Source organism: Zootoca vivipara, chromosome 6 (assembly GCF_963506605.1).
Source record: "Zootoca vivipara chromosome 6, rZooViv1.1, whole genome shotgun sequence".
Classification (NCBI taxonomy): Eukaryota; Metazoa; Chordata; class Lepidosauria; order Squamata; family Lacertidae; genus Zootoca; species Zootoca vivipara.
Window position 1 is genome coordinate 28,510,818 of NC_083281.1, and position 139,040 is coordinate 28,649,857.

At 47.0% G+C, this 139,040-nt stretch overlaps 5 protein-coding genes across 12 annotated transcripts; 2 read left to right on the forward strand and 3 right to left on the reverse strand.

Annotated features, from left to right (window-relative positions):
* The first annotated feature begins 9,727 nt into the window (after positions 1-9,727).
* On the forward strand, positions 9,728-21,999 carry UPK1A (uroplakin 1A). 2 transcript variants are annotated; one of them, XM_035117988.2, is made up of 8 exons: positions 9,728-9,934; positions 15,570-15,671; positions 16,305-16,505; positions 16,963-17,037; positions 18,544-18,651; positions 20,307-20,486; positions 20,680-20,763; positions 21,639-21,999. In XM_035117988.2, exons 2-8 carry the CDS (start codon positions 15,609-15,611, stop codon positions 21,681-21,683), a joined length of 756 nt encoding a protein of 251 aa, XP_034973879.1. In that variant the 5' UTR covers positions 9,728-9,934; positions 15,570-15,608; the 3' UTR covers positions 21,684-21,999. The 2 variants fall into 2 exon arrangements, with proteins under 2 accessions (XP_034973879.1, XP_034973877.1); XM_035117986.2 differs by lacking the exon at positions 9,728-9,934 and adding an exon at positions 13,069-13,090.
* Positions 22,000-27,759: 5,760 nt separating this feature from the next.
* ARHGAP33 (Rho GTPase activating protein 33) lies at positions 27,760-73,592 on the reverse strand. 2 transcript variants are annotated; one of them, XM_035117984.2, is made up of 22 exons: positions 73,392-73,592; positions 59,749-59,837; positions 58,245-58,329; positions 57,994-58,077; positions 54,652-54,789; positions 53,257-53,349; positions 52,189-52,311; positions 50,739-50,816; positions 49,218-49,284; positions 46,943-47,002; positions 45,261-45,410; positions 44,285-44,387; positions 42,913-43,057; positions 40,150-40,232; positions 39,856-39,963; positions 37,876-38,021; positions 35,828-36,017; positions 35,321-35,466; positions 34,657-34,731; positions 32,674-33,234; positions 30,917-31,281; positions 27,760-30,750 (listed from the first exon to the last, which is right to left on the reverse strand). In XM_035117984.2, the coding sequence occupies exons 1-22, from the start codon at positions 73,395-73,397 to the stop codon at positions 29,608-29,610; spliced, it is 4,038 nt and encodes a 1,345-aa protein (XP_034973875.2). In that variant the 5' UTR covers positions 73,398-73,592; the 3' UTR covers positions 27,760-29,607. The 2 variants fall into 2 exon arrangements, with proteins under 2 accessions (XP_034973875.2, XP_060131690.1); XM_060275707.1 differs by lacking the exon at positions 39,856-39,963.
* A 7,127-nt stretch (positions 73,593-80,719) lies between these two features.
* Positions 80,720-91,241, reverse strand: PROSER3 (proline and serine rich 3). Of its 2 annotated transcripts, XM_060275709.1 has the most exons (12): positions 91,105-91,241; positions 90,882-90,990; positions 89,943-90,241; positions 88,914-89,059; positions 87,991-88,052; positions 86,965-87,044; positions 86,701-86,819; positions 85,525-85,715; positions 84,536-85,063; positions 83,360-83,531; positions 82,489-82,570; positions 80,720-81,343 (listed from the first exon to the last, which is right to left on the reverse strand). In XM_060275709.1, exons 1-12 carry the CDS (start codon positions 91,113-91,115, stop codon positions 81,277-81,279), a joined length of 1,866 nt encoding a protein of 621 aa, XP_060131692.1. In that variant the 5' UTR covers positions 91,116-91,241; the 3' UTR covers positions 80,720-81,276. The 2 variants fall into 2 exon arrangements, with proteins under 2 accessions (XP_060131692.1, XP_060131691.1); XM_060275708.1 differs by lacking the exon at positions 80,720-81,343 and having other exon boundaries at positions 81,972-82,570.
* A 13,770-nt stretch (positions 91,242-105,011) lies between these two features.
* LIN37 (lin-37 DREAM MuvB core complex component) lies at positions 105,012-115,032 on the forward strand. Of its 5 annotated transcripts, none has more exons than XM_035117990.2 (10): positions 105,012-105,041; positions 105,801-105,855; positions 106,066-106,141; positions 106,368-106,418; positions 107,806-107,835; positions 108,859-108,944; positions 109,273-109,439; positions 110,663-110,812; positions 112,672-112,745; positions 113,830-115,031. In XM_035117990.2, the coding sequence occupies exons 2-10, from the start codon at positions 105,822-105,824 to the stop codon at positions 113,909-113,911; spliced, it is 750 nt and encodes a 249-aa protein (XP_034973881.1). In that variant the 5' UTR covers positions 105,012-105,041; positions 105,801-105,821; the 3' UTR covers positions 113,912-115,031. The 5 variants fall into 5 exon arrangements, with proteins under 5 accessions (XP_034973881.1, XP_060131695.1, XP_034973880.1 ...); XM_060275712.1 differs by lacking the exon at positions 105,012-105,041 and adding an exon at positions 105,151-105,564; XM_035117989.2 differs by lacking the exon at positions 105,012-105,041 and adding an exon at positions 105,151-105,556 and having other exon boundaries at positions 113,830-115,030.
* A 5,050-nt stretch (positions 115,033-120,082) lies between these two features.
* HSPB6 (heat shock protein family B (small) member 6) lies at positions 120,083-125,355 on the reverse strand. Its single transcript, XM_035117078.2, has 3 exons — positions 125,034-125,355; positions 121,810-121,932; positions 120,083-120,699 (listed from the first exon to the last, which is right to left on the reverse strand). Exons 1-3 carry the CDS (start codon positions 125,265-125,267, stop codon positions 120,502-120,504), a joined length of 555 nt encoding a protein of 184 aa, XP_034972969.2. The 5' UTR covers positions 125,268-125,355; the 3' UTR covers positions 120,083-120,501.
* Positions 125,356-139,040: the final 13,685 nt, after the last annotated feature.

Consider the following 139,040-nt stretch of genomic DNA (forward strand, 5'->3'; position numbering starts at 1 on the left):
CGCCCGTAGTTTACATGCAAGACAAAGAGTGCCCCGCACACTCTAATTGCCCCGTTGCTAACCTAGTCTGCCTCCAGCATAGGAAACGAGTCCACCTACACTTGCTTGCCTTTTCTGTCTCCACTTGTATTATGCTTCCTTTTGAACTCCTCACTAGTTGCACTTAATTTATTGGAAAGCCAGCTAAAGAGGGGTAGACCTGAGTAGGTGAACCCTCTGCTTCCCTTGGCCCAGTTAACTTCCATCAGCACCTTACTGACTAGTTTTGGAGAGGGAAGGGGGAAGTGAGGATTAAAGGTCTCCTCCCCGCCTCCTAGTCCTCCCTCTCTTTCTCCTCTCCCCGCCCCCGCCCCAATCAAAAGATGTACGGGATAGGAGGGGCAAAGTTGCTGAAACAGATAAGAGGGCTGGTCTTTGTCCATCCTAAAGTTCAGCAATTGTTTGGGTTTTTTTTCTTCCAATGGGGGTGGTCCATTATAGGGCTAGGCTGTCATAAACATATGCCTATTTTTGTCATTTGCAGCAAGATATTTTTCCTTACAGTAGGACCTTGCCAATCACGCAATAGGGTGCTGCCATCTTGACTTGATCACCTTCCAAAGCAATGCATATTTTGGGATGAGCCATCTCAGCATCTGAAAATGAAGGGAATTGGGGACTGTACGGGCTCCATTCTCTTGCCATCTCTGATGGTGTACACCAATTGCACTGTAGTGTTTCCCCACCCCCACCCCCACTACTGGATAGGCCTTGTCCTGCCTTTTGGACTGTACCATTTTACTAGCTCTTCTGGGCGGTTGCAGTTGGGTGACAAGCCAAGGGAATAGACCATAAAGTTGGCATATGTCAAATTGGGACTCTTGAGCTGGATTAGAAGAAACGATGCTTTGCCCTGGTTTTGATTTTGTTTTTGGTCCCCCCCCCCACCAGTGATTTAATGCCTTTGAGGCATTGGGCTTCCTAACTGTGAAGGGTTAAGTAATTCGTAAGAAAAAGACCTGATGGATCAGGTCAGTGACCCATCTAGTCCAGCATCCTGTTCTCACGCTGGCTAACCTGATGCCTCTGGAAAACCTGTAGGTAAGGCCTGAGCATGGCAGTAACTTCTCCTCCTGCAGTTTCCGGTTTTCGGAAGCATTCGTGTCTTTGACAGAGGAGGCAGAGTATAGGCATCACGGACAGTATCCAATGATCCTATTGTTGCCAGATCCTATTTCACGCTGGGCTCTTGGCCTTTAAAGATCTTCCTAGGAGATAAAAGATTAGTGTGCTATCCACTCGGTCAAGGGAGCCAGCGTGCCCAGAGAACCGCCTCCTCCAATAGGTTCCTGCAGTCCCAGAGGTGGGCCAGCCCCCTGCAACCTCTGTACTCAAGTTTTGAGAATGAAGAATGTAAGGCTTTGCGCCCCCAACTTCCTCTGTTAATTCCCTCGTCGTTTATTCACTCTGTGTGCCCTTCCTTGTCCTGTTTTGGGTTTAGTTCTTGTTCCTTTTTTTTTTAAATGCTGACACTCTTGAAATCAAGATGCAAATGTCAAAACAGACAAACCAGGAGATGGATTTCAATTGCCAGCCCTCCCACCAAACTAATAAAATGTTGTCACTTCTCTAACCCCAGCGCCAGACCCAGACTCTTCTGTGAATGGGGCCATGGTGGGGAAGGATGGAAATGGGGCAGTGGGCTCTGTGTGTGCACACACTTTCCACTCTTTGCTGGAAACGCGAGGTTTCAAGGAGGAGGTTGGGGGAAGGGGATATAAGAAGACCGTCTTAGTTCATAAACATCCTCTCCCAATTCTCTATGATGGCCAACCAACACGTTGCCATCGAGGATAATCTTTGGACTCTTACCCTCTCCTCCTCACTTCCTGCATAGGCCCAAATCAGAAAAACTATGGTTTGTGCCAGAGATAGGGCACCTGGTTCCCTTCAGAGGTTGCTGGACCACACCTCCCATAAGCCCTGCTAGCTGGGGTTGATGAGAATTGGAGTCCAACAACATCTGGAGAACCATAGCTTGCTTCAGCTGTGAAGGGAGGATATCCAAGCAAGTGTGGGGAGGACCGAAACTTGTTCACATCAGCCAAACTGTGATTTGGGTTTTCTGCTCAACCAGGCCTAACCCTCCCAGAGCTCTTCGTGCTTCAAGTGATGCAATATCGGTGATCCACCACCATAGACAAAGCCTTCACGGTCACCTTACTAATTCAGGCCAATGGAGATCAGGCACACATTCAACTTTACATCCTGGCCCTTTGTGAATCAGTCCATCCATATGTTTGCAAGGGGGGATGAGTGCAGTAATGGGGAACCTGTGGGGCCCCACAGATGTTGTTGGACTCCAGCTCCCATCATCCCCAGCTGGCACGGTTTCAATATCATTAGGGCCAAAATTGAATGGTGAGGATTGCTTTCTCCCTCACCTGATCCAACAGGGGGAAGTGGTGATGGATGAAGCAGGGGTATGGCATGTATGGCCCACCAACTGTTTAAGACAGGCATCCCCAAACTGCGGCCAGATGTTTTGGCCTACAACTCCCATGATCCCTAGCTAAGAGGACCAGTGGTCAGGGATGATGGGAATTGTAGTCCAAAACATCTGGAGGGCCGAAGTTTGGGGGTGTCTGGTTTAAGACAATGCCTTTTAGAGGCTTCCCGGTTAAAATGGGAATAAAGACAATGATAACAGTCAACTTTGTAAAAGTGATTGCTTTTTTGGTGCTGTTATAAAGGTCTCTTTGTTCTCCCAAGTTAGCATGTCATCAGGTGTGCTAGCTTCAGGGGGTGGAGGTGTTGTCATCCCCCTCAATATTCCATAGCAGGTGGCTCAGCACACCAAATATTGAGAGGGTGGAGGAGGCCAAACCGCCAAGCCGAGTGTAACGCAGTATCAAAAGCAGGCTCCTCCTGAATGAAAGAGAGGAGGAGCTGTGGCCATTGAAGCTGAACAGCACTGGGCAAGGCTGCCCCCCCCCCCGAGGACGTGCCTCCTCCCAATGTCGTGTGCTAAACCACTTGGCTCCCCAAAATTTGGGCCAAGGTGGCACCTCCGCACATCACTAGAACTTATTAGGCTGGTACAAACTAGATCACCGAATCTGTGTGTGTGTGTGTGTACTGTGTTTTCATGTTTCACTTTATGTACCACTTAATATGTATTATTCACCACGAGGGAGAGCTGAATCTCTCTTGGTTCCTCTCCATTTCTCATTTTCCCAAGCTTGAATTCAGTTCTTCACATTTCTGGAGCAATTCAGTATTATTACTCTTTTTAAACCATCATGAAAATTCATTAGTTTGCAGTTCAGACTAACAAAGTTGCTTTTGCTAGCAATTTCCCCAAGTTACATTTTTGTATGTTATTTCCAATGATTTATTCATTTTTATGCACGTTATCCCCTAATACAGGCACCCCCAAACTTTGGCCCTCCAGATGTTTTGAACTACAATTCCCATCTTCCCTGACCATTGGTCCTGCTAGCTAGGGATCATGGGAGTTGTAGGCCAAAACATCTGGAGGGCCGCAGTTTGGGGATGCCTGTCCTAATATATGCATTTTTGTGCACACAGCATTGAGAGAGAGAGACCTGCATCGCAAAGTGTGAATTCTGGAGGATGATTGTGTGCCACTTCACGTATGGGTCCAAAAATGTGAATTAGCTGGCTTCCCATTCAAATGCAAAAAAACTCCAAAATTCTCGCCCACCTCCCTCTCATGGTGCCACCTAACAAAGCGCCCCCATTTTGCGTGAGCCATAGAGCCACTTGGGTCACAGTTACTCCGCTGAATGTTGTTGATGGAGCCAACTCAAGGTTTGAGGGACCTCTGGGCAAAATGCTCCTCGGGGGCCTTTCAAAACTATTCAGGGAGGGGGGGCTTTGCAAGTGGTGGCCAGTAGCACTCTAAGCCCTGGCACATGGCTGAGTCTATCCATAATTTCCCACAATGCTGTCTTGCATAACATCACTCCAGGGCAGAGCATTAAAGAGGTGGCTGGACCCAACACCAGGCCTCAGGGAGAGGAAATTCACTGGGTCCCCGGAAGCTGCCAGTAACACCACAAGTGGGCGATGATCAAGGACAGCCTGTACTTCAGAAACTGCCTGCATCACAAAGAAAGAAGAACAGCCAGTTAATCCTACTTATCTTTACCACAAAGTGTTAACACGTAAAGCAGGGGTCCCCAAACTAAGGCCCGGGGGCCAGATGCGGCCCAATCGCCTTCTAAATCCGGCCTGCGGACAGTCCGGGAATCAGCATGTTTTTACATGAGTAGAATGTGTCCTTTTATTTAAAATGCACCTCTGGGTTATTTTGTGGGGCCTGCCTGGTCTTTTTACATGAGTAGAATGTGTCCTTTTATTTAAAATGCATCTCTGGGTTATTTGTGGGGCATAGGAATTCGTTCATATTTTTTTCCAAAATATAGTCCGGCCCCCCACAAGGTCTGAGGGACAGTGGACCGGCCCCCTGCTGAAAAAGTTTGCTGACCCCTGACGTAAAGAAAGGGTATCTCCCTGGTCAAAGCCCAGGAGCCACTTCTAAGAGATGTCTGCATAGCATGAGCACTTAGCGCCCTAAACAGTTTTGGAAGTGTTGTGTCAGGTTTGTGCTCATTCTAGTTTTGAGATAAGGCAACCTGGGGACTAAAGGTAAATGCTGTGAGAGTACAACTGCTGGCAGCCAACATGGTGTCCTGCAAATATTTTGGGAGACCGCAACTCCCATCAACCCTGGCCATTGCCTATGCTTGCTGGGGCTGATGGGAGTTGTAGTTCAGCAACACCTAAGGAGCATAGCTGTCAAGTTTTCCCTTTTCTCGCGAGGAAGCCTGTTCAGCATAAGGGAAAGGGGACCCCTGACCATTAGGTCCAGTCGTGACCGACTCTGGGGTTGCGCGCTCATCTCGCATTATTGGCCGAGGGAGCCGGCGTATAGCTTCCAGGTCATGTGGCCAGCATGACAAAGCCGCTTCTGGCAAACCAGAGCAGCACATGGAAACGCCGTTTACCTTCCCGCTGTAGCGGTTCCTATTTATCTACTTGCATTTTTGACGTGCTTTTGAACTGCTAGGTTGGCAGGAGCTGGGACCAAGCAACGGGAGCTCACCCCGTCACAGGGATTCGAACCGCCGACCTTCTGATCAGCAAGCCCTAGGCTCAGTGGTTTAACCACAGCGCCAGCATAAGGGAAGTTCCCTTTAAAAAAGGGAGAACTTGACAGCTATGCTAGCGAGCCACAGGCTCCCCACTCCTGTATGAGCCAATGCCAAACGAAAATGGGAAAGGGATCAATGTACTGTGGCCAGGTGAAGCTCTCAAGCCTGACCTTTCTCCATGGCTAGCTAAAATAATGTCATCGCTCAGGCCACTGGCCAGGATAACATAAAACAATGCAGAAATATTTCCAGAAATAGAAAAAAAAATGCTCAGGTGCCGCCTGTAAAAAACAAAATCTAGTCTGGGCTTTCTGGGTCAAGATTCCAGCACAAACTGTAAATAGATTTTCATAGCTGGTAGGGGATTACACGATCTCTTGCATCATTTGCTTGAATGAGTCATCCACAAGCAAGATAAACCGGTTTACGAAGAATGGACTCGTGAATAATCCTATCAATCAAGCGCTCCAACCTTTTAAACTGCATATTGAGGGCTGAACAGACCAGAGGACCCAGCAGGTTGGAACTGAACGGAGGCAGATCTGCCTTGTAATGGCAGTAAGGGGAGGATCCTTCTTATGATGCTGATGCAGTCCCTTCGGGGGGTCATTTGTCTGGGAGGGCCTTCATGCAGAGGAGGCAGAACCCAAAGTGGGCAGGTTCAGTAGGAATGGACAAACCTGCCAGATTTAGTCCTTTTAGTTTCTCGTCATTCCAATCTTAAATTCGGTTCTTCTAATTTCCCCAGCAGTTTGAACGTCTGTCAGCTTTTTAGTGCACGGAAACGCCGTTTACCTTCCCGCCGGAGTGGTACCTATTTATCTACTTGCACTTTGACGTGCTTTTGAACTGCTGGGTGGGCAGGAACAATGGGAGCTCACCCCGTCGCAGGGATTCGAACCGCCGACCTTCTGATCGGCAAGCCCTAGGCTCAGTGGTTTAGACCACAGCTCCACCCGTGTCCCAGCTTAGTACATTTAGTAATGTCCTAATAAAGACATAATTGCATGTGGCTTTGACGAATACACACCCTTTGCAAGTAACTTTCTCCAATTTGATACATTTCTGTATGCTATTTTCATTAGTAGTGTGCGCACTTCCTCCAATTTGATACATTTCTGTATGCTATTTTCATTCACAACATAGTGTGTGCATGCTCAGAGGATGACCTCCAAACCATCCTAAATATCTTTGCAGAAGCTTACAAAAAGCTTCACTCAACATCTAAAAAACCAAAGTGCTGCACCAACAAGTACAAAATAACCCCCATGCAGCGTCACAAATCCAACTCAGTGGTGTAACATTGGAAAATGTTGATCACTTCTCCTACCTAAGGCAGTTACCTTTCCACAAGGGCCAACATTGATGCCAAAATCCAGCATCACCTGAGCTCTGCGAGTGTGGCCTTCTCCCGATTCAAGTGCAGAGTGAGGACCGGGACATTCACAGGGAAACCAAAGTGCTTGTTTACAAAGCTATTGTACTACCAACCTTACTATATGCTTGTGAAACATGGACCACATATAAACGCCATCTCCAACTCCTCGAAAGATTCCATCAACGGTATCTCTGAAAATTTTTACACATCACTTGGGAAGACAGACGAACTAATATCAGTGTACTGGAAGAAGCAAAGATCACCAGTGTGCTTCAACATCAACTTCGTTGGACTGGTCATGTTGTGCGGATGCCTGATGATCGTCTTCCAAAGCAACTACTCTATTCCTAACTTAAAAATGGAAAGTGTAATGCTGGTGGTCAACAAAAGAGGTTTAAAGACTGTCTCAAGGCAAATCTTTAAAAATGTAGTATAAACACTGACAACTAGGAAACACTGGCCTGCGAGCGCTCCAGGTGGAGAACAGCCTTTACCAAAGGTGTCATGGACTTTGAAGACACTTGATCTCAGGACGCAAGGGAGAAACGTGCTAAGAGGAAGGCATGCTTGGCAAAACCACACCGTGATCAACTCCCGCCTGGAAACCAATGTCCCTACTGTGGAAGGACGTGTGGATCCAGAATTGGCCTCCACAGTCACTTACGGACCCATTGTTAAAATCGTGTTTATGGAAGACAATCTTACTTGGCTACGATGATCGCCAAAGAAGAAGAAGACGTGCATTGTTGCACACATACCGTGGGTTGCAAATTTCAGGGAAGCGACGGTTTTGAAGAACAACTGTGGTTCGGTTCTCGTCTTAATTCAGAAAGTGTGGATTTGATGGGTTAGTCTTTAAATGTGAACTGGATCTATTTTTTACCCCACCCCTAAAGGTCAGAACCAAAGTAGACTCTCTACCACCGCCTTCCCTCTCTGCCGCCACTCTCTCCCCTCCTTTCCCCCCTCCTCCTCAATACTGTCATGAAATTAGACCGAGGTCCATTTGTGTCTCCAGTGCAGCTGGTTGCCCACCCCTGATTTCCACCCCTGACTGGGAGGGAAATGTTTTGCATACCTTAAGCCAGTGTATACCTTAGGCCAAAGGAGGAGATGGTGAGTAATAGGACCAGGGAAAGAGTTGAGCAAGAGCAACCACAGTGGCCACCCCTTTTTTTTAGTAGTGGGGATGTTAGAGACAAAGAGGTTTGCCAGGACCTTCCCTACTAATCCTGGAGCAACAGGGTTTATCTTACTGGTTAAGGGTCCCGTTCTGGGGGCTAGCCAGGTTACAGCAAATGTCTCCCCCAAAAGAAAAAATATATAAATAATGTGGCACCTAAAATACTAACATAAACTTAGGACTCAGCTATACAGCTGCAAATAAAATGGTCGGGGGTCCCTTTACCTTTTACCTAAGTGTGTTTTAAGTGCAATATACAATGTGACACTAGCTGGCGATGGTGAGCCTTATGGAAAATTCATTGTACGGTATTTTTAAAAACGCTTTTTAAAAAAGCATTTTCAGAATGGTTTTTTTATGTGTGTAGATTCCACCTTACTCTCCTAGGATGGGTCACTTGAAAATTGCTGGGTGTTTTGGCAGATCACAGGGCTGACCCTATCAGGCAAAGTGAGGGGACTGCCTCAGGAGGCAGATTTGGGGGGCCCTAGACCAAGCTGCTAAGAAGGGCATTTTAAAATATAAATTTTAATGGGAAATTAGTGTACTGTACTAATAGCCATGTTATGACAGTCATAGGCCCCAGCCCATGGCTTTATTAAGATGCTTGATAATCTGATCTGGTCAAAATGGCCTCTGTTTCTTTTGTCAAGGTGAGGGGATAATAAAACCCAGGGCCAAGTACTTTTATCCATTCTGCTTCCATGCAACAAGGACCACTGTGTGAGAACCTCTGGGTTAGTCTATTTATTGCAGTATAAACTCATACCCTTCAGCATTTCTCCGATGAAAACAAGGACTTCCTATTCCTTAATCGTGATAATAATAATTTTAATATTTATACCTCACCCATCTGACTGGGTTGCCCCAGCCACTCTGGGCGGCTTCCAACATATATAAAAACACAATAAAACATTAAACAATAAAAAAACCTCCCTATACAGGACTGTCTTCAGGTATCTTCTAAAGCTTACTTATCTCCTTGGCTCAGGGGTAACATAACTCCATACCCCCCAACATTTCTCTGATGAAAATAGAGGCGTCCTAAGGGAAAGTGGGACATTCCGGGATCAAATCAGCAACTGGGGTGGCTTCTGTATATCCGAGACTGTCCCAGGAAAATAGGGACACTTGGAGGGTCTGTAAACTTTACTATGGACATGAGCAGACGTCATCAAGTATTCGCATCACGTTCCTCAAATATAATCCTCTGTTTGGCAGGGTATAGAGTGGGATGGTTTTGCTTCAAATTTGACCAGACTCACTTACGTCTGCTGGAAAAAAAAATGAGGTGGTTTTAGCATCACCCCAAGAGAACTGGGACAACGTCCCATCCTACTCAAAGCTCTTCAAATGTGTACAGAGTGCAGAGGTGGTGAGCAGCAGGGGCAAACAGTTGTAAAGGACAAGAGGTACCGTCAACAATCAATCTCTCTTCCCGGGGAACTCTGGGAATTATAGCTCTGTGAGGTGGGGGGGGATAGGGGTCTTCTAACAAGTATTTTTTGGATTAGACCCATAATCTGCTGTTTCAAATCAATGCTCAGATTCAGCTGACGGCCATTAAAAATAAATGCGGTTTTCAAAACTGCTGATTGAGTTGCACTTATCCCTAAATTGGATTGTGGCTGCAAATAGGTATGTACATTTATTGATTGATTGATTGAATTGCCTGCCCCGTTTTCCTATTAAAAAGGTAAAATGCTCCAGGCAGATTGCAACGAACACACACACAAAAAACACATCTTCCCTGCTTAAAAACTCAAGAGAAAAAATAAATAAAAGCCAGGGCTTTTATCCAAATAATAAAACAACGTTATTACTAAAAGCGATCAACCTCAACCCCTTTAAAAAAATGAACCTCACAACTTCATTTCCACTCTGCTTGTCTGCCAGGGTGCCTTGCAAGCTTTCGAAGGCTCCTTGCAAGGGAAATTCCCGTCCCCAGCTAACCACCTGGAGGACCCAACTATGCAATAGCTCTGGTCAGTCAGCCTTTTCCTGGGTGGGGCATCAACCAACCGAGTGGCAGAAAACAGGTGGTAAAATCTTCCCTCCTGGTCTTTCCTGCCTCCAATCCAGAAAATCCAGTCCAGTTTTCTGACCCCCCCCCTCACTCCCTACCCACTTTGCCTGGGCAAATATATAAAGGGCAGCTTTAAGATTGTTGCACCTTGCAGAACAGGATACAGGTGGCTTGTCTGCAGCTAACAGGTGAGTGGAGGCTGTAAGCTGGGAGGTTTTGAGGATGGAAAGGGGCCCATTGCTGCCTTTCAAAACTGCAGTCCCAAGCTGAAGAGCTGTGATTGTTTCCATGTATGTACCCTCCAACATTTCTATGGTGAAAATGGGGACATCCCAACATTTCTCCAATGTAAATAGGGATGTCCTAAGGAGAAGTGGGACATTCCGGGATCAAATCAGAAACCGGGACGGCTTCTGTAAATCGGGGGCTGTCCCTGGAAAATAGGGACACTTAGAGGGTATGTGTGTAGAGTTCTTATCAGTGGTGACTGCCTTCTGATAGCAGTGGCCTTCCAGAGCGGTAGCCATTGCAGGTGAAACCGTGGAGTCTTGTGGCACCTCAAGACTAAGCTTTTGTGGGGAAGATGCAGCTGATCTCTTTAGCTGAGTTGCCTCCACTTCATTTGTGCGATGAAATGGTTCCTTCCAGAAATGGTCAACAAGGCTTTATTGCAATCCAGCTAACCTTCTCAGTCTCACACAAAGGAGGTGTGCGCCTATATTTGCAAAATCTCTCCCTAGTCGTGCTTTTGTGCCTCAGATTTGCCATCAGTTTCCATCCAGGTGGCTGAGAGGAGTGTGGTTCTATACACGCCATACATTTAAAGTATGTTGCTTTCCCCAAAGAATCCTGGGAACAGTAGGCTGCCCCTCAAAGAACTACAATTCTCAACACCCTTAACAAACTACCGTTCCCAGGATTCTTTGGGGGAAGCAATGTGCTTTAAATGTATAGTTCATACGCAGCAAAAGTGTGAGGCTTGTGGCAAAGTGCTAGGTCTGTGGTACGGAGGGTTGAAGAAAAACAACAGAGGCTATACCTCAGGATGGGGGTGGAGAATATTCAATTCTCATTCAATAAATTTATATACCAAGCTAAAATGTGCACGAAAATTGCATCTGTTAGTGAAAATAACATTTAGAAATGCATTATATTTGGGGAGATTGTTTTGCAAAACTGCATGCAAAAATTGGTATATTAGGGGGGAAATTGCCAGTGAATTTTCATGAAGACTTTAAAAAATCAAATCGCAAACTGACACGGAGAAGTGAACTTAAGTTTGAAAAAAATGAGAAGTGTGAATTTTGAAGGATGCCTGCAGTTCACTTCACATATTGGTTTGAAGAAGCATAAATTCACCTTTAAATGTTCTACGTCTGGTTCAGTGCTTATTATGTTGATAAAATATATCCCAAACAATTTCCATTGAAATGATGGTATATGGTGATGTAGCGTATTTTTGAGAAGCTGTCTGGAACATGAAACCAGTCAAGAGAACCTAGGAGGCAATTACTGCCTGAGAGTAGACACCATATAGCACAATTTGTTTTACTTCAGAGTAAACACACAGGAAAGGCGTTTGTTTTTAAGATAAAAAAATGGCCTACAAAACCACCTTTCTCTCCAGCTAAAATTCACACACTGACTACACTGCACAATGCACAAAAAGCCTCTGAAATGAAAATAGCCAATATTTACCAATTTCCAGGTGCTGAACATTAAAATGCCAATAAAATGTGTCAATTGGTTCCTGTTTAGGTGATATAAAGATGGTCATGCCTTGAGTACATAATTTCATTTGGCATCTCTGTATTCTTCGAAGAGAAACAGTATCTTTAGGTGCCAGGCAAAAACATTTCTCTTCAACTAGGCATTCGGCTGATTAACATTCTATGGCTCTTGAAACATGTTTGTGGGAAAGAGTTATTTATTTGTTTTTGTTTTATTATGTATTTTGTATTCTCATTTTGTGTTTTTCTGTTGTGAACCACCCTGGGATCTTCGGATGAAGGGTAGAACACAAATTTAATAAATAACAAGAAGAACAATAAAGGCGAACAGCCTCAAACTCTCTCTCAGTAAAGAGGGCAGTCTGGGTTTCAAATAATAGATTCAAGCTAATTAGGCAACTCTTTGACTAAATGCTTCTAGCCAGAACGCAAGTACCTCCAGAATTCTTAAATCCATTTGCAACCCAGTACTGATTTGGGGCTATTAGTTCTTGGCAAGATGAACTGACTGCCGCAAAGGTTTCAGCATGCTCCTTGGAGGATGGACCTGCCGCCTCCTTGGCAGCCCCCACCCATGCCACATCGACAGTGGCCTCTTAGCGACTAGGGGGCACTGCTGAGCTCCTCCCAACTCTAGGGAGAAGGTGGTGGGGACTGCCCTCTGGGGTCTCCTGGGGTCTGCACCTATCTGCACAATTCAAAGTGTTGGTGCTGACCTTTAAAGCCCTAAATGGCCTCGGCCCAGTATACCTGAAGAAGGTCCAGCTTCAAGAGCTTTCTGGAGGTTCCCTGACTGCAAGAACTAGGTTTACAGGGAATCAAGCAGAGGGCCTTCTTGGTAGTGGCGCCCGCCCTGTGGAACGCCCTCCCATCAGATGTCAAGGAAATAAACAACTGACTTTTAGAAGACATTTGAAGGCAGCCCTGTTTAGGGAAGTTTTAATGTTTGATGTTTTATCATGTTTTTAATATTCTGTTGGGAACTGCCCAGAGTGGCTGGGGAATAAATAACAACAACAACAACAACAACAACAACAACAACAACAACAACAACATCTGGGATGTCTCTGAGCAGGCCTTGTCCCCTCCCTGCAATGACCTTTGATTCCCACTTCAACCATTGGGTCAGGTTGATTTGATTCCACCCCCACCACCCCTTGTTCTCAGCATAGATCTTCCCTCCCCCGCTTGTTCACAGGTTGGGGAGGCATTTTGCAGTTCACCTCAGGTGCCAAAATGTCTTGGGTCCTTGGTAATGCTTGGAAGTTGTTTGGCTTGGATCCAGGGTGGAGAACCTAACTGGCTCTCCTTCACACCTTGAGTGCTTTGGCTTGACTGGAAGGTGCCCTTCAACTCTGATCCTGCTCATCTGAATGGAGGACAGAGTGCTGAAGGTTGCCTGTTGTACAAAAGTAAAAATTTGCATTGGTCGCTCCACCCACGCCTCTCTGGCCCCGCCCACTGCTGGCATATGACCCTTGGAAGGTTGCGCAGAAGGGCACTTGGAATAAAGAAGTTTCTCCACTCCTGGATTAGATGGTATTTGGCCTCTGATCTTCATCCCCTCCCATTAAACAGAAGGATGTAGGAAGAATCCTGCAAAATTGCACCCAGGTAAGGTGTCCTTGTGTCCTACTGTGGCAGAGGACAGCCTTCCAACTGAAGAGCTGACAAATATCTGTCCAAGGATAGCTCTCCAGGCCAAGTCCACGGGAAGGGAGATCAAGAGGGGTCTTGTAGTGGCTCATCAACAGTTAGCAACATATGGCCATCTCCCTGGTGCCATACAATACCAAAACTGGTGTTTCCCTCTTGGAGAGGGAAGGTGTGGCAATGTGTACTCTGCATAACAGGTTTGAGTCGCTTGTTCACTTTCCTCTCCCTGCAAAACAACTCTGGAGGATGCAATGTGGATCGCCAGGAATCCCTGCAATGCTGTCCTGAGGGTATAGCTAACTCCACCAGTTAGACCTGCCCTTTGTGGAGCCAGCTAGGCAAGAACTGAGGGACAGGCGCTCCCAGACCAAAAAGAAAAAATCCACACACACACCAGACCTAGCCAGGAACTTCCTTTTTCCCTCAAATCTCTTAAGGACTTGGGTTGTTTGGCTCCATATATACCCTGCCTTTATCCATAAATTTGGGGCAGTTTTTTCCTTTTTCTAAAAAAGACTGTCCCATCATACAAATCCCTGGTCTGTTAGGTCTTAAGATACACAAGTTTGCAATGAAGATACATTTTAAATTAATCTGAATTTCTGTTTGGCCACCAAAATTATTCTGGTTCCATCACCTGGCATCCTTGCATACCCACCTCAGCTTCAGCACCCTTGCTGCATGGGATGCCTGCATGGGTTCCCCTTTTTAAAAAGTTTCAGTATTATAAGCAGTTCCAGGCAACTGAATTCAAATTTGTCCTAACTTTTCACAATTTGTCATTCTTGAGCATTGCACACAGGCCTCCGGTACCGTTTTAGAAACCTCATTTTCCCACATTCTAGAAAAAGCAGGGTTAAATGGTTCTGAAATGTCTTGGGAGACTCCATGAGTCCGGGAGGCAGCACAGGACTGTTTGCAAAAGGTCTTTCAAACAGCCTGATATTGTTCTTTGAAGCTCTGATTTTCAGGGGTTTGAGGATCAATGCTGGGAGGGAGAAATAATTTTCAACTACTGCTTAAAAAATTCCCCACCACCACCACCTCCATTTTAACAGTTGTTTCAATGGAAGCTGCTTCCTCCTCCTGGAACAATGTGCATTCCTCCACCACCAACTAATGGCCAACCGAGTGTGCTTTGCTCCAGTAAAGGAACCATCAGGAACTCCCTTTAAGCTCCTGATCGGTCCTTCAAAGCTTGCCCAAAATGGAAGCCTGAGCTGGAGGTTCCCAACCCCTGCTGAAGAGAACTGTGATTTGCTCCCTATCATGAAGCACTTTTCCTGTGCAAGATGGGTCAGGGGTGGTAAGTTCACTCCTGAGCACCAAATCTGATCCTCCAGACCAAGGTTTCCCAAACTCCAGCTGGACTACAACTCCCACCATCCCTATCTAGCAGGACCAGTGGTCAGAGATGATGGGAATTGTAGTCCCCAAACAGTGGGAGACCCAAGTTTGGGAAACCCTGCTCTAGACCTTTCTATTTGACCCTTGGGGCACCTCCCACTGGCCTTGCTCCAACTTCTCCTCAACTGTTTTTGCTGGTTAGGATGAATTCTTGAATGCTTCTTTCTTGCCTGGGTGGAAGATAAAGAGTGTGAGTGTGTGTAGAAACTGGCCTACTGTAGAAAGGTAAAGTTTACATTTATTGGTCTGCTTACTTTTGCCTCTGGCTCCACCCACCACTAGCATGTATGTGGCCCTTGGAAGATTTCCAGAAGGGATTGTGGCCCTCAAGCTGTCAAAGGTACCGTCCCCTCCCTCCCACCTGAGACGGGTAGCAACTGTTCTAGTTTAGGTCAACTGAGTCTTGAGTTCCTTGATAAAAGGCCACTGAGTTGTTTCGTTGGGGTAAAAACATAGTGGTGTGCCTTCATTGCAAAGGAAGTTTAGCATCCTGCCCTGAGCTCTTCCAGTTCCCAGGAATATTGTGGAGTACCCTAAAGCCTACATATTTGAGTCGATACCTATTGGCTCAGTTACCTGCCTCCAGACGCACTTAAAATAGAAAACAGTTACTTCTCTTCTTTTTGTATACAAACTGTTAAACCAGTGAAACATTAAAATTGATTCCTAGGAATGGAGTACAAAATAAAACATGTAGTAAAACTCAACATTTCAGCCCAAAAGCTCATGTCAACCCAAGAAGTCGGAAATGCCATAATCATGGCCAACGTTGAAAAGACTCTTATCCCAAATGCTGTGTGATCGAACTCAGTAAAGATGGTCCTTAGATCAATCTTGCCATTTGATCTTCTCCATCTCTGCACGCTGTTGGGTACAGATGTTTCGGAAAGAGCACTGACCAAGCTGGCTTAAGCATTTCTCCTCTATGCAAACTGAGACAGGAGTGGTGGAAGCGAACCATAATCCCAAGTCTTTTCCACTGGCTTTTTGGAATCACCTTATTCCTTTTGTGCTTTTCCGCCTTCTGCAGAACCCAAGCAGCTGTTGCAAGGAACCTTTGCTGGGAAACATGGAGGAGAAGGGCTCATCTTTTGTCGTGGGGCTGTTGGTGATGGGCAATGTGATCATCATGGTGAGAGTGCTGAAGCTACCATGTTTGTAGGTTTGTAGGGAACCCCTGGCTTTTTTTTTTTGCTTAGAATCTGGTGTCTTAACCTGGGGCACCACAGCCCTGCTAGCAGAACTTGTGTCAAAGGAGAGCTGGCATAGCTCAGTGGTGGAGCACCTCCTTTGCTGATTAAAGGCCCCCAGTTCAATCGTCTACATCTCCATTTAAAAGGTTGAAGGAACAGATAATGGGGCAAGACGCCTGCTGGAGAGCTACTGCCAATCAAAGTGGAGAGCATTTGGGCTGTGGGCCATTCCCTCTGCAGGTCCCCAGATGTTGCAACATCTGGGCACCCACAAAAGCCCATAGCCCAAATGCTCTCTACTTTGGCCCTAAGCCTTGACCTTTGACCATGATGGCTGGGGGGGATCGGAGCTGGACACATCCAAGGATTCAAGGTTGGGGAAGACTGGGCTCAATGGACAAATAGGGTTGTATCCAATGCCAGTCCTGCTCAGGGGAGACCCATTGAATTTAATGAGGCAGGCCCCTTATTTCATTGGGTCTACTCTGAGCCATACCTTGCTGGCTACAGCTCCTATTTTGAACCTCCCACAAGGCAGCTTGCTATATCAGAGCTTTCTCATATTTACACAGCTTGCAGGACTGGCGCTTTACGCGGAGTCTGTATGGGTAACAGCTGATCCCTACAAGGTTTACCCCATCATGGGAGTTACAGGCAAAGACGATGTCTACGCAGGTGCCTGGATCTCCATCTTCACCGGCTTTTGCTTCTTCTGCGTGTGCGTCTTTGGCATTATCAGCCTTGTGAATGGCAACCGCCTGATGGTGTTGCTGGTGAGTAAAGCAGGGAGCAGGAAGGGACTTTACCAAATGCTCATCTTCCCCACCCCACCCACCCACCCAAGCTGGAATCTCCTGCCATTCCTTAGCAGTGCTTGTGGGACAAGGGATGGAATCAGCTTTGGCACGCTTCTCCTTCTGGTGGGAAGAGCGCAAGATTCCTATGGGTGGCAATATGGAAAACTGAAAGCATCTTGAAAGAAGAGAGCTGTGGTTCGTGATGTGTGTTCCACCTTCCCCTATGTAAAACTCGGAGAGTTGTGGGGCTGGCACCAGTGGCTTCAAGCAGGGCTTTCGAATCAAACCTTCAAAGCTTCTGTTTGGACCCCGCAGAAGCCTCTTTGTCTCCAGCCTTCACGTTCTGCCTTGGGAAAGGAAGGTAGGCTTGCTCAGGCCCTAGCGGTCGGCAGTCTCCCTACCTGCTTACCTGGTTCTTTCTCCTTGTCTTCAGTATCTGGTGCTGATCCTGGTTGTCTACTTATTTGAGTGTGCTTCTTGCATCACGTCCTACACACACCGTGACTATGTAAGTACAAGCAGACCAGGGAGAGTCGCCCAACTGTGCCTGCCGCTGGCGGGAACTTGGCTCTGTCCAGTTTGAGAGAAAGGGTGGGCCTGTGTCATATTTTAGCCCAGGGTGGGAAATCTCCAGCCCACTAACCCCCAACATAATTTTCAGGTAGCGGCTGCATCACCACAGGAAGGTGACTGGGCTGAACACCAGCAAAGGCAGAACAATTTTAATTCTTTTCGCAACACTGGGCTAAGCGGAGAAATGATAGTCTCTCTGCTCTGTCCAGCACTATGATCAGGAGGAAAAATCACCCAGTCCCTGCTCATCAGATGATCAATCTAATGATTGGGGAGGGGGAAATAACCTTCCCTTAGCTAATCTACAGTGTGTCTTCTGTGTGTGTGTTTGTAGCGAGCACCCAAGACACAACCACATGTGACCTTTGAGATTTCATTGGCGGACTTTTCCTTTGTTTTTGCTTTGTTTTCCTCCCTTCAAGCTCCAAGACTCTGTTTGTCCTCCTGGCCTTGTTCTCCTCCTTGGAAAAGCCCAGACGAGCCACAGATACTGTCAGTATTGATGGTTTCATTCTGCAAACTGAATTGCACTTGTCACCATTTTAATCTGAGAAACAGCCACCCAGTTTTTGGCTTATGCCCTTTGTGCATAAGTGCAAAGTGCCCATTTGGATGGACCATTGCCACATGGATGGCGCAGATGAGACTAATGCACTGGATTGGTCCTCTTGAAGCATCCTCTGAACCAGCCCACTGTCTCTTATGAGTCTAGGCTTTGCCAAGAGGGGGCAGCTGCCCCCTAAATAAATAGAAATACTTAACTAACAGATCAGTTCTGCCCCCTCCCTTCAACGTAAATCCTGGCTACGCCCATGGTCCAGATAGTTAGCATTGCAAGCGCTGAAGCCTTTCCAAAGTGGTTTTTACAAGTAAAGCTAAATTAGTTGGAGTTACTTTTTATGTGTCCCAGTTAGGCTGCAACCATGGGAGCCAGGGGTGTATATTCTTGAAGAATATCAGAAGTAAGAGGGCTGTTACATTTTTTAAAAAGTCTATTTGGCCTAATAAACTAAACACCTTAAGTGATCCCGTTTCTCTCACTGTAGAGAACCAACAAAACCTAGGGTCACATCCATACCACCCATTGAAGTACATTTATAGCACTTTAACAGTTATGGCTTCCTCAAAAGAATCCTAGGAAAATTGAGTTTACCCCGCACAGATTCCTGGCATCCTGAACAAACTACAGTTCCCAGGATTCTTTGGTGGAAGCCCTATGATTTGTTTTTGCCTTCTATCCTTTTTTTTCCTAACCCCATGATCATTTTATGGAACGAAGGCCTGTCATTTTTCTTCTCTGCCAGAAACCATGGTGCCATGCATTTACACAATCCACATTCTTTACAAGCAGAATGTTCAGAACATATGGGTCTTGTAAAGAAAGGACGTGGGTGCTGGGGAATGTGGCTGACCAGCATTCTCTCTCCTTTCCCCACCCAAGGTGGTTTCGAATTCCAAGCTAGTAACAAGACAGATGTTGGCCTTCTACTCATCGGACACTGACCAAGGCCGGGAACTCACCCGCATGTGGGATCGTTTCATGATGGAGGTAACATGTCCCTTCCCAACCTATCACCTCTGGGCGGAGGCTGAGCAGAACTGCCGAGAGCTGGCCATCTTGCAACTGAGAACGTAAGAGGGAACCTGCAGGATCAGGCCAATGGCCGATCTAGTCCAACAGCCTGTTCTCACAGCAGCCAACCAGGTGGAAACTCACAAACAGTACCTGGGCACAAACTGCCATTCCAGCAACTGGTATTCAGAAGCGTTACTGCCTCTGGCCGTGGGTTTTCTTGCCGAGTGGGGAAATCTCTGCTTTCCAGACAGCGGCTGGCCGAAGGGCAAAGTAGAAATTTGCATTGCTCTTCCTGCAGAAGAACCTACTCTTGTGCCATTCCTGGAGGCTAATAGATTATTATTAATAATATTAATAATGACAATAATTTGCTATGTTGCCTTGGCATGCTGAGGCTGGGGAATCACAAACTTGTAGCGTTGGAAGGGACCATGAAGGTCACTGAATCCAAACCCCTGCAATGCAGAAATATTTCACCAAATTTGGGGCTAGAACCCATGACCGAAGAGTCTCATGCTATCCCTCAAGGAGCCTGTCGCCCTCCTAGGCCACCACTTCCCTCATACTGGTTGAGGCTGATGTGAGTTGGACATCAACATCTGGAGAGCTGGAGGTTGCCCACCCCTGGTGTAGGTCCACATCATCTTCTTCCTGCCTACCTCCTAATACAGGAACCTACCATAAGCGATGGAAGCATCGGGACATAGCACATCCATGTTTCTGAAGGCAGTGATTCTCTATGTACATGCAAAATCTAGATCTGCTAGGAAACTGATTTCATGTTTGCACAAGGCCCTCTTGAATAGGAACTTAAGAAGCTACTTTATGCCTTTGGGTCAGACCCTTGGCTCTCCTAGGCCTTGGACAGAAGTATTTCCCTTCCCATCCCCTGATCATTTCCACTGAAAACTTCTGTGATTGCATCTGGACCATCTGCATACACAATGTGTGTCAGCTCTTCTGCAATCGACTGCCCTCCATACATTTTGGACTACAACTCACATCATCCTTGACCATTGGGACAAGGGGCTGATGGGAGTTGTAGTCCAACAACCTGGAGGACACCAGATTGGAGAAGACTGACATTTGCTCTTCTTCTGAGCTGCAGCCCTCCTCAGATATTTCTAAGAAGCCTGAACAGAATAGCCTCTCCCCATATGAACCGACCCAGACCCTGCAATCATCACGTGAGCCCCTTCTCCGTGTGCCCCTTCCCAGAGAAGTCCAGAGGGTTGCAACATGAGAATGAGTAGTGGCTCCCCATTTGTGGAATGCTCTCTCCAGGGAGGCTCACCTGACACCATCATTATATATCTTTAGGCACCAGGCGAAAACTTTCCTCTATAACTAGGCCTTTGGCCTTTAACTCTCTGTGGCCCTTTAGAAGTGGAAGGGATATTTTTAATGTATTTTGTTAAAACCAAGAAGAAATGTATCTATGTGGAGTTTTTTTTGTCTGTTTGGTTGGAAGTCGCTTTGAGTTGCCCTGGGCAAGATAAAGCGACTAACAGATTCAATAAATAATAACAGCCAGGGAAGGCATAGCAAACAAGCAAGGGGTCCTCTGCCAAAATAGCTACTGCAGTACGAGGTGTTAACACTAACTGGGATGCTTTTTCCACCTCCAGCAAAAGTGCTGTGGCGCCAATAATCCCATGGATTGGGTGAACTACACCTCGGTCTTCAGGAGCAGGTACCCTGAGGTGGTGGCCCCTTGGCCTTTCTACTGCTGCAAGCGTGATCGCAACTTTGTCATCATCAACGAAGAGGGCTGCAGACTGGGTCACATCGACTACATCAACACTCAGGTACTGTGGTCCTCAACATCCTTCCTGAAGTTGCCTCCCATTCCTGGGCATCTTCATGAGAAGTACAGAACTGTCTGCACGAGCGAAGTCTCCCTCTCAAGGTCAAGACAGCCCTCCTTTTTAGCCCCCGGGGGACTCTCAGCATCTCCTCGTCAGGGAAGATCTCACTGGCTCTCCTTCCTTCCTTCCTCAGGGCTGCTTTGAGCACATCAAGCATGCAGTACAGAGCTACGCCTGGGGAGTCTCTTGGTTCGGCTTTGCTATCCTCATGCTCACGGTGAGTCCTAACTTGAAGGGCTTGTTTGGGGAGGAGGTGAAAGGAATTTGCTGCCACCAGATGTGGTGGTGGCCACCAGCTTGGGTGGTTTCAAAAAGACGACTAGACCATGGAGGATGGGGCTGCCAATGTTCACAACTAGTCATCATATGCCTCTGATTGCCAGTTCTTGGGGGTTGCAATCAGGGAGAGTCCTGATGTACTCATGCCTGGCTTGCAATCTTCGCAGTGGCATTTTGATTGACCACTGTGAGAACACAGTGCTAGACTAAGAAGGGCCTTTGGCCTGATCCATCAAAGCTCTTATGTTCATTGTCAGTGGGCTTCTCTACACAACCTACTTACTCACCACTCAACCTGATTTGCTTGCACAAAGATTTCCTTCACATTGTACTGTAATGTGGAATGCTTAATAACTCCTAAACTCAAATTGCATTTGTTTTCATTGTGTTTCAATTCCTGCTATTTCTCCTGTTATTTGAAAAAGAGACGCCCGTCCTGGTCATCTCTGGTTCACCATCAGGATTAAAATGATATTGCATGCATGTTTGACAGTTTATGTGTAAAAGAAATGATGTGATAGGTTACAGGATCCTATATTTAAATATGTTGTGCAAGCCACCTTGAACTCCTTAGAAGACGACTTAAAACATGGGTGGCCAAACTTTGGCCCTCCAGATGTTGCTGAACTACAACCCAGCCATCCGCAGTCAGCATGGCCAATTGCCAGGGAAGAGAGTTGTAGTTGTAGTTCTGCAACTTCTGGAGGGCCAAAGGTGTGCCAGGTAAGCATGGTGCAAAAGAAATTGTAATGACATGGTTAAGGGAGGGTGAGTTGCAGTCAATTTTGTCATATGTTGTCCTCTCTTCCACAGTGCCCTGTTGTACTCCTGGCTATATACCACTACACTACAATGTGAGGGAACCCAGCTGCTCAAGCTGAATTTGCCCTATGATGGAGCCCTCTTCCTACACCTCCAGGCAGGGCACGGCATCCTGATCCATCTTTGTGAGGAACCTCCATGGTTTCCTTCCATAGTCACACTGCACCATAGCATGTTCTGTAAGGCTGACTTGCTCCCCACAAACTTGACTGTGGCTGGCTGATGTCCCTGCTGGACACCTTTAACTCTGCCATCCTGTCACTCATGTCCTTTGGAGGAATCTTCCAAACCTTCTTTTGTGAAACTTTTTTTATTAAAAAAAATGTATAATAAATATTTGAAATCCAGAAAAGGTACTCTCTCTGTCTCTGTCTGTCTGTCTGTCTGTCTGTCTGTCTCTCTCTGTCTGTCTCTCTCTGTATGTGTGTGTGTTTTCTCTTTTGAGAACTATGGCATTTAATCTGGCTTGCTCACTTACTGGAAGGTGATTGAGGAAATGGACAGCAAAAGGTAGGTGGGGATCCACTAACAGATCTCACTGTGATCTGCAGTAGATCAGCAAGGGCTTTCCATTTCCAGTTGCTCTAACAATAGCGGCAGCAATAGATCTCCCACCACCACCACCTAATTGTATAGCCAGATCACCCCTAGGGATGTCGGAGAATTCCAGTGGAAATGGTAGCAAAAATTGCCAAGGTTTGCTTATTTGTGGCATGTCCAGAATGGAAAGCAAACCAAGGAATAGGTTTGGTACTCACCATTGTTGTTTTCAATCTGCAAATCAGACTTAATTGTTTGTGTGTGCGTGCGCACAGATCTGCATTGTGTTTCACTTGTACTGAACGGTAAAATCCCACCACAGTAGACAGCAAGATGAGTAGCAATAGCTTTTGTCAGCAGAACTGCAGCAGAATAAAAGCACAGGTGCATGTGACAAACATAGGAGAGCACAGAAAACGATGCCTTTTTCACATCCCTAGTCATCACAGCACACAGATTTAACAGCCTTATTTATCCACCTTCAGCTAAACCATAACCTGGCACTCAATTAAAAAAATATTTTTTTAAAAAAGAGTAAACCTAAGTGGGTGGGGATAATGTACCAAACTGGAGCCAGCCAGGTCCCACCTACTCCCAGTTTGAAATTGAAGTTAGCAAAATGAATGTCCAACTTTACTGTACGACTGGTCTTATGGTCATATTATTTCTTCCCTTCTCTTTTGCTTCTCCCTTCCCTGCCCCGAGCAGAAAACTACATCCCTCTGAGGGAAGAGGCATGACTCACTCGATTACCTCTTTCCAAATTCCTTTTCCTCTCTTACTTTCCCAGGATAGATGCTGTGACATGTCTTTGCCAAGGAACTGTGCTGGCTGGGGGCCCACTTTCATCCCAAGCACCACCAAACCTGCATACACCACAGGCTCAGCCCCTCTCAGCCAGCTACAAAGTTCACAGGGTGACCCTGGGCAAACACCATATTTTATCCTAAACCACAATGTGGCTGATAAATGTGGTAAAATGGAGGGAGGGCAATCAGAGAATGCCACCCTGGGCTTCTTTAAACTGGGTTTCACCTCATGTATTCTGCATTTGGTGACTGCGGCAGCTACCGTTAATGGGCATGTGTGAACCTGCTATCACAGGTTGCAAAGACCGGTGCTAGAACTTCCAGGTCACTTCCTGGAAGGGCTGTCTAGATCAGTGTTTCCCAACCTTGTGCCTCCAGCTGTTTTCGGACTACAATTCCCATCATTCCTGACCACTGGTCTTGCTAGCTAGGGATGATGGGAGTTGTAGTCCCAAAACATCTGGAGGCACAAGGTTGGGAAACACTGGTCTAGATCATGTGTGAATCAGTCCTCCAGTTGTAGAATTTGTTTTTCTAATGTCACTCTTTGGTAGCCACTTCACAGCTTGCAGCAAGGCTGGATGGGTAAGTAAAGACGTACAGCACTGTATCATCAGAGCTCATTTTGTGCCAAATAGATGGTTAAAGTAGGGAAGGGCATTAAGGCATTTAAAGCCCATGACTTCCCCAAAGAATCATGGGAAGTGTGGTTTATCCCTCGAGAAGCTACAATTCCCAGCACCATTAACAATCTACAGTTCGCTGGGTTCTTTGGGGCAAATCACGCACTTTAGATGTGTTGCATTCTTGCGTCTATGTTCTAAACACACATTCTTCATTAAAATAATAATAAAAATAATAAATGACTGCGATGGGTGAAAAGGCTAAAAGATACTATAAAAAGCTCTCTCTGGATATGAAACTAGCCAGCAGACTTTACAAAACTTTAAACAGCATGAAAATTCATCCCCGTTGACCTGGGAAACTGCCCAGAGAGGAAACATCTGGGCGCGCTCTAAAAATAACAGGTGTTCATAAGACATGAAGGAGCATGTGTTGAACATTACAAAACAAAAACCACCAACTACCAAGGGCACATAGACGGCAAATCCTGGAAGTCATCCACAAGAAAGAAGAGGAATGGAGATGGCATGGCTTCCTTCTTCTTCCCCTTGGAAATGGCCTTGACTTTTGGTCATCATTGGGCCTACTCCTCTCACCATATATAGTGAAATAGATGTTGAGCTGAGGAACCCACCACTTAGACTCACTGTTTGGTGGTGTGTAAGAAACAACTATGACCAACCTCCTATTTCACCCTCAACATCCAGAATTAAGGGATGAAACTGACAGCAAAATTTAGCTGTGGCCAAGTACCACTGACATCCCTAGACTATTGGTGCAAATGTGTGGGTGGTGTCATATGGTTTAGTCACCAGATCATATTGGACCTGGTTGCATTTGGGTGGAGACAGGAGTTTCTTGTGTCTGCTAGGTTATTTCTAAAGAGAAAGGGATGTTTGTGTCTAGCTTCTGGATTGGTATGTCATCTGAGCAGATGGCTGGTGGTGACCCATGACAGGGCCTTTTTGGTGGTGGTTCCGTGTTTGTGGAATAGCCTCACTAGAGAGGTTCATCTGTCTCCCACATTCCTAACTTTTAGGAAGAATCTAAAAACATTCCTGTTTACCCATGCATTTGGTGGCTGAAAGATCTGGCAACCCTGAAATTATAAGCTGCGAGAATACGTGATTGTTTTTGGAGGCTTTCAACTGGTTTTTAGAAGGTTGTTTTTAGAAGTTTTAATTGTATTGTACTGTTGGTGTGTTTTTCCACCCTGGGCTCCTTCAAGAGAAGCGTGGGATATAAATTTCAGTAATAAGATTATGATGATGAACACGACTCCAAGCGACACAAGCCCTGTTTCGTCCCATCCGTCTCCTTGCAAGCAGAGAGACCACATGCCCAAGCTGCCAGTTTGCCTTTATTTGTTAATTGGTTTTGTTTTAAGCCATTTAGTACAAGAGTCCAGGAAGAAAGGGAGGTCGATTCATATCCGAAAAGAAGGATGCAGCACATCAGGGTAGTGAGTAAATGCTGGCCTTTAGAAACACAGGCACAGACACACGTGGCAGTGACAGCTTCACAGCATCAGAGAATGTGGGACTGCCCCTTCCCCTCCCCAGAACCCTTTGATGTCAGACCCTGGGAGACATCGCACAGAGGAAACAATAGGAAGCAATCTCTTGGTGTTTGTTTGCATGCATGCATGCAGCAAAACGAGGTGGTAGAATGCCAAGGGGAGTGAGATAACTGCACCACTTCAAGCCATGAGTGGGGAAATACCGTTGTTAAATGCTTACCCATGAAATGCAGGAAGAAAACCGGCGCATCAGGGAGGCAATTTCTTGCACAGCCTGTTTTCGATTGTGCTACTTTCTACTTACAATTTTTCCATTAGAGTGCCCAGATGCAATGCAAGAGAGTTGTGCGTGGCAAGCGACACATGCTGAAATTGGCTACACGACTCTTAAAGGCGCAGGAGCCCTCTTCCTCTTTAGCATTTGGCCACCCTGATTTTTCACATAGGAGACTATTACAAAAATGGGACACCCCAGACACATCCCACCTGCTTTCTGTGGTGGTACAGTCCGCTTTGCCGTCTCAGAAATAGGTTGCAAACCATCTGGATAGCCTATTTGATAAATAAATACCACTTCGCTCTGCTGCAGGTCGGGCCCAGGCGAAAGCAGGCCTCACCCATTTGCCTGCCAAATGTACAAGTGAATATGTCAGTCTCCCAGGTCAGGAATCATCTTAAAGGGTTGCACAGAACATTATATTTGAAAGGCACAGTGGTCGCCCAGAAACTGCACCTACATCTACAATCCAATTGCCCAGAAAGTCGGAACAGCAATATGCACCTTGATCTCCCATGGAAGGTATATATTTCTATGATGATCCTGCTGTGAACGCCCAAAATTTTGTCACATTTACATAGGCACATTGGCAGGCCCAGGGAAAAGTTGTGCATGGCTAGAACACATCTAAATAGAGCTATCAGCAGTTGTCTGTGTCTGAAATGTGTATTCGGGCACTCTCAGAAGTCATCTTGGGTTATTAGCATTTTCTTGTGAATATGAGCATCCCCCAAATTTTGGACATTCGAGCTGCAATCCTAAGGCTCTGTGTTGTGGGGGACAGGACTAAAGGCAGGGTTTTTTTTTTTTGCTTGATCCAACATCCTGCTGGGTTGTGACACAGAGGACAGAAATGAGATTGGAGAGGTCCTGCTGTGCACCTTCGCCCTTTTCTGCTTTTTGGTTTGTTTGTTTTTAACCATTTCCTTCCCATTACTCCGGGGAGGTGAAATAAAAAGCAGTAAAATACATCAGCTCCTGAACTGGCAAGAGATTGAAAGATCTGTCCATTTTGGTTCTCTCCATTTCTCGTTTTCTCCAGTCTTCAATTCGGTTCTCCACATTTGTTCAGCAATTTTCAAGTTGAAAATAATCCATGTGTGAAAATTCACCAGCATGTTAGTGCTGATTTCTTCCAAGAATAATCATTGTATGCGGTTTCCACTTGTCCCGCCACTTTCCTCCAGGAAAACCCACTCTTTAGGGTCGAATCAGAGCAAACATCAATTGGGTTTTCCGTGGATTGATGTTTGCTCAGATCAACGCTTGAAGAGCAGGTTTTCCCCAGGAGAAATGGCAAGGCAAGTGGAAAATGTGCTTTCTAGGCACGGGAAAACTGCATGTGTGGACAAGCCCTATTACACACAATTCTGCAAACAATTTATCCTAATTCAATGCATTTTTGTATGTCTCTTTCACAAATGTATTCATTTTTATGTTTCGGTTTTCCTACTGTTTTGGAAAGAGCATATCTGATAGATTTGGCTCTAAACACAAAGTGAATCAAATTTCTCCCCCATCCCTACGGAGCTGGTGTAATTTATTCTCTTCTTTGTGGGGTATTGGGGTGGACTTCCTTTGGTTCACACCCTCCCCAGTTCAGAACTCTCTCTCAATCTCTCCATCCTTGGAGATGGAAAACAGATGACTCCCATGACCTCTGGGGTGCCCTTCCCAAGGGGCCACAGGACTGCTGTGCCCACGTAGCAAATAAATATACAGCAAAAACTCCCAAAGACTTTCCACCCCAACACAGACCAGGGCCACTGGTTTCAGTTCCAGTACCATGCTTTACGTGGGTTTTTAGACACTAGGTTTTTCGGAATGTACTCACACGTTTGCAATGCAACACAAGAAACAGCCTGCAACGAACTGTTCCTATGTAAACCTAGGATATATAAGAGGGTAAAGGACCTGGGGCAGTCTGAAAGTCATTGCCACAGCAGTAGTACAGAAAGAAAGAAAGAAAGAAAGAAAGAAAGAAAGAAAGAAAGAAAGAAAGAAAGAAAGAAAGAAAGAAAGAAAGAAAGGGCAAGATTAGTGCAGTTTCTGCAGTTAAAACAAAAGGTTCAACTGTCAATCAGTCCTGGATCCGAAATGCTTAAGTCAGGGCACATGTTTCACGCTGAAAACCATATTGGAGGTGGAGAATTATTTCCAAGTCATTTGCATATCATTTTATGCATATACGAGTATCATCTGCTTTAAGATGGCCGGTGCCTGGTAATGTAGAGGGAGGATCTGGATCTCACCACAAGAGAATGCAAGCCAGCTGGGGTGGCCAAGATCCAGATATGGCTGATCCCAAACCTCGCGAGGGAACCCAGACCCTTCGAAAAGGCTGCAATCCTATGTGCACATACTCTGGTGTCAGTCCCATCGAGCCAAGTACAACTTGACTTCCAAGTAAACATGCAGTAGGATCAGGCAGTTAAAAGCGGGGCATGACCTTGAGGTCGCACGGAGTTCAGTGGGGGAGAGTTAACCACATGCTCAGCTTCACTCTGATTGAAATCAATGGGACCCAAATGCATGTGCAATTTGTCTGCATCGCGCTCAGGCAGTATTCCCGTCCCCCCCAGTGATGTGGGGGAAGGAATTGCCATCAGCAATTGTTTTTCTTTCTTGAAATTAAAAAAGGAATCATGAGGATTCCAAAGAAGCCCACAGGCCGTATAAAAGTGCTTTTGTGGAGTGGGAACCGCATTGGGCTTATCACCTGTGCCCTTTGCGTCAAGGTGTGATTGGTCAAAAGGGGAATAAGGCATAGATTCCCCTCCCTCCTTCCTCCCACCCCACATACCTAAAATACTGTCCCGTGAAATATATACAAACATCACAGACGCATACACACACACACACGCCCACCAATTCCAGACAACACAACACACATACCATATAGACATGGATACCCAACTCTATGTCCTCCCAGGCACACACAAACCCAAACACACACACACACACACACACACACACACACACACACACACACAAATTTACATAAGCACCCCATGCCAAGCACACATGCATCTTACCTTCCACTAAAAGAAACAAACCCACACACGCGAACCGATATACAAAGACCCTCCAATCCTAAGTAAACTCACAAATGCGTGGCCAACCTTCCCCTTGCCCGCCTGCCATCCCTGAAGTTTCTGGAGACGCCACAGTCTGCCTGGCTTGAAAGCCACAAGCACATGGTCTGGGAACAGGAAGCAGGAGGTTGCAGGAGTGCCTGGTCACATTGCTCTAACGAAACCATCCCTTGTACCCCCTGGCACATATGTAAGAAGCCAAGAGTCTTGTGCCTTACTGTCTTGCCAGGAACTGGCTTCATCTCTGGGAAAGCAGGAGAAAGGGGAGTGGGTGGGTGCTGTTAATGTTTTAATGGGGTTAAAACAACGGTTAAAAAGTTAGAACTCATCCTGGATCGAAATACCCGACGATTCTTTTTTTTAGGGGAGTGATCGGTGCGGCATCCGCCCCCAGCTTTCAAAGAGCCTGCGATATCACCCAGCGATGTCACGCAATAGCATAGCTGAGTGAACAGCGCCCCACTGTGTCAGCTAAGGGCATTGCACCTCCAGGAGCACAGACAGCCTCATTATTCGGCTCCCCTAGACATCACCTGCCGGCGATGTCTTAGGGGCAGCGTTACCAAAGCAAACCAGGTGACGTCATCCAGGGGTGAGGTTCAGCCACATCACTGTGCCCATCGCACTGGGGATGAAGGACCTCCTCTGGAGAGGCTAGGAATCCACTGCTGGCAGTGGGGATGGGGGGGGGCAGGGACACGAGAGATGTAGCATGGAGCGTAACATAAAACAGCCATTACAGCGAAAAAGAGGCTTGAAACGATACGATCAAAGGCTCTGCCATGATGTCATGCCGGTCAAAGTGTGGGGGACATCATGCAGGAGCCAAAGCTGCCTTTGGAGATTTCTGTGCTCTCAAAACAAAAACCACAGGCCAGTCCTCGAAACAGGCAGGCGCAGCAGCCAGCGAGGGGCCTGGGCACAACGTTCCTGGGACCTATAGCAACACATCCTTCCTTTCAACACCCACATCCCCTCCCCCCGCGCCCTCCCCACAGCAAACAGTACCACAATATAATTCCATAAACACCGGTGGGGAAAAGGAGGGGGCAAGGACCCGGAGCCCAGCCCCGAGGATCCAAGGCTCGCGGCCTCCTCAGCAGTAGCTGTGCGTCTGGCCCTCTGTGTACACGGTCCAGCTGGGCCCCAGGTAGCACCCAGATGGAGAGCCCTCCCTCCTCTCCACGTTGCCGTACTGCGGTGGAGACTCATCCAGCTTCCGTAGAGACGAGGCGGGTGCTGAGGCCTGGCTCCCTGGGTGAGCAGGGGGTCCGTCGTAGGTGATGATGGGCTCCGGGCCGTAGGGGGAGCGGCCCCAGCAGGCCGGAGGCGGGCGGTAGAGCTGCAACAACGTACGGCTGCACGGCAAAGCATCCATGAGGTGGCGGTACTGCCCCGTGGTGGGATACCCCCAGCCGAGCCTCTGCTTCTGAGGCAACGGAGGTCTGCTGTGGTGTAAGAGAGACTGGGGGGCTCCGGGGTCGGAATGGCTCCGGGGGTGTGCTGCTTCAGGTGGTGGGGAGGGCGGAGGGGTGGTGGAGGGGGGCTCAGGGAAGGGTATGTTGACGTAGATGGGCTCTTGGCGGGCCGTCACGGGAGGCATGGGCTGGGCGTGCGCCCGGGGGTTCTTTAAGATGGGCTGGAGGGAGGAGGGTGCTGGAGGGAGGAGGGGCTGGCGCCACGGCCGCTCAAAAACCCCGTAAGAAGCGTTGAAGGTGGCCAAGTACTCCGGGGGAGGGCAGGAAGGCCAGGGCCGTGCCAGGCCCGGGTATGCAGGCGGCTCCCCCACAATCTCATAGTAGAGATTCTCGTGCTCCAGCTGGGGAGGAGGGGGGGTCCCGTTGACCCCCACCTGGGAGGAGGCCGGGAAACGGCCGTGGTGCCGGAGCTGGTGGTCCGGGAGGTAGGCCTGGAAAGCAGGCAGCCTGCTCTTGAGGGGCAAGTGGCCTGCGGCTAAGGGGAAGTGCGGAGGAGGCGGGGGCTTTGGTGGGGCAAGAGGCTGGCTGGGCAAGGGGTAGGTGTCTAGGGGCTGGCGGGGGGCAGGGCAGGGCACAGACAGGGGAGGTGGTTGGTGGCGGAAGCTGTAGGCACCTGGTGAGGCAGGAGACGGGGAGGACAGGTGGTAGGGATCCGAGAAGGAATGCGACGGGTGGTCTCTCTGGGCGAGGTCAGCAAGGACCCTCCGGTAGGGGGAAAAGGAATCCGAGCTGCTTGGGGGCGACGCCTGGTTGAGAGGCACCTGGAGAGAGATTAAAAGCAAGGGAGGTGGGGCCACGATTAAGGACTGGGGTGGAAATATCAAGTCTATCAAAAAATACGCTATGTCCGAGAAGTGTTCCACCTTTCAGGAGCCCTCGTAAGTTCTCATCCCAGCCCAGCGCTTCCAGAACCCACAAGGCCCTCACCTGGTTTCCCCCCTGGCGGCTGCGGCACTGGCTGCCGATGCTCCTGCCCCTGGCCTGGCCTTGCAGGGCTGGGGGACCAGGGGCCTTGGGACTGGGGCGCACCATGGAGTAGAGCGCCCGCGCTCCACTCGTCACCTCTCCCGCCTTGCACTCCAGCGACAGGGAGCGTCGGAAATGTGTCCGGGGTTCTCGCTGCCCACGACTAGCCTGCTTCTGGCGCTTCTGCTGCAGCGCCGCCTGGTGGGCGCTCTCGGCTAGCGCCAGCGCCATCAGCCGAGCTGGGTTCTTGGGGGGAGGCGGAGGCGGGATGTGCCGCAGCACGGACAGCACGCCGGGGGAGTTGGGAGCTGCCTCGGCCTTCGGACCTGAATAGGAAAAAAGGGAAAGGGAGAGAGATTAGAGCCGGCCCTCCCATTGGGGTGGTGAAGGAGCTTTCTAGGAGTACAACAGAAAGACTTATAACTGGTGGTTGCTCCTCTTCCAGGACGGAGCACATGGAGGTTCCTGATGAATGAAGGATGTGGTACCTGTGGCTCTCCAGATGTTGCTGGATCACAACTCCCATCATTCCTATCCGTCAGCTGTGCTGCCTGGACCAGTGGGAGTTGTAGTCCTAAAAAGTCTGGAGGGCACCAGGTGGGCAAAGGCTGCCCCGCTACTACTTCAAATTAATAACAGCAGTAAGCAAACGGTCCTTACTGTTGGCATAATTTGAACAATGGGTTAAATTACACAGTGCTTGGGCTCATGTCTTGGGAAGCACATCCCCCATACCTGGAGGTTCTGAGATAAGGGTGCCAGGTGCACTGGGTTACCATAGCAACACCAGTGATGCCGGGTGTATGATTTGCTGAGTCATTCACCCTCCCATTGGTTCAGGAAATATGCCTATGTGTAGAGATTTGTATAGTAGTCTCTAGGGCAGGTATCCCCGAACTGCAGCCCTCCAGATGTTTTGGCCTACAACTCCCATGATCCCTAGCTAACAGGACCAGTGGTCAGGGAAGATGGGAATTGTAGTCCAAAACATCTGGAGGGCCGAAGTTTGGGGACGCCTGCTCTAGGGCATTGCTTTCTTTATGTCCTCTGTGTGTGTGTGTCTTGTCTTGATGATGTACTGTTTGCATGTCAGGGTCTGACTCTGAATCTGTGGAAAGTCAGGGGAAAAGGCTGTGGGTTTCATGCAGTAGTGTTGGATAATAATAATAATAATTGTACTGGGTTGCCCCAGCCACTCTTCCAACAAAAACAAAAGCATTATAAAACATCAAACATCAAACACTTCCTCATACAGGGTGGGAGATACGGATGCCTTCGGATGTCTTCTAAAAATTGTATAGTTATTTATCTCCTTGACATCTGATGGGAGGGCGTTTCACAGGGCAGGCGCCACTACTGAGAAGGCTTTCTGCCTAGTTCCCTGTAACTTCACTTCCTGCAGTGAGGGAACCACCAGGAGGCCCTCAGAGCTAAAGCTCAGTGTCCAGACTGAAGGATGTAGGTGGAGACGCTCCTTCAGGTATGTAGCATAAGACCAGAATAACTGTACATAGCAGTTTATCTATAGTTTAGCTTCCTCTCGTGTCTGGAGACAATACACACTTTGTTACTTTGAACGGTGTGGGACTCTGGAAGAAGATGTTCTGCTGGGAGCAGGAAATCTCTGAAGGCTCTCCAGGGGTTCCATGTACTCTGTTGATACATCACCCTGGCTGAGGAGAATTACCAACTGACTCCCACAAGGCACCAACACTTACTGAGTGGCGACGTGCGGCCTTTGGCTTGCGTGATCTTGCAGCGGACTTCACGCTCGCAGCTGTCGCTCAGCTGCCCGCCAGCAGCACACAGCAGCATTGAGATCATGTGTGGTGGAGAGGCATGCCCGCCGGGGCCCCTGGCCTCGCCCCCGGTGAACATCTCCAGCATCTCTTCGGGGAGGGAGACAGGCAGCGGCTCCAACGTATCCTTGCCGATCGTGGGGGGCGAGCAGGGAGAGAGCACCCGCCCGGGGCTCGGAGGCCCGGAGTCGTCCGAGAGCGAGGGCTGCTGAGCCGGGGGGCTGCACTGGAAGGTCAGCGGGTCGAAGTCCAGGCCACGGAGGCCGGGGGGGCTGAGCTCCAGCTCCGAGTCCAGCTCCGAGTCGCCTTCCAGCCAGGAGGAGCGGCGCCGGGCGGCCACATCTGCCGCCCCAGCCGCCAGATCCTCGCCTCGGCCGGACACGGAAGAGCCCAGAGAAGAGCATGAGCGGCACGGCTTGAGGGTGGGGAAGGCATCGCTGCTGGAGTGTGGACGTCGCAGGCAGGGCAGCTTGGGGAGGCCTAGGACACAGAGCGAGAAAGGAGAAAACCCACACAGGTAAAGGACATGCAACTCCCTGGCCCACTGTCACCCACCGGATGCACACCCGAGGGGAAAGGGGCAAGCCTCAGCACCACACAGGGCTATACTTCTGCCTCTAGGGGACTGGCTGCTTGCATACCTGGTGCACAGTTAGAGATCCCCCTGAAAGGCAATGGGTTCAAGCCTGACACTCTACAGCAGGGTGGGAGATACGGTATATCGTCCCAAACTGAAGTCAATACTGTGTTATCGGATTCATAATTTCTGACCTGGCAATATATTGTGAATCACGATATGTGTGTGTATGTGTGCTATGCAAAAATCACAATGTGGGGGAAATTGTGGAGCTAGCCAATGTTTCCTGCAGCCCCTGTTAACTCTGCCAGCTCAGCTCTTGCAGGGGGGCAGTGAATCACAACAGCAGGCACCAGCAAAAATCAGAATGCGCAGAAAACCTTGAAGCCAGCCAATGCCTCTACATAGCTCCATCCTTATTTCAGACCTTGTGATATATTGGTATATCGCAACGTTGAGCTGGTGAAAACCAGGTATCTCCCAGCCCTACTTTCCACATCCTGCAGAAGCTTCAGCATACAAGGCTGCCCCTTTACAAGGGCCACAGCTCAATGGCAGAGCATACACTTTGCATTCAGAAAGTCCCAGTTTAAATACCTGACATGGCTAGGTAGCAGGTGCCACCTGAGTAGGCCAGGGGTGGGGAACCTGTTCTCTTCCAGGTGTGGCTGGACTACATAACCCCTGACTATTGGCTATGCTAGCTGGGGCTGATGGGATTTGGGGTCCAACAACAGGTCCTCCAGCCCTGGAATAGACAATATTGGACTTGATGGCCAAGCAGTCTGGCAAATGGCTGGCACAATGTTATGTTGCTACAATCTTTTTAGCCAGTGATTGTGGTGGCAGGACCCTCACAGGCAAAGCGCCGCCAGGTGCTGGCTCCCTACCCATCAGGTTTAAAGCCATGAATGAAAACCACAGAAACCTACCATGTAGACCTGTGCTCAGATACCATGTAGACCTGTGCTCAGCAGAGGGAATGGATGCATCTACCAGCAGCAAGTCTAAAGGTAGGTTTCTGCAACCTATTTTTGTAGCAGGGATGGGGAACTCTAGATGATAACAAACTACAACTCCCATCATCTTTGACCAGTAAGATCTGGGGCTGCTGGGAGCTGGGTTCCAACAACATCTGGAGGGCCACAGTTTCCCCACACCTGTTTCAAAGGCAAAATTCACATGGAAGGTTGGCAGTCTATGCAGCTATTATTCTGCCTTATTTACTGAATTTATATCCTGCGCTCCCTCCCTAAGGAGCCCTGGTAGCAGCCCTTGGTGCCCTCACCTCTCCATATGTCCCAGCCTATGAGGTTTCCTCTTACCTGCAATACTGGCCTGCGATGTCAGGGACTCCTCGCTCTTGGCTGATCGCAAGGTGACAGTCTCAGGCTGGCCCCCTGAAGCAAAACAGGACAAGGAAGTAAGTTATTAACTGAAAAGGGCCTTATCTCAAGGTCTCAATCTTTCTTCCAATCCTCACCCATGAAACAAACTTTATTCACTCTGGGATAAATATAAAGCCATAGAGGAATGCTAGTTGGGAGGACTTCCTTTCAGGTTCCCAAGCAATATATGTTGTGCACCTGGCAAGCACACCACACCTGTGGAATTTATTATCTGGTGCAGAACTGAGCATCTGTGTATCTCAGCTTCTTTTTAAAAAGAAAGCAAGTTTCTAGCCCTTAAGTGTGCTGACTGGGGGCTTATCCATACTTCCCTGTTGTTGTGTAATATGTTTTCGCCACTTGGTGGTGCAACAGCCTCCCAGCAGTGGAACCACTGCAACTTACCAGGAAGAGTGAAGCAGTGGCAAGGTCTGGGCTGTGTGAACACGCTAGTGGAGCAAACCCAGTGCTGCTACAACTCTGGCCTCACCACCACCTTGCCCCTCCCAGATTGGAGAAGCCGCTCCTGATTTGCACACTGTCCCGAAAATCCATGGATGAAGAAAGCAACCCACGATCAGGTGTTGACCAGGTCTCTCACCTGGCAGAGACTCTCCAAGCCCAAAAAGGTCTCCAAGGCGGTGCGATTTCTTGCGAAACGTGACCGGCGTTTTGCCAATGGCGAAGAAGGCCTTCCAGCTAGGACCTGACGTCTTCCGCAGCCTCCCATTACTTTCTGCCTTTTGCCTGCAGGTGGGAGAGACAGGTCAGCCCGAGGCCACCAGCTCCGGCAGCTAAGCAGTCTGAGCCTGTGCCAGATTGCAGAGAACCGTCCCAGTTGCCTGCTGTCACTGCAGTTAAAAATAAAAAAAACAACCTACAACCCACTTGCATCTGAAACATCAGCTCTCGAAGGGTCATTGCATGCATCAATCTGACAATGGTCTTCACAGTAGTGTAAGAACTGCTTCCCCAGATCAGAGTGAGGCTATTTACTCCACCATCAACTGGAAAGCAGGGCATCAAAGTGATGCGAACCCACTTGTTGTTCGCTCCCAGCACCTGATGCTTAGAGGTATACTGCACCTGTACATGGAAGCCCAATTACCTGGTGTCGGGGGAGCTCAACACAGAAGAAAGTTTCCCTTGCCCCTGCAGATCGTTGGATCCCTGCTTAGCCTCTGGCTTGGTAGCCTTGCATAAGGCCTGGGTCCGTGCCTGTGCTTCTTCCAGGGACAGCAACCGGGTGGAGGGGCAGCTGACCACCTGGGATTTGGGTCGGGGAAGGAAGCAGCGCCCTGTTGAAGGAGAGAGGCTGCATGAGTGCAAAGAGGGAGATAGCCTCATGGCCCACCATCTCGACAGGCAGTCAGGCCCACACTTGCCCAGCATTAGGAGTGCATGCAGTCATAGGGAAAAGAAAGTGCAGCCCCTTTGCATCATGTGGTTTTGCATATTAGGACATCATAGCAATCATTAGTTCCTTAGCAGGTCTTAACATTAGGTAAATGCAACCTCAGATGAACAGCAACACATGACATATGACTCCATGTCATGATTTGTTTAACAGAAATAAAGACAAGACGGAGAAATCATGTGCAAAAAAACTAAGTACACCCTTACTGCTTCCATACGAATTAAGCGGCTAATTAGCAGACAGGGGGGCTAATCAAATGCCCTTGCTTAATTGATCATCAGCTAGTATGCCCATCTCTATACAAGCCAAAGTTTTGGCAGTTTGCTGGTCTGGAGCATTCAGGTGCGTTTTAACACAATGCCAAGGAAGAAAGATGACACAATGCTCTTAGATGAGCATCATTTTGCTGCTTTTCCCAGACTACCACCTAAGACAAGAGGTTCATCTTGTACAATGAAAGGGCTGGCTGCATGTTGCAACTATTTTAAAAACATTTGGTACTTAAAAAAGATATACATACACATACATACATACATACATACATACATACATACATACATACATATAAAAAGTGTACATTCTGCCTGAAAGGAAACCTTCTTTGAATCATTAAAGGAGTGAAACTGGCAGCTGAATCAGCATCCGACTTACTAGCACCTACTCCTGCCATGCAAATTGCAAAACCAGGCTCACTTGGTAGGTGACGAAGCTTCTGAAATGGCTCTTTAAATATTTGTTTGTTTGCTTAAAAATTTATAGGCTGCCTTTCTGTCTGAAGGCCCCCAAGGAGCTAACAAATGAAACTAGAGCCAACAATAAAAAGGCAGCAATTAAAAATAAACAAACAGAACATTTAGGTTTGCCTTCAGCCTCTGTTCTGCGCATGAATGATTCCCCTGCCACTGCCGCCCATCCCAGAGTGGGGGAGCATTTCATTGTTGGAAAAATCTAGGAGCCAGAGAGAGAATTTTAGGAGCCCCATGCTCAAATTGGAACTCCTACAATGTTATGCCAGACCTCATGGTGAACAAGAATGAAATGCTTTCAAGAATCCCAATAACATCCCATAACTCTAAGCTCAGTGCTGAAAGCAGAAGAGGTTTCCCCCAGAACTTTCCAGAATGTCCTCTGTAACAGTTCGTTTCTACTTAATTTCACTTCTGCCCTCTCCCAACAACCAGATGAATTATTCCCTACACTAGGGAGACCCCATAAGAAAGAACATACCGGTAGTTATAATGAGTCACAGCACTGGCCTATTTAGCTCTGTTTTTTCTACACTGACTGGCAGCCACTCTTCAAAGTTCTAGGCAGCAGTCTCTCCCAGCCCTAGGGGTTGAATTCCCAGGGTAGTTTAACCATCAATCCCTCTTCCTGGGGAACTCTGCAAATTGTGGCTCTGCGAGGGGTCTCCTAACCCCTAATGAACTACAGCTCCCAGGATTCTTTGGGGGAAGCCATGACTGTTTAAAGTGGTATGAAAGTGTTTTAAATGTCTGGTGCGGATGGGGCCTCTTCATCAAGGAAAACCGGTGACAGCTCCTTGCCTGGGAATAGATTGGAGTACAGTGGCGAGGAGAACAGGGCTCCATTGATTATACAAATTCAAGCAACCTGAACTGTCATGGTTTCCTTCAATAATTCTGGAGCAAGCAAGCAATTCCGTGACAATGAGGCAGAGGGATTTCTTAACAGATTTCATAGCAGCCTCAGAAAAAGTCCCCTTTGGCGCGAGCTACCTGCACTGTCCTTGCCGACGGAGGTGAAAGTGTCGCTGAAGAGCACCTGAACGTTGTTGAGGAGGAATTCAACCACGAGGGACTGGACTCGGACTTCCTGGAAGGCGTCGGCTCCGCACTGTGCAACAACCTCCAGAGCCATCGACCTGCCGTAAAAAGCAGCGAGGGGGAGGGATTACTAGAGAGCCACGTCTTCCTGTAAGGTGGGCCTGGGGAGGGGACAAGCACGTGCTCACAGCCCCAGAATATCATCGTTGAAAGCCCAGAGGGCATAGTCCCTCGGTAACGTGGCTGAAAAGGGGCAGACCCACAAAGCAGCATGATAGAAACAGATGTGGAATGTGGAAAGGACCCCCTGAGGAGGAGGAGGAGGAGGAGGAGGAGGAGGCTGGTGTTGGAGGGAAACCCCAGGGAACCATGGGTAAGTGATGGGGAGGTGGCAAGAGCAGGAGCTAGAGGGGAAGGTAGAATAAATGCTAGTAAAAGCTCAGGTGGAGTATTGGATGAGCTCTCAAGCAAGGATGGTTGATCATTTCCAGGCTGAGGCCTGCACTGGTCAACTCTCTGAAGGCCAGAGGGGTGCAGGGATGGATTAACAGTGCACACTCACTGAGCAAGGCGCTGGACTCAGGGAAGGAGGCATGAGGCTCTGACAAGGTCCTAGAGTCCTCCCCTCTCCTTCCCAAAGTCTACTTAGCTCTTTCCCAGGTTTAGGAAAGATGTGGAAAGCTCTAGGACCCTGCCAGAGCCCTTGGGCTTCCTTCCCAAGACCTGGGGCCTCCTTACCTGCCTTTGGGAAGACAGTGTGAGGACTGGGAAGGGGTGCACCAAATGTTGGCCTCGCACAGAGTGTCATCGTAGGTAGGTGTGACTGAAGTGGGTAGCCTTAAGGCACCACAAAAAAAGGCTTTTGGCATGATGGCATCACAGCAGGGACACACAGGAACAGTGAAAAGGATGACAACGGGGTGTTTTTTTGCAAGGGAGGAGAATCATAGGGGGAGGGGGGACTGATGCAGCCTGCCCACTAGTCATCTTTGAGCTAGAGGCCCTAAACAGGAATGCCTGGGGTTAGGGACCCACAACAATCCCTTGAAGGTAGGGGTGGGGAACCTGACAAATACATTCTCTGGGGGAAAAGGGTTGGGGAGCCCGTTCAGGTGGTGGGCAGGGCCAAACCATACCTCCTTCATATATATATATATATATATATATATATATATATATATATATATATATACACACACACACACACACACACATATATATATATATACACACACACACACACCTCTCTCTCTCTCTCTCAGCCCCGAGCTCCGTAGGTAGAACATGAGACTCTTTCTCTCAGGGTTGTGGGTTCGATCCCCACATTGGACAAGAGATTCCTGCACTGCAGGGAGGGGGGACTACAGGGCTTTTCAGGTCCCTTCCAGCTCTATAATTCTATGATTCTCTCTCTCTCTCTCTCTCTCTCTCTCACACACACACACACACACACACACCAATCTCACACAGTCTAAAGCAGGCATCCCCAAACTTCGGCCCTCCAGATGTTTTGGACTACAATTCCCATCTTCCCCAACCACTGGTCCTGTTAGCTAGGGATCATGGGAGTTGTAGGCCAAAACATCTGGAGGGCCGCAGTTTGGGGATGCCTGGTCTAAAGCCTGAGCCAGAGCGCCAGAATATGCTGGGGACAAAATGGGGGAAGTAGAGAGGTGCTTAAGAGCTGTAGATCCTTATCCCTTGGGGCTGAGTGCAGGAAGGGTCGAGTTCATGCCCCAGAGAGTTATGGGTAAGGGCTGGTGTTAGCGCAGGGGAAATGCCGTGGGTAGCATGGAGAGAGGATTCAGAGAGCACTGCAGGCAAGAGCTGGAGAGGGTGCAAGGCGGAGGAGCATCGTGGCAACACAGGGAAGGCACGGGGCGGGGTGGGGTGGGGAGTGCCAGTGCAGGGCCATTGATCTGGGCGTCTCACCGCAGCAGGTTGGGTGCCCAAACGATGGCTAAGTTGCGGATATGCATGCTGGTGTTTTGACTGTGCATAGCCATGCGGGCCAGGTGCCGCAGCAGGAATTCCAGGGTCCTGTTGGGACAGAGCAGAAGCTGCTACAGCTAGACAGTCCGCTTCGACGGACCGTCGGCCCCCTCGCAAACCCCGCCCTCAACACCATTCCGCCGCCCCCCTTGCAAGGGTTCTTGCATTCACCCTCCCGCCCCTTGCTGGGAGAGCCACCTCGGGCACCGTATTTGCGCCTCAAGTAATGCCTACCTATAGTGCGGTGGGGGCAGCTGCTGAATGACGTCGTGCACTCGCACCAAGCGATCCTCGTTCCCTGAAACAGACACGGCCTCCTGCGATGACAGGGCAGAGGAAAAGCAGAGGGAAGGAGTCAGCGTGGTCGCCAGGCCTCTTGTGGAATGGTAGGGCTGTGCACAGCTCCCCCTAAGCTGGTGATTTGGAGCAGCCCTGATCCCACCCAGGGCTGACCTATATCGGTTTGGGGTCCAACTGGATCCATTGCACAGCCCTATGGAGAAGGACTGGGAGAGTTTGCTTCCAGGCCCGATTCAAGGTGTTCACATTAGTGGGTGAAACCCTAAATGACCAAAGCCCCAAATCTCTGAAAGGCCACCTCTATCCCTACTGACCCTCTCAAGTGTTAAGATCAGCAGAGGGGACCCTCTGGGTGGTTTCACCACCTTGGGAAATGTGGGGAATGGTGGTCTAGGAGAGAGCATTCTCTGCGGCAAGCCCTAAATTGTGGAACTCCCTCCCCAAAGAGGTCATCTGGCAGCTTCATTGCACAGCCTCTGCCATATTCTGAACATCATTATTTATTAAATTTGTATGCCGTCCTCCATCCAAGATCACAGGGGATCACAGGGGAATTCACAACATTAAAATGCACCTCTTTACTCTGGCCTTTGACAATTAAGGTCTTTTGTTTTGAGGAAGGCACCTCTTTTACTAAATTCCTAATTTTCTCTTCCATTTGGAATGCTTTTACTTGTCTTACAACTAACACCATTATGGCATCAGGTGATTGACAGGTGGGCGGCCCTGATAAGGACCCTGGCCCAGCAATTTGAAAAGCTTTCCCAACCCAGATCAAATGTTTCCTCTAGGATTTGACCAATATCGACTCTCCTGCCACTTAAGCATGTGTGGTTGAGACCTGCCCTCTGGGGCAACAGAGAAGAAATCTTTGCCCTCTTCAATCTGACAGCCCTTGGGTATTTGAAGAGTAAACAGAACAACCTTATTTGGAGAGAGAGGTGAAAGTGTGGAGGCTGTTGAAAGGCCATGAATAGGAGCAAAACAGAGCAGGGTGATATGGAAAATGAAATAAATTACAAAGCAGATTTTGGAGTGTGGGGAACAAAACCTTCCATTCTCATTTCATTGTTATTATGAACATGGATGCTGTTTATGTAGTTAACCTATTTTAATGGTAATAATTTTTCAATGTTTTTATTGCACTTACTCTCTCTGTGTGTATATTTATATATGTTTATCTGCTGTAAATTGCTTTGAGATCTACAGAAACCACCTTTAAAAAGATGGACCTAGCAGTTGTCCATGATTCAAGTGCTTCTGCACTCTTTGGCTAGAACACTGGATGGTGGGAACAAGTTTACTTCTTAGTGGGCAACTGAGCAGATTACTACATGCATGTTTTCCCTTATTTTTTCCCCAAGTAACAGGGGAAGAACCTTGCTTGTCGCTCTTAAAATGAAAGCTGAAAATTCAGGAAAGGGGACTGGAACATCCCTGGGGTAGGCTTAGCGACACCACCAATCCCTTCTGCTCCAGCTTTCAATTGACTGAGAAGGTGAAGTCATGCCTCTGAAGACCCCAGCTCATATTTATCACTAGCCATGCCTAGATGTTGCCCCTCAAAGTATTACAAATACAAGCCAAAAGGAATTTAAAAGGAAGGGAAGGAGGGGGAAGGGGGAGGCAGGGTTAACCAAGCCTGAAATAGCCCAGCACAAAGAGCAGGTGATTCAAAAGAATAAGGAAGTCGGGAGAAACTGCTGCACGTATTATTGTGTAGGCAGCAACGTTGGCGGGCAATGTAATTGTGCTCCACTGCTCCACCCCCTCTTCTTCCTCTTTTGTTCTGTGACTCCAATTTTTATTGTTTAGCCCTGGGAACACGCACATGGAGTTGGCACAGCCAACTCTCACTTGACAGTTTGAGCACACGACAGCTGCCATTTCTGAGACACTGGGACGCCCACAGAAACTCACCTGGCACACAGGGCAGGTGATGGATCTGGCGGGGGAAAGGGGAGGGGGTCATTGGCACCAGTTGTGCTCATTTTACTGTTTCTAGTACAGTGCAACCTCGGTTTTCGAGCGTCTCAGAAGTCGAAGGTTTTGGCTTTCAAATGCCGAAAACCCGGAAGGAAATGCTTCCGTTTTTGAACACTTTTCGGAAGCTGAACATGCCACACAGCTTCCCTATTGAGTTTTCCAGACATAAATGCTTCTGGAAATGCAGGCTTCAGTTTTCGAACATTTCAGAAGTCTTCTGGAACAGATTATGTTAGAAAACCAAGGTTCCGCTGTATATTCATGCACTGCCCTGAGGACTATATTGCTCAAAAGCAACTTAAAAACGGAATGATGATAATGCACACAGGCAGCTCGGAGTCTTGCTCTGGACTCCCCTCCCAACTGTGGTGTAGCGGATGCATATGAGAGGCAAGGTCATTTCAGATGTGGTCCAAAGCCCGCCTGGACCCATTTTGAATTTCATTCTGCTACCTAGTAAAGACAATGGGTGGTAGCTATCTCAAATCTATTCAGAGCAGTGGCTGTGCAGCCGTTTGTTGTGGACACTCTAGTTCTGAATTTCTAGCTCTCTGGATTTCCTGTATTAAGCAGGGGTTAGACTAGATGGCCTACATAAACCACTCCAACTCTACGATTTCTTCAAGGGGTAGCTGAGGAATGGTAGAGGCGGCAGCAGTGACCAAAAGCGGAGTGGGTGGGAGACTTCTCCCAGCGGTCTGCAAGACTCACAGCAAATTTGTTGTAGAGTTGGTAGGTGAGCAGTGGGTTTGGCAACTCCCGGAAGTACAGCTTGCAAAGAGAGCTGACAGAGTGGATGTCTTGTAAGTAGACGTCCCTGGAGAGCTCGGGCACTCGCTCACTGTCAAACTCGTGCCTGGAGGGGATAGGAAGCCGCGGGAAGAGAGAAATTACACAAAGCAGCACATATTGCACAGTGACCCACAGCCAGGCAACCTTTCGCTTGGCCTACTTAGGGCCAAACATGATGTGACGAGGCAGCTTTCTGCATGTCTGCCCAAACGGGGGGCGGGACTCTATTCTATACATGAAAAGAAGCGGGTAGGGGAGAGGACTGAAACCTTTGTTCCTCGCCTTACCACAATGCTCTCTGTTGCTTTAAACTGTTCTCCCAGTTCCAAAACCCGGATTGCAGCACTTATTTATTTAATTTCTATTTCAACCAAAATCTTCCAGCCGTTCAGAAATCCCAACAGACAATTAAAATCCTGCATTCAAAACACCTAACGATGCTACTACTGCTGCTACTAATCAATAAGAATTCTATATATTAAGTAGTGGGATTAAATAAATATCTCTGTACAGCATGCGTGAGTAAAACAATTAGGAACCTCAAAAAGAAATCATATGGAAAATGTCGAATTCTCAGAATGGTAATGAGAGAAATTTTACAAGCAGCACATAAAGTGCTAGGAATAAACGTCATAAATTGCTGGGTCTCCATGTCAAGGCTAAGCAAGGCTAGAACTGGGAACCCTTGACTCTGTATGCCAGCGATGAGAAACCCAGGGCCCTCTGGCTCTCTTTATGGTTGGAATGTATCCTTGAGCTGTGGTAACAATTGCTTTCCTGGATGGAGAAAGGTTTGTGTGCATAGGACTTTTGCATGGCTGGAATGCAGCCTAATCTGCAAAGGTTTGCTCCGCCCACTTTTGCATCTTGCCCTGCCCACCACTGACCCACAGTCTGTGGAAAGTGGCCTACAAGGCGCTATGGACATCAGGCTGAAAAATATTGCCCTATCCCTCTTGCATGCAGCTGTCCCATGTGGTGAACCACTTCCTGTTTGGGGCAGAACTTTGCCCGAACTACCAGTCTCGGCTCCTATGCCACAAGGCACAGGGTTCACTTCCTTCCTTCCTTCCTTCCTTCCTTCCTCCTCCTCCTCCTCCTCCTCCTCCTCCTCCTCCTCCATATGCTCCTTTTCATGTACAGGATAGACCCTCCTTCATTTGTGAGTAAGATAGATGTGGCCATCATATCCCATCTAATTTGGCTGTTAAACCCCACCTTTGCCTCTAGGGCTTTCTGTGCTAAACAAGGACCCGGCCCACAACCCCTGCTCCTCCTGACCAGGGCTCACCGCAACCGTTGGATGTTGGAGGAGACTCCAGAGAGACGGTAGATGCCATCCACAATGCCATGTTTCTCGATAAAATCAGAGCAGGACCGTAGTACCTGGGGGACTGGCATAACAACAAGGAGCATATCTAAGAACAATATAATATAACAATCATCCTTACAACAACCACATAAGGTTAGGCCAGTGTGACAGCTACAGTTGTCCCCTTGGGTCAACATGTTAAAATAGGTTTCTTGTAGATGTTGAGCTCTGGCCACAAGCACTCATAAAGGACTAGGGAAATGAAAGTGGTAAGCCACAAAGCTTCTCCTTCTCTCTCTCTCTCTCTCTATATATATATATATAATGTTGGCAGCATGATTTATCTGAGCCCATCTCTAGTGAAAAATGAGTGGGAGATTAGCAGCCACACCTAACATCCATATTCTTACTAGTTAGCATGAGAAGGGGCTAGGTCCACTGTATGGCTGGGCAGATACTCAGACCATAGAAATACAACAGCTAGAGAGGGCTCTGTGTGATGTCATTTCCCCTCCTCTTCGCTCTGTTCAACCCACACATGTGGGCACCTGGAAGGGTAAATGGCAAATCATATATCCTCTCCTGCCCGTTAAAACCCATCCCACAGAATGCTCTTCAGTTGGTGGACATACTAAGGACAGAAATCAAACAAGGAGTGCTGACGCAGTTTGAGGAGAATGCTCAGCCATACAGGCACTTCCACCCCCTCCAATGCTGCAGAGGAGAGCCAATTGTGGTGTGGCAGTTAGAGTGTTGGACTAAGGCCTGGCAGACCACAGTTCAATCACTACTTACCCATGAAGCTCACCGGGTGATCTTGGACCATTCACTCTCTCTTAGCCTAACCAACCTGACAGGGTCGTTGTTGCTGAGATAAAATGGACTGTGTGTTGTTTTCCTAGTAGTAGATGAGGCCGCACTATCAGTAACAGGAAGGATCTGTGGGCAAAATTACCATCATTGCCTGAGTTCTTGAGGTGTTCGCCCAAATCGCAGCCAAACACTCTCTCTCGGAGGATCCCACGTTGCTTCAGGCGCTGCTTGCTGGGCCTGGACTTCATGAAAGTGCGAAGGAACCCGATGAGCTTGCCATGCTTCTTGGACACTGGAACAGAATGAAAGAGAGAGAGTTGCAGCCCTTCTCCAAGCCACTGCAGGACAGCCATTGCATGCGGGCTGCATCACAACGCCCAAGAAGACAGCAAAGATGCTACATCCCTCCCCCAAGCTGCTGTTTGCTGCAGGAAACTGGTATTGCAGCCAATAGTACACCTCCAGAGAGCCCACCAGGTGCTGCTGGACTATGGGCTCCCATCAGCCCCCAGCCAGCATGGGATGCTGGGAGTTGTGGCACAGCACCATCTAGAACAGCGTTTCTCAACTACTGTTCCGCGGCACACTACTGTGCCGCAAGACGGTGGCTGCTGTGCCGCAACGTGAGGCAACGAGAAGGGCGATTTGCGGCCGCCAATAGGCAGCGCTGACCCGCCGGAAAGGAAGCCGGCCGGGTCAGTCTGGAGGGCGCGAGGGCGCGAAGGGTGTTCCTCCGTCATCTCCTTGCCCTCGCTCCCTGAGCGAGGCAGCGCTTCATGGCCGAGGCTGCCTCCTCGCGCTCTCCCCGTGCGCTCAATGGAGAAGGCAGCGGCGCAGGGCGGCGGGGACTCTGGAGCAGCAGCAGCCCCGTCCAGCGGCGGCAGTAACAGCAGCAGCCGCAGCAGCAGCCACCCCACCTCGGCGGGCTCCTCACCGTCCTCCTCCGCCAGCCGGGGAGGGCTCTCGGGCCGCCAAGGAGCAGCGGCGGCGGCTACACCAGCGGGGAGGCCAGAGGGAGGCGGTGGTGGCGGCAGCAGCAGCAGCCCCAGCTCAGCCGCGGCCAGCCCAGGAGGGAGCGGGGGGCTGGCGGCAGGCAGGACGGAGGCGGTGCTCGAGGGCTCTCTCAGCAAGTACACCAACCTCATCCTCCCTATTCCTCAGTCCCCCACCCATTCCCAACCCCCAGGATTTGCCCCGTCTTTTAATGGTGGTGTGCCGCGTGATTTTTTTGACGGAACAAGTGTGCCGTGGCCCAAAAAAGGTTGAGAAACACTGATCTAGAAAACCGATACTTTTTCTTCCAGGAGAAAGGGCCATCTTGGCAAGGACTTTTGCCAAGGACACAGAACACAGGGAGAAAAAGCTGAAGCACACAGCCACTTATGCCACGATCTCAGTCCAGATTGGGTTTCCAAAACACATTCATGCGAGCAGATTCAAGAATGAATTTAATGTAATGTGTGCTTAAGCCTGGGTTGGTCCAAGACGAAGGACAAGATGGTGCCCTCTTCTGATTCCACATCCAGAATCTGACAGACTGGACACTGAACATTGGCAGAAGGACCCCAGGGGCAAGAAGGCTAGCTTAGGGGGTGCAGAGCAGGCCGCATGTCACACTCAGCTCTGTCCTGAAAGCCTTTCCACCCCACCCCACCCTGGTATATACTGCATGAGACAGCTGCTTCATCCTGCCTAACGGTAGGAGCCCTGCCTTTATCCCTCAAGCATGGTCCTTTCTTAGTCACCGAATGGTCATGCACACAAGTTTACACTAAGCGTTACAACCAGCATCAGCTCTCCCAGTCACCTTGGGTCGTGTCTCACCTGAGGTTGGAGAGAGGAGGCCTGGGGGCCCAGGGATGCCACAGCTCATCCCTTCTGCATCTGCACAGGAAGACACACAGAGCATGAAAGGCCAGGAAAGATTAAGAATTCGGTAGCTCAAAGCTACTGGCGTAAGTTGCTGTCCCACACTTCACCTCATTCAAACAGAGTATTTTCTAGGGCTGGTGACAATCTTACATAAACACCATCTCTTTTCAAACCACCGCAATCCCTGAAGCAAACACATCAAATCAAAACAGCACAAGGGCATGAGGGGAAGATGCAGTAATTGTTTTGGGCACACAAAATGGCTGCCATAAACCTCCCCTCTCCCCCACTTCCAGTCCTTGTCATTTAGTCGCCAGGGGCATTTCCCATCCCTTTAGCACTCTTAACTTGTGAGTCAATGTCTTTGCCAGGGCTACTCGTAGTCTGCTGTGCCATTTCTCGGCTGCAGCCTACTTTTGAGAGCTGCCCTGATAGATTTCTATGCGCACCAAAAAAACTCGGTATAAAATAAAATGAATTGCCTCTTATTTTTGAAAGCTTCACCCAGTAACCCAACTCACACCCTAATGCGGAAAGCTAACACAGGAAATGAAGGTGAGGGGAGCCTAATTGCTGAGAAATGATGGTTGATAGAGATCATGGTTGAGGAAGTCAATGGTTGTAGTGGCTGTGTGAAATAGATGGCAGGTGAAATTGGGTGAGTGTTTATGAATAATATGTGTTATGTTGGTCGAAAGTTTACATTATACTGCCTTGTACTATTCTCTGACTTTATGCGTATTGATATTGTTTATGTGTATGTTTTATTTTTATGTAAATCATTTGACATGGTTTTTTTATTGTTCTTACTATTTATGTAATTTTATCTACTATAAACTGCTTTGAGATCTTTGGATAGTAAACCGTCTATGAATGGAAATAAGAAATAATAAAAACAGAAGGACACAAACAGTAACACCAGACTAGGAATGGGGGATAAATTTGTTTGGTCTGCATTAAATTCACGCTCCCCAAACCAATACATGAACCGAAACCTCCGTCGAAATCCACATTTCTCCAAATTTTGTGATGCGGTTCTCCAACCAAACAATGTCCAGAAGTACATACATTTGTGAAAACAGCAAACAAACAGCATTCTGCTAAAGGTTCTCAAACTCTTTTTCTCTAGGCCACATGTAAAACTTTGCTTGCAGCACACCAATTTTTTTATCAATAGGAAATACATTGGAAAACAAATAAATCATAACTAGAATTGTTCTCTTTTACCACTTGATGTTCTTGCTCTCATTTTGAAAAGGTATCTATCCATATTCTAAAAATAAAAAATGATACTATACTACACTGAAATGTTTCAATGTTTCTTTGATTGACCTCAAATCTTCCTGCCATATTTGCCACCCTCTCCTGCCACACCCTTTGAGGACCACTGTGTTAAGCAGAAATTGCTTGCAAAAAATGTTTATACAAGGTAAAATTGTGTACCAAATTGTCCATATTAAAAGATAACGGGCAAAAAAAGTGAATCAACATATGGGATGATGGGCTGAGGATGATGGGAGTTGTAGTCCAAAACATCTGCAGGGCACCAAATTAATAAAGGCTGCTATAGACACACACTGCCCAGCTCTTGTCAGCCAAGTGTTCCAAACAACTTACGACTGCAACCTAGATACATTATGCAAATTAAACAAATTTGCATTTGTTTTGCATAATTTATGCCCGTTTTTGCACTTGCATAGTTTGATTGATTTGGATAGTCAGTGTGATGGATGTTGGTCTTAGATTGTGAAGACCCAGGTTCAAATCCCCAGGCCATGCAGCTGCCTGGGTGGCCCTGGGCCAGTTGCTTTTGCTTAGCCTAACATGTCACAGCATTTCCATGACAGGAAAAATTATACAATCTCCTTAGTTCTGGTACAATAAAAAGGAGAGCTAGAGTGAAGAATCAGAGCACGCGCATAGCTTCTGGAACATTTGTGAAGAGCCGGTCCTAACATTAGGCACAGTGGGGCAGTCGCCTCAGGCGGCTAATTTTAGGTGTCATGAAAGAGCTAGGCATCTGAAAGAGCACAACGTGATCCTCCTGCATGCAGAAAGACACAAGTGTTCCAGGGTTGTTTCCAGTAATACCAATAAATATGCAAAGTGATTGAAAATGTATTTGCTGGAAATGGGGGTCATTATGTTTCTACAGCAAGCCAAATTGTAGATCTAGGAGAATCAGCATATGTAGTAGAACACAGCAAGTCAAGGAAGATGTGCTCACCTGTTTTGAGTCCTGGGCTGGGGCGCTCTGAGAACAGTTCCACACACTCGCTGGGGAAGAACCCCACCTGGAAAAGAGGCAGGCAAGGAAGAGTTCAACATACAGAAGAAAAAAAGGCCCCCCTCCCTGACAAAGCTAAATATGCCTCCTTAAGAAAAACAACCAGGCCTTCCCCTGGTTTAGGCACTTCTTAAATCCTACCTCAGTTATTTATGCCCACCACAAGTGAATGTGGCAAACAGGCCATTAACAAAAATTCTGATGCAATCAATTCATCTATACCGGTTATGGATTAACCAGTATAGGCATAAAACTGTCCAGACAGGTGATGATGGCTAAATTCATGCACTTGCCACACTAGGTGACTGGAATTGCCATGGAGGGAGTGGGGCCGACTGAAGCAAGCTACTGAGAGTCATGTTTCTCTCAAGCCAAATTGCAAGAGGCCTCTCTGCCGACTTAACATGGTCCTAAAATGATACTGACCCCAAAAGCATTGGTATTTGTTTTGAAAGGAATATCTGGTTTAATAAAAATAAAAAAAAACGCAGAATTGTGCAGATATTTTAAGAAAATCCGTGAAACGGCATTTTGGAGCAAACTAAAATATCAGGGTTTTTTTAAAAAAAAAATGGATGTGCTGATAAAATGGAGCTGAGCAGAAAATTAACAGTGAACCGGTGCCAGAAAAAGCTCCTCAGCTGATACATTGCAGCCTACATATACCCAAATGATGTCTTTTCAGAAAGACAGAAGAGTGGCACTAGGCATAGCTGTCAACCCTCCCATTTTTTTGTGGGAAACCCCCTTATTTCAATCAGTTTCCCGCTGGCAGCCCGGATTGTAAAATATCCCATAAATCTCCCGGATTTTAAAGGAAGCAGCTCCTCTCCCTCCCTGTTGGCCAGGGAGGCTCCACTCGCCCCTCCCCCCCCGCAAGCGAGCAGCCAGCCGCCGCCCGGTAAAACGCCTCGCTCGGCAGCTGGCTGCTTGCTCACTTGCGAGTGCGGCCGGAAATCGCCTCTGCATGGCCGGGCATGCACAGAAGCAATTTCTGGTGCCCTGGACATGCGCAGAGGCGATTTCCGGCAGCACTCGGCAAGTGATCCCTTATTTTTCAATCCTAAAGTTGACAGCTATTTTTCAATCCTAAAGTTGACAGCTATGCACTATGATTCACCAGATGTTGCTGGACTACAGCTCCCATCATCCCCAATCGCTCTCTGAAAGTCTGCCACTTTTTCAAGTCACTTGTTTAAATCAAGGTGGGGAAGATCTCCATCCCAGCCAGGGCTGCACACCAGCAATGAGAGCAACCCAAGAAAAAAGGGGTGGGGCCTAAGCCACCACACACAGACACACACTCATACCCCTATCTAGACACACACACACTCTTTCTTCACTCCCACCCATCCATCCAAATTTCTCTTTAATACAATGTGGCCATCTAAGACATAGTGCTGATCCTATGCTCCAACATATGTCTCCTAATGCAATGTGTCTTCCTTCCTGAATCCCAACCTGGAATCCATGTTTTCCTCGCCACCAGCTCCTGTCCTCCTTGGGGGGCATATCAATCACAGAGATGATGTCTCCAACCTGTGCCAAACAAATTAACAAAACAACAACAATCCTATGTTAGTGCATGGGCCACAGTGGGCAATTTCCAATGTTAGCCATACTTAAAAGTAGATCCACTGAATCTACTAGATTTAAGTACCTCAGAGAAGACTCAATGATTTTGGTAGGTCTACTCTGACTACGAGGAACGCCCAGAACCTCTACGGGACTTGTTCCAGTCTGCCAGAGTCTGGGTTACAAAGGTGTGTACTTCATATGAAGGTGATTAAAATATATAGGGTTGCCTCCAACTAAGTTCTTCTTAGAATAGACCCACTGGAATTAATGGACCTAAGTTCACCATGTCCATTAATTTCAATGAGCCTATTCTGAGTAGGACTCACACTGGACACAACCTTTAGTAGTTACATTTTAAATTGGGCTTTTTCTGAAGTACCTCATATATATGACCACATTTTATCAATCTTTTATACTACCCAGAAGAAAGTCCCACTGAGTCCCATTTGTGAAACAAAGAGAAAACGTGCAGAATTGATCTATGCTGACAAACAGCAGGTGATGTTTGTCCCCAGGGAATCCCTGGGCTTCCTCAGAAGATTGGTGAGAAAAATTTATCCCCCACCATGACAGGACATTCCTTTGAATGTGCTGGCACATGTGGGTCCTAGGCATGCCCTGAGGTGCACTTGGTTCACACAAGATGACAGTGAGGCCCTAGCAAGATAGAGCTCCACAGGAAGCAAGATGGCACCCAAGGTTTTGCCCCAGAATCCTTTGCGGTGTGCAAGGGACTCCACCACAGATACGGAGTGTTCCTTGGCAGGCAAGTCAATGTGAAAGATTCAAAGATTTGGAAACCACAGTGAGGGGGGCTGTAAATATTTTTAGGAAATAAAAAGACAGCTGTTTTATTGATTATTGTTTCTTTCTGGTTTTAAATTCATGGCATTGGAAGCCAACGTTAGTCAGGGTAGGCCCATTTAAATTAATGGAGACAATGAACTTAATCCCACTGATTTCATTAAAAAAAAAAAATCCTTCCAGTAGCACCTTAGAGACCAACTAAGTTTGTCATAGGTATGAGCTTTCGTGTGCATGCACACTTCTTCAGATGACAAACTTAGTTGGTCTCTAAGGTGCTACTGGAAGGATTTTGTTTGTTTGTTTTGCTAGTTTGTCTGTGACTGTTGTATACCTGGAAGTGGTAATGGTTTAACCCCCCCCCCCAAAAAAAATCAGTTTTAATAAATCTTCCCTGGGGGAGAGCAACTCTTTGTGCTCCCAAGCAACACCCTAGCTGGGAAGAGAGATTGAAAAGATATTGCATTGCAGATCTACCCACAAGAGAAAAGCCATACCGAAGTAACATGCACTACAAAGTAGGGCTCACCTCAAAGGAGAGCTCGTCGGATGCCTGCGCCGTGTAGCGTTTTACCACATGAGCAGCTGCAATGGCAGGAACATTGATAGAAGCTTCCTCATTGACCAGCAGTCGGTTGCCATGGTTATCAATCTGAAATATAAGGGGAGGGGGAGAATACAAGTGAAGTGGGTGAAGCCTTGGAATGTTCTGTGGGTGTCATCCAGAGAGGAACAGGATGCCATTATGGCTGGGGTAATACTCAGAGGTAGATGGGAGAAAGGAAAAGACGCACCTGAGATACAGATGTTAGAGAATTCCATCAGAAACTGAAATAAGAGCAAAAGTCCCATTCTCCCCCCCCCCCAATTTGCCTGTTCGTCAGAGGTCAGGAACAGAAATCACAGAAGCAAATGCAAGCAGCATTCGGTACTGTACTGTTGTGCTTCTAGTCTGCAAATGTTATGTAAATCGTTATACTATTTGCTGAAATGTTTTTGACATTTCCCTTCCACTGAAATCAATTGCTTTATTTAATTACACACTTTTCAGCCGCAGCAGATAGCAAGATGAATAGCGTAGGTTTTAGCGGAAATCAAACTGTAGCAGAACAGAAACAGCACTGATTGTGACGGACCCAGGACTGGATAAAAATCGTTACCTCCTTACATCCCTAATCCCAGCATACAGTAACCAGGTCACACCATTCACATAGGGCTTCCATCTAATTTTCTGCTAGATTTCCGCAACAGGCAGAAATGGGTATCTGTGGAGCCCTTGAAAGCAAGATTAACATTTCTAGCACTCTGGCAGCGTCAATGGTTTACTCTGTGTAGTAATATTACCTACTTAACTTTTCTGCAGAAAATTCCAAATGTCTCAGGCATTTCACATATATTGTTTAAGACTTGTATTTGTCTGCTTCACACACACACACACACACACACAAACAAACAAACAAACAATATTATATTGCACAGTGCTTCATCAGATCCTATATGAGAAATTAAAATTAAAAGAAATACAGAAAGCATATTTCAGCTTGCAAATGATATAGCTGCATCATCTACCACCACAGCTACCCTCACTGTTCCTCACCTCCATCCAGGTGAGGACTGGTCCACAGTTGATGTTGCTGTCCACAATGGCTGACAGCTTCTCCAGGTACTGTGAAAGCATGGGCACCAGCAGCTGCCAAAAGGAGAGAGAAAACGTAAGATGTCACTGGCATAACAGCTCCCTGATTTGGTGTCAACAGAAGCCGACAACTACTTGAGAAGAGATGGTATAATGATGGGTACTTAGGAAGCACCAAAGTCTGGAAGTCTTTGGCAACGCTGTCTCTGAACATGTGCAGAGTGCTTATTACACAGTAACTTGCGGCAGGTCCCCCACCTATTAGGTATAGTGGGGGTAGTTTCTTGGAATTAAAAGACTGGTAGCCCTCGGTATCGGATAGCATTTAATTTAATTTCATTATTTGTTATTACAATTACAGTGGTACCTTGGTTCTCAAACTTAATCCGTTCCAGGAATCCATTTGACTCCCAAAACCATTTGAAAACCAAGGCGCGGCTTCCGGTCGGCTGTAGAAGCTTCCTGTACTCAAGCGGAAGCTGAGTTGGACATTCGGCTTCTGAAAAACCTTTGCAAACCAGAACTTACTTCCGGGTTTGCGGCGTTCGGGAGCCGATGTGTTTGGCAAGTAAGCCATTCGTGAACCAAAGTTCCACTGTATTTCATACCAAGGTGGAATGCACTTCACAATTTTATCCTCACAACAACCTTGCAAGGAAGGTTAGCCCAAGAGGCAGTAGCTGGTCCAAGGCTACCCAGTGAGCTTCATGGCTTGAGTGGAGATTTGAACCCTGGTCTCCCCGGCCCTATGCAACACTCTAACCACTTGGAAGGGGTCATAAGGATCATCTGCTCCAACCCCCTGCAATGCAGGAATATTTTGCCCAGCAAACCCACACTCCCTGAGATTAAGAGACGCATGCTCTACCAAATGGGCTATCAGCATAGCTGCCAAGTTATCCCTTTTTTTAAGGGATTTTCTTTTATGCTGAATAGGCTTCCTCGCGAGAAAAGGGAAAACTTGGCAGCTATGGCTATCAGGGAGAGTGACCACCTTGCTCTTTGCCTCACGCAGCAAAATGTCTTGGGCCAGGCCTGTAAGTCGGGGTAGAATAAGACTGAGAAAGATGTCCGGTCTCCAGAGGCAGTGCAAATTCCCTGGACAATTTATATACTAGTGCAGGCATCCCCAAACTGCGGCCCTCCAGATGTTTTGGCCTACAACTTCCATGAGCCCTAGCTAACAGGATCAGTGGTCAGGGAAGATGGGAATTGTAGTCCAAAACATCTGGAGGGCCGAAGTTTGGGGATGCCTGTACTAGTCAGAAGCCTGTACTATGCACGCCAGAAGCCAAGCCACAGATAGTCACACCCTCCTCAAAACACTCCCCACGCACCCCTCAAAATGACAATCACCTCAGGGTGGGCCCGCATGTGGCTGAGGGGCGGCAATTCGGGAAGCTGAGAGAAGCGCCTGTCGAAGATGCAGCAGTGGAGGTGAGCATCCAGGGTACAGAATTCCTCGTAACTGCGGTGTACCTGCCAGCTCTTTCCCTGCGGGGAGAAAGGCAAACACTGAGAAACAAAAAAGTAAAAGGTTGGCCCCTAAGAAAAGTTCAAAATACCTTTAGTTGGCTTAATAAATATTATTTTAACCTACTATGAATTCAGAGCCATGCAGGTAGAAGAGGTTGACAGATGTTGAGCAAACCCAGGGTCAATATGTGTGTGTGTGTGTGTGTGTGTGTGTGTGTGTGTGAGAGAGAGAGAGAGAGAGAGAGAGAGAGAGAGAGAGAGAGAGAGAGAGAGAGAGTGTTTGAATTGCATTCGCAGGGCCCACCCAAGCCCAGCATTTACCACAAAGCATCCCTTGAGCAGCTGTTTGGTCACTGCCAGGGAGGGATCATCATTAACACCTGTCCTGGGCCTTTAAACAATTGCCACCCACCCCTGGTGCTTTTATCAGTGACAGACGGCTCTGATAAAATTCCCCACAATGCCTCACAGCGCTGCTACATCAGGGGCAGTGTGGGAAATTTTAATGGTGGTTCTCAGACCCAGCTGTTCCATCTCTGAAGGGAGCATTGCTGTGGCTGCTGCCACCCGCCCCTGCCACCAGGTAAGCCCACGGATTTGTGGTAAAATTTAAATGCTGGCTCCCAGACTCAGTTGTCAGTAATGATTGGAGCACAGTCGCTGCAACTTCCTGCAGTGCCAGCCACAGCAAGTAAGCCTAACAAGGATTGCTGAGGGACCCCTCAAACCTGGAACTGCCCTGTCTCTGTGCCAAAAGTTCAATGAACACAGCAGAAACCAAGGCCCAGGGGCACAATCCAAACACACAGACAACATCCCAGACATGCGTCGAGATGCTGGTGCAGTGTGTGGCAGTTGGAAGAAGGAGAAGGAGGAGGAGGAGGAGGAGGAGGAGGAGGAGGAGGAGGAGGAGGAGGAGGAGGAGGAGAAGAAGAAGAAGAAGAAGAAGAAGAAGAAGAAGAAGAAGAAGAAGAAGAAGAAGAAGAAGAAGAAGAAGAAGAAGAAGAAGAGGAAGAAGAGCATGCTAGGGATTAGGAAAGGAACTGAGAACAAAATTGCCAATATCATAATGCCATTATACAGTTCTATGGCGTGGCTGCATTTGGAATACTGTGTACACTTCTGGCTGCCTGGCCTCAAAAAGGATACAGTATTCTAGAGTTGGAAAAAACTTTTGGGAGAAGGACAGTCAAAATGGTCAAAGGAATTGGAGCAAGTCCCTTGTGAGGAAAGGTTGCAGAGTTTGGGATTTTTTTGGCGTAGAGAAAAGGCAATACGGCAGCGATAAGAGGCCAAACAGATCAAAAATTAATTGAAGAATGAGATTGTGTAAAGGAGTACATGAAAAAACATTGTTCTGGGATAAATATATCGATATGCAATGAATAAGGTTTACAGGGTAGAAATATTGAGGAAATGGATGGAAGTGGAACAAAAACAAAGTAATACGAATAAAAGAAGATTAAGGGAAGGAGGTCAAACATGGGTGGAGGGAAGTCTATGTTTTTATGTATTTTTTGGTGTGTTCTTTTTATTTATTTTTCTTTTGTGTAATTTGTTTTTTTTGTTTTTTTTCTCTCGTGATATTGTTTGGTTTTTGTTACTGCAATTCAATAAACTGTGTTGGTTTCAGTTTATAAATAAATAAAAACAAACAAACAAAAAGGTAGCATGGGAGAAGTGCATGAATGGCATGGAGAAAGTAGATAGAGAAAAGTTCTTCTCCCTCTCTCATAACACTAGAGACTCAAGGCCATCCAATGAAGCTGAATGTTGGAAGATTCAGGACAGGCGTCAAAGAAAGTCCTTCTTCACATAGCTTGCAGTTAAAGGCTGAAATTTGCTCCCATAGGAGGCAATGATGGCCAAAAACTAGCATGGTTGTAAAAGAGGATTAGACAAATATGTGGAAGACAAGGTTGTCTGCAGCTACTATGCACGATGGCTATGTTCTCCCTCCAGGGTCAGAGGCGTTATGTCTGAGTCCCAGCAGCAGGGAATCGAGGGTGGGAAGAGTGAGGTTGCACTGAGGTCCTGCTTGAGGACTTCTCACGGGCATCTGTGAGAACAGGATGCTGGACTAGCCAGTCCTTTGGCCTGGTCCAGCAGATTTGGTTGGCTGAGCAGGACTACAGAACGGGAATATTCCAGGTTGGCGGAACTCATACCAGCCTTCATACAAATATATCCCAGGGTGGTTCACAATTAAGAAACGACAATTACATACAATTACATAATTCAAATATAATAAAACACGCAGCACATAATTAAAATGGAAGCACAGCACAACTTCAACCCTAATTCAGATTGCAGAATAGGTAGCCAGATTATCTAACATTTAAAGGAAACTAGGTCTTTCCCTCAGTATCATCAAAAAAAGACAAACAGAACGCTGTCTCCCCTACAAACCTAAACCTGTTTTATACCAATTTATGAGCTCCCGTTGCTCGGTCCCAGCTCCTGCCAACCTAGCAGTTCGAAAGCACGCCAAAGTGCAAGTAGATAAATAGGTATCGCTACAGCGGGAAGGTAAACGGTGTTTCCATGTGCTGCTCTGGTTCGCCAGAAGCGGCTTCGTCATGCTGGCCACATGACCTGGAAGCTGTACGCTGGCTCCCTCGGCCAATAACGCGAGATGAGCGCTGCAACCCCAGAGTCAGTCACGACTGGACCTAATGGTCAGGGGTCCCTTTACCTTTTTTAACAGTCAAAGAACAATGAATCCTGGGAATCGTAGTACAGTAGGTAATTAAGAATGTATCAGAGACGCTTAACACCCCCTCCTCAAAGAGCTACAATTCCCAGAATTCCCTGGGAACGCGCATTATGCCTACTTAACAAGCCAATCCCATCCAGAGTTTTGCATGCTTAAACCCATTGCACAAAACCATATCTACCTCTGCACTGGATCTGGCTGCAAGTTTGTAGGGCAGGTATAAACCTTGGTTAGATTAGAAACAATTTTGAATCTTTTAAAAAGTAATTCGCTTTGAAATAATTTAAACTGTCAAGTTAAATTGTTACTTTTTTAAATTGAACTATTTTTGAAGCTTAAAATTATTTCCGATTTAACCGATTTAACCACAGTATAAAATAATGTACTAATGGGTGAACAGCTGCTAGTCAGCTGAAAACTCGGCTCAAGAGGATAAGAAGCAAATCCAACCAAATCAAACAAATCCAACAGGTTTTGCCAGTTGACTCCCCCGCCCCGCCCCTTACCTGGCAGGTGACCTGCACATCAAACAGCACCTCTCCCTCCTCCAAGTGGCTGAGATTCTCATTCTGCTCAGGTGCAAGCTGCAGCTGTGGGGAGAGAGAAAATTTAAGTGCCCCCTCCAGCAGTGGGGAGGCAGAAACATCCACCTGTCCTGCCACTTCCCTTCCCAGCCTGCCACAGGGACTCAGGTGCCCAAGGTAACAGGTTCCTCAACCTCCCAAGTCCTGCGAAAAAAGCAGGGTGGCAAACGTACCTCAATGTGTCCAAAGTCAAGAGCTTCGTAGTGGAAATGAGCACACTCGGTCAGCTTGGGGAAGTGGCCTCGTGTGATGGAAAGTCTGCAGGGAAAGAAAGACAGGTCTATGTAAGGGAATGAGTTACGTTGCTGTGGATGTCAACTCTTGGGTTTCAAGTCTAAGGCAAAATACTAAAAAGCACCCTATTGCAATATGCAATGAAGTCATTGTGACATCCTGAGCCCAACCTCCCTCCCATGGGTGTCCATCGCAGGGGGCAGGGGAAAGGATTTTCCTCCCCACCCTGCCCTAGATGAACCATAATTCTAAAATTCCCAGCTATCTTTCATTTTTTAAAAAAAACATAAGGCTGCATACACACTATACCTTTAAAACATGCTCAAAGCACATTCCCACACTCCCTCCCCAAGAATTCTGGGCCTTTGAAGGAAAGAAGGCACTTCAAATGTGTTTTAAAGAGTATCGTACGTACGCAGTCTAAGTTCCTAGCATTTGTAGAATCTCAGATAAAATGTACACACGCAATTCTTCTCATTTTTGTATGATGGAAACTAGCCTGCTCCCCACTTTGGGTGTTTTGTTTTGCTTTGCCTCCACCCCACCCCATAAACCAGGCTTCCTCAAACTCGGCCCTCCAGATGTTTTGAGACTACAATTCCCATCATCCCTGACCATTGGTCCTGCTAGCTAGGGATCATGGGAGTTGTAGGCCAAAAAAACCTGGAGGGCCGAGGTTTTGGAAGCCTGCTAAACATTCCTGTGGAAGCCCATGGATCTTCCTCTCCCCAAATCCTACACTTGCTCCCTGCCTTGTCTCAAGCCCTCTCTCTGCAGGCCTTTCCCCCGTCATCCTAATTCCTTTAGCTTCCTTTCATCAGGCACTCTCTCAGCCCAGATCTGCGCCATAAAATGAAACCAAATCCAGTGCACATTTACAGCACAGGACTTCTCCCGACAACTCTTGGGAAACTGTCATTTTCCCCTCACGGGGCTGCCGTTCCCTTTACAAACTACAGTTCCCGGGATTCTTTCAAACATTAAAACTATGCTGTGGATCTGCCCTTAGAGCTGTTCTGCCTTCATCCTGCATGCTTCTTCCTCTCGAGCCACATTCAGCATCGCTGCTACTAGCATTGCTTTCTAGTAGCGATGCTGAACGTGGCTCAAGAGGGGAAGAAACTTGCATCAAGGGTGCCTGAAGCCAGCAACCACCCATATATCCCCTCTCACATTAAATTGTGGGTGGGCACTCACTCAAAACAAGACCGTAGTCTCTTCGCCCTATGTTATATCTGCAGGATAGGGAGAAAGAGCAGGTGTAGCTTTTCACAGCAGAGAAATAAAAAACTGGCGCCTGCAGATCAAACGGCCACACCTTTTAGAGGCTGCAGTGGCGAGTTCCAAAAGTTGGCGGCTATACGCTGCCTCTCAGCCCTGGGGGTTGAATGCAATGCAACACAACCTTGGGCCTGTTTTCATCTCTCTTTCTCTCGATTTTACCTCTTGGTTGGCTTCCCCTTGATGCTTGCATTCCCCAAGGAGCGGACTTGACCCTCTCCCGTTGTATCGATGTTGTCCGTGCTCCGGGCCTGTGCAGTCAAAATAAGGAAGGTATGGATAAATATTGACACTGGTATAAAGAACCAGAAGACATCTGAAGGCAGCCCTGTTCAGGGAAGCTTTTAATGTTTAATAGATTATTGTATTTTAATGTTCTGCTGGAAGCTGCCCCGAGTGGCTGGGGAAACCCAGCCAGATGGGCAGGGTATAAATAATAATAATAATAATAATAATAATAATAATAATAATATATTATTATTATTATTACTTCCGACACTTCTTCCCACAGCCAAAACAACGCCAAAAAAAAAAAAGTTATCCGGGTATCACTCTTCAGGCTCAGAGCTGGCCTGCTACAATTCCACCCTGCAGCTAAGTCAGGGATTGGTTGGCAGACGGATTTCACAGTATCTTCCGCAGATAATCACAGGAACCTCCCAAGTTACAAAAGGATACAATGGCTGATCTCCCAGTACAATGCCGGTCCCTGACATTCTATACGAACAGCATCTTTAATAGATGCCGTCCAGCCTTCTCCCTACATCGGCTGCCACATTATCTAGCTCAGTTTCCCAGTTTGCCGAGATACGTTTTATTTTGTCAACCTATCTTAAAGAACTGTTTGCAACCCCCCCCCCTTTTTTAATTGCTGCTCGTTTTGCTACCAATACTTGTCATTTTCCCACCACCATCCAGATAACTGATTTATAAAAGGAAGAAAAAGTAACGTTGTTGGACAAAACATTAGCCCCTTCGTTGGATAGCTCAAAAGATATCACAGGACACTGCTTGGAAGATAGGGAGACCTGTGATCATGTGACATTATGCATTTCAGATGCCGAAAAACCCAAAATAAAATAAAATAATCCAGAGCGGAATTACGCAATTCAAAATGCTGTAGCTGAACCTGTAAAAGCCCACAGGTCTATATATAGGGGCAGTGCTGAAGCAAACCTTCCTGCTTGTTCTTTTCACACACACACGTGTGTGTGTGTGTGTGTGTGTGTGTGTGTGTGTGTGTCAGTTTTTCAAAAATATTTTGACAAAAATACAATCTAACATTTTCCAACAAATATTTATATTTTTACTTTTCCCCACTCCTTTTGCAGTTTTTTATATTTTTTTGGGGGGGAAATGTAATGCTACATCTCCTTCATTACTCCAATTATCTTTCAGTGGTTTGGGGAATTCATTACTCCAATTATTAATGACTCCCTGGCTATTCTTTTGCATTAATATTAACTGTTTGATTTAAATTAATCCTGCTAATGAGTTTATTTGTGTACAATAACATCTCATATAATCCACAAATTTTCCCCAGTCTTTGATAGTTCTTGTATATAAATAAAGTGAGCTTGGCTAGTCAAAGCCTGCTCGCCAGCCTTGGTGGGACAACTCAGGCCCCAAATACCCGAAAGGCCACCTCCTTTCCTACAGACCCTCTTCTGTGCTAGGATTGGCAGCATACCCTCCAACATTTCTCCAATGAAAATAAGGACATCCTAAGGAAAAGTGGAACATTCCAGGATCAAATCAGAAACCCGGACAGCTTCTGCATAAGAACTTCTAACAAAGGAGAGTCCTCCAAACACTGTGAAACAGGTCCTTCCATCAAGTAGTTAGTGTTTACTCAAAATCTCCTTTCTTGTCATTTGAACCCACGGGTTAGAATCCTGCCTTCTAGAGCAGGGGTAGGGAACCTTTCTTCCCTGGCAGGCCTGGTCTAGATTTAAAAAGTGAGCGGAGACCACCCGCCTGTCAATCACATGACATCACAATGACATCAGGCAACAAGCGTCTTTGAAGGCACGCTGGGAGTGTCCCATCGAGAAGTCTTGCTAAAGAGTCTAAAATGGAGGGGCTTCAATGCGAACCCCTCTGTGATCCAGAATAGCTCAGTCAGTAGAACATGAGACTCTTAATCTCAGGGTTGTGGGTTTGAGTCCCACACTGGGCAAAAGATTCCTGTATTACAGGGGATTGGGCTAGATAACTCTTGTGGCCCCTTCCAACTCTACGATTCCATGAAATGTTCCTTTGAAGCAATGCCAGTACTAGCCTCATTCCTGACGTCAGACGTGGGGAGTGATTTTCCGGGAATGGCCTGGTGGGCCAGAGTTGGCCCGTAAGCCAGAGGCTCCCTACCCCTGCTAAAAATAAATATTGTTTCCTTTATGTCACAGACCTTCAAATATTTGAACATAAGACAAACCACTGGATCGGGCTAGTGACCCATCTAGTCCAGGCATCCTGTTCTCACAGTGGGCACCCAAATACCTAAGGGGAATCCTTAAGCAGGATCTGAGCCCAAGAGCCCTTTCCCCTCCTGTGGTTTCCATCAATTGGTATTCAGAAGCATTACTGCCTCTGACCATGCAGGGAGAGCGTAGCTTTCATGGCTGGTAGCCACTGACAGTCTTATCTGCCATGAAGATGACTATCTATCACATCACCCTTTAGTCTTCTCCAGGCTAAACAACATACCCAACTCCTCCAACTTTTCATTATAGGGCTTGGCCTCCAGGCCCCTCACCATCTCCCCTGCCCTCCTCTGGGCACTTTCGACTTTGTCGATTTTCTTCTTCTTCTGGGTGAACTGGACACAGTGCTCCAAGGGAGGTTAGAGGACAATGGTCTCCCTGCTTCCCATGATCTAGACACAATACTTCTGCCGATGCAGCCTAGAACGGCTAAGAGCAACAAATCCACATCTCTTCCTCTCTCCCCCAGTCATTCACTGTGAGACAAAAAGTTATGGGGTGTTGCCGTTGCGTCCGGTGTTTCCCTGCTCCACTTGATCAGCCTCCTCAGCTAGCAGAGGTGGGGGAACTGAAAATGATGGTGCTTTGTTTTATTATGACACATTTCTAGGGGAGAGAAGATGCGAGGCTGGTGGTTTTGGAGACGGCCACATGGAAAAGTTCCAGTTTTACACAAAGCCTGTTGTGATTCAGCCCAGGTGCCCGCTCACAGCGATGAAAAGCACGGCAGTCAATGGAATAACACTCCTCTGCAGGAGCAAATTGAGTCATCCTCCATTTACTCAGTGCCAGGAGCAATTCAAAGAACTCATTTTGCCATATCATGCTTTCAATGGCCTGGGACAATCATAGCTCAAGGACCACCATCCTCCATGAAGCCCTGCCTGTTTACTCAGAACCTCATCTGACTTGCCCCACCTTGGTAGGTCAAGCAGGTATAGGGATAGGGCTTTCTTGGTGAAAGTACCTCACCTCTGGAACACCCTCCTCAGAGATGTCAGTTACCTCTTACCTAGGGCTGTATCCAAATAAGATTTACTCAGAGTAGACCCATTAAAATTGATGGCTCAAAGTTAACCATGTCCATTAATTTCATTGACTCTATTTTGAGTTATGACTATCATGGAATAAATCACTTTACTTTAATCCTTTAGGTAGGGTTGTTGAGCTTGCTTTACAAAATCTATTTTAAAAACCACAAGTTTTTCATCTGGTTTTTTTTTAAATGAAATTCACTAAAATCCACACTGCCACCATGGGCTGCCATACGTCCAGATTTTCCTAGACTGAATACCGGCTATGTCTGGGAAATTCTGGACATATGGAATCTCTACCTTAGGTATAAAAAGACTTTTTAAAATAAAAAGTATTTTCAAAGGAATTTACCTGAATGAATTGATACTACAATCTTCTGCTAATTTCACTGTTGCTCTGTTTTGTTTGTTCTGTTTCTTGGCTGTAAATAAGAACGCAGGAAGTTGCCTGATACAAAGTCAGACGGTTTTTCTCTCAATACTCTATGGGCTGTTACAGCCTTCTCCAACCTGGCACCCTCCTGTTATTGTTACACTACATCTACCATCGGCCCCAGAAATCATGGCTGGCAGTCAAGTCCGGGGCGAGTTGTAGTCCAACAACAACTGGAAGGCACCAGGTTGGGAAAGGCTGGTACAGGGACCACATCGGGACAATCACATATCAGGTAAATAAGATATTAATAAGACTGCGGATCGTACCTGCGGTCCATTCGCTCTTCCCTAACTTCAGCGAGCTAACAAACCAGAAAATGCATTCCAACCACAGCAGTTTTCCATTTTGTCAGAACTGGAAAACTATAGTGTCCCCCCTTGGGAACTAGTGAAAATGCAATTTTGAATCAAAATGGTGGACTGAACCTTTCAAAACTGCCCTGATATTTTCTTGTTTCTTTGTTATTTTAGACAAACGGACGGATGCACGGGCTAGCAGCCTTAGCCCTGGTATTGGTTGGGAACTCTACCTAAATACTTTCATCGCAGAGATCCAAAGCTCATTTCCAGTCCCTATAGATAGACTGACAATCGACACAGCTAACTAGGTATCGCGCACCTGCCTGAGAAACTTGGCAACTACTCAGAGGAAACACAGGAATGTGACTTCAGCCAGGTCAGGCTTTTTGTCCATCTAGTCTAGTTGTGCCTACTCTTATAGGCAGCGGCTCTCCAGGGTCTCAGGCAGAGTCTGCTACCTGACCCTTTTAGCCGGAGACGCCAGCAGGGATCGCATCTGGGATCTTCCAAAAGTAAAGCAGATGCTCTACCACTGAGCTATGCAATGACGGCTCCCAAGAGCGTCCCATTGTTCTGGAGCAGACGGAAGCTCCTGAGCAACCCAAAGACACAGGTTGGCAGCAGGCACAAAACTCAATCACACACCGCAACAGGATTGCGCAAGCAGGGAGGCTGAGATCTGCAGCTATTTTGCCACCACCAGGAATCCAACAGGCATCCGAGCTGCCCTTGTGACTTAGGGTGAGGAAATACCCGAGTGTGCACTGTGGCTGACGCATGCTACGACAGGGGGAACGCTGTTGTGCGCTGGGATGCATGATCAGCTGAGACGCTATTTCCCTTTCCTCCCAGGGCCCCCTCAACTTCTCCATTTCCTCTCCCCTACAAAGATCTGATGGGAAACTCCCTCTCTGATTAATCCTCATCTGGGACATGGGAAGCTGCCTTGTACCAAGCCATGCCATGCACCTATCTAGCTCAATATTGTCTATGCTGACTGGTGGCACCAGCCGCTCTCCAAGGTTTTGGGCAGGGTGCCTTTCCCAGCCCTACCTGGAGATGCCAGGGATTGGACCTGAGACCTGCTGCATGCAAAGCGGATGCTCTGCCTCCGAGCCATGCCCTCTTCTCCAAAAACCCTCCCTCCCAGGAATACTTATGAGTAGACTGCCATCAGCCCTTACAGAAAACCACAGGGTGGGCCATCCAAATGCAGGCGTTGTCTGCCATTGCTCCAGAAATCTGGAATGCCTTCCCTCTGCCATACATGAAGCACCATCCATGAGTTGATCCAGGTAAGGTAAAAAAGGTAAAGGACCCCTGGACAGCTAAGTCCAGTCAAAGGTGACTATGGGGTTGTGGCACTCATCTCACTTTCAGGCCGAGGGAGCCGGCGTTTGTCCACAGACAGCTTTCCGGGGCATGTGGCCAGCACGACTAAACCGCTTCTGGCACAACGGAACACGGTGACGGAAACCAGAGCACAGGAAAACGCAGTTTACCTTCCCACTGCAGCGGTGCCTATTTATCTACATGCACTGGCATGCTTTCAAACTGCTAGGTGGGCAGGAGCTGGGATGGAGCAACGGGAGCTCACCCTGTCGCAGGGATTCAAACTGCTGGCTCAGGTGTTTAGACCACAGCGCCACCCGCGTCCGTAGTTGATTCAGACATCTTGTAAAGGCATATGACCCATGATGTGCACTGGCGGTGTAATGTTTGACCCTTTCCCCTGAATAGCAAGGACTTAAGAATATAAGAACAGCCTGCAGGATCAGGCCTGCAGTGGTTCAGCTACTTCAGCATCCTGCTCAGGCCAGTGGTCCATCTAGTTCAGCATCTTCACAATGGCCAACCAGATGCCTTTGGAAAGTCCATAGGCAGGACCTCAGAGCAACAGCATTTTCCCCTCCTGCGATTTCCAGCAACTCGTATTCAGAAGCATACTGCTTCCAGCTATGGAGGCAGAGCATTGCCATTGTTGCTAGTAGCCACAGATGGCCTTATAATCTTCGTAGAATCAAAGAACTGTAGAGTTGGAAGGGACCCTGATGATCAGGACTGCAATACCTCAGTCCATATGAACCTACCTGGACTCTGAGATCATCTTCTGAGGCCCCCTTTCCTGTGCCTCCTTCTCAAGAGGTCCGGAGGGTGGCAACACAAGAAAGGGCCTTCTCTGCAGTGGCTCCCCATCTGTGGAATGCTCTCCCCAGGGAGGTTCACCTGGCACCTTCATTATACACCTTTAGGCGCCAGGCAAAACCGTTCCTTTTTAACCAGGCCTTTTGTTTATCTGATTTACATCCTATGCCCTTTTAAAATGTGGCTCCTTTTTTGAGGGGGGGGAGTGTTATTGGGTTGTTTTTATTTTGATTATATAATTGTGATTTTTAAGTTGATCTTGTTCTGTGAACTGCTCTGAGACCTCTGGGATTTAGGGCGGTATATAAATTCAATAAATAATCATCACCCTCAAATCCAAACCCCTGGACTATGCAGCTGTCCCATACAGGGACTGAACCTGCAACCTTGGTGTTATCAGAACCATGCTCTAACCAACTGAGCTATCTTACCCAGGTAATGAATTTGTCTCTCCTCCTTTAAAGCTATCTAACTTGGTGGTCATGACTGCCCCTTGTATGAGCAAATTCCATAGATTTACTATGAACTATGTGAAGAAGAGCTTTCTTTTATCTGTCTTAGGTTCATATAACGCCATTAAGGATTGAGCTTTGTGTGGAAAGAGTCTCTTGCCGGATTGAAATGTTCACACGCAACAGGAGGGCACATTCCCAGATTCCCATGGCAGAAGGGCTGCGTGGATGGCTTGTAACAGCTGATCATAGTAGAGAGTCTAGCACATGGCTGGTAGAATGCACACCCCCATGTACACAATCATCATTAGCTCCGTACAATATGGATAAGAATGTACCTTTCCAGCCATCTCACTCAGTTCACTATTTCAAAGATTTTAATGCCACTTTCTGGGTCAAGAAGGCGGACATCATCACAACAAAACACAAATCGTTAAAAAACAAAACCACAACCTAAAAATAATAATAATAATAATTAAGAAATAGAAGTCGTTGAAATAATGCAGAGCACTACATGTTTTAAAGCAGCTTGAAATAAAAAAGGTTTTCTGAAAGTAGAAGAAGTATCAGCTAAGGCTAGGTTGATCAATTTGGGGTTTCTCTTAAATTCTCATTTCTCCAGCCTTAAGTTCGCTTCTCATATTTTCACATCAGTTTGCAGGGTTGTGTTTTTTAATTCTCATGAAAATTCATCAGCATTTTAGTAAAGATTTATCCTTCTTCTTCTTCTTCTACTACTACTACTACTATTAATATTATTGATTGAATTTATATTCCGCCCTATACTGGTACTTGGAGGTCTTAGGGCAGTTCACAGAACAAGATAAACATAAAGAAAATTATGCAATTCTACCTAATGCACACATTTTGCAAAGGAATTTCCCCTAAAATAATGCACTTTGTATGCTATTTTTACTAATATAAGCATGTATATGCACACTTTACCCTAATGTTCACATTTCTGTAATTTTTTGGGTTGACAAGCTGCTTTGTAAAATTCAGAGACGTGTCGGTTTTGGAGGGCGGCTGTGTTTGGTTTGCATATTATTATCGATATATTTTGCCGAGTGAATCAATCTTATTCCCATCCCTGGTCTCCCAAGTAAGGGAGTTAGACAATATGGGGACACCACCAAAAAATGTCTCTTTCTCTCATCTGCCAGTCTAACATACCATGAGGCATGGTTCTCAAGACCCACGAAGCTTTGTATTAGTACAGGCAATCATTAAAATAACTTTCAAATACTTTGGCTTAATGTCAATAAGGCTAAGAGGCCTCATATGACGCATACAAATAGTATCATTTAAGATAAGGTGGGTAACCTTAAACTACAATTCCTACTAGCACCAGCCACCCTGAGGAGTGGTCAAGGAAGATGGGAGTTGTAGTCTGACACCTGGTAGGCTACAGGTTCAGGGAAAAGGATAATCTAGAATCTTTTCATTGCTTCCAAATGGGGGCTTTGGGTCGTATAGATAAAGCACAAGGATAATTATTCATATTGTATTGTAATGGTTGGGTGGGTGGGTTGTAAGATGCTTTAAATTTGTTTGATGGTGGGCTTCCATTTTTTGATCAATACAAAGAAAGAACTGAGGATTCCCTGTTTGTAGAATTTTAGTGCATTTTCATACATATCTGAATCTGGAGCGCCTCCAGCACACTTTAAAAAGTGTTCATTCTAATTTGCAGCAAAGGCTTGTGTTCCTGGTGAGATTTCAGTGTTATCTGGAAACTAGGAACAAGAAGTCCCAATGCCTGATATGGAAAAAGGAGTTGTTTCGGAGAGGCTCTCCCACTGAAATCCCACACTCGCCTAAGATATGGTGACTTCCCTTGACCCTCATCTGCCTCCCTCCCACAGCCCTGAATTAACAGCAACAGATCAAGAAAAGCTACCGGTGTCTCCAGGAAATCAAGCAGAAACTTCCTCCCAAGCTATTTTTCCCCTCTAGCGTGCGTTTCAGGGGAAGTACCTCCGACTTAGCTCTGCACTTAATACCAAAACTGGCCTATTCAGCAGTTTTCAAAAATCTTTCTGTATCTCAAACTCACAAGCAGTTCTTTTGCCTCAGTGACAAGCCAAGGGGCTGACCCTAAGCAAGCTGGTTTCTCCAGTTAAAAGGGAACGCAGGCTGGCTAATTTTGTTTAATTATTACATCTATATCACTTTTTTATTACAACTATTAATATCAGGCAGGAACCTTCAGCGTTCTCTTTTTGGCACCTGCTTAAAACATTTTTGTTTAGGCAAGCCTATCCACACAGGTAGAAGTTATATCTGCTTTTATTTCTTTTTATTATTATTATTTATATCCCACCCATTTGACAGCTTACTGTACTTATAAAACATAATGACACATCAAACATTACAAACCTCTATAAACAAGGCTGCCTTCAGATGTCTTCTAAAAGCTGTGTAGTTCTTTATCTCCTTGACATCTGAAGGGAGGGCGTTCCACAGGGAGGGTGCCACTACCAAGAAGGCCCTCTGCCTGGCTCCCTGTAACCTCACTTCTTGCAGAGAGGGAACCGCCAGAAGCCCCTCGGGGCTGGATGGTGGGGGTGGAGACGCTCCTTCAGGTATACCAATTTTAATGTCTTATTTCATGCTTTTGTAAGCTGTGTATAGGTTTTATTACAATCAAGTGGTATATGGATTTTGTTTAACAATAAATATCATAAGAGGAGTAGGTGGGGTCTAGCTAGCTTGCTGGAACAGAAAAGGAACACTCCCCACTGCAACATTTTGTTGCAGATCCCTCTTGTACTGCCATTCGTGCACATTGCACTTCATAGAATTCCAGCATTCCTTCAGGAGGGTGTTAGCACTGTTACGCTATATCAATGCTACTAAGAAATCAGAGAGTTGGCATAGATGTAACCCAAGGTCCCCTGATAACTAGAAAGTGCCAGAAACCACTAGATGTCATATACAGTGGTACCTCGGGTTACAAACGCTTCAGGTTACAGACTCCGCTAACCCGGAAGTAATACCTTAGGTTAAGAACCTCAGGATGAGAACAGAAATCATGCGGCGGCGGCGAGGTGGCAGCGGGAGGCCCCATTAAGCTAAAGTGGTACCTCAGGTTAAGAACAGTTTCAGGTTAAGAATGGACCTCCAGAACGAATTAATTTCTTAACCAGAGGTACCACTGTAAATCATTAGAGGACAAGCAAACAATAGGACTGAGAAGGGAGGAATTTGTGCATCTTTCTTTCAAAATGGGTGACATAATGCCTGCCCTGAAATGGTTACAGCAAGTCCACACTAGCTAGAAAGCTGAATTTTTTCATGCAGAAGGCCCAAGGCAACCTGATCTCCAGAAAAGTGGGAAATAGTATATTATTTGTGTATTTCTCTTTCAAAACAGGAGGCAAGAGAAAGAAAACAATCAACAGTCCTTTTCACATTACTGGAAAGCCTGAATCTGGTACACATTGCAACCAAAGACACCCATTTCTGCAAAAGCAGAGATAAACTTTGACACTCAAAACTCCTGACGTAGAGTTGCGTTAACAGAGGCCCGCAGATATGAGCAAAACCACACACAGTGTTTCTGCTTTTCTTTCACACTTTCCCATCAGTCGACTTTGGAAAGCTTGCAGAATTCAAGCTATATGTTCCAGTGGCCAGTACAGCAAGTCAGCGCTGACCTATTCTGAGTATCTCCAGCTTGTGGACCACACAGGGCAGATCAACACCATATACAGCGATGCCTCGCAAGACGAAATTAATTCGTTCCGCGAGTTGTTTTGTATTGCAAAAATTTCGTCTTGCGGTTTTCCAATTTAAACAAATCAAAGCAAAAAAATGCAAAATAATTTGTCTTGCGAAGCATGGGCATAGAAAAATTCGTCTTGTGAGTCAACAGAAAGATCACAAAACGCTTTTGTCTTGCGAGTTTTTCGTTGCGCGAGGCATTTGTCTTGCGAGGTACCACTGTATTTAAAGCACATTTGGTGCACATTTAAAACACTTCACTTACCCCCTACCCAGAATTCTGGGAGCTATAGTTTCATCCTCACAGAGCTACAATACCCAGGATCCTTAGCAGACAGTTCCTGGGATTCTTTGGGGAAAGTCATGAGCTTTAAATGTTTTTTAAATGTCTGGTATGAATCTGTGGCCCCTGGCAGTCCAGAAATAAAAGAAGCAGGGAAGTAAAATGTGAGCACCCACCTCTGTGGTGCTAACCCAGAGATGACCTCCACTTCATTAATGGGATGTTAGCTACATTTGGACTGAACTGCGATGTGAATTTTAAACCATGTATTTTCATCTGCCCTTAATTGTTTTTGAATGATTGTTGTTAATTACGTCGCGATCCACACCTGGAATTGTGTAATGAAGGGCAGGCAATATATAATTGCAAAGCACACTTGTTGTTATTTATTAAATTTCTAACCCACCCTTCCTCCAGAGGGAGCCCAGGGCAACAAACGGCCAAGCAATTAAAAGTAAAATAAATAAAAAACTTATGAAATATTAAAAACCTCTAAAAACAGTTACATATCCCGGCAGCTAAGCCTTTCAAGGTTGCCAGGAACAGCATATTTCAGCTATCCAATGCTTGGGTGAACAGGAATGTCTTTAAATTCCTCCTGAATGAAAGAGACAGACCCATCGCACCAGGGAAGACAATCATAGATGGGGCGCACCACCAAGAAGGCCCTGTCCTGGGTCAATGCCAACTGGGCAGCAGCTAGCTAGTGGCAGTGGCGGGGCCACCAAAAGCATCTGTTCTACTCAAGATATACCGTAGCTCAAGATAAATGCAAACTGCATTCAACACATACCTATACTAGCTACCACATACGACTCAAGCAAACCTTCCTTCCCTCTCCCGGCCACCCTGCACCCACTTTCCCTCTTGCTGCCTTTGTCTAGCAGAAAAGGCGTCTAGCAGAAAAGGTGTACTGACTTTTCACACACATTTGCATTTTTCTCTTTGCACATATGCACATGGGTTTGTTTCATTGCGGCTGTTCCTGGAGCAAATGTGGAAACATGATTTGTTTTCATTTTGTTTTTACAACTTCCTATTTATCAATCCGTCAATAAAAATCCTATGTCTTACCTAAAGGGATTAAGGGGAAAGTGAAGCCAAATGAGTGATGGGGGGGGGGGGAGGTATGCTGGCAAAACCTGGAGGGAATGGTAATGTCAAGCCAGAGCCCAGCCTTGCATAAAAACACTGAATATTCTTCAACTTGAAGCAGACACGGGGAACTTGTGGCCCTGCACTTGCTGTTGAACTCCAGCTCCCATCAGCCCCAGCTAGCGCAGCAGATATCGAGGAATAGCGGGAGTTGTAATCCAACAGCACCTGAAAGCTTACAGGTTCCCCATCCCCAACTTAAAGGAATCTGGCTCAGAGCATTTGAAGTCAATCTGAGAGAAAAAGACTGCCGCTCACGGGTGCATGTACACTCAACCCTACTTTCGCCTCCAGCAAAACAGGTTTTGCAGGGTTCTGCATCATTTCAAAACCCTGCAAGACCTGTTTGACCAGAGACCACAGAGAGACAGCATGTGAAGCCAAGCCTCAGACAGTTCCAATTCCTTTTAAGCAAAGGAAAGCACCATCCATCTCCACTCAATGCCTCTGATAGCCTGGTGCAAAACTGCTTGGAGCTGTAACAGACAAACACCACAAAGACACTGGTAAGTGGGACAGAGGTAATTTTTCAGGGTTTCTTTCAGAATTGAGGGGATCAAGACTCTGTATATCTGTGTCCGTCCGTCCCCCGTTGTGCCTACCAATGGGCCAGTCTGTTAATGGTGCTTCTGGTCAACCTATATCAACAGTTCTAGTTACAGGTAGGTAGCCGTGTTGGTCTGCCGTAGTCGAAACAAAATACAAACATTCCTTCCAGTGGCACCTTGGAGACCAACTAAGTTTGTCATTGGTATGAGCTTTCGTGTGCATGCACACTTCTTCAGATAGACAGTGTATCTGAAGAAGTGTGCATGCACACGAAAGCTCATACCAATGACAAACTTAGTTGGTCTCCAAGGTGCCACTGGAAGGAATTTTTTTATTCTATATTCAACAGGGAATTCTTTCCCACTGGCCAGAAAGACAATGGCAGAAAGTAGCTGCTCCAACACACTGTAAATTGTGGGCAGCATCTTAGATCCCTCTCCAGGCTACAGTAGCCAGTGGTCCTAATCACCTAATTCTAGTCTTGATTGCCTGCTTCCTGACATTGGCTTTTCACCTTTTGTTTCTGGGGTTTTTCTGCAAATCCAGCTGCCGGGGCCTAGCAACGCTGCTGCTGCTGCACTCCCAACAGTTGATGTTGAGTGAAGCAGAGAACAGCCTCCTAATTATTTGGGGGAAGTTGTGGAGTGTATTTTTGTGTGTGATGTTCTAATTACAATGGATGAGGCACAACTCCTAATGACGGGGAGAAAGTGGTGGCGACGCATGGGGCCGGGGGGGGGGGGAGAGTGGATCGGCTGTCTTGGTGAATTATTATGGTTGCTCTCTAGGGCAGAGGAATCTTCCCCCTTGCGCCACGGCGCTGGTGGGTTGGCAGGGGGCATCAAAAGCGCTCCCTTGACCTAGATCTCCCCGAGTTTCAGGACTTGAGGGAGGGATGCGTTCCCACTCCCCCCAAAAAATGCCACGGGAGGGGGGTGAGGCGGAGAGAAAGCTATCGGAAGAAAAATAAGGGGTTTTCAGCTGACTTTCCCCCGTTCTGCATTTTGCTGAAATCTGATGGGGGGCTTCCAATTTCACCTCTCTTTCCACCCCGCCCCGGCGAGGAGAGTGACGGGGCGCGGTGGTGTGTTCCTAGGGGCGCCCGATGTGGGTTTCGATGGTAACAGGTGCATGCCGTGCGAGAGGAAGAGAAGGCGCCCCCTAAGCCCGCCCCACATCTCCTCTTTCCCACCCACCCCACCCCACCCCCCAGCCAGAGAGAGAGAAAGGCGCCTTCACTTACCACCATGGCGCCGCGATCCTGATGTGCTCCGGCGGCGGCGGCGGCAGCCCGGGCCAGTCCCGGGCCGAGCCGAGACAATAGGGGAGGGAGCAGCGCGGCCGCCCGACGCCGCCAGCCGATCCTCTCCGGCCCGGCCCCTCGGATGCGCGTCCGTCCTCCTGCCCGTCTCCGGCTGGGGAGCGCCAGCCAGCCAGCCAGCTAGCGAGGCGATCGGGCGGGCGGGCGGGCGAGCAGAGCAGCGGCGGGGCGGGGAGCGCAGGAGGGCGGGGGCGGGCTCAGGCTCGGAGAAAGACGAGGAGGAGGGGGGCGGCAGGGAAGGGGGGTCGATCGGCGGCTTGCAACAAAAGGGGCGCAAGGAAACGAGATGGGGGGTGCAGGCGCGGGATCCGACAGGCGACCCCCCACACACACACACACGTCGCCCTTCCTCGTTTTGAACCCCGGCACCCACCCGCTTTTTTTTTTTCGCCGTGCGATCGCACCGAAGGGGGTTAAAAAACAACAACCCTGAAACAAAAGGGGCAGCTGGAAGGGACGGCACAAAGGGGCTTCTGTTAGCCTGGCCGACGGCTCTCCAACCCCCCCCTCAAAAGAGCCGTGCATAGATGGGAGGCGCCCCAACGTTTTTCCTACCTCAGCCATTTATTATATAGGCAGTCCCCATCTTTCTTTCAAAAGGAGAGAATACATATACTGTATTGGCGGCGGGGGAGGGGGGGACACAGTTCTGCTGCCTCGCCCTAATTCAGGAGATCTGCCCCTCGGGAATGGTAAATATAGAGGACCCAGGCGTCCTAGGAGTTCCCTCTCCCCCTCCCTTTTTCCGTTTTTGTAAAATAAATAAATAAAACCCTTGCAAATGAGACGTCTGGAGCAAAGTTACAAAAAGGGCCTCGTGCTGTTGTTCCCCACAAGGAAATCACCTTTCTGGAGGTAGGCCTTTCTGAATTATGTCCTCCTGCTCTCCAGATCTGGGTCTCTCTCTCTCTCTCTCATTTACAGGCACCCCTCAAATTTGCTGGATTGCTACTACAAAGTAGTACAGTATGTGCATGTGAAAGCTGGCTCTGTAGGAATGCAGGCATGGACTGGGGATCCTTGTATTCTTCTCCTGCCCCCTCCCCACCCTTTATAGGGACAGGCTGCTGGAGTTGGGCTGTGGCTGGCAGAGATACCTGGTTAGTCAGGCTTTCCTTGCTGCTTTGTGTGGATTTTGAAGGAGGAACTGGGAACTAGGCCTCATGAGCTCCCCTTGTGATATATCCCCACGAAATAGCATCATCAGAGTGCAAAGGAGCACCACCGCTGCCAGTACTTAAAAGCCCTGTTTAATATGCACTGACTGAACGGCTTATTATGCCTTTATGTAATTGGATGGTAAGTAAAAAAATAATGGGGGGGAGGTTGATCCTACCTCACAAATGCGACAAAGCAAGGTATGGCACAGTGGGACTCCATTACATAACGACAAGTGACATTCTTATTAATAGACACTGTCACCGCTGCCTCATCTCTCACCAGCCCTCCCAGGTAGACAACATGGAGGTCAGACCAGGCGATTGCTGACATCGCAACAAGTCCAGACAGGGTGCCTTGGGGGAGCTGCATTCACCAGTCCACCCCGGCGGATGGCTCAGATGTATGGGTACAAGACACACAGAGAGATAATCCCAACCCCTCAGAACCTGCTCACATAAAGTCCTCATGCTTCCATGCAAGGTCATCTGGTGGGTTAGTAAATTGGCTCCATGACGCATCACAAGCTTGATAGGTTTTGGAGAACTCAGAAGGTTGAGAGCATAAAGAGAGCTCTGCTGGATCAGACTGATCCAGTCAGCATCCTGAGTCACATGGTGGCCAGTAAAAAGACAACTCTGGGAAAACAAGACAAGAGATAAGTGTAATACCCTCTCCCATAGTTCCTCAGCAACCAGTAATTCAGCAGCTTATCTCCTCTGAATCCGGTACCATAAAGTCATCGTGACTAGTTGCCACAGATAGCATCGTCCTTTATGAATTTGTCCAGTCCCCCTGTAAAGACATCTAATTCAGGCTACCATACAGATATCCTGCTTTACTAGACAGAAGCCCTATGTCAAGGGCCATATTGCTGAAAAACTCATATTGCCCCGGAACTGAGATACAGAATACCTGCAAAACATGTCACATTAATCAAGGACGCAATCCCAAATTAAAAACTGGATCTACAGTATAAAAGCCAGTTTAACCCACATTGCATTTGACCCTAGCAACATTCTGTCACATCCACATCCTTCAGAATGTGCCAGAATCCTAAAGGAATCTCATGTGGGAAGATTACGCAAGAGTCGTTTTGAGTAATACATGAGTAATATCTTAAGGTCAAGGCATTTGCAGGCAAGGATGAGTTGCCATCTCTGCTCCTGCCAGCTACAGACAGGAAGCCTAGGTCTCCAAAGGTCACTGTCCAAATCCCACTCACTGAACAGAAATTCAGAAAAACTAACAGAACCTTAGAAGTTCAATGATGAATTAGTTGCCCTAGAAATGGGCCAATATACAGCTAAGAGATGAGGACAGGACGACGACTGAGGGAGCAATGTGACAAAGTGGTTCGAAACAACAAAAAGTACCTTGTTCTTTGCCAGACACGGCCATCTCGATGCCTGGCACTACCTAGGCTACCACAGCTGTGCCCATTCAACACCACCCATCCCAGCTAGCTCCCACACTGCCCTGCACTGCTACAATTCACGTGGCCTCTCCAGATGGACATCCAGTCAGTCACAGTTCAAGTTAACTCACAAGTCAACCTGTGATAGCTTCGTGCAGAACATGGGTGAAGGTCAGAAATCAAAGGATAGGGGAGCATTCAGGTTTCTGATTTGCTGATTGTGGCCACATACTGGCACTTAGCTGCCTTGAGAATAGGGAAATAAATAAATTTCAAACAATTTCAAACAATTACCGCCCAGTCAGCCTGACATCAATACCAGGAAAGATTCTAGAGCAGATCATTAAGCAAACAGTCTGTGAGCACCTAGAAAGAAACTCTGTGATCACTAAAAGTCAGCATGGGTTCCTGAAAAATAAGTCATGTCAGACTAATCTGATCTCATTTTTTGACAGAATTACAAGCCTGGTAGATGAAGGGAACGCTGTGGATGTAGCCTATCTTGATTTCAGCAAGGCCTTTGACAAGGTGCCCCATGATATTCTTGTAAAGAAGCTGGTAAAATGTGGGCTAGACAATGCTACCATTCAGTGGATTTGTAACTGGCTTACTGACCGAACCCAAAGGGTGCTCATCAATGGCTCCTCCTCATCCTGGAGAGTAGTGACTAGTGGGGTGCCACAGGGTTCTGTCTTGGGCCCAGTCTTGTTCAACATCTTTATCAATGACTTGGATGATGGGCTTGAGGGCATCCTGAGCAAGTTTGCAGATGACACCAAATTGGGAGGGGGTGGCTAACACCCCAGAGGACAGGATCACACTTCAGAATGACCTTAACAGATTAAAATAAAAAAATTCCTTCAGTAGCACCTTAAAGACCAACTAAGTTTTTATTTATAAAAATAAAAACTTAGTTGGTCTTTAAGGTGCTACTGAAGGAATTTTTTTATTTTACTTCGATCCAGACCAACACGGCTACCTACCTGTAACCTTAACAGATTAGACAACTGGGCCAAAGCAAACAAGATGAATTTTAACAAGGAGAAATGTAAAGTACTACACTTGGGCAAAAAAAATGAAAGGCACAAATACAGGATGGGAGACACTTGGCTTGAGAGCAGTACATGTGAAAAGGATCTAGGAGTCTTGGTAGACCACAAACTTGACATGAGTCAGCAGTGTGATGCAGCAGCTAAAAAAGCCAATGCAATTCTGGGCTGCATCAATAGGAGTATAGCATCTAGATCAAGGGAAGTAATAGTACCACTGTATTCTGCTCTGGTCAGACCTCACCTGGAGTACTGTGTCCAGTTCTGGGCACCACAGTTCAAGAAGGATACTGATAAGCTGGAACGTGTCCAGAAGAGGGCAACCAAAATGGTCAAAGGCCTGGAAACGATGCCTTATGAGGAACGGCTTAGGGAGCTGGGTATGTTTAGCCTGGAGAAGAGAAGGTTAAGGGGTGATATGATAACCATGTTCAAATATATAAAAGGATGTCATATAGAGGAGGGAGAAAGGTTGTTTTCTGCTGCTCCAGAGAAGCGGACACGGAGCAACGGATTCAAACTACAAGAAAGAAGATTCTACCTAAACATTAGGAAGAACTTCCTGACAGTAAGAGCTGTTCGGCAGTGGAATTTGCTGCCAAGGAGTGTGGTGGAGTCTCCTTCTTTGGAGGTCTTTAAGCAGAGGCTTGACAGCCATCTGTCAGGAATGCTTTGATGGTGTTTCCAGCTTGGCAGGGGGTTGGCCTGGATGGCCCTTGTGGTCTCTTCCAACTCTATGATTCTATGATTCTATGAAATAATCCCCCGCCCATCTGGCTGGGTTTCCCAAGCCACTCTGGGCAGCTTCCAACAAAATATTAAATATACAATAAAATGGGATGGGATGCCAACATCAGTTCAGGAGTGTGTGTATAGGCAAGTGTCCCTCAAGGGGACAGATGGACATGCCCATAAATAGATCAAGTGGACTCAGGAAGGGGGAAAGAAGTGACCAAATAAAGACAGAATTTTCAAATGTCAGGATGTTCGAGATGACGGGGAAGTCATAGCACAGAGGTACAGCATCTGCTTTCCACACAGCAAGCCCCAGGTTCAACTCCCAGCATCTGCAGGTAAGGCTGGGAAAGAACCCTGCCTGAAACCCTGGAGAGACAAGTGTAGCAAACACTGAGGAATATGAATGAATGGCCTAACTCAATAGAAGGAAGTGACAGGAGTGAGCCAGCAGTAAATCACACCAAACACTTTGGAGTTAACTCTTTTATTAGCAAAAACAGGATCTGCACAGGAGCGTCAGGCCTAATGAGCCCAGCAATTCATCTCCTGCAGGTCTTGCCCCCATGAAGCGGTTGCAAAGCCTGAAGGTCCCTGCCTCCCCACAGCTGCCTAAGTCCCCTCCTCTCCAGTTTTCCTCAAGGAATCTGAGACTGTGCCTGTGTGAAGCTAACTTCTCTGCACTTTTCATGCCTCTCCTGGTTCTGGGAGACCAGAGGCAGGGCAGCTTGTCACAGCAGGAAGGGGAGACACCCGTGCCTCTTCACCAGCCGGACTCATCTCTGCCCTTGGGCCTCCCTTCTCTCCTACATCAGCTTCTGCCTGTAATTCTGGACTTCTTTCTGCCATAGACTCTCCCCACTCACTAAGCTGTGTTACCTCTTCAACTTCCAACACCACCTCTTCCCAGTCTTCTTCCTCTTCTCCATCTGACCACTCATCGTCATCCCACCCCCAATTCCCTGGCTCTGAGCCTTCCCTCATTGGGGGGTACCCCCAACACATTCCTCTACATCCAATCTGTCTGTGACATCCAGCTACCTATGTTTGGCCCAGTTGCTTTGCAAGACAATGGGACACACTCATATATATAAGGACCCAGGTGGCGCTGTGGGTTAAACCACAGAGTCTAGAGCTCGCTGATCAGAAGGTCGGCGGTTCGGATCCCTGCAACGGGGTGAGCTCCCGTTGATCGGTCCCAGCTCCTGCCCACCCAGCAGTTCGAAAGCACATCAAAGTGCAAGTAGATAAATAGGGACCGCTCCGGCGGGAAGGTAAACAGTGTTTCCATGCGCTGCTCTGGTTCGCCAGAAGCAGCTTTGTCATGCTGGCCACATGACCCGGAAGCTGTCTGCGGACAAACGCCGGCTCCCTTGGCCTATAGAGCGAGATGAGCGCCGCAACCCCAGAGTCGGACACGACTGGACCTGATGGTCAGGGGCCCATATATATGCATACAGAATAAATATGTGGTAGAGTGCCACATTCCTAGCTTGCTCATTTGCCCCACTCAAGAGTATTCCATTTAATCTCTCGTTTGAAGCCCAACTTAGAAAAAAAAATATTTTGTAGGGATACTCCTGTGTTCAGTTCCCTTTCTCCACTCATAGCCAGACATCGCAACCTAAAGGGCCCAAGGCTTCAAATCGAAAAACCTTTTCCATCCTCTCATGCTGAAAGGGTGTGTGTGTGTTACGCCCATATTTAAACCAATTGGCAGCAGTTTCAGGACTGATAAAAAAGTACATGAACACAAAACTCGTAATTCACTTACGGAATTCCTTACCTCCAAAATGTGGTCATGACCACAAGCTTAGATCACTTTTTTAAAGGCTTAGACAAGGAGAACACTGCCAATGGATATTAGCCACAATAGCTAAATGGAAGCTGTTGTGTACTGAATACCAGATGCTGGGATCAAAGGGGGAACAGGCCATCATGGTTGGCAACGTAATACTGCACTAAATGAGCTTTCAGTCTCACCCATAATGCTCCCTGTTAATAGACAACAGGGACAGGGAGGGCGCTATGAGAAACCAGCCATGGGGAAAGTTGTGTTTTCTTGGGATTATTCTACGCTGGCCCTCCAGCATCTATTTCCTTTTTCCCCGGTCATTTTGAGGAGCTCCTTATAGAGTCTTTTGATCTTCCCTCATATTGTTATTAGGCTCCTATACTAAGCGCTGGCAGTCTTAAAATTGCTGCTCCATAAAAGGGCACCAAATATCTCTCTGGACAGGACAGATTTGCTGCTGGAGGTTCTGGGATCACACATATATGATTTCCAGGACTTTGGAGGAAACAGTTTATAACACATTAAATGAATACTTTTATATCTATGTCCCACCTCGCATCTCCCCATCCATCTTCTTTGGCTGAGCAGGGGCAACACATTCATCTGTAGCATATTTAATCACTGTCTTGGGAATGGCATACTGTATGTGACAAGGAACTGCATGGCAGTGAGTTGGCGGAGGTGGGACAGAGGCCCCTCACCTCCAATCCTCTGCACAAAGCACAGAAATGCAACAGGTTACTGCAGAAGGCACTAAACTTACAAAGCTGGTCTGCAGGATAGCATCCACACTGCCTTGTCCTGCACAAACCTTGCAGTTTGTTGCAGTCGTCATCACTCCTTCAAGTATCCCTGCTCTTGAAGGTTAGGCAAGTGACTACTGGAAATGAGGTGCCACAACTGAAAAGGTCCTGTGAAAAACCCTCCCCAAAGAGGCACACCTAAGGCCCAAGTAAACACCTCTTTATTTTCCTTTATTTCCTTTATTTTCCTAGTGTTTTGATGTTACTGTTGGTTTTTGTTACTGTTTTTTGTGATTACGTTGTTTAAAACCCAATAAAACACAACTCGATGTAAGATGCCTTTGACAGCTAATTAGAAAGGTAGAATACAACATTTAATAAAATAAAATGTATTTATTTAGGGATTGTTCCATTCCAAAGGTGGCTAAAATAAATTAAAAATGATTGCCTAGTGCCTCCTCTCCAAGTCAAATGGTTTTAGACTTCATTAATCATCATTTAATTGGACAGGAGGTACTGGATAGGTTATGTCATCTTACTGCAAACCATCACAGTTCATTTTGATCCAAAAATACACTTTTTATTTTAATCTCACCACAAAAATACACAATGAAACCATGGAAACAAGGCACTGTTTATGCTTTAGGCACATCCCTACACACCAGTGCCTGGTCATTTTGCACTCCCAGTTGGCTTTGATGAACACACCAACTTGTTGGGTACAGGCAGCACAGCCAAAACCAGAAGAGTGCTAGCATAAATAAGAACTTTTCCCAAACCCTGTTGCTGAAGCCATCCGGAGGTGTCTGAGCAAGGAGCACAGGACCCAGTCCACTGCCGTAATCCCAAATTATGAATCGGAGATCCTTCAACCACACTCAAGGTGCAGAGAATATTGTGTAGGAGTCTGTCATCGACGGGATAAGTCTTGATCAGAATGATAGCCTTCAAGCTGAGCTACCTGGACATCCACAGCTCTGCAAGGGAACAGAGCAGAATGGCATACGGCCTTTAAGGGCTGGAGGAGACCAAAGCAACACAGCCATACTGTCAGAGAATAAATTGCCCATCAGACCAGGCAGCTGCAATTTGTTTGGAGCAGTGGGGCAGCACTCAGCAACCACTCATAGCTGAAAGCAAAATGCCCTTTGCACTAAAAATCGCCAACTTATCCTAAATTCTAAGATATGCATAAATTAAGCAAATTCTATTTCCTGCATACTTTATTCTGCTTCTCTCACATACGAAAAGTGTCAAAATGGCATGTGTGATGCCTAAATGCACTAAAAAAATTAATCGTAAACCACATTTCTAACTTTTGAGATTACTAGATATTTCCCACATGCTTTCAATCACCACAGCTATAAAGCCTAGAAACACTGCAAAAATGAATACAGACCATCAAAAAAGCTGGATTCTGTGCTATTATTTATTATTATTATTATTATTATTATTATTATTATTATTATTATTATAGTGATTGTATGGAATCCACTATCCTGTCCATACCCTAAATTGTACTTTAGGGAAGGATGACATCTGGATGAATATGAACTATAAAGCCTTGAGTTCTTGCCTGATGCTAAAACATAAGCAACCCCTTATGAAGAGACAGTGTGGTGTGATGGTTGCAACACTGCACTAAGACCAGAGAGACTCCAGCTCAAATTCCTACCCAGCCACAAAACTTTACTTTAGGCCAGCCATCATTTCTCAGCCTAACTCACAGGATTGGTTGCGGGGAAAGAATGGGTGGAGGGGGAAACTATACACATCACCTAAACTCTTTTGAAGGAGGGGAGAATATGTATCAAGCAATATGAATTCTAACGACCTTTTTCATAGGAGTTGCATCTAAAGCTGGGGTGGGTGGGAAGAAGAAACATACAGAGAATGTGTTGACACTGCAAAGGCACCAGGGATGACAACAAAGGGGACAACACTTCTAACGATCTGCTCTCAGGTATCCATTATGCTTCAAAGCCAAAGGAAAGGGGCACTGAAAGCCTGGCAGGACATCAGGCAAAGTAAGGCAACCGTTCTCAGCAGCTAGCAAAGACTTTGAAACAGCAGCAATCCCGAGAGAATGCCTCTGGACAGTTTGCAATGAGCAGCGGCCCACCTCAGCTGGCTGCGCAGCAACTCCCTCTGGCCCCTTAGCACCTGTAAGAGGGGGTCGTCCTCAAACTCTGTGCCATCCGAGTCTGCAAAACAGAAAAATTAACTCCACTTTAAGTGCCCTCTCCTTTTCCTACCAGTCAAGGCTGTGGAGCTCTCCAATAAATCTCTGCAGGGACCTTCCAAGCTGTCTGTTGTTTATATGCTTAGAACCAAACGGTCAGTGCAAACCTGTAAAAGAACCCACTTCCCAGGTGCTTACCATTTCCTCCTGTTCAATTCCCGCTTCCACATACTCCCCTGCTCTTGCTCCAGCCTTCTTCACCTTCTACCCCCTCCCATAGAGCCCACAACACTTTTCTCCCCTTCTGGCCTGTGCCTGTACAGTATTGTGCCTCTGGCTGTGCCTGTACTTTGACTAAAGGCATGCGGCAAATAGCTCCTGTTACAGCACCAACACTATGACACACAACATCTGTAGTTCTAGATCTGTACACACACAAAAACCCTCGCTGGTGTAGGCACCTTTAGACACCCTGTGTCTTGCTTACTGTGTTCCTTCTCTAGCCACATCTCCATTTCCATTCCACCCATTACTGATTTGGTCAATGTGTTCAGAATAGCTGCAAAATCAGAATTAAGCTCATGCTTGCCCAGTGGAAACTGAACAGAGCATCATCATCGCCCGTTGCCAGTGACGGCCACCCAGTGGTCCAGAGTCCAGGTCTAGGTTTCCTGTCCAGAGTTTATGAAATGTGAAGCCAGGCAGGAACTAAAGGAACATGCTTGCACAGGTGAGACGAAATGGACCCCACAATGAATGTTTAAAGCCCTCCATGAAATCCACATATCTGCCATTCCCTCAACTATCCCACCTTCAGCCTGCTCCAGCAGCTGAGCAGCCATGTTCAGGAGCTGGGGATGTGAGGGAGCAGAAACAGCTCTTGGCCGAGCTTCATTCAGGCTTTGACTCTTTGAATTCCTCTTTGGTTTGTCCCTATGAGGACCTGGAGAATCAGGTGGGGAGAAAAGTCTTTCGGCAATCACCTGGATGAGAGAGAAAGCTAGTTAAATCTCCTCCTGTCCTCCTGGGAAGGAAAGCAGAAGTGGAAGAGCCCATTTCAGATACCCCCAAGCAGCTAATTGGAGCTGCTGGACCATGGTTCATCTTCCTTTTCTATAGTAAAGTCATTCCCACAACCCACTGGGAAATCTGCAAGTGTGCCACTTGATTGTTGTTGTTTAGTCGTTTAGTCGTGTCCGACTCTTCGTGACCCCATGGACCATAGCACGCCAGGCACTCCTGTCTTGCACTGCCTCCCGCAGTTTGGTCAAACTCATGTTCGTAGCTTCGAGAACACTTGATTACATTTTGCTTATCTACATAAACTTTCTGAATGTGCATATTTCTTTCCTGGCACAGTGGTCTTCAAGGGACCACAACACATTACCTGCTGAGAAATTCCTTAACATCTGCCAAGATGTCTATGCAGAGAAAGCCTGCTGTCTGAACCAACCTGGCTGCAACCTCCAGTGCTTTGAGATAATGTCACAGCAGGCCACAAGTCAGTCTGGTTAGCCTCTAAAAATTTAATGCTAAATTGTGAAGTATCCCCACATTATATTTCACTGGTTTTCAAACTGTGTTCCAGGGAAGTTTATGTGAGGCCCTTCATGTGGGAGGCAATGGCGATCAGTTCTGGCAAACAGAACATTCATTTAGCATTAATTTTTTGGTAGCCATAAAGGAAGTGGGGGCAATTGGAACACGGGGGAGGGGGAAATCAGAGGGGAAGAAACATGTTAAGGATAGAAAGTGTCTAGGTAGAACTGGAGAGGGGCCTGCACTGAGTCAAGGAGCCCTGTCTCATATTAATAGAAACCTCAGCCTAGTCCTTATTCATAAATCTTTAGCAGCTGCCGCCAATAAAAGTATTCATATTTATCTCTGCAACTATGAGGACTAGAAACATCATCCGGACTGAAGTGCTCACTATTCTGCATGATAGGCCTCTACATCACACTGTGATGACAGCCAGATATGTTTATACCTCTCCCAAGACGTGTTGAATAGAATCTTTTGTGGGACTGACTGGTGGCCCTCGGAAGTCTCCGACTGGTTTGGCTTGGCCCTGCTCGGTTCTGAATGCCTTCTGGTTCCCTCTGGGCTCTGTGTGCACTCTCTCTACAAGGCGGGCTGCCTGTTGATCCTGATGCAAAGTGCTCTGGCCCAAAAGTTTGCTGGTTCCTGCAGGCCTTGGTAGGGGAGGAGAGTCTCGGTATGCAGGGACAGGATCCTCTTGCAGAGTTACTTCCTTCACTCCTTGCTCTCCCTTCCAACCAGTACAATCCCACTCCTTGCTCTCCCTTCCAACCAGTACAATCCCACTGCTGAAAGGAGCGGCTTCAATGAGCTGCGTGGAGCTTGGTCCATTTTTCACAGAGTCTGTGGAGCAGCAGGGATGATAATCACAGGGGGTGGATTTCACATGCAGCTGGGTTTCCGATGTTGGCTGCACTCTTCCACCTTCACTCTTCCAACTTGCAGGTTCTGATGGCTTCTGAGCCACTCTTTCTCCCTGCAGGGAACAAAGATTGAAAAATATACATGACTCAGACTGCATCTACTGGACTTTCTGAGATGGAGTAGTGAGATGCTTAGAAGCAGATCCACTCCTCTCTGAATGCTTTGCCATACTGTATAGGATCAATACTATGATGGGAAAGTTGTTTACCTCATCAACTCCTGAACGATTGAAGTGGGGTGGGGTGGGGTGGAACAGCCACAAGCATCTTGGAAGTTATAAAGATGAAGTGGCCTGAAACGGTGCATTAACTTTGCAAGGTTTCTTCCACTTCAGCTCTCAACAACAAGGTAGCAAGAGCTGTGGTCCTCTCATGCATCACACCCTGCCTATTGCTTGTGCTTCTCCATCCTGTTGTGCACTGAAAGCATGGCTCCATCCCCTGCTTCCAAGGCTTTTGCTTTGCAGCTACACAGCACAGAACAATGGCAAACTCATTCACCTCAAACTCTTACCAGGCTGGAAGCACGGGTTGGCTGGATATGTGGACTCCTCCAAGCTAGAGGGGGCATCACAGCAACAGCCTGGCTTGCTTCCTCCATCTTTCGCCGTAGGCGCCACTGGAAAAGGATATCATCCTCTGGTTTTGAAGAAGAACACGGCTGAGATCTTTGAGTGATATAGTAAGGGAAAGCATTCAGACTACCTAGGGAGGCAGAGAGAGATACGCATGAATGGAGTGTCTGCAGTGAACTTCTGAAAAAGATCTGCAAGATACAGGCATTGTCCATCGCTGTTTTCATTTTGGGATCATCATCTTTGAAAAAAGTGTATCTTGATTTGTCCCCTTTGGTGAAAGCTTGTATAATTCACTGGATCTTTTACAGCAGGGAAGAGGAACCCATGGCTCCAAAGATGTTGTTAGACTACAATTCCCATCATACCTCCCCACTGGCTATGCTAGCTAGGGATGATGGGACCTGGAGTCCAAAAGAGCCCGTTCAACTCAACCAGCATATGATAAGGCATGTGTGCTTTTGAACAGGAATTGATTTAATATCAAGACAACACGAATTCTATACCAGTAATTCTGTGACGACTAGAAATTTAGCAATACAAATTTGCACAGTTGCTGTTTTGCCCAGTTTATTCAGCTGCTGTTGCCCTGTCCACGTGAGATCCTGCTCAGCAACGCCTCTGGCCTTTCGAAAGTTACCAAGGATTGCCTGAAGGGCTAGCAATTGGTTTGTTTGTAAATGAAAGGGGAGATTACTGGGATGCCCCTTACCAAATTCTGCCTTTGAGTGATGCACTGAAAGATAGGGCAGTCAAAAGATTTGTACTAAAGCAGCCATCATTCTTCATAAATCGCCAAATAAGAACATCCACACTGTTTAGGAGGCAATCAGACTTGCACTCAGCCAGCTACTAGGTTCAGCCAACTTGCTTTTCCTCACATCCCCCCCCCAAACAACACTCACTTTCTGTCATTGTCCTGGGACCACAACAGTGGCATTCCTTCAAGAGAGTTATTCAACCTTGAGCTTCAGATGCTGGGACTACAACTCCAATCACCCCTTACCAGTGGCTAAGCTGGCTGGGGCTGTTGGGATTGGAGTCCAGCAACATGTGGAGACCCCAGGTTGAAAAACACTGCCTTAAGAGGCAAGGTCCTGGATCTCATGTCTTACCTTGCAGCTCGCCAAGGCCAAGGTGATGTGGAGCACGACCAGTCATGTCTGTGTCAGCATTTGTGATGGTTGACGTGGGAGTAGAGCTTGCATGCCTGGAGCTGCTCAACGGGGATGTGCTGCATGCAGAGAAACATATGAGGACAGGCAAGTTATTAGGAAGGAGTAGCAGCTGGGGAGAGAACAGAAAGAGAAGCTGGAAGGCCCATTAGACATGAGGAAGGGCAGCCTAGATGATGAGTGAATTACAAGGGAGGTCAGTACCTTCTATGTAACAGCCTGGCTGCTCTCTCCTGCAATTTAACAGTCTCGGGGTCCAGCGTGGAAGAATTCTGTGAGTCCCCCTACAAAAGAGCATACAGTACAAAGGAATGGGTCAGATAGGAGATTCTATAGCTGGGATGGGGGACTTGTGGCCCACCAGATGTTGTTGAACTCCCAACTCCCATCAGTTCCAGCTCATGGGGCGAATGGTCAGGGATAATGGGAGTTGTAGTCCAACAAAATCCAGGGGGTCAAACATTCCCCACCCCTGCTCTATACGGAAAAGAATGTCAGGATTCTGGCAGCAGGGCAAGGGGAGAAGCTGCAGCACCTATGGAGTGCCTAGTGCTAGCAAGCTCACGACCAAAAAATAGAAGATGGTCAATCCAATGGGACAAAGATCCTCTGGTGCAGACAAAGTAGGGACAGAAAGCAGAAGAACACTAGTTAAGGTGAAACAGTCACCAGCAATAATAAGCAGGGAGCTACTAAGGCAGAGGAAATTGAAAATGGTCTTCTGATCTGTCAAAGTAATCAGCCAAACCAGGACCAAGCAAGACTCCTGCCTGCCTGCAAATCCTGAAAATTTAAGGTCACTTGGTTCTTAATAAAAGATCCAAATGGGAAACCAAAAACTAATCATCCTGCTGAGAAGTGCTATAGTGAACATCACAATTTTCTCCACCCAGAGCACAGTCCTCAAAGCAGGACCAACTTTACACATATGATTTCCCCATTAACATGTTTATATTCTTCAAGGAGACCAGGGCAGCATGTGTCGTTATTCCATATTATCCTCACAACAATCCTGTGTAGAAGGCTAGGCTCTGAGATATGACTGGTTGAAGGTAATTCAATGAGCTTTATCACTGATTAGAACCCATACCTCCAGATTCTGTACAATACTCCTCAACCCTGAGGGCTGAGATTAACAGTAATCCATAAAGATAACATAGCTATATTATCTCCTTTTCTGATGGACAGAGCACATCCCTCCCCACTCCTAGAGAGAACCTCCTTACTCACCGAGGGAGACTGGTCCAGAGCAGGACTGAAAAGAGACTGCCTCACTTCACTCTGGCTACTGTCTGCAAGGAGAAACATTCATTACAGATTTCTGACTCTCACAGTTCAGACATCTTTGCAAAAAGCCTAATCTGTAGATCTTGGGTGGTTCTAGGCTCCCTCCTTCCCTTCCCTTCCCATCCATAGGCCTGAAAAACTATGTGCTTGAAGTTATCTTCCAAATTATAGGTGAAGAACCTTGAAGAAGGCCAACATGAATCCACCCTTTGGATGGGTTGCTTGGTTGTGAGCAATGGCTGCTAAAACTATCACAGAACTCCCATGTAATAATGGGGGCCGTCAGAGCCCCCCATCTCACTTTGGATTGCTTTGATACCTTACAGAAAATACCTTAGAACATATTCAGAGTTATCTGATAACTACAGAGAAGAGGGGACAGATTTAAATATTGTGATTTTAAAAATCCTGGCACACTATTATTTATCTTAGGCCCTCTTCCCAGTTGATGCCAGATGGGCCTCTGCAGACTGTGGCACAATGAGGAGGGCCTCTGAGATTATCTTACTGACCAGGCGGGTCTGTGTAGAAGACATTCTCTCAGATAACCTGGTCCCATATGTCTCTCTTATGAGAAAAGCTAGGACAGGAGCAACCTGTGAACGCTACCCACCACTGCTAAAAAGTTCTACTTCATAGGAATTAACAGATAAGTGCTGGACAAAGACACAGCTCCAATGTGTGTGCCCATATCTAAATCTGCAAGTCTTCAAATCTGAAGTTTTTCCTACCAATAGCAACCACTCTTTTGGCTAGGGCAGCTACTGCTCCAACACAAATCCAATCTTTCTGAGGGCCCACTCATCCTGGTCTGCCTTGAGAAAAGTGTTCCCCATATCGGCACCCTTCTCGTTGGACTCAAGTACCTGAAGTTGGCGATGTCTCCTTCTTGGAAATGTTGCATTCAGGGGAAAACGAGCGGCTGAGCCACCAGAACTGTGCAGAGTGACCATTTGGTGCCCAGCGCTCCCTGCGGTTTGTGGGCTGCCCGTAACGAAATCGTTCCATATACCTGCCCAAGGATCAAAGGTGCCGCATCACAGACATCGACAAAGAACTTTGCTTCAATGTAGTGATCACTCCCAAGCTAGACTAGAGACTCAGTACAGTGGTACTTTGGTTCTCAAACACCTTTGTACGTAAGTGTTCCGGTTTTTAAATGTTTTTCGGAAGCCAAACATCCAATGCTTTGTTGGCTATTGTTTCTGGGGTGCCTGCACCAATCAGAAGCTGTGCCCTGGTTTTCAAACATTTTGGAAGTCAAACTGACTTCCAGAACAGGTTAAGTTTGGTGCTTTTGTTTTTGCTATTTATTTTGCATTTTTGTTTTGGAAGCTTTTCCGGTTAATTTGTTTTTATGACTACTGATTGGTTGATTGTGTGACTGCGGAAATGGATAAAAGCCCCCCATCCAAACAATGACTATGATCAGTACAGGCAAGAATTAAAAATAATAATAATTATCACCTACAGTACTGTCTTATTTATTTTAAAGTATAGTACATTGATTATTGCTTTCATTTTATGGACCGATGGTCTCGCGAGATAGTAAAATTCATGTTAAATTGATGTTTTAGGGGTTGTTTTTAAAAGTCTGGAACGGATTAATCTGTTTCACAATACTTTCTATGGGAAAGTGAGCCTTGGTTTTGGAACGCTTTGGTTTTAGAACAGACTTCTGGAATGGATTAAGTTTGAGAACCAAGGTACCACTGTACTCTGAGACAAGCCAGTATGGTAATTTGCATCCTAGAAACAGACTTGACTGAAGGTATCAAATGTGTTCTTCTTCCAGGTAGTATTTAAACCCAGGACTCCCATCCCTACACAAGTCCAGTGAACTCTTGCTGCTCTGCCCACCCACCCGAGAAGAAACCCTTAGCTAGCAGGCTTACCTGGCAATAACTGAATCGCTGTCTGAAGCAGATTCCAGGGGCTTTGGCGAAGCCAGTGCCTTGGTCCCGGTTATCTGCTCTGAAGGAAGTCCCTTTGCTCCCTCGGGAGTCAGAGAGGAAGAACTGCGCTCAGTCGAGGGCCATGATTCATTGAAGTGGCTTGCGGAGTCTGACTCTGGGGGTTTCACCTCTTGGTAGCTGGACCCAGGAAGCAAACCTGGAGTTGGAGGACTGTGTGTTTCTGCCCTCTTGGGAGAGGTGGGGCAATTCTTGTTTTGTAAACGAGACGGGCTCAGAACCTAGGAGCGGGAAAGTGAGTTTTCAGAGTTGGTGGGCCCAAAGGGCTGACATAAACCTTCCAGAAACATTCAAGCCAAGATGTAACTCAACTGCCTCTTCCTATTAGCTCCACTTGACAGCTGTTTAGTCGTTACATTTTTATCCTACCCTTCCTCCAAAAAACTGAGGCATAGCTGCCAAGTTTTCCCTTTTCTCGCGAGGAAGCCTATTCAGCATAAGGGAATTTCCCTTTAAAAAAGGGATAACTTGGCAGCTATGCTGAGGGCATCAAACATGGTTTCCTGCTGCCACATCCGTTTCCATCACAAAAATCCTGCGAGGGAGGCTAAGCTAAGAAAGGATGAATGGCCTGTGTCATGGTTGAGCAGGGATTTGAACTCCCAGCATTCTAATCAATATACTTTATTGGCTCTTTCCAGGCCTAGCTCAATCCCCAAGAATACAGAAATGCCTAAAGAGGAGCATTCATGGATAGAACAACACAATGGAATTTTTATCCAGCTCCCAAAAGGGACTGGATCAATAGGGATCCAAAAGACCTGTTTGACTCCCTGCTAGCAGCTCTGCTCCATTTGATTTCTTCGCTAGTGACTCTGCAGCATTATTTGCCCACCTCGTCTCCCTCCACCCCCATCTCACCGTATATCGCTGCTCCTGCCTCAGTGGGTGTGCCTGGGAAGGGTGGTAATGGCTCCGCGAACAAGATTGCTCCAAAAAGGGGCTTCCCAGGGTGGAGAAAACAGCCATACTGCGGGCAAGCAAGGAATCCCAGTTAGTGAGGCCCTGCTCTGCCTAGATTGGGCACTTCTTAACAGAAGGAAACCCATCAGGTCAAACCCTTTTCTTCTTCTAGCTCTCATACCTGGAATCCATTATTCTGCACCCAGATGTTCAGCTTTGATGGATGTGGATGTGGTCTCTACATGCTTTCCTCATGGGATGATCAAAGGCTTCCCAATGTTTGAGCTGTAAACAAAAGAAACAAATACATATATTTTGGCATAGGCCAGGCATCCGCAAACTGCAGCCCTCCAGATATTTTGGCCTACAACTCCCATGATCCCTTGCTAAGAAGACCAGTGGTCAGGGGTGATGGGAATTGTAGTCCAAAACATCTGGAGGGCCAAAGTTTGGGCATGCCTGGCATAGGCTTTACTTCTTTTGCATAATTTATTTTGTTTCCAAATGTTCGTAGGCTTTTCCTCCATCCTTCCCTTTTGTTTTTTATTAGGATATTTCTGGTAATCATGATTTAGCTGAAGGAGGTGAAAGGGGCAAAAAGAAGGAATGAAGAATGGGGGCAAAAATATTATGATGCAGTTTTGCCAACATAAGGATGGGCACTCAGAGAACTCAGATCACTGCTTTTTCTAAGTGCTCAAAAGCCCTTCATATACACTAGCTCAGTCATCTTTATAAACAATCATTTAAAGGTCAGCACTATTATTCCCACATTGCAGGTAAACTAGGGGACAAGAGGCTCAGAGATTGTGGTTCATCAATGGCTCCCGACAAACACACAGCTGAACTGAGAAGCTCTAGCTGATTCTCATCATCACTATTATAATGGCTCTCAAATACAAAGTTGGCATGTGGATTTTGAAACTATTTCTCACCCCCTGTACCTTGCCTCTGTCAACATGTAACTCAGAAGATTAAAAGATAAAGTCAAGGAGTCATATTCAAAGTATCACTCTCTTCTAATTCATGCCACTCTCTGCTTCCATCTGCCCATCTATGCCATCTCAAGTACCATCATGAAGCAAAGGCAGGATATAAATGAACAGAAAATTATGTCCTGCTCTTCAACACCTGAAATTGCCTCCTTGCGCATCATCAGTCTGCTCCTCGGGCTATGCAGGCTCCAGCCACCTTAACATTTCTCCACAGCCAAGAATTTGCCCACCATTTGCCTGGCAAAGAAACCAACCACAATGTTCTCAACTGTGGGAATGTTAAAAAAAGAAAGAAGAGGCCAGCACTGCAGAGTTGGGATAAAACCATCCTTCATACAAACTTAAGGCCTTACTCTATGGTATGTGTAGTCTATTTGTTAATCCAGCCCAGGGAACTTTATATAAATCCATTGACACAGAAGCAAAACAATTCCAAAATGTGACAAGATCCAGACCTGGGAAATGTTCTAGAGCAGCTAATCTGTTGCACAATATTATGGATTTCCAACTTAGCTGTGGTTCAGAGCAATGAATTATTTGCATAAATGAATTCTTTCCTTCCTGTAGCTAGGAAGGAAATTGCCATGGCACTTGTTTGCGCAGTGTGCAGTTACCAAGGCAACAGTTTTTGTTTTGCCCCCCCCCCCGGGTGAAAGTACCCCATTCACTGACCCTGCCATACTATGAAACAATGAACAGCAGGAATTCCATTGCTCTGGGGAAAATGTTATGACTCCAAATAACATCTGATCAAAAGGTGGAGTAATTCCTCTTAGAGCAAAACAGAGCAAGCAACTGGATTGGTTGATATGGGATAGAATAGCCTAGGACTATCACTGGAAGATCAGAGTTATGAAAATTGGACAGAATCATGAGGAAAGAAAATTCAACTCTTTAAGTGCACCCATCAATTCAGAAATCTGTGAGAGCATCTCTGTGCTTTTAGAGTATCTTCCTGTGTCTCTCCCAGCAAGGCAGGTCTGAGATGTCCACCTGCACAACGGAGTTGCACTGTAAGAAACACTGTAGCCAAAGCAAGTTCTTACTTATTTAGGCCCACACACATCAGGCACAGCTACAGTAAATGCTTGGAGGATAGTTCAGATACGATCATTCAAACATAGAATAGTGAAAATCCCTCCATAGCAGAACCGCCGGCCAAACTGAAATGGTTACCAAGACAGTCTGTTTTGCTAACTATTGTGACAACTTAACAGGCTGCTACTTGCAGCCAACATATCAGATCTTACCAATGGCCCTAGGGGCAGGTGGGGACAGTCCATTCCCCTGAGCCCTTCTGCCTGGAGGATAGAACTGTGCTGACTGTGTCAATCCTGAGTCCTCATTTTTTGCACTGGCCTGTACCTTTAAAGCCACACCCTGCCCCAACACAGTACTGAGAAGGAGGACAATGGGGCTTCCCAGCAGACACATGAAAACAAATTTCACTAAGGCCAAACAAAGACAACCAACCATACCCTAGGCCAGGCACGTCCAACAGGTACATCGTCATCCACCAGTAGATGACGGGGAGATCAGTGGCTCCCCACAACTCTGGCTCCCCTAAAAAAAGCTCAAAATTCTTGCCCTGCACCCCAAAGAAACGGGCCTTCCTCGTCCCCCCCCCAAAAAAAGCTCAACAACTTTCATCTGAACCCCCAGATCATTGCCAGTTTTTAACTGTGAGTAGATCGCAGTCTCTTGGGAGTTGGCCATCCCTGCCCTAGGCCAACCCCAACCTCTCTCACCACCAAAGGAATACAAGCGAATAGTAAAGAGAACCCACACAAGTGACACTGACACAAAACCCCACACATACACTAAGTAGAATAGAAGCATTGCCACCCTACGCCACCCCACTCACCATTCCCCCCTCCACCTCTTCCCCCTTTTTCTTCCTAATGTAACACTAATGTCTCAACAAATGAAACTGATCTGAAACGTAACTTGAAAAGAGAGACATACCACATACATTTGTAAACCAAGAAATTGTTAATAAAAATATATTTAAAAACAACAACAAAGGCCTCTGACATGCTAATGTCAGCAGATGAACAAGAAGCTGGTTGTATATCTGTGAGGTATATGCTGACTGAAAGACCTCTGGACTTTGGTGCGTTGAGAGGGCTCAGCCTCTCTAGGGGGAAATAATCCTTCTCTGCACATTTGTTCCTAGAAGCAAATGCAGAATTGAAGGCATGGTGAAAATGAAATTCCTTACTTAGGCTGCATTCCTATGTGAAGACATCTGAAGGCAGCCCTGTATTGGGAAGCTTTTAATCATTGTTTTAGTGTTATATTCCGTTGGAAGCAGACCAGGGTGACTGGACAACTCGGTCAGATGTATAGGGCACAAGTACTGGTAATAAATTATTACAGTATTATTATTATTATTATTATTATTATTATTATTATTATTATTACACTTAGGGATCAAGCCTCAGTGAAGTCAGTGGGATTTACTTCTGAGTAGACATGTATAGGCTTGCACTGTTAGAGAATGTGAACACCACAACTGGAGTTGCCATAAGCAATTCAGGCCCAGGCTTCTATGCCTTATCAAACAGAATAGTTATTACAGCTAACAATACTAAATATGGTGTTACCAGAAAAATAGGGGTTCACTTTAGGGCCAGTCCCCTTACCCGAGTCATAATGGACATATAACATATAGTGGAAAATTTGAAATATCAGTTTTAGCCCTGCATAGGCACCTAAACACTGGCAAGGAATGGAAAGTATTTTTCCATGCCAAACAACATTCTATCTGGACATCTCTTCCTGCCAAATGACAAAAGTATTGTCCTCTTTATTTCTCCCCCGCACTGCACTTGTACAGTACATGAAATTCAGCTGGCCAGGCTCATTTCTTTATAATGCTTGAGGAAGCATTAATGATTTTTTTTAGTGGCTACATCTAGCCCAAATGCTGCAAATGCAGAACGAAGACCATTAGCAAGCATGAATGCTATCTCCTAAAACAACTTCACGTTGCATTAGCAGATGACATACAGAAAGGGTGATCCAGTGACCGCTTCCATTACCGCTTTCCAACAGACTACCATGCACTTTGATAATGTACAGAAATGCTAGAATTCATTCTTCAAACTGTACTGGTGCATTATTTAGTTCTCTAATTCTTTAGTATGGCACATGTGAAAAGAGTCAATGAGAGACAGACAGCAGTCTAAATGGAAAGAGGTCAAAATGGATTTAGAATGCATTTGCAGTATACAAGAACAACACAATTTAGGGAACTCTCACTGCAGAGTTTTCAGGTGCCAGATATGTTGATTCAACAGGATCAAATGAAAATTCTGCTGTTCTATTTTAAACTGTAGACTAGGGAACACCAGAAGTGTCACACACACACACACACACACACACACACACACACACTATAGGCTCAAAAAACACCCCCACAATTATTTTTCTCAGAATTTCTGCCACCATTCCAGTTTAGTGCTAAACCATACTATTTGCAGTGTCTTGATGCAGCATTGGAAGGGTAAATGGGGAACCAGGCAAGGGCACAAGGACATAATCAGCTCAACTTCTAGGCAATCACCAGGTCCAGTTTGCAACAATTCCATTCACTTTTTTGTGTGTGGCAAAGAAAATTAAAGAACAGAAGCAAGCCCCTCTTTAAACTGCTAAGCACAGTAAACATGCACTTGAGTGGATTTTCATGGTCTTTCAGTGCCAAAAAGACAGATCAGATGAGTGTTTTGTATGCCTCAAAATAGGCCACTCATCTGCCACAAATCTTAAATAAGGTCTGAAGTGGAAGCAGCAAAGCCTTAAAACAGAAGCAAAGATTTAAATATCTTAATCCATGCTGCTGCTCAAAAAGTCTTCCCTGGCCCCAAAGATAATCCTCCTCTTGCAATACCCCCAGCAAGCACAGAGATTCTTCCTTGAATATTTGACACCACAGCACTTGATGAAACATGGACGTGCATAATTCATCATTTAACCAAGCGGTGATAATTTAAGCAGACAGCTACGAGAGACCTGTCTAGCATTGAGAGTTAGCACAGAACTTCGCCATCTCTGCAGTGGTGTGGAGATGTCAACTTCCCCTTCTTCTCCAGCACACCACCCATCCTGCTTTTCCACCTTGGCAAACCAAGATCCTACTTCACAATACCTACAGAAATGGCAGGAGCTATTGATTACTCTCATACAGGTCCTGGTGCTGTGAGCAGTGCATCTCCAAACTGCAAGCTTGGGAGCCTTGTCATGTGCTGGCAAAAAGGGTTAATTAAGGCTGCATCAATGTTCCTTCGCTTGGTTTCAAACTGGCATCTTTAGGTTGGCAGGTTTAAAGAATGCCACTGTGGGTTGGCACATAAAGCAGGCTGGCTTTGCATTTTAATAGGGTGGCACAAAGGAAGAGAAAATCTTCAACCCAGATGGATTAAATAAATTGCTTGTGGCTTACTTTATGGCACCTGCTCAGGCTTGAATCAGTCTTCACTGAATGTAGATGTTCTTGCCTGTTTTCTGGCTTGTCCTGCTTTTTGGCATCAGAAGCCCCAGTTGTCAGCATTTACAGGATGAAAGAAAAGAATCCCAGCATTTTCTGTTACTGTTTTCTTTCCCCCTTCCCCCTGTGCAGTTACTCTAGCTGCTACATACATCAGGGGCTACTAATGCAAGTCAAGCTCCACTCAAGCTAATAAAAAAGTTCTGAGTTTCAGTTGGTCAGGGAGACCATCATGAACACAGCCCTTTCCTCAAAAGGGTCAAATTCAGTATCTGTATGATTTGTGGTTGAAAGTCCTCAACATTAGTATGTGACAGCTCTGCTTTTTTGACAAAAGTTTTTCTTTGTATTCCTCTTCACCAGATCCCCAAAATTACATGCATTCTTATAACATTCAAAGTTATGTAGTTCGCAACAGTTACACTATTAGTGATACTTAAAAAAAAAAACTCAGACACAGTATACAGTATTACTATCCCAATCATTTCCATAGTTAGGTCAGGTTGGCAATGCAACTTAGCTTCTGAACCACACAATTCTTGTAATATGTGCATTTAAGTATTTTGTTTCTTATGGGGAAAAAACCATGTGTTATGGCCTTCTGGCTAAAAAATAAAATGAACCTATTAACCCAATAAGATTAACATGGGGGGGGGGGTTTAAAAGCTTCATATATAGTCCTCTACTAATTAATTTACTAGGTTTTACAGTACTACAAATCAGAAACATCATTGGCATTAGAACAAGGAAGTTGAATACAGTATTTTTTTCCATTGTTAAGGTTTCTAGAAGCTACAGGTCCTAAGATTATAATTCTGTGAGCACAAACACAAAGGGCCCTTGCCTTGTGTCGAATAAAACAAGTGCTACTGAATTTTCTATGTCTCCTGCAAAAGATCAGGAGAGGACAAACCCAGAGCATAGTGAAGGACTGCTACAAAAGAGAAAATATATTAACCATTGGAGGGGGGCAGGTAAAGAAAGGGCTAAATGCAGAAATAACTGAGTACACCACCCTGGTCACTGAGACATTAAGGGACACAAATAGCAGCCTCTCCTGGGGCCTTCCAGAGAGATCAGGACATTCCTCTAAAGAGATGAGAACATACAGATGTGCAATTCATACTCTCACCATACTCTCACCCAACCTATCCTATTACACAGGAATGGGCAGGGACACACCCCATCAGTTCTCTCTTGCAGTGACTCCCAGGACACTCCCTGCATCTGCAAGTGAGGCCACAGCTGGCTCACTCTGCTGACAAGCCAGGTTGCATTGCTTTCACTTTGCCAGAAAGCTTCAGAGAAGGCAGGTAGGATTATGATTTCCAAATAAAACCAGAGTTTTCTGCATACTGAAGGAGCGTCTCCACCCCCATCGTTCTGCCCGGACACTGAGGTCCAGCGCCGAGGGCCTTCTGGTAGTGGTGCCTGCCCTGTGGAACGCACTCCAATCAGATGTCAAAGAGGAAAACAACTACCAGATTTTTAGAAGACATCTGAAGGCAGCCCTGTTTAGGGAGGTTTTTAATGTTCAATAGATTATTGTATTTTACTTCTCTGTTGGAAGCCGCCCAGAGTGGCTGGGGAACCCGGTCAAATGGGTGACATAATAATAATAATAATAATAATAATAATAATAATAATAATAATAATAATTTATTATTGTTATTATTATTACCAGTGCAAAGAGGTCATCCGATTCTTAGCAGTCCATTAGAAGATACAACAGCAACGCTCTACAGCCTCAGAAACTATAAGCCCTAGGAATAGCTAAACTAGCCACATATTATTATAGACTTAAACTCCACCTTTCTAAAAAAATATGTATTACTCCCTGCTACTAATGGGAGACTGCTGCACCTGGCAAGTATGCCTTGGCCCAATGTTGCAAATAAGGCCATAAAGGTTGCTAATCCATTGGGCTACACATACCACTGTAATGGCATAATCCTAACCTTGTCTGCCTAGAAGTAATTTCTGTTGAATTCAGTGGGGCTAATTTCCAGGTAGGAAAGATTGCAGGATTGCAGTCATTGGCAGCATGCCAATAAGCTTGAGAAAGAACAATACTTCCCATTTGCCAAAAAAGTAACATGGTTATGCGCTATCCCCATAACATAACTCCAATGTAAACTGAGTGTCACCTGTATTTCTAAACTACTGTAGCTGCAACCAATTAATTGTGGTCGAAAGGACAGAAATGTTTGCTCGAAACCTCAGCTCCACCTTCATGAGCTCTAAAAATGCCAGATGCTCATAACTATGACTGAATTTCCAAGTGGCAACTCATTCGGAAGCAACACCGAATGAGCAACTGCAGTTTAGTACATATAACAGCTGATTGCAGAAATGAGTACTACTATTATTACATATATATCTCAGTTTTTGAACTTAATCTGTTCTGGAAGACTGTTCGACTTCCGAAAAGTTTGGAAACCGAGGATCAATGAGCTGGCTGCAAAGTCAATGGAATAAAATGAAAAATGCGCCTCTGAAGCCGTTTGGCTTCTGAAAATCGTTCAAAAATGGAAGCATTCACTTCCGGGTTGTCTGCATTTGGGTTTCGAATTGTTTGGCTTTCGAAGCATTCAGCAGTCAAGGTTCCACTGTGTGTTTGTGTGCAATATTTGTATACCACCCTTCATCCAAATATTCACAGAGTGATTTACAACATAAAAATACAAAGTGAGAACACAAAATGCATAATAAAACAAAAACAAATAACCCCTTACCAGAATAGTCTGACAAATTAAAGGCAAGGTTTATTACTCCTGGAAACACAAAAACCATTATAAGTACAACATACATGTGACCATTATGAAGTCATGAAGTTAACTAACTGGAGGAAAAGAAAGTAAATTCTGAAGCGGGGGGGAGGGGGGTCTACATATCCACCAGTGGTAATTTATGAAGGACTATGGAAGGGAATAATAGGTTTCCTCTCTGTCTATTACCTGCCCACCCCAGGTTCAGATTACTGGTTATAAGTAGTGGTGCTTTGCTCCCAACATGAACTAGAAAAGCACAATTCTTGAAGACTGCAATCTAATACACACTTACTTGAGGATAACTCCCATTGATCTCAGTGTGACATGACTTCAGATAAGCATGAATATAGTCAACCTGTAAGACTGCCAAACGAACAAGCAGAGGTAGTTGAGCTATTAAAGTGCAAGGAAGAAAACACCTTCAATGAACAGACAACGGCCCCTACATTTGTCATAAGAATTTTCACTCCTAGAATCTACATAGATTTAAAAAAACGTTGTGAAAATACTTTTTTTCAAAACGTTTTGAAAAATACATTGAATTTTGCATAGCTCGCTGTCGCCATCTAGTGTCACATTTGTATATTGCACTTTACAACACATTTAAAGCTTTTTATTTGCAGCTGTGTAGCTGAGTTTGGACCTGACTAATTGCTCAGCTAACATCACAGAAGACAGGCAGCTTATATACTGTGCTCAAACCCATTTCATTATTACACATACCACATGCAACTTGGCAATTACCCTCTTTTTCAGCATAGCATTTCATGATTAGCCAAAAGTTCATCACAATTTACAACTCTATGCCATGCAATTACCTAGGATGCAGCAAGTGCTTTGATCTAGACCACGGATGGCGACCAACGTGTTTGGGGCTTGAAAAACAAAACTCATTTAATTACAGGTTTCACCATCCACAGATTCACACTTCTGCAACCTGGAAAGGCAGAAATCTCGATCTTTTTAAAGAGAAAGCAGGGATTTTCCATAATTTTAACTAAGCCCCACAAGTCATTTCAAAGTTTTGGAGCTCTGTCAGTCGCTCACTTCCAACTCAAAACCTGATCAGAGCCAATTTACAATTCGTGTAAATTGCTGGGTTGTTATTTTTTTATGATCCCACAACCCAAGGCAAATCTGAGGTACAGAAAGTTCAGCATCAACAAAAGTCACATAAAGCCAGAAGCCACAGGGGTTTTAAATCAGAAAGCTTCCAGCTAGACACAGACCAATAACTACAAGTGTAAAAGCTGATGATGAGCGAGAGGCTCCAAAGCAAAGTTAACACATTCCAAACACTGGTTTAAAAATAGAGAGGTCCTGCAGATTACCGTATAGCCTAGAGCAATACAGTGGTACCTCGGTTTATGAACACAATTGGTTCTGGAAGTCTGTTCAGAAACTGAAGCGTTCATAGACTGAAGCGAACTTTCCCATTGAAAGTAATGGAAAGTGGATTAATCCGTTCCAGATGGGTCCGTGGGTGGAGTACTCAACCTGAAGCGTACTTAACCCGAAGCATGGGTGTAATTGGTTCCGGAAGTCTCTTCATAAACTGAAGCGTTCATAAACTGAAGCGAACTTTCCCATTGAAAGTAATGGAAAGTGAATTAATCCGTTCCAGATGGGTCCGCGGCGTTCGTAAACCGAAAATTCGTAAACCGAGGTGTTCATAAACCGAGGTTCCACTGTATTCAGATAATAATCAAATGGTTTTAATGTGTTTATCAAAGCACTGCAAGAAAACACAACCTAGGTGGGACCACTATTACATGTCACATCTTTAAGGATATGCTTAAAAAAACAACATATGAATGCAACAAGCTTGTAAGCTTGTGTTTGCAAATGCAAATAGGGACACGTCAGATCAGAACCAGCTGAAGCTCCCTCTTGAAAATACATGCACAGGGACAAACCTAGGTCTGTTTCCAGGTAACGTGTGAAATAGCCTAAACGTGTTAAGTTTTGAGAATCATACCAAACAAATCCCAAACAAGCAAGTCTAGAAATGAATAAATCTATGGGGTGGCGTCTTTTAACACACAGGGCAATCTCTTCTGCTCTGCGGGAGTTAATTCCGGGATAATCTCCAACCTAAACTAGAATTCACAGCCAACAGGGCCTGCATTTCTGAAAACAATACTCCCTGCACACAGGAAAATCTAACAGCCACAGCTGAAGGGAATAGAGCTGGCTTAGTTTACTACACCCAGGTGGCGCTGTGGTTAAACCACTGAGCCTAGGGCTTGCTGATCAGAAGGTCAGCGGTTCGAATCCCTGTGACGGGGTGAGCTCCCGCTGCTTGGTCCCAGCTCCTGCCAACCTAGCAGTTCGAAAGCATGTCAAAATGCAAGTAGATAAATAGGAACCGCTACAGCGGGAAGGTAAACGGCGTTTCCATTTGCTGCTCTGGTTAGCCAGAAGCGGCTTTGTCATGCTGGCCACATGACCTGGAAGATATACGCCGGCTCCCTCGGCCAATAATGCAAGATGAGCGCGCAACCCCAGAGTCGGTCACGACTGGACCTAATGGTCAGGGGTCCCTTTACCTTTACCTAGTTTACTACACAAACACATAAGGTTGCCAACACACACCCCTTTTCTCCCCCCCCCCCCCGCTGGAAGGGTCCAGCTCATGCGCCCTTAATAGGACCGCTAGAAGCCAAAACTTAGCAGAGGAAGCTTCTTCCACCACTGAAATCTCCATGCCTGTTATTTTCTCCAACTATATAGGCAGCACTTTTTTTCTAAATGAATGTTATGGGGTACTCTCATTTTGACTCAAGAAAATCAGCATTTTATAGTTCAAATCGGGAAAAATAAATACAGTAAATGGACAAAAGTACAAAGAGTCACAAAATGTTTAGGGGTATGTGTGTCCCGTCCCCCCGTCCCCAGGAAAACCCCCACTATGTATAGGTGTGTTTTTCTCTGCCTCTAGCTGTTCACGGCTCATTATTTTAGCAGCCCCTCCTCAGCTCTTCCAGCAATACGATTCGATGACACTGACAAGCCTAAGGCTGCGACCCTAAACACCATTACCAGGGAGTAAGCCTGTGTAGGATTACACCGCTAAAACACACTTACCTGACAGTGAACGCCAAGGAATACTCCTCTGCAGCAATCCCTTGGGATTTTGCGCCTGGAGAGCGGCCCCGGATTCAGTGATCTCTGGCGCCCCTTCCCCGGGGCTAAAGGCCTTCTTCCCGCTCAACCCGAAAGAAGCTTGCCGCCTTGGCCGTCGCCTAGCAACCGAAAGCGGAAGTCGCTGCCCGCGGAGGATGTCGGTTGCGCGGCTTTTTCATCGACCTGTCTGCTTCAGTACAGTACTACGATTCCCACAAAGCATTGCGCGCCCGGGAGGGGAATATACGCCTGGTGGCTACTCAGTTCCGGTCGGGCGCACGCACAAACTACAAATACCGTCATGCTCTGATCCAGAGCGCATAGTACTACTTGCTTGGGTGCAAGTCCCATGGGCGTAGCCAAGTGAGGAGGGGCCAATCATCAAAAAGTATTGAAAAACATTTAAAATACTCAATTAACTGAGGTTCTGCCCGCCCCACAGCAGCAGCCTGCCCCCCGTAATGGCCTCTTTTTTGGGGGAAGGGAGGGGTTTTTACCCGTGATCTCCCCAAAAAGCTCAACTGTTTGGTCCGTCCCCCCACAAAAATCCTGGTTATGCCCATGGTAAGTCCCATTAAACTCAGCACGACTTATTTTTAAGAAGGCATTGCAAGTACAGTACGTGACTAACTGTAATAGGAGTGTATTTGTAACACTAGGGCTGAGCAATTCTGAAAACTAGCATGTACGCTAGCTAGAGTAATCCTGTGGCCTGTTTACTTGGAAGCACTTTAGAAGTATTTAAAAAGGATATCGGGAAACAAGTGCACTCTGGTCAGTGACCGAAATAAATCGATTCATTCATTCATTCATTCATTCATTCATTCATCGGGAAACAATTATTCTTCCCACCCACTGAGGCAAGGAGGACACAAAGCATTAGATCTGTATTATTATTATTATTATTAGTTAGGAAACACTATTCTAGCACTAATACAGCCCTCCAGCAACGATACCGAAAATGCAGGTGAGCATTTCTAACGAAAGGCAGGGCAGGCATCTTCGAGATGTAAGTTCTTCATAAAAGTGTCTACAGTATTATAATGCGCTCCTACAAGTCCTCCGAGACAACAAATATAGAGTGACGGCAGCAAAGGAAACTGCTAGAGAGCCCTGCTTAAATGCAACACAGATGGGCATGTCCAAAACTCTCCGAGTGCCAACCGTTTCCTGCCCCATAAAAAATATGCATCTCAGAGTTGCTGTTTCATAGGGTGGTGTCGAGCAAGGGTGGAAGAAGAATGCCTGCTGCAATGAGTGACACTGAGTGCATTTTATGATGCTCAGGAACAAAGGACACACCTTTCACACCTACCTGGGAGCCCCTACAGCACTGTGAGCACCTGTAATTAGCACTTGTTGGATCAGCAAAAAATCAAGCTGCAAACTAAGGTAGCAATCCAGAACTGGTGCTCCTGCTGGGGGCCAGGATGCTGTTAAGCTTGCACATAAGGTAGCACTCTTCACAAGGATGCACGACCAAAGGTGGAGTGTGGGAAGCAGTTGGGTGGCAAGGAGGAGTCCCCCTTTGATGAACTTTCCTTAGGTAAGCCTCAGAAAGTCTCACAGAACCAAAATTGTTGGTTTCCTCTGCCAGGCAGCAGCTGTTAAAAAACAAAACACAGGAGCCCAAACTAAAGGGAGAAACTTGTCAGCAACCACAGGATGGGCATAATGTAAAACTCTGGACTTTTGCTCACCACCATAAGCTGCACTTAAATAAATAAATAGCCATAACACAGTAGAACATAATAGAATATCACAAATACAGCATAAATCATTGTGAAACAATTGCAACCTATAAAACACTCTTAACAAAGCAAAACATCACAATTAAAGCAAAAGTCCTATTATATGGTTAACAAATCAACATGGCATTTTTAATCTATAAAACAATATTAACAACACCAATGAAATTTATGCTTAATTATTTGCAGTGAAACAAGACAATAGAACTGAAAATTTGCAAACCTGACCTTAAGTTTATTTAAGCATAAACAAGTTCCGCTGAGTTCAATGAGAGCCACTACCCTAAGAATACTTGTTACTGTCGTTTAGGATGCTTAGATTTTTAGGGAAATCAGTATATCAGGACCCCCATTAAGGATCTGGACCAGCAAGGGGATATACAAAAGGGGACACAGCCAGGGGTCCCACCAGACCTGGAGCCAGCCCTATTTGCCCTCCCTCCTAGCCATGCTAGCAATCAAGAGGCATCTTTCCTGTGGTGGGATCAGATTCTCCATACGGGTCAATTGTCTGCAACTACACGGTACGCAAAAATGCAAAACGCGAAAACTTTGCAGAGAGGCTTAGGCAACAGTCTAAAATCTGGCTGTTGACCAGAAGTTTGGTGGCTCGAGCCCACCCAGGGGCAACAGCTGTGGCCAGGATTCCTGCATTGGACGGGGTTGGACCCTCAATGTCCTTTCCAACTGGACTGTTCTACGAAAAGAGCAACCCCCCAAAATAAAAACATAAGCTCATAAATACACTCTTCTCCACCAACCCCATGACTCCCAATATTTCACTGTGTTCCGCTCCTTAAAATACACATGCACAGAACGCACAGATCAGTTCAAAGGAAGGGAAGAGGGCAGCCCATTGGCCGAAGCTTGCCGCCGCCCGCCCCGCCCCCGGCAAAAAGTCGCCTACAACTCCCAGCATGCAGCGGGCCAGAGGCGGTTTTTCTGCATTCGTGCGAACTGGCATCAGAGAAGGAGCGATTGGCAGAGAGGTGGCTTCTGCTGTTGCAGCTGCGGGTGTTTTGCTGCTTCTTCGCTGGGGGGGGGGGGGGGTCCGGGTCCGGGATCGCGCGAGGGCGGGGCGAAGGAGAGCAAGGGCAGAAAGGCGGGCAGAAAGGCCAGCAGCAAAGCAAGCAGCAAAGCGGTGCGGTGGTGGGGGCGCCCTTTGGTCTGGAGAATCGGGGACCGGGTTCTGCCCTCTCTCCCGGTGTCAACGCTGTTCAGCCAGCCAGCGGCGGTAGCGCAGGAGAAGCAGCTCCGAAAGGTCAGCTGCAGCAGACCCGAAAGCTTTCCCGGCACCTTGGAGCCCGGGACGATCCAGGCAGTGCAATGCTGCGCGTGTGTCTGCTCGGAAGTAAGCCCCACCAAGTTCAGTAGGGCTTGTTCCCGGGCTAGAGCGCACAGGACTGGCTGCCTGGCAGGAGCTTGGAAGAAAAAAAAAGATCCCAGAGATCCCGCTTCATCGATCACGTGAAGGGTCGGTAGAGAAAGAGGAAACTGCTGTAAGGTAAAAATGTAAAGCTGCTGTAAACACGGAGGCCAGAAATGTGCGCAAGAGGCTCAGTCTTGTGGCCCTTCTTTGCAAAATTTCATGCTTGTTAAAGCTACCCACCCTGCCTTTAAGGTCTTTTCTGTCTGCCTCGTTAGTTCATACAATATATTTCCCTGTTCTGAACATTAAATATCACTTGGTCGTAATGGCTAGAATCCTCTGTATCAAGTGAGACATAGGTTTTCTTTTTCTCTTGCAGGGAACTGTGATTCTGGTAAACATGCTACACACGAAGGTGAAAACGGAAAAGCCAGGTAGGGGGGCTCTGAAAACTCTCTGCCATGAAAGTCAGGGGAAAGCAGCAGAGGCTGAAAGGGCAGTGCAGAAGTGACCTCATCATTGCAAGAGGTTGGGGACAGCCACTATGGAGAGAGAAGAATTCCTATGTTGTACTGTAAAGTGGAGGGGGTGGGTAAACGCTTTCTGCCAGAATAATGATTTTCTCCCCCTCGGACCTTCCCCAGATCTGGAGGCAGCCAATGCTCGAAACCGCCTCGATGCTGTGCTGCAATGCCTACTGGAGAAGTCTGAGGTTGATCGGTAAGTATTGCCAGGTTCTTTTGGGTTCAGGAGTAGGCAATGTGTATGCTTGCAATTTCTTATCTACCCTTGCCTTAGATTCCTTGTGGCGTGCTTTGCGACTAGCTCCTTCTCCTGCAAGGAGTAGTTGCTCCAAGAGGTGGGTCCTCAAGTGAGATGCCAGTTCCCCCCCCACACACACAGCTGCTGACATCCTGTTCCCCCTTTTCCTGACTCATCTCCGCAGGGAGCAGATGGAAGAGGACTCTGGGAAGACTCCCTCAGATGTACTCAGCAAGTAAGACGCTCAAGCATTCGCTGGTTGACTTGGCTTGCCCTTGATTGCTGTGGTTTTGGTGGGGAGGAGGTTGTGGCCAAGGGCCAGCTCCTAGATAGCTACGGTATAATAATATTGTAGCTATGTCTGCCAGCCAGGAAAAACGGGGGTGGGTGGAGGAGATTCCTGTATTGAAGTAGATGACCTTCGACACTAAAATTCTTTGATTCTGTGGTCCTGCCACTTTGGAACTAAGAATTGCCCTTCTAGATCAGGCAAAGGTCCATTTTGTCTAGTATCCTATTTCCTGGGCAGCAAAATTTCTGATTGTTGGGCTAAGGGTGCCAGGGTTGCCAGAATGGTACCACCCATGCACAAAAGTTAGACCTGGGAGAACTCTAGGTTTGCAGAAGTAAAATACATTTTAAAAACTGCTGTGGCAGTGCAGAATGGTAATAACCAGGCATCCCCAAACTGCAGCCCTCCAGAGCTTTTGGCCTACAACTCCCATGATCCCTAGCTAACAGGACCAGTGGTCAGGGAAGATGGGAATTGTAGTCCAAAACATCTGGAGGGCCGAAGTTTGGGGATGCCTGGTAATAACCATACCTCATTGTTTATTCCCAGCAGTTTAGGGTTGGGTGGATGAAGCTGATATTGTAGCCCCACTTAACTGGCCAATAATGCGAGATGAGCGCGCAACCCCAGAGTCGGTCACGACTGGACCTAATGGTCAGGGGCCCCTTTACCTTTACCTTTACCTGGGAGTAAGCCCCATTGAATTCAGTAAATCTCGTATGACAGCACATTCCTCCTGTGTTACACCAAATGTGAACAGGTGGGCAAGACTCTTGCCCAGGCGTATGTTGAAACTGAGTAAAGGAAAGATTTCTCCTTTTTCTTTCCCTTAGAGGCCCACCTCTGTTGAGAATCATGCATTTAGACAGTTGGCTTTTGTTTCCTGCTTCTTCTCTGGGTTTCTTACCTTTCTCTTCTCTCCAAAGTGCCTAGGAGAGTGGAAAGAACCTGTGAAAATGAGCCCCACAGCTTTGCCCTAAATACCCTAATAGGTTAAGGATATAATAATTTGCAGAAAACAAACAAACCTGGCTACTAGGTTTTCTGTGTCTGTGTTTGCCAAGAGGGCTAATAGAAAAGATCTTATTTGTAAAGTTTCCATGGGATATTTATTTTTATATAAGGGCTTAAAAAAATTAGCCGACTTCGACTGAAAGTCATGGGAAAGGAGTGTTCTTGGGGGCCCCAAAGCCCTAAGAATGGTTAATCCTCTCCTGGGACCAGCTATCCTGGAGAGCAGGGTTGTTATTTTTTCTTCTTCTTCTTCTTCTTGCTGGTGAAGCTATTGCATTCTGGGCAATTCCTAAATCCTCTTGCTTTGCGGTTTCAGGGACTCTTCTCCTACTGCCACAGGAAAGAGGTATGGTTCTTTACAGCGTCTTTCCCACCTGTTGATAACCATAGCATGGGAGACTTCAGATTTTGCCATTCTTAGCTCAGTTGGTAGAGCACGAGACTCTTAATCTCAGGGTTGTGGGTTTGAGCCCCACATTGGGCAAAATACTCCTGCATTGCCGGGGGTTGGATTAGATAACCATCGTGGTCCCTTCTTACAATTCTGTGATTCTATTATTCCACTGTTCTCATTCACCAGAAAGTGGCATTTAGAACTAGGCAGTGTGGATTGGCTGGTTGACGCTCTTGAATTGGATTTCAAATGAGCAAGTTAAGTAAGCCTGTCTCTCAAAATACACCTTCTGGAGGTTCTCTAGCACAGGTCTCTCATGCTTGAAACTATTCCTGCTGCAAACATAAGTTCAGTGGATCCTACTCTGAGTAAAATTGAGTTAGCCCTGTGTTACTTCAGGAGTTCACACATTTTGGTTGGCTTTGTTGGCCAGCTGTTTCTTATATTTGCCACCAACACCATCCACTGACATGCAGGGGGAACTTGAGGAAAGGTTGGGATCTTGTGCCTGAGCACACACTGAGACTGAGAAGCAGTGTAGCTTCTTGCTGCTTTCAAGGTCCTCAGAGCCTGTCACAAGGTCAGCAGGTGAGCCGAATGTCCCTCTAGGTGTTGCTGAATGAACTACCGTTCCTGTCAGCCCCAAAAAGCATGGCCAATGGCCTGGCATGATGGGAGTTGTAATTCAGCAACACCTGGAGGGCCAAACATTCTGGCTGTTAGGACTTGCACTACGTAGCATTCCCATCAGATTTTGTATTTTGTGTTTTTTATATTGCAATTTTATGCTATGAACTGTGCAGTATACAAATTTAATTAATAATAATAATCAGCCAGTGTTAGCGGCTTTCGGTTTTGGTTGCACAAGGGATGCTGTGGCTTGCCCCCAGGGCTTGGAAAGTGCCTTCAGGCCTTTCTGACATTTGTGCAGCGAGTTGGCCAGCTGCAGTTTCTAAACTGTGGCGTTGCTCTCAGGCCGTCCAGCCGGTTCTCTCACCACCGCCGCAAGAAGAGGAAAGAGACGGACGATGGATTGACAGAGGGTGGGCAGCAGAAACAGAGTGAGTAGAAACATTGGGCTGATCCAGCAAGACTCCTCTGAAGATGTGGTTGATCACAGAGTTGGCCGAACCAGGATGTGGGAGGAGCCTGTGAGAAGGCCACTCCTATCCCCTACTTGAAGCTGGCAATCATTGAAGCCAGTGCATGCTAGCTAATCCTATTGTTACCAACACTGACTAATAATAATGATGATGATGATGATGATTGACTAATAATAATGATGATGATGATGGAGCCCTTAGTGGCTTCCATGTAACCCCAAGAACTGGATGGCATTTTTTAAGGGCTGCCTTGCAGAGCTGTGTCTTGCTGCCTTGTCCCCCGCAGACACCTATGTCATCAAGCTGTTTGACCGGAGCGTGGACCTGGCGCAGTTCTCCGAGAGCACCCCGCTGTACCCCATCTGTCGGGCCTGGATGCGGAACAGCCCCATGGTCCGGGAGCAGGAGCGATCTCCCAGCCCGAACCTGCCTGTCCTACTGGAAGATGAAGAGGTACTAAATAAGAGGCCCTCGCTTAGGAAAGGGTGTGGCAGGTCCAGTCCTCTCATTGGGCAGAGTGAGCCCTTTGCCACAGGTGGCAGACAAGGGGGAGGTAGCAGACTGGTATTCCTCCCCGCATCCACTGCTGCCAGCTGTTGCTGCCCATCTTGGTTCAGTGTGGCAGGGCCTGGCAAAGGTGGCCCAGAGAACGCTTACAGCTAACTATTACCTCAAGGGATCTAGGAATACTTGTTCCTCTAACCACCTAATCCAACATCAATAAATATTACCACAAAACCTCAGTGGGGAAGGGTTGGTGAGAGTAGGTCTACACTGACATTGAGCAGAATTTTACTCGGCTGGCATGAAAACAAAGCTCTATCGACGATCAGTCTTTTTTGGCTAACCTTGGCTCAGCAAGACCACACAAATTTGCAGGCCTCCCAGAGAGGAGCTCAAAGCCGCTTTGCTTCTGAGTTTTAAATAATCAATAATTTGCTGCCACCTCACTCTGCCCAATGATGAGGCCAGCCCTGCAGTGTGGCATAGTGGTTAGAGGTTTGGACTTGGCTACTAGCTCAGAGATGGAAGATAACGTTCCAACCAGAGAGGAATGGCTGATGAAGATGATGGACTATGCCGAAATGGCGAAACTGACTGAGAAAATCAAAAACCGGGAAGAGGAGAATTTTAAGAAGGAATGGGGGGAAATTATAATGTACTTAAGAGAACACTGTAAACAACTTAAAAACTTTGGCAGGATTTGAGTGATGCTAGTAATGTACAAAAAAAAATATGGAAAAATGGATCATTATTCTTTTAACAAAGTAGATAAAATAAGATAGGCACATGAAGAAAAAAAAGATTGACAATGGTAACCATTGAAGGGTGGAGGGAAGGGATTCAGAGAAGCCTAAATGAGAAGGTGAACGATGTGTTTGAATTTAAATTTGGTATGTAAAACTTAATAAAAATATTTTTTTAAAAAGAGATTTGGACTTGGACCGCAGAGGTCCAGGCTCAAATCCCTACTCAGCCCCCCACAGCGCACAACCGTTGCCTAACCTACCTCCCAGATTACATTGTGATCAGGAAATGGGAACCTTCCCATGTATACTGCCTCAAGCTGGGAAACGGGTGGTGTATAAACATAGGAAACGAATGGGGGGAAACTTTTCACCTCAGCGACATACTGAACCTGTGCCTCTCTTCTTTCCCTGTGGTTTTGATCCTAGGGTGCCGAAGGTCTGAATGGGAAGAGCCAGGATGTGTACAAACTGCCGCCTCCTGTTCCCTGCCACGCAGATGCTGCAGGGGAACCAGTAAACCTGCGTATCCCATCCCCGCTAGAGCCCGAGGACAAGGCGAAAGTAGCGGCTGACACGGTCAGAGCACCCTAAAGCTGGGAGGTGGGGGAGAAGGGCGAAAAGGAGTGTGGGAGCTTTGCTGTTTTTTCCTCCTTCTCTGTGAAGATGCCAATTATGATTTGAAGCAATTTATATTCAGTGCTTTTTTCCTGGGGGGGGGGGGACATTTTGTGAATCTAAGTTTGGCCCCATTGAGGGGCAGTATTTCAATATGAGTAGGAAAATGAGAGCACCCCTAAACATTTTTTAAGAAGAATAAAAAAGCAATGTTTATATCGGGCATCCCCAAACTGCAGCCCTCCAGATGTTTTGGCCTACAACTCCCATGATCCCTAGCTAACAGAACCAGTGGTCAGGGATGGTGGGAATTGTAGTCCAAAACATCTGGAGGGCCGAAGGTTGGGGGTGCCTGGTTTATATTTATATCTTGCTCTTCCTCCTGCAGACCCAAGAGCAGCAAACACGTCCACAATAAAACAATTTGTAAACATTCTAAAAACATTTGAAGGATCCAGAGAACTGTAGTGCTGAGAGTTGTCAGGAAACCCCATTCCCCTCACAGAGCTGCAATTTCCAGAGTTCCCTAGGAAGAGGGTCTGAGTGTTAAACCACTCTGAATTGTAGCTCTGGGAGCAGAATGAGGGGGTCTCCTGACACCTCCCAGCACCCTTATCAAATCACAGTTCCCAGGGCTCTTTGGGGTGAAGCCGCGACTGTTTAATGTGGCATGATACTGCTTTAAACAAATAGTGCAGATGGGGGCCTCAGCTTCACCTGCTGCAGAGTTAAAATCCGTGCCCAGGCCTAGCCAGCAATGAGCTGCAGTTCACCAGTTTCTGGTATACCTGTTCCCTCAGTTTCTTGTATACCTGGGGAATTTGTAAAAGCTTGCAGTTTGCTCTAAGCAATACAGTGGTACCTCGGGTTACAAACACTTCAGGTTACAAACTCCGCTAACCCAGAAATAGTACCTTACGTTAAGAACTTTGCTTCAGGATGAGAACAGAAATCGTGCCCCGGCAGCAGGAGGCCCCATTAGCTAAAGTGGTGCTTCAGGTTAAGAACAGTTTCAGGTTCAGAACAGACCTCCGGAATGAATTAAGTTCTTAACCAGAGGTACCACTGTATTGACTGCTGTTGGGTTTTATTATTGAGACTGGGGACTGAACTCTTCTTTCTCTTTATTGTTGCACTAGTATGACACCTCAAAGTTGCAAGCTTCTTTTGAGCTATGTGGGAAAGCGGAGTATAAATAACTATAAAGGCTGAAAAACCACCAACTAATAGTTACTGAACTAGAATTTTCTGGCAAGTTTGATTCTGTTCATTAGGGGTTCTGTCAAGACCAGGGATTTCCCACTGTTCACATTCTCTCGCTTCCCTTCCGTCCTTTTTTACACGTGTGTAGATAGAGTTGTCAACTGAGGGCGGCATTTTATCTGAAATGGACTGCAGCCAATAAACATATAGGAAGCCTTATACCAACCAAAACATTGATCTCTGAAGCTTAGTATTGTCTGCTACGGATGTCAGCTGCACTCGCATAAATACACAAATTTTACACGTGCAAATAATGAATGTATAGGTCATTTTATACATTTCGTTTCTTTTAACAAGTAAAGATAATTATTTAAAGTCAACAGACTACCAGCATGTTGACTGTGATTTCCGCAAGAAAATATATCTCTGCAGTTTTATTTTCTCCAACTAAGGAGGTTACTGCATCTTCATTTCATTTGTTTCTTGGCCTTTGGATAGCTTTTGAGTTGATTGGGTTATTCTGCTTGCCAGGCCGCTGTGTCAGCCCTACAGAGCTTTAGGCCGAGCAGAGTGCTGACGAAATCCCTTCTCTCTCTCCCCCCCCCCCCAAACTCCAGGCTTCTGATGCCGTACCTTCAATGTCCTCCCTCATCCACAAGAACATGGAGCGGTGGAAGAAGATAAGGCAGAGGTAGGATCCTGGGCTCTGGAAGCAGAGAACCTTTTGCAGTGGAGGCCAGTCCATTAAGGCAAATTGGGGCACTGCCCCACAAACAGTGCCATTTTCATTTATGACCATTGCCCTTTATTAAATGTCTTTACCACCCTTCCTTGGTAGATCTCAGGGTGGTTCGCAGCATTAAAATACTAGATAAAAATGCAAAATACATAATAAAAACAGGAATGAAACAAACCCATAACCGCCCCTCCCCAGCACTCCCACAAACACATTTTCAATGATACAGGATGTTAGCCAAAGGTCTGGTTGAAGAGGAATGTTTTTGCCTGGCACCTAAAGGTGTATAATGAAGGTGCCAGGCAATTTAGGGTGGTGCAAGCTGGTCTCCCGCAGAGGGCACCAAGCTGAAGGGATGCAAAATAACAACAACAAACAACAATAATACCTGTATACGGGTATATAAAAAAATCAACTGTACCAAAATGAATTACTGTGAAAATAAGAAGGGGGGGATTTCGTCCTCCCTCAGGGCACCATATTACCAAAACCGCTGCCTCCAATTTCAGTCTGCCCTTAGCCCAACCCCTTACCTGCCTCCCTCCTTACCTGCAGCCAGTCAAGGGAGTGGCCCTGGCTGTCAGCTTCCTCTCCTTTGATTCCTGTAGAGCAGAAGAGCTTTCCAAACTGTGTGTCGCGACATGTTAGTGCTTTGGTTGCCGTGTGTAGGCGTGCTTGTGTGAACGTTCTTATAAGGGGTTAGTTTAACCTCCGGCTTGCTAGCAAAACTGAATGACCGTGTCGTGAAACGACACATATCTAAAAAGTATGTCACTGACATGAGAAGTTTGGAAAGCTCTGCCATAGAGCTTAGCAGGGAGGAAGTCGGAGAACTAGAACTAGGTACCGGTAGCTCTGCCCACCATAAGTCTCTAGCGCCACCTACCATTGGTCTCCCCACCTTACACCCTATCAGCCTCAAGGGGCACCAGCAACCACCGTTTGTGGGGATCGTGGGAAACAACTGATCTGAGAGCGCCCTGGGTACAAAGAGACGTACGGAGCTGTGTGGCTGACTTATGGCCTCCGCTATTCACAGGTGGAAAGAGGGATCGCACAAGAACCAGCTGCGATACTCAGAGAGCATGAAGATTCTGAAGGAGATGTACGAGCGGCAGTGAGAGACACATCTGACTATAGCCAACAACCTTTTGTAAATCTCCCCTTCCCTGGAGTCCTTTGCCTTGGCATTAACTGGCTTCAGTTTTGTGGAACAATAAACACAGTATTTGGAATATGTCCCCATATATGTGTATATATCTGTTTCTTGGAGCTGAGGAGGACCCACACAAGTGAACCAGGATGCTATGAATTGTCAGGAGGTGTTGATATAATCTGTGTGAGGTTGGGCAGCTTCTTCAGACCCTAGACTTGATTCCTTTGTCCCGTTGGCTCCCCCACCCCCAGGCTGCCTAATGAATCCTCTTAAGGCAGAAAATAATATAGTTTTCTGCCTCCGCAAGGATCATCCTCAGCTCTAGCACTTACCTGCACCCTCTGCCCTTCAGTCCTGACTTGCACTTTGAGCTTACCCTCTTGGCTTTTCCTGAGTACTGGCTTCGTCCTATAACTCCTGGCTCACCTATAGGCGTGGTTTTGGCGGGAAGAAGAGTTTCTTGGAGAAAAGGTGGGCTAGAGACCTAATAATTCTGAAAAGGAGGGTGCTGAGGACAAAGTCCAGCTAAATCTCCTTCTGAGTTTCATTTCAGGGGCCTGGTGGGGGGAGAGGAATGACCCTGCACAGCTGCCATGCCAGGACTTGGCCGCTCCTTCCCTTTTTCTCAGTGATAGCAGGCCGGCAGGTCGCCAGGAGCTTGATAGGCAGAGCAACATGATCATGGTGTCTCCCCTGCCAGGTAAGTATGATAGGCAGAGCAACATTTGGGCCTGGTGAGTCAGTGGAGTGTGACACAGCCGGAGATCCCCAGAGTGGCTTTTTATGGGGTGAAATGAAGACAGCTGTCCGCTTAACTGAAGTGGGGAAAGACATACTGGGTTGCATCCACGATTAGGGAGTGTAGACTCATAGACGTGAATGGACATCACTAACTTAGGTCCATTAATGCCATAGGAACCTGGGAAACTGCCTTAACAGAGATCAGTGGTCCAGTCTAGCTCAGTGGCTCCCTGACGGCAGTAACTCTCCGGGGTTTCAAAGGGAGGGTATGTTCCTCTGGCCCCTCCCACCACCGTCACGTGACCTCTGGGAAGTTGCCCAGAAGGGAATACAATAGGGTTGCCGGGTTTCAAAAGGAGAAAATCTGGACACAAAAGTCATTTTTGCAAGATCTCAACAAGAAAAAGAAGTTTCGAAGCTATTTTTAAGGAAATTCGCAGAAACACTTCCGACATGGGTTTGCCGGATTTTCCTGGACGTTTAAGCAATTTGCACCCAGACGCTGTTTCCGACAGCCGAGTCCCACAATGTCTGGAAAATTATGGATGTATGGCAGGGTGGGGGGTGGGGAACTATCCCTATTCTTGAATGTGACGAAGCTGAACCAGCTCACACACACACAAACATAGATATATATAGACTATTAGACAATTGTGTATCCTACCCTTACTCCAAGCAGCTGGGGATAGGTTACATGGGGTTCTCAGTTTACCCTCTGAAGTTAGGCTGCCAGCTAACAGGCTCCATGACCGAGCAAATATTTCCCCTGGCGTTTTCCCATGTCCAAAGCCAACGCACTCTTGAGACGCACCCCCATGGATCTTTATGTCTTTGCCTTGCTGAGAAGAGTCACGAGAACTGCTGTGTCATAGCAGCGAAGGTGACCAGGATACCAGGGGAAGAACTTAAGTTATAAGATTACACGGTGGGGACAGTCCAATGCCTTTTAGCTAGTGCATCATATTATTATTATTATTATTAATCACCTTATGCACTGTGGTTCAAGGCAATGCACAATAAAAAGGAAACAGCAGACACATTTGAATTAAAACAAAATAGATGCATGTCACTAAGTTACCCAGCGGGGAAAGCCTTTCAGAACCCTGTTCAGTTGCCTCTGGAAAGTGCAGACTATGGACACCTGTTATCATGATGTCACGTCAAACGCATGCGTGCCACTGGGCACCCACAATCTGGGGCACAAGTCAGTGCCTCTGAGTCAGACCATTGGTCCATCCAGCTCAGTACTGTCTACTCTGACTGGCAGCAACCCTCCATGGTTTTTGAGGCAGTGATTCTTTCCTAGCCCTCCCTGACGAAGCCAGGGTTTGAACCCAGGACCTTCTGCATGCAAAGCAGATGCTCCACCACTCCAGGAATTTTGTGCAGTGTCCAAATGACCCTCCACCCCTCAAAATATCACCCCTGATTCCCCCATTTAATCTGGGTTTAATGTTTCTGCAGGAAAGTCAGTAAGCAAAAGTAAATCCGGATTACATGAGGGAGCGGGGAAGTGGAATGGCATTTTGAGGGCGATGATATGTAGAGGCTGCAAAAAACAAAACAAAAACTTGTGTGCATATAAGCAGGGATGATCTAGGATTCTATGAATCCACAGCCAGTTTGCCCTGCAGAAGTATCCCTGTATTCATGTAGTAGATCACAGTGCCATAAGGGCAGAGGTTGCCAATGTTTTCTGGGCCAGTAGGCACATTTGCAAAGCAGAGAGACTGCAGCCAAGCACACACTACAACCTATTTTCTCTTGGCTATAATAGCACACTTCTTTGAAGCCTAATTTCAATGGGGTGAGGAGACTCTGCGGGCACCACATTGCCAACCTCTGCTTTTGGAAAAGGCAAAGTAGAGGAAACTTGTGGTTTTTCATTTGGGAGGCTGCCAGCTTTTTCCCCTTCTTTTAACTTGCTTTCTGAATCAAAGCTCATTAAGTTTTAACATGGGCAAGTACTGACAACTTGAAGAATGTGTCCCTTTTTATTCCGTTCTTTAGGAGTTACACCCTGGTGCAGAGGGTTTTCTGTCCAAACTAGCTGTAATGGTACTCTTGACTCTGTGCTCAAGTGTTGTTCTCTTTATTTCCTATTTTGTGGTCACTGCCTTCGCTGAATAAGTCTGTTTCTTACGACACAGTGGCGCTAGAAAGAAAAGTCAAGAGTGAAAGATTTTTCATGTTTGCTTGGCAGAGCCACAGCCCACACTTCCACCTCCTTTGTTAGTGGGCAAGAAAGCCCTGTTGTTTTTAAGCCTGCACATCTCTGTACCTGGGCCAGGGGACACTGCAAAGTCACACCCTCTTTCCCTGAGCTACATGCCTTAACTAGCCTGCTTCTCATCCTTCTTGCCTGGCTGGAATACATCCTTGCACTCTGATAATACCTCTTGCTTGCCTGGATGGAGGAGTAGAGCATACCCTCCAACATTTCAATAATAATAAAAATAATAAAATAAAATACTACCCAGCCCATCTGACTGGGTTGCCCCAGCCACTCTGGACAGCTTCCAACACACACACACACACACACACACACACACACACACACACACACACACACAACATTAAAAACCTGTACAGGGCTGCCTTCAGATATCTTCTAGTGTTGTATAGCTACTTAACTCGGGGGTCGCATAACTCCATACCCTCCAACATTTCTCCGATGAAAATAGGGACGTCCCAAGGAAAGTGGGACATTCCGGGATCAAATCAGAAACCGGGACGGCTTCTGTAAATCCAGGAACTGTCCCTGGAAAAAAACTTGGGCGAGGGAGCATGTGTGTAGAAGCTAGCCTTCTATACAATGTTAAATTTTATTTTCACTTTTCTGCCCACCTTTGCATCTAGATTTGCTCACTTACTGGCATATGTGCAGAAAGCTAGCCTGGTTGAACCAAGTGATTATATATTGGCCGTAGGAAGTGCATGAAGTCTTGTGTTTCCTCCTCTGGTTGCTTGGGAAAATGTACAACACTTCCTCTTCCGCCAACAAAGATTAGCATCTAGTTTAGCAGCGTTAAACAAAATACCATCCTTTGCAGCATTAACATAGAAACTTGGGATAATGCTGCGGAGCTTTATCTGGGAGCTTGTAGGCAGCCTGCATCTTCCCTGTTGTAAAGTCCCTCTAAAGAAAAGAATGACAATATGGTGCCCAGAAAGTTAATGTGGCCCTTGGGCTAAGAAAGAGATTCTCTCAATCTGCAGAGATTAGAGCTTCAAAGCCCTGTCTTCTTTACTGCCATGGCAAAGTCAGTACTGTACAAATTAAGCAAAGTAACAGATGCTAGTCTAAGGGTGCCATGCTAGGCTGTTTAAATACTAGACTACTCGCCACAGGAGGCAAGGAGTTAGAGGCAGGCAGGCCAAAGAGAGTGAAGCACTTTTTCTCCTCCATGCTTACTACAGAAAGTGAGTGGACTGGCAAGAAAGTCAAGCCTATTCTTTAGTATCAGGGCATAGAAATGTAGCAGGCAGCCATTGAAGCAGATTCTGTCCCCCATCTGCAAGGGCAAAAAGACTAGTAAAAATTTGCAGCCTGGCAACTCTGGGGAACTTCTTTCCCCAGCTGAAATAAGGCCACAGCTAGGAGGTCCCTGCTGAATCAGACCAAAATCCTGTCATACCCAGTACCTGTAATAGCCATCCAGACAGAACCAGGTGCCCCCCCCCAAGCAGAATGTTCCAGTATCAGATACACCCAATGAAGTTGGAACTGTAGTCCACAAAAACTTTCGCCATCATAATAATAAAAAATTTATTACTTATACCCCACCCACATCTGGCTGGGTTTCCCATAACCAATTTGTTAAGACTTGCAAACCAACAAGACTGTTTTGCTGCAAAAGACTCCTCTGCAAAAATAAATATATTTAATCCACAATGGATTAGGCAGTTCACCAAGTTTCCATCGTTTGTGGAATGCGTATTGCGTGTCTCTGCCATGACTACAGTGCCCACAGATGTCAAGACACGGTACATTTTAAACACGTTTGCTACTTGCCTATACATGCAGAGACATCTGGAAATGTGCAAGGTTTCACGCATCTTAAATATGGCGTGCAAAGCCATTTTGTAATTACCATTTTAAAATCAGAAGCTTGAATGGCAATTAGGACGGGGGCAATAGACGATTGTTCTGGGCATTGAGGGGTAATTCAAGTGAGTCTGTTAAGCTTCAGGTTCACATGGCTGCAACTGCACAAAACATAGCTTCATGGTGCTACATAAGCCAGAGTGTGAGATAAGCTCTGCTGAGAGTAAAAGGTAAAGGGACCCCTGACCATTAGGTCCAGTTGTGACCGACTCTGGGGTTGCGGCGCTCATCTCGCGTTATTGACCGAGGGAGCTGCTGTACAGCTTCCAGGTCATGTGGCCAACATGACTAAGCCACTTCTGGCAAACCACAGCAGCACACCGAAACGCTGTTTACCTTCCTGCTGTATTCATCTACTTGCACTTTGAGGTGCTTTCGAACTGCTAGGTTGACAGGAGCTGGGACCGAGCAACGGGAGCTCACCCCATTGCGGGGACTCGAACTGCCGACCTTCTGATCGGCAAGCCCTAGGCTCTGTGGTTTAACCCAGTGCCACCCACGTCCCTGCTGAGAGTAGACCCACTCAAATTAATGAGTCTAAGTTAGGCCCCATCTGCACTTTGAATATCATAGCTTCCCCCAAAGAATTATAGGAAGGGCAATTTGCTAAGGGTGCCGTGAGTTGTTAGGAAACTCCTATTCCCCTCACAGAGCTACAATTCCCAGGGGTTTAACAACCAAACCCTCTTGCCAGCTTCTACTGCAAATATTGGTGTCGCACAATGATGCTCTAGGCGTCCTCAACCAATTCAAAAGAAGTCATTGGGTCCAGATGACAGCCCTCAGAGCATTAAGAGAAATCAAATGCAAAACGGCTGATCTAACAAGAACATGCAGCTTGTCGCTAATAATCAGCCTTTGTACCAGAAGAGTGGAAAGTGGCTAGTGTAAGATTAAGTATTTGGGAAATATATTGGGATTTGGGCTGTTGCAAACCAGTTAGCCTGACATCTGTCCTGGGAAAACTGGTGGAAGGCATCGAGAAAACAGAAGAACAAGCTTTGCTAGAGAAGAATCAGCATGGCTTCTGCAAAATAACCATCCTTTTTAGAGTGTTTTATGGATTGCTAGGGAGAGGGCGCTTATGCCCATGTCTTGCTCCTTCACTTCAAGGAATATGCTGCTGGATAGGCCTGATCTTGCCAGGCTCTTATGCTCTAATCTGGAATACAGTGGTCAATGCCATGGTCAGTGTGATGTGGAAACTTGCTACCACCCACCTTCCCTGCTGGTGCTGCCTTAAGGTTCCTTGCCCTCCCACATCCAGATGCAATCACACACTTAGAAGGCAGAAATATCATGTTTATTAGCAAGTATCAATGTGACATTCGTTTTTTAAGCAAGAACATGTACCCAAGTTAAGTGGCATCTGTATTTATACAAAGCAAGGAGTTTGGCATGAACAGTGGTGCACAGAGTAAGCCTGCAACACAAGGGTACTCCTAGCCAGAAGAAGAAAGAGCCCAATCTCTACTCCAGGAAGATCCTACTGGAGTGTAGGGAAATTGCACTAAGGGATCACCACCCTAGAGGCAATATATAGTCTCTGCTGCCAGAACCTCAGCAGGGAGCGGGCAGAGGGGAATGTCACTTCTGTGAAGAGTGAGCAGCCCTTGCAGCTACTAGCGAGGGGAGAGCAGGCCTGAGATGCTTGCTGGCTTCCGGTAACAACCGAGAGCAAAAAGCCAAGCTAGGCTGCTACCCTATTACTTTCCAGTGACGGCAGGCTTTTCCTGGCGGCTGATGGGGATGCTGCGCTCCACTCCGGGAAGAGCCTGAGTAGTCGGTGCCGTGATGGATAGCACCCCGTCGGGAGACAGGGCCGAGGTGATGGCTGCCGGGTCAACCCCCTTGGGGATCATGTAGCGGCGGTGGAACTCCCGGGAGATGTAGCCGTGCTCATCCTATAAAGAGTGGAGAAGCAAAAAACAGGAAAGTGACAAAGGGGGTCTGGAAATCTGCACTCTCGACAAGAAGCCAGGAAGGTTTTTTATTATTATTATTTCACAAAATTTACACACTGCTTGATTGTCTAAAAAGAAAAAGGTCAACACAGTTTATGGAAGATAAACCATTAACATCAAGTAAAAATTAAAAACCCTACTTCTAGGAAGGGCATACAAGAGGTAAAATCAGGCATCCCCAAACTGCGGCCCTCCAGATGTTTTGGCCTATAACTCCCATGATCCCTAGCTAACAGGACCAGTGGTCGGGGAAGATGGGAATTGTAGTCCAAAACATCTGGAAGTTTGGGGATGCCTGGATAAAATACTAAAACATTAAAACCACCTCAGTCAATATCTGGACAAGCTTGTCTCAACAGGAATGTTTTTAGCAGGCACTGAAAGAGAGTGCAGTGAAGGTGCCTGCTTGATATCAAGAGGCAGGGAGTTCCAAAGTTACTTCTTATTTTATTTATTTCATTGGTTAGTCGCTTTATCTTGCTGCCCTAGGCAACTCAAACAGGAAGTTCAGGCAGTAACACATGCCTTATTTACTGATGCATGTAGTTTTCACACATTTCAGGCAGGGCTTGTGGGGGGGGGGAGGCGAGATCTGTGGCCCCTCCAGATGTTGCTGAACTACAATTCCCTGCACCCCATGCCGTAAACCCTGTTGGTTGGGATCAATGCAAGTTGCGACTCCAACAACCTCTGGAGGGCCACAGATTCTGCTCTGGACACTGGTGGTGCAGCAACAGCAGTTTTTCCAGGCAGTTCCAGCCAGTGAGGTTTCCAAATCCCTGCACACAGACTAAGAGGACTCTGGAGTTCAATAGGATTTGCTTCCGAGGTTGACTTAGCATGGCAGCTTTAACTTCCTGCTTTTGGATATGCCAGTGTTCTTCAACCTCGGGTCCTCAGAAGTTGCTGAACCACAACCCCCATCATTCCCAGGCGACTTAGCCGATGGCAGCTCAAGGATGGTAGATCCCCAGATTTTGCTGGCCTACGACCACCACAGGGAGTTTTTAGGTCAGGGCCACCCCACAAAAAACCCATGAAGCCACATACCGGCCGTTCCTCATGCTTGGCATGAACTTCGATGTAGTCCCCAATCACCTTCACGCTCATCTCTTCAGGTGAAAAATGCTTCACATCCAACAACACAGAGAACTTGTCTTTGTCCATCTTCATCTGGGTGGAAGGGGGAAAACAAAGTAAAAACTGGATTCAACAGACAGCATCTTCTGCAGGCCAGCTCCCCCTGCCCACAGGGGTGCTGTTGTGGACAAGTCAACACCCTTTTACTGTTTTTCTAAACAAGCCACAGGGTAGGCACTAACACCACTGGGCATATTTAGCATGGATGATTATAACTCATTGAACTTGTTAGTTGCCTGCTGAACAAAGTCTCCCAAACAAGAGATACTGAGAGCACAATAAACACAAATACATTATAATAAAAACACGTCTACGGGGGGGGGGGGGGACATCCTCAATAACAGAAGCACAACTAATAGCAAACACCACCACAGTCCATCAAAGGCCTGGGGGAGAAAGTAAGTGCTCTAGTAACATACTGCACACAGCCAAAGGGTTTGGACAGCCACCTCACTACACACGTGAAGGCGCAGAGCTTGCTTTCCTCTTCCCTCACCATTCCTTCTTCCTTTGATATCATGCCTTACCAGACTGTGAGCAACAACTGTCTTAATCCAGGGATCGGATGCCCAGGCCCAGGGACAAAATGCTGCCCTCCAGGTCTTACCTGGCCCCTGAGAATCTCCCCAGATCACACCCTTCTTCTGAGACCGCACCCTCTTTGAAGGTTTCTGCCTGGGTGGAATATGTCATTGAATTCTGCTAAGACTTCTTGTTTGTCTGGATGCAGGACCAAACAGGTATGCCAGGGTGTGCAGGGACTAGCTGACTGCATAAGGCAGAATTCACATTCGCTGCTCTGCTCATTCTCGGCTCTGGCCTCGCCCGCCAACACAAAAGGTTGCCGTTGGATGGACTATGCGGAACTAGCAAGGCTGACTAGCAGGATCCGAAACCAGGGAGAGGCAAGGTTCCAAAAAGACTGGAGTAAATTTGTGGACTATATGGAGAGGAACTGTAGAAGTTTAAAGACACTTGCAGGACTGAAATAAATCCTACAAAATGACTTTAAGTAGAGGGAGTAAAGGAACTGTGAGACAGGAGTGGATAAGAAAACCGAATGAGGGGAGGGAGGGAAGTCAAAGCTCGGCAGAGCACAGGGAATACGAGATAGTTGAATAGATGTTAAAAGGATAAAATTTTGTGTTTATTGTGTGTTGTTGTGTTTGTTATTGAATGTTTTGTTATTGTTTAATGTGTTTATTTGAAAATTTAATAAATTGCTCTTTTTTAAAAAAAAAAGGTTGTCGTTGGGCTGACAAAAGTTCCCTGCCTCTGATATTATCTTTTAATATATGCACAGTGTTTAGGAAAGAAATTAGCCACTTTAATAACTGTTAAATAATAACAGGTAGGTAGCCATGTTGGTCTGCCGTAGTCGAAACAAAATAAAAAAATTCCTTCCAATAGCACCTTAGAGACCAACTAAATTTGTCATGGTATGAGCTTTGGATCTGAAGAAGTGTGCATGCACACGAAAGCTCATACCAAAGATAAACTTAGTTGGTCTCTAAGGTGCTACTGGAAGTAATTGTTAAATACTGTAATAAGTTAGAGCCACCATGAAGCCACTTTATGAGCACTGGGTTGCAGTTACAGAAACCAACATGGCAACAACCCCTCCAGGCTAAACACAACCCTTTATGATATGGGCGAGAATGCTCTGTATTTTACACCCTTTTCTAGCTATCTAAGCATATCATAGAATTGTAGAGTTGGAAGGGGCCACAAGGGTTAATCCAGTCCAACTCCCTGCAATGCAAGAATCTTTCGCCCGATGTGGGACTCAAACCCAAGATTGAAGAGTCTCGGGCACTACTGACTGAGCTATCCCTCAGGGTCAACACGCAGCTCTTCTAGGTAGGATCGCTGTATATTTAGAGCCAGTGCGCCAAGAACACAGGAGCAATCTCCCTGCCAAGGGGTGTGATGAAGCACACTGGAAAAAGCAGTCGCAAGACAGAAAAAGCCAAAGTATGCCAGTCATGCATGGGGAGTTAAGTGGCAGTGGCGGCAGCAGCAGCAGCAGCGCAAGGCTGCGCTGAAATCTCCCCACGGATGAATTCTAACAGTTGGGTCTTAATGCCACAGCCCTTAAAAGCACCCCTCGTTTCCCAGATCCAATTACATATTATTTAGTCATTATTATTTATGGAACTGATGACCACAGCTCTTTTGCATGCAGAGAAAGACCCTGATTCAACCCCCGGCCCCTCCCGTTCTAACCGCAAGCAGAAGGGACTTGGAGGTGGGGGAAATTCTTTGGATTCTCCACCACTGTGTGGACAGCAGGAACAACAGCCAATGTCCGACTGAGCGAGAAAGCATCTCTAATATAGGCAACAACTATCTGTGGTGATGGAGGAGGTCCAAGGTTCAGTTCCCAACTCCTCCAGTTTGGGATCAGCTATCCAGCAACGTGGGGAAATTATCTCCCTGGAGAGCCACTGCCGGTCAGAGCAGGCGGTGCTGGGCTAGACAGACAAATACTGTAATCTGATCTGGGGCAGGGCAGTTGTGGGCAGAGAGCCAGCAAGACAGTGTGTCTTCTGTATAGCAAGAGTCCGGTGGGCAGGGGGCGGGTTGAGAGGCAGGAGTCCTGCATGCCAACCCCTTCCCCGCAGAGCAAGACAACCCAACTGGCATTGTCTCCCCCCTGTTCCCCCATAGGGCCAGCTGGGGAGGCTGAAGAATGTTACCATAATAGGTAAGCACAGCCTGCCAGCCCCTTGGCACCCTTTCCTCTTTCAAGCTCGCACCTTCACCAATTGGCAGCAGCAGCAGCACTACTTTCGAGTCCGTAGACCGTTTCCCCGCAGGAAGCGTCACATTCCCGACACGCAGGCACAGCCATTCCCACGACTCAGGTCCAGACATCGAGCGCTACCCATCTTTGGGCATTTCTATTCCCTTTTAATCCTAAGCAACCCTCTCAGCAGCCTGCAGTTAGGCGGGGGACCTGCTGCGCTGTTGCTCGGCCAAAAAAGCACTCTGCACACGGCCAGAGGCACCACGACATACATGTGGGGGAGGGAATTAGAAAACTAACTTTTCCCGTGATCCTTTTTCTTTTCTGGTGCAATTCCGCACAAAAGCCCCAAATGTATTCAAAACTTAACGCAAGGCGCACCTACCTCCGAAAGCCCCGTGTCCGGCATCTGAGGCATTGCGGGCATCGCAGGCATCGCAGGCATCTGCAGGCTCGGCGTGCGCATGTAATAGGGGCTGAGCGTGGCCGGGAACAAGTCGCTCTCGAAGAGCCCTTCGCCGAACCTCTGGTCGAAAAGACGCGGAGGGAAGAGCGACGGGAAGGCCGAAGGGAAGCCCAGGGGCCGCCGCATCCAGGGGTGGTGGATGGCGATGTCCATGGCGCGGAGAGGCGAAGGCGGGCGGGCGAGCGAGCAGACGGAGACGCGCAAAACAGAGACCAAGGCGAGCGGCTCACACCCCGAGCCCGACCCGCCGCGGCGCCTTTTATAACCGGCCGGCTCCGCCCCCTGGAAGCCGCTGGAACGCAGAAGAGCTTTCGGGACGGAGCGGGAAGCCCCGCGAAGCGCCCAGGTGGGCGGGGCCACGGAAAGGGGGCGGGGCCTGTCCTCGAGGCTCACGTGAGAACCAATGGGCAGAGGCGCGGCTCAGCTCTCCCGGGCGCAGCGGGGGAAGGTGTCCCAGGATCATCCGTGTCATCATGATTCTATTCTGGAAAGGAGGCAGCCGGGAAGGTTCTCTCGGCGTTTCCCCGGCTTTGAGCTCCGATCCAGCCCGTTCCCACGTTGAACAACGGCCCTGCGACGCTGCAAAGTGGGAGGGCAGTGTAACGGTAACGTCTGAATTGAGGACAGGAGGTTAGTTATGGGGGGGGGGGCACATTTTTCTTCTCGTCGGTCAGAGCTGCCCCGCCCGCTCCCGCCCCCATTTCAGACGTTACGATGGTGAGCCGAAAATACACCGAGGGAAGAAACGTGAGTCCTTGTTTCCCTTTGAAAGAGCGCGCGCGTTAACAGATCTTTTCAAGATTTGTTTCGGAATGTAAAGTTAGCACTCTTGAGGTTTGTGGTGTTTACATCGGATGATAGTTAGGGACCCTCCCCACCAACAGAGAAGAGACATTGCATAGGATCGGCCGTCTCCGCTTTCGCCACTCGCAGTGGGATAAAACTACCATGGGGGAAAGTACGCTATAATTTGAGATTTCCACAAATCCAGACATTTTTGTATAATTTGGCGTTCATTCCTTTATCACATAGGCAGGGCAACCTTCATTATTGAAGACAACCATGGACACAAGCCTGCCAAATCTGAACTTCACTTCACAGTTAAATAACACTAATATTCTCGGTGTTTGTTTTTTTTAAACTGTGAAGACAGCTTTTATTTTTTTCTTCCATGGATTGGACTTTGTTCCTTAGGCTGCAGAAGTAAATGTACATATTCTATGTGCTGATAGTTTTTTCATCTGTTGTCATCAGTTCTTCTGGTTTTTGTATATATTGTAAAATGCAATAAAATATCTTTACAGAAAAACACCACCACCTCTCCACTTTTATGTCCCTAATACCGTTTCCTGCAACCCACGTTCGCTTGTTTCCTTTCCTTCCTGCTGGCTTTGCCTTCTAGCATGATAGTAATCCTGGGAACTGTAATTTGTTAAGGGTGTTGCTGGGAATCGTAGTTCCACAGCTCTTGGGAGCCTTGGGGAGGGGGAAGCCATGCACTTTAAATATATGGTGTGTCAGTGACATGACCTAATAAAGGAGTTTGGAAATGTTCACAAAGCATTAATTTATTTAAAATGCTTGCGCTGCCTTTCAGCGCAAGTGGAAGCATCCCTGTTGCGCCTGGCAACATGTAGATACTTGCTTGCCCTTCCTCAGCCCAAGGCAGAACCCTGAGCTCACTGGACCAACCCTGCAGGAACCAGGCGATGGATTGATGGAAGAGACAGCACATACCCAGCATGCTTAGCTGCTTCACCAGCTTCTCCCTTTATGTAGCACTGCCTGGAAAGGACCTGGGGGTTCCCTTCACAAAGCAGGATAATCCAGGATGCCAACTGGGGATAGGATACAGGAAGCCCAGGAGCTCTGCTCCAAAAGATGTAAACATGGTTAACTCGTTCATTTACTGCAGGACCTGTCGCTCTCCAGATGTTATCTGACTACAACCCCATAATCCCTGTCTCATTGGCCAAGCTGGCTGGGCTGATGGGAGTTGGAGTCCAGCAGTACCTGGAGGGTCACAAATCACCCCACTTTGATTTAATGGGACATAGCATGCTAAAGGAGAAGGAGACGACAGAGGACGAGATGGTTGGACAGTGTTCTCGAAGCTACGAACATGAGTTTGACCAAACTGTGGGAGGCAGTGCAAGACAGGAGTGCCTGGCGTGCTATGGTCCATGGGGTCACGAAGAGTCGGACACGACTAAACGACTAAACAACAACAGCATGCTAAAGGGACTGATTCACACCTCCACCTACTGCAGAAATCCTGTAGTTTCTCGACAGTACAGGTATTTCCCTCAAGTCACCATTTTGGGAAATATTTCACACCTCTAATCCAAATCTCTGAGGGAGAACTAACACGGCAAATTTTGCTCCTTTATAAGCAAAGGTAGTTGGAAAGAAGGGACTCTTTCCAACTTTATATTCCAATCTTTATATTTTGAGGCTTTCACGAACAAGAGTCTTATGGTTCAGCTTTTTCAATATGCAGCTTGGGATCTTGACATGTAGACCACACAACTGGTCAACACTTGACTCACAGGTGAATGCAGTAATAACCTTGGTTAGAAAGTACTGTAATATAAAACAAGCCTGCAGGATCAGGTCTTCTGACCTGTTTGAACTTCTCTCCATGGCGTTTGGTCCACAAGTGTAGGAAAGATACACTAAATGGCATTCCAATGGACTTCTGTCTTGTAAACACTTAGCAGTTTACATACAGCAGTCATCTCTCCCCACAAGTACCGGTACACTTGCCTCCTATAGCAAGCTTTGGGTTTGGGTTTGGGAGACATACCTTTCAAATGCCAAATCGCCTTTGAAACAGAAGGGATAGCAGCCCAACTTCCTGCTCAAGGCCTTTATTAGGCTAATTCAGGGGTGTCAAACTCAAATTCATCGGGGGCCGCATCAGCAGTTTGGTCACCCTCAAAGGGCCGGTTGCGTCTGTAGGACTATGTGTCCACTCTTTATTATCATAAATTATTGTCACTGCATTCAATTATTACTGTTTTTTGTAATAATGTAAGCTCATTCCCGCCCCCACGTGGATCACATTCCTGCATCATGGCGCGTGTGTGGGAGGGGATGTAAACGAGGGAAATTTGAACAAAAGGTGGGGATCGACGGCTTCCGGGGGGGGGGGGCTCAACTAAACCTTTGGCAGGAAGGAGAAAGCCACTGCTGGGATTAAAAACCTGCAGATGGAAAGAGGGCTTCCCTCTCCCACCCTGCGCACACCCAAACCCCGCTAGGCAGGATGCCACACGCTGCAACCCACCCCATGCTTTGGAGAGGGGCAGGAACATGCGGTGCAGCGCCAACTCCCTGTTTTGCTTTTGCATCCTCCCTCCTCAGCGCCAGAGTCCCTTCCCCTCGCGCTGAGGGAGGGCAGCGGATTTCCCGAGGAGGAAGGTGGCGGCAGCCCCAGCGGACGTGCATCTTCGCCTCAGAGCTGCTCTTCCCCCCCCACCCGCGCTGTTGTCGTCTTCGCCGCCGCCTCTCCCTACCGGGACTGCAGGCAGAGGAGGCTTGAAAACCTCCCCCCCCCCAAAAAAATTCCCCTCCCACCTACTCAAACTGCGAGGCAACTCCATCTGGAGCCCTACATCACGGGCTGAGAGGAGGCGGCGGCAGAGCGGGAAGAGCAGGAACCCGTGCCGCCGCCGCCTCCCTCCCGGCCGCCCCCCGGGGAGCAGCTCCGCTGGAACTGAGCAAAAGCCAGGCATCCTCCCGAGTGTCTATGAGGAGAAAATGGGTGAAGAGGGAAGAGAAACCCGGCTCCATCAAGAGAGCGGCTGTTGCGCTTCGCCTACTTCCCACTCAGGCTCACTCTGCATCCCTTTCGCCCGCCCGCTCGCCCACCTCCCGGATGCAGCCGAGGAGAGGAAGGGAAGCGGCGGGCGGCGGCTCCCCAGTGCCGCCTCACTCGCTCTCGGAGACAACAGCAAAGCCCGCCAAAAAAAAAATCAGCGCTGCTCCGTCCCGGCACCAACTTTGCCGGCGGCGCCTGTAGGGCTTTCCTACCTCCTCGGCGGGCTTCCTCCTCCTCCTCCTGCATCTCACTTCCCCGTCTGGCCGCTGTGCCACCGCCTCCCTCAGCCTCATTCGAAATTGAAATTCCCTGGCCAAGGCCGTCAGCGCGGCTCCAGCGCCCCGGCCTCCGCCTGCAGCCCCACCCCCGGTTTTGACCCTCGGCCAATCGCAGGCTCCAGAACTACTGTCAGCAGCTAGTGTCGGCGCTGGCTACGCGGGCCACATGACGAGGTCTGGCGGGCCGGATTAGGCCCCCGGGCCTTGTGTTTGACACCCGTGGGCTAATTGATTTGAGACTAGTAAAGCTGCTTTGTTTCCCTGAAAAGTATTTTATGAAATTAACATCTGTGGTATGAGCACAAATGTTCCAATCTTCTGGCACTGTTAGCTCCTCTCAGTTTCAACTGGGAGAATTGTCAGTGTATACTTAAAACATTCTTATTGAAATCCTTAGGATGTGCCCCTGACCTTAAGTATATTTATTTAGAAGGGGCTAATTATACATTATAGGGACGCAGGTGGGTTAAACCACAGAGCCTAGGGCAGGCATCCCCAAACTTCGGCCCTCCAGATGTTTTGGACTACAATTCCCATCATCCCTGACCACTGGTCCTGTTTGCTAAGGATCATGGGAGTTGTAGGCCAAAACATCTGGAGGGCCACAGTTTGGGGATGCCTGGCCTAGGGCTTGCTGATCAGAAGGTCAGCGGTTCGAATCCCTGCGACGGGGTGAGCTCCTGTTACTCGGTCCCAGCTCCTGCCAACCTAGCAGTTTGAAAGCACGTCAAAGTGCAAGTAGATAAATAGGGACCGCTACAGCAGGAAGGTAAACAGCATTTTCGTGTGCTGCTCTGGTTCGGCAGAAGCGGCTTTGTCATGCTGGCCACATGACCTGGAAGCTGTACGCCGGCTCCCTCAGCCAATAACGCGAGATGAGCGCGCAACCCCAGAGTCGGTCACGACTGGACCTAATGGTCAGGGGTCCCTTTACCTTTAATTATACATTACCTGCAAATGAATGCAGCTGTGAAGCCCTAACACAATTCTTTTAAGTGAAAAAGCAGTCTGGGGAGAGGATAATTTAGAGTTGAGAAGCAGCAGGGGCAGGGAATATGTTAAAGGGGAGGGGATATTTTTTCCCTAGCCCAAGGAGATGATAAAAGTGTGTACTATTAACTATGTTAAATGATGAAGGGGGAGGGAGGCGATGTCCTAACACTGGAATATCTCTCTGTATATCTTTGGGAGGGGGGGGGGCAAACATCAGTAATTTATTACTCAACTTGTATCCCACCCTTCCTCCCAAAGTTTAATCTCAGAATAGCAATACAACACATTATAAATATAAAGCTGTGCACATATTTAAAGCATTTTAAAAACATCTAAAAGAAGAAGACGAGGAGTTTGGATTTGATATCCTGCTTTAAGGGAAAGGAGAATGTTAGTCTCAAAGCAGCTAATGTTCTCCTTTCCCCTCCTCCCCCACAACAAACACTCTGTGAGGTGAGTGGGGCTGAGAGACTTCAGAGAAGTGTGACTAGCCCAAGGTCACCCAGCAGCTGCATGTGGAGGAGCGGAGACGTGAACCCGGTTCCCCAGATTAGGAGTCTACCGCTCTTAACCACTAGTGGATAGATACTGCAATAGCTGATAATCAAAGGGAGACAGATTTACTGCTCCAGGGAGGCCACACCACAAATGGGGAACCACCACCGAGAAGGCCCTGTCATGGAGAAATACCAACTGGGCAGCAGCCAGAGCTCCTCTTCTGTCCATTGTAGGGCCTAAGATGGCTAGGGAGTTACTCCTTTCAGGACTGGGGTTTCAAGCCATTTAGGGCATTGTACCTAGCACTTATTGATCTCAGTAGCTAGGTAACTTAATTGGTTCTACTTGAGGACAGAGACTCTTCCCCCCTCCCAACTTTATGAGGCTATAATGCATTTTGAAACCCAGAATATTGGAGTAGTGGGGCATGGCCTGACCATAAAAATTATATTTTTAAAATGTGCAGAGTTGTTTCCAGTTTGTAGGGAATGTTCTATTTTGTTTTAAGAAAATGCATTAAATGATTTATTTATAAAACAAATAGCTTAGAAGCAGCTTATTATCATATGAATATCCCATCTCTCCTCCAAGGAGCTCAGGGTGACACAGGGTTCCCCTCCTTCTCCATTTTATCCTCATAACAACCATGTGAGGCAGGTTAAGCGGAGAGACACGTGACTGGCCACCCAGGGGCCTTGTGGATGAGTAGAAATTCAAACCCTAGGCCACACACTTTTAGATAATGCCATATTGTAACCTCCTTGCTCGCAAAGCTCATGTGCTGTTTCCATCAGTCAGAACCTTGCCACGCACATATTCTCAAAGGATTTTAAAAGAGCAGCAGCACCATTTTCCGCAAGGAGTCAGACTGCTTGTTCAGCTGCCTCTGGGGCTAGGTGGGGCAGTTATCCCATGAGATCAGTGGTGCTCCAGTGGGATCAAAACATTCAGAAGAACAGGGTAGCTTATAGTCAGACTATTGAGTTTGGGAACGGGTGTGGACTGCTCCAAAGCATCTTCTGGATTACATCAAAAGGCTGGAATGCTGCTCTCAACTCTTTTGGATAACAGGTGTGTTGCCTTTCCAGGTATAACCTCAACCCAGGTATAACCTCTCCCTTCCCTGAAGAAAAAACAACAACAGGATTTTCTTTCCACTGCCAGCCCATTTCTCACATTTAAAAAATAATAATAAAATACTATGTTTTTATGCTACTCTTGAATCTTGTTCCCATGGCAGTTTGCAAAAACAATTAAAAGCATCAAAAACAAAGCAGTAAAATAAGCTAAAAGCCAGATAATCATAAAGGCAGCAGACCAGCCAAGAGGGTTAAAACTGCACCCAGAAAGCTTGGTGGCAGTAGAGGGGGTGGGTGGGGAGTCCTTTGACTGGCGATGCTAGGAAAACAGACGCCAGACAAACCTCTATGGGCTTTCTCCTTTGGCAGAGACAGTCCCCTAAACGTCAAGTCATTAATTGATGCAAACTGCTGCTGCAAGATGCAGTGATTGCTGCAGCTTTCAAATGGGATCAGGTGAATTTATGGAGCGCAGGCAGCTTTACCTTTATGGGGGGGGCAGTATTAGACGTAACATGCAAATGGAGCCTCCGGATGCAGAGGCAGTATAGCATCAAATACCAGCTGTGAGGCATGAAGAAGAGACAAGGGAAGGCTGTCTGCTTCATTCCCCGCTGCTGTAGATCCTAGATCAGGGGTTGGGAATCCTTTTTTGTTCCAAGGTCTGTATTTCCTTCTGGGACACCTTCAGGGATGGAAGGTTAGGTGCCAGGGGTAGGTGGAGCCAGAGACCCAAATGGGCAGAGCAAGGAATGTAATTTCTACCTTTGTTCAGCAGGCTACTTTCCACATGCTCATGCACTACTCTACCTTGTATCCAAAGAAGCAAGAGGCATTATCCGGCTTTAAAAGCACATTCCAGCCTAGACAAAAACATGCTAGGAGGATGAAAAGCAGGGCTGGTGGTCTGATGCAAGGCCTGGTGAGAGTCCCAAGGACCAGGTATAGGGAGGTCTGGAGTGCTACATGTGGCCCTGGGTCTGAGGTCCCCAACCAGGGTTCTTGATGAATTATTGGTCTGATCCAGGTTGACTTGTCTTATGTTATGTAGATAAAGGACTGTATGGGCAATCCCTTCAGAATATATTTGTATTTAGAGTGATCTAACTCGGTTTCCCTCTTCCTGCCCCCGGTTCCTTCCTTTTCCCCATCTATGATGGCTGAGAACAGCCTTTAATTTCCTAGTCCTAGTCTCTTGGGAGGAAGTGATATTGTTGGGTACCTTCTTTTGATGCTGGACATAGTTTGAAGAAAGTGAGGCATTGGGAGAAGTGGCTAATGAAAAACCTGCACATAGCTAGTAGCATGTGGGCAGTCAGGCAAGCCACAGGCTAACAGGTTAGCTATCTATATATCAGATTATTTTGGAGTTTGGAGAAGCTCATGCACGGACTGATGGCCATGGGGCCATGCAACCTCAGGCTACCTGGGGGAGTCACTTTACCACTTCTTGGGGGCTTCCAAGTGGCCGACTGAAGTGCTTGCTTGGTATGTATATATTGCTTGCTGTTTAGAATAAATTATTCAATCTTCTCTCTCACTGGTGTTTTGTATTGCCTCTGAATCCTTTTCTAAAGAACCAATTTGCATTTGGCAAGACAAGGACTGGGGCAGAGCCAAAGTGGTGTAGTGGTTAAAGTGCTGGACTAGGAGCTGGGAGACCAGGGTTTGAATCCCCATTCGGCCAGGCATCCCGTGGGTGACCTTGGGGATCTCTGCCTAACCTACCTCACAGGGCAGTTGTGGGAATTAAGCAAGGAGGGGGAGAAGCATGTACATTTGCCACCTTGAGATCCTCAAGAGAGAAAGGTGGGCTATAAATGAAATTTAAAAATGTCACATGCTTTAAATGTACCTTCCGGCGTATAAGACGACCCCCCAACTTTTGAGAAGTTTTTCCTGGGTTAAAAAATAGTCTTATACGCAGGAATATACGGTATGTTGTATATGCAGCAGATAGATGGATGATAGATAGACATAGCTGTTGATATGGAATGGTAATGAGATGAACTGAAATGACTTCCAAATTCCAGCTCCTCAAACAGCAGGAATTGCTTCCCAACAAAGAGAGGCGAACATAGACAACCTCCAACTACTTCCATCCCACACCTGATGGGTCTAGGAGCCGGGAGACCAGGGTTTGAATCCCCAGGACATGAACGTCATGGCCAAGTGGTACATTACCGTTTCACATACAGATGCAAGAACATCTCCATCCCTCCCGTTTTAGAAATACAGATTTGTCTGTGAAGCGTTGGTTCCAATCTGAATTAGCAATTGGTTTGTCAAAAGGAGGTAAATTAAATCCAAAGTGAAATGTGCTTTTGTGCATGTACAGCCTTCAACGCCAAAGCAACCCTGAGCAGGCTTGGAGGAAGGAATGGAGAAAAGGAGACAGGGGCGAGGAGCTCCAGCAATCAGATGAAGAAGGCAGAGGTGAAAAGCTAGAGAGCTGCTAGTTCAGGTCAGGCGAGATACTCCATTCATTTGCACCCACCTTGGGTGGCATCTCCGCTCTGCTTTTAACGACCAACTTCTCTGGCAGGGGCAGGAAGAGGGCGATGTGCAGTCTCTGTGGGTGTGCATTAGCCACACCTGATAATTGGTATATTTATGCCAGAACCTCCAGAGATAACAAAGCAGGTGGAACCAAGAAAACTAAAGAGTAGCAATGATAAGAACAACCAAAAAGAAAAAAGAAAAAGGAAAGACGAGAAAGAAGCAAACAAGATGCCCATAGTGCAGCTTTCTGGTGGTTTATATTTTGTAGTCCATGGGTTGGATTTTCAGTGGGACTTGTTTAGATAACTTAGAATGGTTCCACCCCAATGGCCTTAGCAGCCAAATGACATTTGACAGGTAATATCTAGAATACTTCTTAATTTTTAACACAATTCATCTCTAATACCTGGAAAAGCTTTGCCCGCTGATGTTCACCAGTCATGGAAAGAGAAATGAAAAGTGGCAACATCTGTAGCACCACCTCAAAGCCCAATCCTAGCATTGCAGGGTGAGGATGAAACAGTTGTTCCAACAGCTGGGCCTCCTACCTCACAAATCACTTGGCTCAACTGTTGCTCTTCACATACTTTCTTGCTCCCCTAGATCAGGTCTGAGGAACTTTTGTGAACTTCTCTGCTGTGAGTTGTGTCACGTATGAATGCAGGACGAAAGGAAACAAATGAGATTGGCTAGAAGTGTTGGCACCCCCAGAGAGGTGAAAGCATTTTCAGTCATAAATATATTTTTTACTGCTTTTACTTTTTGTTGTGCTGGATGCCATTCTCTATTGCTGGTTTCATTCTGTTAGATTTTCGTTTCCTATTGCATTTTACGTTTTAAGGTTTTAACTTAAGTCTGCCCATAGGACTTTTGTACCAGGTGGTATTTAAATATCAGAAACCAAAAAAATCAAACTTTTGGCCTTCCGGATGTTGCTGACCTACGGCTCCTATCAACCCTGGACAGCAAGGACAGCAGCCATGGATGATGGCAGCTGCAGTTTAGCAACCTCTGGAGGGACAAAGGTTCCCCACGCCTGTCCTAGGCACAACCATGTGTCCTCCAGAGCTTCTGCAGCATTGCTTCCAAATGTTTACCTCCACCCAGAAAAATGAGTACTTAAAACAGGCACCCCCCAAACTTCGACCCTCCAGATGTTTTGGACTACAATTCCCATCTTCCCTGACCACTGGTCCTGCTAGCTAGGGATCATGGGAGTTGTAGGCCAAAACATCTGGAGGGCCACAGTTTGGGGGTGCCTGACTTAAAAGAATAACAAGGCAGAAGCCATTCTGGGAGACTGGTTGTAATTAACATTCCGTGAGCTTTAGGTCCCCAAAGTTGCACATATGGGCCTTCTGACATCTCCGTTGGCATCCCATAACCTTCTCTTAACTCCTTGGTTTGCAAAAATTGAGGTTGGAGGGGCTTTTCATTTTGTTTTGCTGGGGAAAGTCGCCTGCTTTTCATGTCTGTGTTGTCCTTGATATGAGGCAGAGGGTACTAAATTCCACCTCTTTTCCTTTTGTGAAATGGTTCTTTGGTGATGCCCACAAGTTTCCGCTCAGATTTTTAAATGTGCCCCCCCCCCCGAACCACCTCCCAAAAAGGTTAGGGACACCTGCAATGAGTTCATGGCTGGAAGGAAAGCCTGCGCCTCGCTCTCCGTTTAGCACAATGGAAAAGGCCAGATAGTGACCTCATGCAAGGCAGGCCAACACCTGCTGTAGGCTACTTCATTTCTCTGCTGACATCACCGACCTTCATCTCACGCCCCCTTCCCCACCCAGCCTGCGCAGGAGGGAGAAGGTACCGCAGGGCACTGCTGCCTAACCAGCAGGGAGGCTCCCCCATCCCTTTCTGAGACACTAGACTGTAACCAGCCTGCTGGAATGACACAATTTAAATTGCAGAGCGAGCTGCAGCGGCTCAGGGAAACATTGGCCTCATTGTTTCCTCCATTGTTTATCGCACCATCCTACATCCCAATCAGCTGACGGAGGTGTAGGAGAAAGGCTCTGCTAGGAGAGCAGCCAACTTTCCTCCTCCTTTCATCGCCCCAAGCCTGTCCCTTGAAAACAGCAACTCAGCGTGCAGATTCCAAGTGAAGCTTTTTCTCTCTATGCAACTTTTCTTCTGTGCCAGGAGACCTTGATCTATTCCAGTGTCTACTGTATCACTGGGGGAACACGGCAAAGGCCTAAACTGTGGCAGTTGGGGGCTGCTCATTAAAGGAAGAAAGAGGCCCTTGATGTCACCATCCTAAAAAAAAAAACAAGGAGGGAGGAACTGTGGCATGTTACCAATTACAGTATGGTACCTCCCCTGTCCGGCGCCCGGAACTGGCTGCTGCTGCGCTGCTGGGCGCGTTGTCGGCACTTCAGCAGGGCACGCTGCTGGGTCCTGCCGGGTCGGGGCTTCACGCGGCGCGCGCTGAGGCTCTTGCCGGATCCCGGCTCAGAGCAGCGCGCGCTGCGGCTCTTGCTGCGTCCCGCCGCCGGGTTGGGGCTTGGAGCAGCGCCAGCGCCAAGCGCCAACCCAGCGGCGGGACCGGCGGGACCTGCAGCGCGCGCGCGACAGGAAGAGGAGGGACCAGCGAGTGGCAGCCGCGGCGGCCAATGAAGGCTCGGCCGGGTGTTTTTTGTCGTTGTTGCTGCGTCCCGCTGCGTCCCTCCTCTTCCTGTCGCGGCTCGGCGCCCGGAACTGGCTGCTGCTGCGCGCGTTGTCGGCGCTTCAGCAGGGCACGCTGCTGGGTCCTGCCGGGTCGGGGCTCCACACGGCGCGCGCTGAGGCTCTTGCCGGGTCTCGCCGCCGGGTCGGGGCTCGGAGCAGCGCGCGCTGCGGCTCTTGCTGCGTCCTGCCGCCGGGTCGGGGCTTGGAGCAGCACGCACTGCGGCTCTTGCCAGTCCCGCCGCCGGGTCAGCGCTTGGCGCGGCACACGCTGCTGGACATTTTGGAGGGGCAGCAGGAGCCGGTTGCGGGCGCTGACAGGCATCTTCCTCTTCCATGGCGCCATCCAGACCTGCTCCCACCACTACGGCTTATTTTTGGGGTATGTCTTATATTTCTTCAACTCAGGAAAATCCTGCCATGGCTTATTTTGTAGGGATGACTTAAAATATGAGAAACACGGTATGTGTTGCTGGGCTACATCTCCCTTTGCTGCATGCTGGCTAGGACTAATGGAAGGTAGAGATCATCCAGCTGCCCATCCTGTTATACACATTTTTACCCGGGGAGTAAGCCCCATTGAACGCAATAGGGTTTACTTCCAAGTAAACATGTTGCTGTTCAACAATTGCAAAGGAGAGCAGAACTAGGCCCAGCAAGAAATCTAAAAAATATATACTGTATTATGTAAAAATCCTATCACTGTAGTAAAGACACACACACACCCCTTTAGTTTTCATAGAAATCAACAGAGCTTAACAGGAATGGGGGAGCTATGGCCCTTCCAATGTTGCTGGACTACAGCAATGCAAAAAGGGTAAGATAAAGGACCCCTGGACAGCTAAGTCCAGTCAAAAGTGACTATGGGGTTGTGACACATGACCCGGAAAGCTGTCTGTGGACAAACACCACCTCAGCCTAAAAGCGAGATGTGGCCAGCATGACTAAACCGCTTCTGGTGCAATGGAACACCATGACAGAAGCCAGAGCGCATGGAAATGCTGTTTACCTTCCCGCCACAGCAGTACCTATTTATCTACTTGTGTTGGTATGCTTTCGAACTGCTAGGTTGGCAGAAGCTGGGACAGAGCAACGAGAGCTTGTCATGCCGATTCGAACTGCCAACCTTCCGATCGGCAAGCCCAAGTTGTTTGGACCACAGCGCCACCCGCGTCCCTAATGCGTCCCCTATATCCCTGATATAGGATCTATCAGCGATCCCCTTCATGCAAATACTGTGTGCGACCCTTGTCACCACCATCTTTACAAAGATGATTCTCTGGCAATTTTCCGGCTGCTTTTCTTAGGTTTCTGAATACATAGGAAGATGCAACGTGGAAGCAGCAGGCTTTAGAAAGCGTGACACCTACCTTGTAAAGCCTCCATCTCTTTTGGGTTTGAATCAAATGGTTGGATTGCCAAGGTGTGTGATGCTGTACAACAGGGATGAAGAACCTGCGACCCTCCAGATTTTTAATAAGGCTTCAGTTTCCATCAGCCCAGCCAGCATGGCAAACAACAGGAATAATGGGGACTGGAGAGTCTGGAAACAGGGCGGTCCCTGGGGAGGGAGAATAATGATGACTGCCCTGTGCTCCATGCTTGGAGGGCCCCATGCCTGGCACTGGTAGCCCCAGCCCCACTGCTTCTTGTCAACCTGGCTTAGAGAGCTGGATATGTTTAGCCTGGAGAAGAGAAGGTTAAGGGGTGATACGATAGCCATGTTCAAATATATGAAAGGATGTCATATAGAGGAGGGAGAAAGGTTGTTTTCTGCTGCTCCAGAGAAGCGGACACGGAGCAATGGATTCAAACTACAAGAAATAAGATTCCACCTGAACATTAGGAAGAACTTCCTGACAGTAAGAGCTGTTCGGCAGTGGAGTGTGGTGGAGTCTCCTTTTTTGGAGGTCTTTAAGCAGAGGCTTGACAGGCATATGTCAGGAATGCTTTGATGGTGTTTCCTGCTCGGCAGAGGGTTGGACTGGATGGCCCTTGTGGTCTCTTCCAACTCTATGATTCTAGGTTCTCGGCCTGATTCTTTCCTGGGACGAGCCAGGGAGGGAGGAGGAAGAGAACCATC

What these genes read in the sequence shown, in the direction of transcription:
- LIN37 (XM_060275710.1), top strand. Translation starts at nt 105,641, where the DNA reads ATGCTTGTTAAAGCTACCCACCCTGCCTTTAAG. An exon ending in GGTGAAAACGGAAAAGCCAG is followed by an intron (nt 105,856 to 106,065) that starts GTAGGGGGGCTC and finishes GACCTTCCCCAG; the next exon opens with ATCTGGAGGCAGCCAATGCT. An exon ending in GAGAAGTCTGAGGTTGATCG is followed by an intron (nt 106,142 to 106,367) that starts GTAAGTATTGCC and finishes TCATCTCCGCAG; the next exon opens with GGAGCAGATGGAAGAGGACT.
- PROSER3 (XM_060275708.1), bottom strand. An exon ending in GGCAGGAGCAGCGATATACG is followed by an intron (nt 90,242 to 90,881) that starts GTGAGATGGGGG and finishes TCCCGCTCCTAG; the next exon opens with GTTCTGAGCCCGTCTCGTTT. An exon ending in AGCGATTCAGTTATTGCCAG is followed by an intron (nt 89,060 to 89,942) that starts GTAAGCCTGCTA and finishes ATCCTTGGGCAG; the next exon opens with GTATATGGAACGATTTCGTT.
- ARHGAP33 (XM_035117984.2), bottom strand. An exon ending in CAGTCCTCACCTGGATGGAG is followed by an intron (nt 52,312 to 53,256) that starts GTGAGGAACAGT and finishes CTTATATTTCAG; the next exon opens with ATTGATAACCATGGCAACCG. An exon ending in AGGCCGCACGTCGCCACTCA is followed by an intron (nt 31,282 to 32,673) that starts GTAAGTGTTGGT and finishes TTTCCTATTCAG; the next exon opens with GTCCGAAGGCCGAGGCAGCT.
- UPK1A (XM_035117988.2), top strand. Translation starts at nt 15,609, where the DNA reads ATGGAGGAGAAGGGCTCATCTTTTGTCGTGGGGCTGTTGGTGATGGGC. An exon ending in CCTACACACACCGTGACTAT is followed by an intron (nt 17,038 to 18,543) that starts GTAAGTACAAGC and finishes TCCCCACCCAAG; the next exon opens with GTGGTTTCGAATTCCAAGCT. An exon ending in TCGACTACATCAACACTCAG is followed by an intron (nt 20,487 to 20,679) that starts GTACTGTGGTCC and finishes TTCCTTCCTCAG; the next exon opens with GGCTGCTTTGAGCACATCAA.
- HSPB6 (XM_035117078.2), bottom strand. Translation starts at nt 125,267, where the DNA reads ATGGACATCGCCATCCACCACCCCTGGATGCGGCGGCCCCTGGGCTTC. An exon ending in CGGACACGGGGCTTTCGGAG is followed by an intron (nt 121,933 to 125,033) that starts GTAGGTGCGCCT and finishes CCTTCCACCCAG; the next exon opens with ATGAAGATGGACAAAGACAA. An exon ending in CCAAGCATGAGGAACGGCCG is followed by an intron (nt 120,700 to 121,809) that starts GTATGTGGCTTC and finishes CACTCTTTATAG; the next exon opens with GATGAGCACGGCTACATCTC.